Source organism: Eucyclogobius newberryi, unplaced genomic scaffold, assembly GCF_026437365.1.
Source record: "Eucyclogobius newberryi isolate DKJ021-1_F unplaced genomic scaffold, fEucNew1.0.hap1 SCAF_6, whole genome shotgun sequence".
Taxonomy (NCBI): Eukaryota; Metazoa; Chordata; class Actinopteri; order Gobiiformes; family Gobiidae; genus Eucyclogobius; species Eucyclogobius newberryi.
In genome coordinates, this window is record NW_027316278.1 from 683,479 (window position 1) to 822,462 (window position 138,984).

General features: G+C 55.8%; 3 protein-coding genes across 4 annotated transcripts; 2 read left to right on the forward strand and 1 right to left on the reverse strand.

Moving 5' to 3' along the window:
* Window positions 1-10,860: 10,860 nt before the first annotated feature.
* On the forward strand, window positions 10,861-64,833 carry snapc4 (small nuclear RNA activating complex, polypeptide 4). The gene is made up of 21 exons (XM_072432864.1): window positions 10,861-10,977; window positions 17,548-17,656; window positions 18,646-18,843; window positions 20,336-20,385; window positions 20,508-20,624; window positions 26,253-26,378; window positions 29,080-29,164; window positions 29,299-29,380; window positions 31,546-31,647; window positions 31,721-31,793; window positions 31,923-32,087; window positions 34,843-34,993; window positions 41,268-41,374; window positions 42,151-42,245; window positions 42,665-42,759; window positions 43,004-43,338; window positions 43,716-44,740; window positions 48,297-49,491; window positions 49,824-50,045; window positions 63,015-63,918; window positions 64,535-64,833. The coding sequence occupies exons 2-21, from the start codon at window positions 17,548-17,550 to the stop codon at window positions 64,735-64,737; spliced, it is 5,439 nt and encodes a 1,812-aa protein (XP_072288965.1). The 5' UTR covers window positions 10,861-10,977; the 3' UTR covers window positions 64,738-64,833.
* A 10-nt stretch (window positions 64,834-64,843) lies between these two features.
* entr1 (endosome associated trafficking regulator 1) lies at window positions 64,844-81,463 on the reverse strand. 2 transcript variants are annotated; one of them, XM_072432867.1, is made up of 9 exons: window positions 81,368-81,463; window positions 76,159-76,295; window positions 69,557-69,639; window positions 69,091-69,280; window positions 68,935-69,008; window positions 68,566-68,677; window positions 66,535-66,597; window positions 65,644-65,783; window positions 64,844-65,529 (listed from the first exon to the last, which is right to left on the reverse strand). In XM_072432867.1, the coding sequence occupies exons 1-9, from the start codon at window positions 81,411-81,413 to the stop codon at window positions 65,451-65,453; spliced, it is 924 nt and encodes a 307-aa protein (XP_072288968.1). In that variant the 5' UTR covers window positions 81,414-81,463; the 3' UTR covers window positions 64,844-65,450. The 2 variants fall into 2 exon arrangements, with proteins under 2 accessions (XP_072288968.1, XP_072288966.1); XM_072432865.1 differs by having other exon boundaries at window positions 76,153-76,295.
* A 2,413-nt stretch (window positions 81,464-83,876) lies between these two features.
* On the forward strand, window positions 83,877-99,077 carry chek2 (checkpoint kinase 2). The gene is made up of 14 exons (XM_072432932.1): window positions 83,877-84,048; window positions 85,226-85,338; window positions 90,181-90,313; window positions 90,916-91,006; window positions 91,482-91,578; window positions 91,679-91,732; window positions 92,688-92,752; window positions 92,859-92,958; window positions 93,580-93,666; window positions 93,754-93,917; window positions 94,967-95,079; window positions 95,148-95,233; window positions 95,495-95,659; window positions 99,012-99,077. Exons 1-14 carry the CDS (start codon window positions 84,018-84,020, stop codon window positions 99,075-99,077), a joined length of 1,365 nt encoding a protein of 454 aa, XP_072289033.1. The 5' UTR covers window positions 83,877-84,017.
* The last annotated feature ends 39,907 nt before the right edge of the window (window positions 99,078-138,984 follow it).

Consider the following 138,984-nt stretch of genomic DNA (forward strand, 5'->3'; position numbering starts at 1 on the left):
TCTTCACTGGCTCCCCGTCGAGTCTAGAATCAAATTTAAAATTCTACTCTTGACCTACAAAGCCATAAATGACATGGCCCCATCCTACCTCAAAGATGCTATAGAACCATATCATCCAATCAGAGCTCTTCGCTCTCAGAATGCTGGCCTTCTGGTGGTGCCAAGAGTCTCTAAAAGTACTGTAGGAGGTAGAGCGTTTAGCTCCCAAGCTCCTGTGTTATGGAATCAGCTCCCGACCCATGTTAAATATGCTGACACAGTCTCTTCATTTAAGTCCAGGCTTAAAACGTTCCTCTTCGAAATCGCTTACGGTCAGACTAGTTAGGAACAGAAACATAAACCCACAGCTTCAGCTACGCTGCCCTAGGAGTAACTATGCTGGGGGAAGTATGACAGCTTGAGCACTATCCTCTTCTTCTTCTGACTACTTATGCTATCAAACAATATTTATTTTTTGATTCCACTTGCAAACTGTTCACCGCCTTCTTTTCTTTCTCTCACTCCTGAGGACCTGTGGACCCAGATGCCCCTCCCCTGGTGAAGTGGTCCCTGCCCTGTGTGGACGGTCCCTCATCTGCCTGAAGAGTGGCTCCAGTTCGCCTCAGACGGTCCCTCTTCTGCCTGAAGAGTGGCTCCAGCTCCAGTCTCCGTCTGTCCGTCTGTGAGAGTCAGATCTCTCCTTCACTGGAACTCCTCCAGGTTTCTACGCTTTTTTCCCAAAGAGGTTTTTTTGTAGTTTTTCCTGGCCGAGAAGGAGAGTCTAAGGACAGAGGACCCTGGGACATCGTCCCTCGCCACCACAGACATTGTCTGACTTCATCGCCACCACAGACATTGTTGATTCATTTCTCCCTGTGGCCCTCAGAGGCAACTGTTGTTGTGATTTTGGGCCTTACAAAAATAAATTGATTTGATTTGATTTGGTTTTACAGCTCGTTTGGAGAGACCAGTGAGCAGGCCGTTACAGTAGTCTAATCTACTGGAGACAAACGCGTGGATAAGTCTCTCTAAATCTGGTTTTGACAGTATATTTTTGATTTTGGCAATGTTTTTTAGATGGTAAAAAGCTGCTGATGTTATTGATTTGACGTGGCTATTAAAGTTCAAGTCAATACTATCATACCCATGTGCAATACTGACATACCCATGTGCAATACTGACATACCCATGTGCAATACTGACATACCCATGTGCAATACTGTCATACCCATGTGCAATACTGCCATACCCATGTGCAATACTGACATACCCATGTGCAATACTGACATACCCATGTGCAATACTGTCATACCCATGTGCAATACTGTCATACCCATGTGCAATACTGACATACCCATGTGCAATACTGTCATACCCATGTGCAATACTTTCATACCCATGTGCAATACTGACATACCCGTGTGCAATACTGTCATACCCATGTGCAATACTGACATACCCATGTGCAATACTGTCATACCCTTGTGCAATACTGACATACCCGTGTGCCATACTGTCATACCCATGTGCAATACTGACATACCCATGTGCAATACTGTCATACCCATGTGCAATACTGCCATACACATGTGCAATACTGACATACCATGTGCAATACTGTCATACCCATGTGCAATACTGACATACCCATGTGCAATACTGTCATACCCATGTGCAATACTGCCATACACATGTGCAATACTGCCATACACATGTGCAATACTGACACACCCATGTGCAATACTGACATACCCATGTGCAATACTGACATATTCATGTGCAATACTGTCATATTAATGTGCAATACTATCATACCCATGTGCAATACTGACATACCCATGTGCAATACTGACATACCCATGTGCAATACTGTCATACCCATGTGCAATACTGTCATACCCATGTGCAATACTGACATACCCATGTGCAATACTGACATACCCATGTGCAATACTGTCATACCCATGTGCAATACTGACATACCCATGTGCAATACTGTCATACCCATGTGCAATACTGTCATACCCATGTGCAATACTGTCATACCCATGTGCAATACTGACATACCCATGTGCAATACTGTCATACCCATGTGCAATACTGTCATACCCATGTGCAATACTGTCATACCCATGTGCAATACTGTCATACCCATGTGCAATACTGCCATAGCCATGTGCAATACTTTCATACCCATGTGCAATACTGACATACCCGTGTGCAATACTGTCATACCCATGTGCAATACTGACATACCCATGTGCAATACTGTCATACCCATGTGCAATACTGACATACCCGTGTGCCATACTGTCATACCCATGTGCAATACTGACATACCCATGTGCAATACTGTCATACCCATGTGCAATACTGCCATACACATGTGCAATACTGACATACCATGTGCAATACTGTCATACCCATGTGCAATACTGACATACCCATGTGCAATACTGTCATACCCATGTGCAATACTGACATACCCATGTGCAATACTGTCATACCCATGTGCAATACTGACATACCCGTGTGCCATACTGTCATACCCATGTGCAATACTGACATACCCATGTGCAATACTGTCATACCCATGTGCAATACTGCCATACACATGTGCAATACTGACATACCATGTGCAATACTGTCATACCCATGTGCAATACTGACATACCCATGTGCAATACTGTCATACCCATGTGCAATACTGTCATACACATGTGCAATACTGCCATATTAATGTGCAATACTATCATACCCATGTGCAATACTGACATACCCATGTGCAATACTGACATACCCATGTGCAATACTGTCATACCCATGTGCAATACTGTCATACCCATGTGCAATACTGACATACCCATGTGCAATACTGTCATACCCATGTGCAATACTGACATACCCATGTGCAATACTGTCATACCCATGTGCAATACTGTCATACCCATGTGCAATACTGTCATACCCATGTGCAATACTGACATACCCATGTGCAATACTGTCATACCCATGTGCAATACTGTCATACCCATGTGCAATACTGTCATACCCATGTGCAATACTGACATACCCATGTGCAATACTGTCATACCCATGTGCAATACTGTCATACCCATGTGCAATACTGTCATACCCATGTGCAATACTGTCATACCCATGTGCAATACTGTCATACACATGTGCAATACTGTCATACCCATGTGCAATACTGTCATACCCATGTGCAATACTGACATACTGTTGTGGAAACTAAACTGTAACAAATGACAAAGAAAATGAGGCAAAATATAACCAAGTCATCTTGTTCAAAAGTGGTTCTTTATTTTAGCCGTGGACAGCCACATGTCTCTCACAGCCACATGTCTCTCACAGACACATGTCTCTCACAGCCACATGTCTCTCACAGCCACATGTCTCTCACTGACACATGTCTCTCACAGCCACATGTCTCACACAGACACATGTCTCTCACAGCCACATGTCTCTCACAGCCACATGTCTCTCACAGCCACATGTCTCTCACAGCCACATGTCTCTCACAGCCACATGTCTCTCACAGCCACATGTCTCTCACAGCCACATGTCTCTCACAGCCACATGTCTCTCCCTGACACATGTCTCTCACAGACACATGTCTCTCACAGCCACATGTCTCTCACAGCCACATGTCTCTCACAGCCACATGTCTCTCACAGCCACATGTCTCTCCCTGACACATGTCTCTCACAGACACATGTCTCTCACTGACACATGTCTCTCACAGCCACATGTCTCTCACAGACACATGTCTCTCACAGACACATGTCTTTCTGTCCATCCTGATCTGACCAGAGCAAACATTAAGTTCAGCTTATTAAGGCACAACAGGTGCCACATATGCACAAAACCAGTCTAAACATATTGCAGAAAAACACACTCAATGTTCTACCTCATGTGAGACATCCTCTGACCTCTGAACTCTGACCTCTGATCTGCAGCTTCAGTCCGTGTTCAGAGTCTGCAGAGCCATAATAAGTGTGACCCGGATGTTACACATATGTTGACCTGATGTAACCATGTGCAATACCTGTAAATAAGAGTGTTCTATTTTGTTTTTATTCTGTTTACTTACCTGCTAATAGTATTACCTATTACCTAGTCTTGTGCTAGCTATTTTTACTTTATTTTATTCTATTATCATTATTTTATTATTATTATCTTATTTTTTATCTTTATCTTTTTATTTTTCATTTATCTATTTTATTTACCAAGAGTTCTATTAAGAGTGCGTTTTTTTTAAACTTCCTATAATCTGTCCTTTCCTCCTGTTCTACTGCGTTGTAACAACGAAATTTCCCCTTGTGTGCATATTAAAGCCTTCAGGTCAGGGAACAAGGAGGAGCTGAGGACTGTGCAGAAGGAGCTGAGGAGGAAGATCAGGCAGGCTGAGGCCGGCTACAAGAGGAGGATGGAGGAGCAGCTGCAGCAAAAGAACATTCAGGGAGTGTGGAGGAGCCTGAAAACCATCTCGGGCTTCAAAATCCCCCCTGCCCAGACAGAGGGGGATCTACAGTGGGTGAATGATTTAAATGCTCACTTCTTGAGGTTTGATCGGTCACCCGCCCCTCCCCCTGCACAGCTGCATGCTCCCTCTTCCACAGCTGGACAATGCCCTGCATCTGTTCCTCTTCGCTTATCTGCCCCGGACCATCAGCTCCCCACTTCGCCTGGACTCACTCATCCCCCCAGCACACGGTCCCCCTGCCAACCACTGACTGTCACAGCAGCACAGGTGAGGAGTGAGCTGAAGAGGATTAAAGTGAGGAAGGAGCAGGATCTGAGGCATCAGCCCCAGGCTCCTTAAGTCCTGCAGATGAACTGTGTGGAGTTATGGAACATGTCTTCAACATGAGCCTGAAGCTGAGGGTGGTACCACAGGTCTGGAAGACCTCCTGTCTGGTACCACAGGTCTGAAGACCTCCTGTCTGGTACCACAGGTCTGAAGACCTCCTGTCTGGTACCTGTGCCTAAGACACCGCGCCCCAAAGACCTCAACAGCTTCAGGCCAGTGTCTCTCACGTCCCACCTGATGAAGACACTGGAGCGGCTAGTCCTGGACCACCTCCGCTCCACCGTGAGCTCAGCCATGGACCCGCTGCAGTTTGCATATCGGTCTGGCATCGGAGTGGAGGACGCCGTCATCTCCCTGCTGCACCGCTCTCTCTCTCACCTGGAAAAGCCTGGCAGCTCTGTGAGGATTCTGTTCTGGTGTAGCAGTGATCTCACACTCAAGCGACTCATGAGCCCTAAAACTAACAATGCATGTCACTCATTTGAAAGCCTTATGCTGTCAATCACATGTCCAAATATGAAAAACCATAAAGGAGTTTTGTTCATAGTTTTCTCTCGACCTCCTGGTCCCTACTCAGAGTTTTTAACAGAGTTTTCTGACTTTATATCAAACTTAGTGTTAGCCTGGGATAAAATAGTTATAGCTGGAGACTTTAATATCCACGTGAACATGAGTGATGACGCTCTCAGTAATGCCTTCAGCGCCTTGTTAGACAGCATTGGTTTCACTCAGAATGTAAATAAACCGACTCACACTCACAAGAACACTCTGGATCTTGTCCTAACGTATGGAACAGAGATTAGTGACCTCATTGTCCTCCCTCAAAACCCTGTATTGTCAGATCATTTCATAATTACCTTTCAGTTTATTCTTAAAGATCATCCAGTCCCACAAAATAAAGTTATAATGAAAAGAACAATATCTGAAAAATCTATCTCAAAATTCAAAGAAATAATAGAGCCAATATTCAGTGACATGTCATGTGATCATGTCATGTGATCATGTCATGTGATCGTGTCATGTGATCGTGTCATGTGATCATGTCATGTGATCGTGTCATGTGATCATGTCATGTGATCCTGCTGAGAACAGTTTTAGTCCCAGTTTAAGTGATCAATGTGTCGACTTGACCATGAATTCTCTGAAGTCTGCTCTCGATGCTGCAGCTCTGTTAAAACAGAAGGTCATTAGGTCAAAGCGCCTCCTCCTGGTACAACCAAGAACTGCGTTCACATAAACAAAGTTAGAAAGTTAGAGGGATTATTTTGTCGCTCTCTCACAGAAGAATCCCTAAAAGCAGGAAAAGTTGCTCCTGTCCTGTCAGCAGCTCTGTGTGAGGCCAGAACCAGATATTATTCACATCTAATAAAAGTCAACAAAAGTAACACTACATTTCTTTTCAGCGCTGTAGCTAGGCTAACAAACTGTCACAGCAGTAGAGCCCTCACTCCCAGCTTCTCTCAGCTCTGATGATTTCCTCCTATTTTTTAACAATAAAATAAATAAATATATATATAAATATAAATCCAGCTGTAAACTTAGAAAGGTTCACATCTGTTGATCAAGAGAGAGAACTTCAGCCCTTATGTCCTCTAAAAGCTCCACTTGTGTCCTAGACCCCATTCCAAGCTCCTCAAAGACATTCTCCCCCTAATTATAGACCCTATTCTGAATATAATAAATACTTCACTCCAAAGTGGCTATGTTCCACAGTCCTTCAAACATGACGTCATTAAACCTCTTCTGAAAAAGCCTCATCTAGATCCCGACCTATTGGTAAACTACAGACCTATTTATAATCTTCCCTTCGTCTCTAAAATCCTTGAAAAAGTTGTAGTAAAACAGCTTTGTCGCCACCTGCAGCAGGGTCCAGAGCCCACCACAGCAGGGTTCAGAGCCCACCACAGCAGGGTTCAGAGCCCACCACAGCAGGGTTCAGAGCCCACCACAGCAGGGTTCAGAGCCCACCACAGCAGGGTTCAGAGCCCACCACAGCAGGGTTCAGAGCCCACCACAGCAGGGTTCACAGCCCACCACAGCAGGGTTCAGAGCCCACCACAGCAGGGTTCAGAGCCCACCACAGCAGGGTTCACAGCCCACCACAGCAGGGTTCAGAGCCCACCACAGCAGGGTTCAGAGCCCACCACAGCAGGGTTCAGAGCCCACCACAGCAGGGTCCAGAGCCCACCACAGCAGGGTTCAGAGCCCACCACAGCAGGGTCCAGAGCCCACCACAGCAGGGTTCAGAGCCCACCACAGCAGGGTTCAGAGCCCACCACAGCAGGGTCCAGAGCCCACCACAGCAGGGTTCAGAGCCCACCACAGCAGGGTCCAGAGCCCACCACAGCAGGGTTCAGAGCCCACCACAGCAGGTTCCAGAGCCCACCACAGCAGGGTTCAGAGCCCACCACAGCAGGGTTCAGAGCCCACCACAGCACTGAAACTGCACTAGTTAAAGTCACAAATGATTTGTTATTAGCCGCTGACGATGGACTGGTCTCAGTCCTGGTTCTGTTGGACCTCAGCGTTTGACCATCGACCACAACATTCTACTGCAGAGGTTAGAATGTGATGTAGGTGTTGGAGGCCCCGCCCTCAGCTGGTTTAAATCCTATTTATCTGATAGGTTCCAATTTGTTAATGTAAACCAGAGCTCCTCACCTGCTCTAAAGTAATTTACAGTGTGCCACAGGGGTCAGTACTCGGTCCAATTCTGTTTACTCTTTATATGCTGCCATTAGGTCACATGATCAGGTCACATGACATTAACTTCCACTGCTATGCAGACGACACTCAGCTGTATTTATCAATGAAACCTGATCAGAGCGATCAAGTAGACAGACTTAGAGCTTGTGTGAAGGAGATAAAAACCTGGATGACACTAAACTACCTGCTTCTTAACCCTGAAAAAGCCGAGGTCATTGTGCTTGGCCCTAAGCATCTACGAGACTCTCTATCTGAGCAGATAGTCACACTGGACAATGTCAGTGTAGCCTCCAGTTCTACTGTAAGAAACCTCAGAGTCTTATTTGACCAGGAGCTCTCATTTAAAGCTCATATAAATCAAGCTTGTAAAACAGACTATTTCCATTTGCGCAACAAGAGCCAAAATCAGAAGAATCCTGCCTAAAAGTGATGCCGAAAAACTTATCCATGCATTTGTAACGACTAGATTAGACTACTGTAACTCCTGCTCACAGCAGGTCCTAAAAGCTCCATAAAAAGCTTTCAACTGGTTCAAAATGCAGCAGCAAGATTACTAACAGGAACAAAAAGAAGAGAGCACATTACGCCGGTGCTGGAGTCTCTTCACTGGCTCCCCGTCGAGTCTAGAATCAAATTTAAAATTCTACTCTTGACCTACAAAGCCATAAATGACATGGCCCCATCCTACCTCAAAGATGCTATAGAACCATATCATCCAATCAGAGCTCTTCGCTCTCAGAATGCTGGCCTTCTGGTGGTGCCAAGAGTCTCTAAAAGTACTGTAGGAGGTAGAGCGTTTAGCTCCCAAGCTCCTGTGTTATGGAATCAGCTCCCGACCCATGTTAAATATGCTGACACAGTCTCTTCATTTAAGTCCAGGCTTAAAACGTTCCTCTTCGAAATCTCTTATGGTCAGACTAGTTAGGAACAGAAACATAAACCCACAGCTTTAGCTACGCTGCCCTAGGAGTAACTATGCTGGGGGAAGTATGACAGCTTGAGCACTATCCTCTTCTTCTTCTGACTACTTATGCTATCAAACAATATTTATTTTTTGATTCCACTTGCAAACTGTTCACCGCCTTCTTTTCTTTCTCTCACTCCTGAGGACCTGTGGACCCAGATGTCCCTCCCCTGGTGAAGTGGTCCCTGCCCTGTGTGGACGGTCCCTCATCTGCCTGAAGAGTGGGTCCAGTTCGCCTCAGTCGGTCCCTCATCTGCCTGAAGAGTGGGTCCAGTTCGCCTCAGTCGGTCCCTCATCTGCCTGAAGAGTGGGTCCAGCTCCAGTCTCCTCGTGTCCGTCTGTCCGTCTGTGAGAGTGGGATCTCTCCTTCACTGGAACTCCTCCAGGTTTCTACGCTTTTTTCCCAAAGAGGTTTTTTTTGTAGTTTTACCTGGCCGAGAAGGAGAGTCTAAGGACAGAGGACCCTGGGACATCGTCCCTCGCCACCACAGACATTGTTGATTCATTTCTCCCTGTGGCCCTCAGAGGCAACTGTTGTTGTGATTTTGGGCCTTACAAAAATAAATTGATCTGATTTGATTTGTTCTTCGATCTTTCCAGCGCCTTCAACACCATCCAGCCGCTGCTCCTGAGGGACAAGCTGGAGACGGCTGGTGTGGAGTATGACCTGGCAGAGTGGATCCTGGACTACCTCACAGACCGACCCCAGTTTGTGAGAGCCCGGAACTGTGTGTCTGACACTTGGACCTGCAGTGTGGGGGACCCAGGGCACTGTCCTCGCGCCCTTTCTCTTCACCCTTTACACTGCAGACTTCAGACATGACACGGACAGCTGTGTCCTGCAGAAGTTCTCTGATGACTCTGCCATCATCGGACTCATCACGGACGACGATGACGAGGAGTACAGAGGACTGGCGCAGGACTTTGTGGACTGGTGTCAGCGGAACCACCTCCTCATCAACGCGGGGAAGACCAAGGAGATGGTGGTGGATTTCCGCAGACGCCACCCCACTGCCCCCTCACCAGTGAACATCCAGGGACGGGACATTGAGAGAGTGACTCATACAAGTACCTGGTGTTCATCTGAACCACAAACTGGACTGGACTCATAACACAGACGCACTGTACAGGAGGAGCCAGAGTCGGCTCTACCTCCTGAGGAGACTCGGGTCTTTTGGAGTGACAGGGCCACTCCTGACAGGGCCGCTCCTGACAGGGCCACTCCTGAAGACCTTCTACGACTCTGTGGTGCATCAGCTCCTGTAGGTGTGGCCTGCTGGAGCAGCAGCATCACAGAGAGGGAGAGGAAGAGGCTGGACAGAGTCATCAAGAAGTCCAGCTCCGTCCTGGGCTGTGCTCTGGACTCGGTGCAGGAGGTGGGGGACAGGAGGGTCCTGGCTAGATTCACATCCATGCTGGACCATGAGTCTCACCCCCTGCAGGACACTCTGTCCCCTGCAGGACACTCTGTCCCCTGCAGGACACTCTGTCCTCTCTGGAGAGCAGCTTCAGTGAGAGACTGATCCACCCTCGCTGTGGGAGGGAGAGGTTTCGTAGGTCTTTCCTTCCTGCTGCTGTTAGAATTTATAACAAACAGTTAGTACCGAACACTCACAATACTGACCTAACCATGTGCAATTCTGTCATATGTGCAATAGCTGTTGGAATTCATGCGCAATTACTGTGAAATTCATGTGCAATCTATGTGCTGTCGTGACACATATTCATGTGCAATTACTGTCGTGATCACATGCAATGGTATTTATGTATTTATTTATTTGTCTATGGGAGTTTTTATTTATTTATAGTAGATCTTCTACTGAAAGTGTTTTTCAGACTTCCTATAAGTGATCTGTTCTTCTGTATCTACCTCTGTATCTACCTGCGTTGCACCAATGAAATTTCCCCATGTGGGACAATAAAGGAATATCTTATCTTAATACTCTGACATAATGTCAATCATCAATCCATTCATTTACTACCGCTTGTTCCTTTTCGGTTGGTGCAATATTCCCTATCCATACAACTGCTGTAAATAAGAGTGTTACTTACTATGTCCTTATGTTGTTGTGTTTTTAACTTCATGAGAATATCAGGTTTTCTTTTTTCTTTTGTAAGAGCTCCTCTATTAAGAGTGTTTTTTAAAGAAGTTATCTGTTCTTCACTTCTGTATATACTTGTGCGTTGTAACACTGATATTTCCCCACTGTGTGGACTTATAAAGGCTTATCTTATATGTAGCTTTATTTATAGTTTTTATGATTAAATATAATAAACTATGAATATTAAACTTCAATAGCTTTTTATTGTTTGGAGCAGCATTTGGCAGTATACGTTATGTTAATGTGATGTATTTTTTGGTTTATTCTTGTTTTATTGGTCCTTTTAAAGCTGCACATGTTGATTTAGGCGGAACTAAAGTGACAGCCGTTTGTTTGAGTCCGGAACCACAACAGCGGCGCACAGCGGGACCAGCCTTCGGACCTGACTCACGGTGCGGAACTTTCTTATTCTCTTTTACCGTTAAAACTCCGCAGTTTTACCTCTGCGTGATGATAAACCTGCGTGCACGGGCTCGGGGTCACGGTATATCCCCGGTAACGCGCGTGAAGCCCCGGTTTACCGCAAGAACACGCCCAGGACGCGCCGTATGCAAACGAGCCCCGCGCACCGGCGTTTCTCCGGCCCCGTGGGGGCCTCCGGGAGGGCTCCGGGGAGCCTCCGGCCCCGTGGGGCCTCACTCTCCGGGGGGCCTCTGGGATTTAAGGCTTAACAGAGAAACCGTGGACAGCCGCGGGGAAAGGTCCGTGACTTCAGTGACGTCACCGGGACAACGTTTCTGCTGCGTTCACGCGGAGGCGGAGCAATAATAACTAACGTCATATTTCTGGGTCTTCACTTCCGCCCTTCAACGCTCTTTAAAACAGTTGAACTGTGACACCACGTGACGTCATTCAGTGCTAATACAAGTTATGAGTTCATGTTTTGAACTTTGACAATTAATGGAATAATGGAGCGGGAGTGCGCATGCGCAGAAGCACACAACAGCCTCGCTGCTACACGTGCGTTTGTTTATTAGCTCGATAGCATCATCTCCCTCTCTTCTGAGCTCGAACTGTCTCTGTCTTCATTTTGTCCTGTCACTGAGGGAACTATATTATGATAGATCCATGCGCTTAGACACACACCGTCATATCGACCACACATGCGCAGCTAGGGAAACGTGTTGCAATGGGGACGAGCCAACGAGGCTGCAGGTGTGCCGTAGGTGCATCCTATGATTGACATGTGAATGAACTACTGTCCACGCCTCCAGGAAATGAGACACAGATTTGGTGCCAAAAATCCTCCATAATTCCTTTAAACTGAACAACAGAGTGGCCTTTTATTGTGGCCAGCCTTAAAGGTCCCATAACATGCTAAATCGACTTTCAGAGCTTTTAACCTTCTTACATTGCTATTTTGTGCTTCATATATGTCCCAGAGTGTTTTTTTGATTGATTCCCGCAGTTTTTAGCTTTATTACAGACTATCTTCTTTCCTCCAATCTCCAAACTGACGGGGGGTGGGGCAAGACCGCGTCATCATCCCCCCTCCCCCCTCTCCACCCCCCTCACCCTCCGCCCTCCCGATCTCTCTCTCTCTATCTCTATCTCTGAGATAGAGATAGAGAGAGAGATATATATATATATATAATGTCGGTGTAATCCCTCATTGGTCCAGGCGTGTTCCATAGTAGAAAAAGCTTCAGTTGTTTCATCTGGACTCAGTTTGAAAAAATAGATGTTTTGACTTCATCCAAGAGTCATTGTCAATAACAGAATTTAGGTCAAGAACTCCGATATTAATACTGTTCTGTGGTAAGACCCGCCCATTGGGAGGAGCCTTCCTGAAGTAGAAAGAGTTGTTTGTTTCAACAGAAACTCCCCCTTGTATCTACCGAGCCTATTCAGAATTTTAATGGCCTATTAGAATCCTCTTTGTCTTTGTGAGACCCTGGCTCAACCACCCTGAGGACCTGATTAGCATCTAAATGTCCTGGTCCTGGTCCTCTACCTTTCCAGGGGTTCAGTAACCCATTATAAATAACAGGAAGATTGAATCTTAGCCCTCCATTCCTGTTTAAAGAAGGTCTTTCTTTTTTAACAAAAATAGCTTCCTTGACTCCTCTTTCAAACCATCTTTTCTCCTGCTTAAAACCTTCACCTCACCGTCTTCAAACGAGTCACCGGTCAGAGGACACAGAGCAGAGAAGATTTGGAGAAGGAGCCTTATACAGATGCTCAGTGAAAGGATCCAGGAAAACAACGTCAGAATTGATAGATTGAAAGACAGAACAGGAACTTTACAGGAGAAATTAACCAGCATACTCCCTGAAGAAGCGTTCAAAAGAGTGCTGGATTTTACACAGACAGCACAAGAAGCACAGCACAGGAAGAGCAAAGAACGCCAAATCAAGAAGTTCAACATTCTTTTGAACAAAAAGAATGCAGGTGAGGTCGAGCTAGACATTAGGACTGAGACAGACAAATTAGTGACCAGCAAAAACAATTGGATTAAGAACCTATCAGATGGTGTCCTGACACAGGCAGAAAAGGAGGTGCTCTCTAAAGGTCTCAACTTTTCTGTCACCTCTAAACACATCCCTACAGAGGACTACATCACAGCCACTGAAACGGCAATTAGGAACAACAAAATGACTGAATCGGAGGCTGCAGACCTGAGGTTACGTGTCACAGCGACCCTGAAGAGTGCCAAACCGCCTCCTTCAAATATCACATCTGAAGAGGGAAAAGCACTTTCAGCACTGGAAAAAGATCATAGCATCAACATCCTCCAGCAGACAGGGGGCGCTGCACTGTGATTCTCAACGCAGCTGATTACGAAGCCAAAGTCCACACCCTCCTCGAGGACACGCCCACATACGAGCGCTTGAAAAGAGATCCGACCAATGGCTACAAGAAGAAAGTGATAGACTGTTTACAAAGGCTGGAAAAAGAGGAAGTGATGGACCGGCCTCTGTATTACAGACTGTATCCTGGTGAAGCCATGCCTTGCATTTATGGCCTTCCAAAAAGACACAAAAAGGAGGTTCCACTCAGACCCATAGTGTGCAGCACAGATTCCATCACCTACAATGTGGCCAAGCATTTAACAACTATATTGGCTCCGCTTGTGGGGAATTCGGTACATCATGTGGAAAACACGCACAACTTTGTGGATAAAGTGAAACATCTCCAACTGGACCCAGATGACCTCATGGTTTCATATGATGTTGTGTCCCTGTTCACCTGCATCTGACCGCTGACCTCTGATGCAGTAGCAGCAGTGAGGATCAGTCTGCAGGAAGACACCACCTACAGGAAAGGACCAAACTGACACCTGAACACATATGTAAACTGTTGGACATCTGTCTGAACACCACTTACTTTCAATTCCGGGGACAATTTTACAGACAGATTCATGGCTGTGCCATGGGCTCGCCCGTCTCTCCCATAGTGGCCAACCTGTACATGGAGCACTTTGAGAAGAAGGCACTGGCCTCATTCTCAGGCATAGCCCCAAAACTGTGGCTTTGCTATGTCGATGATACTTTTGTAACAATTAAGAAACAAGAGTTGGAAACCTTCTCTGAGCACATGAATGCTGTGGACCCACATATCAGGTTTACAAGAGAAGACGCTAAGGAGAATCGCTTGGCCTTTCTTGATTGTTCCACGATCAGAGGACGGGAAACTCCAAATAGAAGTATATAGGAAACCTACACACATGGACCAGTATCTGCTCTTTGGTTCCAACCACCCACTACAGCACAAGCTGGGTGTGATCAGAACCTTACAACACAGAGCTCAAGGTGTGCCCACCAGCTCAGAGGGCAAGAAGAAAGAGGAAAAACATGTCCGAAATGCCCTCTCAGCCTGTGGTTACCCCGCTTGGGCTCTCAACAGAGTGAAGAGAACCAAGAAGCAGGACAAAAGGGAAACTGAACAGAGAAGGAAGGGTGTTTCTATCCCTTATGTGTCTGGCCTGTCGGAAAAACACGAAGTCCCTGTTTATTTTAAACCAGGAAACACTTTAAGACAAAAACTGGTTCATCCTAAGGACAAGTTGCCGACTCAAAAACAGAGCAATGTAGTTTATTCGATCCAATGCAGTGAAGAAAGCTGTAAAGAACGTTACATAGGTGAGACGAAACAGCCTCTACACAAGAGGCTCTATCAGCACAGAAGAAATACAAGTTCAGGACCTCAGAGCGCCGTGCATCTCCATCTTGAAGCCTCTAATCACTCGTTTGAAGACGGTGAGGTGAAGGTTTTAAGCAGGAGAAAAGATGGTTTGAAAGAGGAGTCAAGGAAGCTATTTTTGTTAAAAAAGAAAGACCTTCTTTAAACAGAAATGGAGGGCTAAGGTTTAATCTTCCTGGTATCTATAATGGTATACTGAACCCCTGGAAAGGTAGAGGACCAGGACCAGGACATTCAGATGCTAATCGGGTCCTCAGGGTGGTTGAGCCAGGGTCTCACAAAGACAAAGAGGATTCTAATAGGCCATTAAAATTCTGAATAGGCTCGGTAGATACAAGGGGGAGTTTCTGTTGAAACAAACAACTCTTTCTACTTCAGGAAGGCTCCGCCCAATGGGCTGGACTTACCACAGAATAGTATAAATATCAGAGTTCTCAACCTAAATTCTTTTATTGACAATGACTCTTGGATGAGAGTCGAAACGTCTATTTTTTCTGAGTCCAGATGACTACAACAGAAGCTTTTTCTACTATATAGATCTATAGATATATATTTGTTCTGCGCACGCTGTAGAATAAACACCAGATTTATTTAGTCTCAAAGTAGGCTCTTTCTCACTCACTCGCGCGGAGCACACAGCTGTGGGGCTACGTCACGGGTTGGGCGGGGCACACACGCCCTCTGAGACTACGTCACGGGTTGGGCGGGGGAGCCAGATGGCTCTTCACAAGGGTGGGGGCGAATAGCAAACCAAGCCGTCTGCATTTCCGGGTTGGTGAGGGGGTCCAAGGTCTGGGTGATATTTCTTAACTATTATGTTAAGGGTGTTGCACAACCCTTATTATTATCAATTATACACTTAGGATAGACTACCAAACGTGAAAAAAGCATGTTATGGCACCTTTAAGCTACGTACAGACCGCTGCGGCCTAATCGCGCCCGACGCAGAATTTGACCGGACGCGCGCTATCGACGCCCCAGCCACAGCGCGCTTGAGCTCTCTGCACACATGCGCAGTAGAGGTGTAGTCGCATGAGCAGTGGAGTTGATGACGGTGTGCCCTTTCATTGTGTAAAATGGCGGATATCGAGAGTGTTGTTTTCACGTATTTGGTTTTCAAAACCCTCACACGGAGGCGCTGGTCTCTGTATTCCACTGTGAATACATGGCACAGCTCCTTTCTCCCACACGGCCACAATCAATCGTTCGTCTGCCGTTGTTGACGAGCAAGGAAAAAGTGGCGCTTCTTGGGGAATTCCACGGGGAATACTGGAAATGCGAGGGGAAATACGTACGTACGTACATCACTGGAGCTTCAGCTCTGATTGGCTGCTGCGGCGGCTGCTACGCTTCAGCTGCAGAGACCTCAACATATCTGAACGCGTAAACCGCATCGGCCGGCTCATACGCGCTCAAAGCGTCAAACGCACCAATCGCGCCGCAAAAACGAAGAAATCGGATAACGAAGGATAACGCACTACGTGCTCGACGCGCGTTTACTATAGACTTTGAATGTAAACTGGACGCTTCGGCGGTGTGGAACGGCCATTAGGCACACCGGTGCAACTAGTGTTGCCAACTACCTCAACCCCAAATGAGGGACACTTTCTTCCAACTGCTGACCAACAATAATGGAAAATGCAAGGTTTCATTAGTCATACCATAAACTTACCTAAACGCGCCGCTCTCATCTGCCTCTCACACGCCGCTCTCATCGGCCTCTCACGCGCCGCTCTCATCGGCCTCTCACGCGCCGCTCTCATCGGCCTCTCACACGCCGCTCTCATCGGCCTCTCACGCGCCGCTCTCACGCGCCGCTCTCATCGGCCTCTCACACGCCGCTCTCATCGGCCTCTCACACGCCGCTCTCATCGGCCTCTCACACGCCGCTCTCATCGGCCTCTCACGCGCCGCTCTCATCGGCCTCTCACACGCCGCTCTCATCGGCCTCTCACGCGCCGCTCTCACGCGCCGCTCTCATCGGCCTCTCACACGCCGCTCTCATCGGCCTCTCACGCGCCGCTCTCATCGGCCTCTCACGCGCCGCTCTCATCGGCCTCTCACGCGCCGCTCTCATCGGCCTCTCACGCGCCGCTCTCATCGGCCTCTCACGCGCCGCTCTCATCGGCCTCTCACGCGCCGCTCTCATCGACCTCTCACGCGCCGCTCTCATCGGCCTCTCACGCGCCGCTCTCATCGGCCTCTCACGCGCCGCTCTCATCGGCCTCTCACGCGCCGCTCTCATCGGCCTCTCACACGCCGCTCTCATCGGCCTCTCACGCGCCGCTCTCACGCGCCGCTCTCATCGGCCTCTCACACGCCGCTCTCATCGGCCTCTCACACGCCGCTCTCATCGGCCTCTCACACGCCGCTCTCATCGGCCTCTCACGCGCCGCTCTCATCGGCCTCTCACACGCCGCTCTCATCGGCCTCTCACGCGCCGCTCTCACGCGCCGCTCTCATCGGCCTCTCACGCGCCGCTCTCACGCGCCGCTCTCATCGGCCTCTCACACGCCGCTCTCATCGGCCTCTCACACGCCGCTCTCATCGGCCTCTCACACGCCGCTCTCATCGGCCTCTCACACGCCGCTCTCATCAGCCTCTCAAACTTCAATTTGGCAATTGGTTTTACGCACGTGTCCATATGAATCCATAACGTTATTGGAGCCGGACGGGACAAATCAAAATCAGGGGGAGGGGTTAGTCAGCGTCTGTGATGCTGTGGATGTTTGACTCTGTGTTCTATATTTGACCTGTGACCTTTGAGCCGTTGTTATTCTATATTTGACCTTTGACCGGTTCTATTTGGTCTCTTTCAGATGAGTGGACACTCTCTGGACGAGCAGAGGCTGCGACTGGAGAGAGAAGTGCAGCTTCTGGAGCAAAGTTTAACCAACGCAGCTCCATCACTGCTCAGCTCAGACTCAGGTAACCACGCCCCTCCAGGCTGTGACCACGCCCCTCCAGGCTGGGCCCACGCCCATTCAGGCTGTAACCACGCAACGAACCACACATAACTACCCACCAGGCCTCAAGGTCCAAAGAGCGACGCCCAAAGAGCGACGCCCAAAGAGCGACGCCCAAAGAGCGACGCCCAAAGAGCGACGCCCAAAGAGCGACGTCCAAAGAGCGACGCCCAAAGAGCGACGCCCAAAGAGCGACGTTCAAAGAGCAAAAGAGTGGCGACGGCCAAAGAGCGGCATCTCCATCTGTACAATTCAGATATGGAAAACACAGACAAAGTGTATCTTTCAACAAACATTTATTAACAGTTCAACTGTATTCAAACAGATAATCACTGAACTCAAGAGACGAAGGACTCTCAACACGTCCTTTTCCTGGGACATCTTAAATTTATAATTGTATTTGTATATAGATATGTATTTCTGAAATTTTGTGTACACTGTAAATTTATGTAAACATGTGAAACTTTAATAAAGTTGTTTAAAAACGCAAAGAGAGACGTCCAAAGAAGAGCGACGACGTCCAAAGAAGAGCGACGACGTCCAAAGAAGAGCGACGACGTCCAAAGAAGAGCGACGACGTCCAAAGAGCGACGACGTCCAAAGAAGAGCGACGACGTCCAAAGAGCGACGACACCCAAAGAGCGGCGACGCCCAAAGAGCGGCGCCCAAAGAGCGACACCCTAAAAGCGAAAGAGCGACACCCAAAAAGCGAAAGAGCGACACCCAAAAAGCGAAAGAGCGACACCCAAAAAGCGAAAGAGCGACGCCCAAAAAGCGAAAGAGCGACGCCCAAAGAGCGAAAGAGCGACGCCCAAAGAGTGAAAGAGCGACGCCCAAAGAGCGACGTCCAAAGTTAGATTTTAGACTTGTGTTTGGCCTAAGTGTCGATAATCGTGTAGAATGGTGATGTTTCTTCTCACAATAATGATATATTCTTCTGTCTCTGTACAGACGAGTCCGACAGCTCCGAGGACTCCACTGAAGCCCAGGATCCTGACCAGAACCTGCCCAGACCTGGACCTGGACCCGGATCTGGATCTGGGTCTGGGTCTGATCTGCTGCTGGAGCAAAGAGAACTCCTCCACCGAGAGATCCAGGAACTAGAGAAGAGTCTGGGAACAAACGCCTCCATCCCTGAAGAACACACAGGTTTAGTCCTGCTTTAGTCCCGCTTTAGACCCGCTTTAGACCCGCTTTAGACCTGCTTTAGACCCGCTTTAGACCCGCTTTAGACCCGCTTTAGACCTGCTTTAGACCCGCTTTAGACCTGCTTTAGACCCGCTTTAGACCTGCTTTAGACCCGCTTTAGACCCGCTTTAGTCCCGCTTTAGTCCCGCTTTAGTCCCGCTTTAGTCCTGCTTTAGACCTGGTTTAGTCCTGCTTTAGTCCTGCTTTAGTCCTGCTTTAGACCCGCTTTAGACCCGCTTTAGACCTGCTTTAGACCCGCTTTAGACCTGCTTTAGACCCGCTTTAGACCTGCTTTAGACCCGCTTTAGACCCGCTTTAGTCCCGCTTTAGTCCCGCTTTAGTCCCGCTTTAGTCCTGCTTTAGACCTGGTTTAGTCCTGCTTTAGTCCTGCTTTAGTCCTGCTTTAGACCTGTTTTAGACCTGCTTTAGACCTGTTTTAGTCCTGCTTTAGACCTGCTTTAGTCCTGCTTTAGACCTGTTTTAGACCTCCTTTAGTCCTGCTTTAGACCTGCTTTAGTCCCGCTTTAGTCCTGCTTTAGTCCCGCTTTAGTCCCGCTTTAGTCCCGCTTTAGTCCTGCTTTAGACCTGCTTTAGTCCCGCTTTAGACCCGCTTTAGACCTGCTTTAGACCTGCTTTAGTCCTGCTTTAGTCCTGCTTTAGTCCTGCTTTAGACCTGTTTTAGTCCTGCTTTAGTCCTGCTTTAGACCTGTTTTAGACCTGCTTTAGTCCTGCTTTAGTCCTGCTTTAGACCTGCTTTAGACCTGCTTTAGTCCCGCTTTAGTCCCGCTTTAGACCCGCTTTAGTCCTGCTTTAGTCCTGCTTTAGTCCTGCTTTAGTCCTGCTTTAGTCCTGCTTTAGACCTGTTTTAGACCTGTTTTAGTCCTGCTTTAGACCTGCTTTAGTCCTGTTTTAGACCTCCTTTAGACCTGCTTTAGTCCCGCTTTAGTCCTGCTTTAGTCCCGCTTTAGTCCCGCTTTAGACCCGCTTTAGTCCCGCTTTAGTCCCGCTTTAGTCCCGCTTTAGACCTGCTTTAGTCCCGCTTTAGACCCGCTTTAGACCTGCTTTAGACCTGCTTTAGTCCTGCTTTAGTCCTGCTTTAGTCCTGCTTTAGACCTGCTTTAGTCCTGCTTTAGACCTGCTTTAGTCCCGCTTTAGTCCTGCTTTAGTCCCGCTTTAGTCCCGCTTTAGACCCGCTTTAGTCCCGCTTTAGTCCCGCTTTAGTCCTGCTTTAGACCTGCTTTAGTCCTGTTTTAGACCTGCTTTAGTCCTGCTTTAGTCCTGCTTTAGTCCTGCTTTAGACCTGCTTTAGTCCTGCTTTAGACCTGCTTTAGTCCCGCTTTAGTCCCGCTTTAGTCCCGCTTTAGTCCCGCTTTAGTCCTGCTTTAGACCTGCTTTAGTCCCGCTTTAGAGCCGCTTTAGTCCTGTTTCAGTTCTTTGTGTTTGTGTGTTTCAGATGAAGAGCAGAGCAGCAGTGATGATGATGATGATGATGATAATGATGAGGTCAGTTCTGGATCTTCAGTTTAAGTTGTGACAAACCATTCTCAAACTGAGGTCCCCGAGCTGCACAGGGCGAGGGACCAAACACGTGTTCCTCTGCTCTAAACGTGAACGTGGTGTTTCAGCTGGAGCTTCCTGCGTCGCTCGAGTCGTGTCTTCAGATGAACCTGGTCTATCAGCAGGTCATCCAGGAGACACTGGACCAACTGGAGACTCTTCTGCACCAGAACACCCAACAACAGGTGAGGAGTACCTAGAGCGCCCAACAGCAGGTGAGGAGCGCCCAACAGCAGGTGAGGAGCGCCCAACAGCAGGTGAGGAGCGCCCAACAGCAGGTGAGGAGCGCCCAACAGCAGGTGAGGAGCGCCCAACAGCAGGTGAGGAGCGCCCAACAGGTGAAGAGTACCCAGAGCGCCCAACAGCAGGTGAGGAGCGCCCAACAGCAGGTGAGGAGCGCCCAACAGCAGGTGAGGAGCGCCCAACAGCAGGTGAGGAGCGCCCAACAGCAGGTGAGGAGCGCCCAACAGCAGGTGAGGAGCGCCCAACAGGTGAAGAGTACCCAGAGCGCCCAACAGCAGGTGAGGAGCGCCCAACAGCAGGTGAGGAGCGCCCAACAGCAGGTGAGGAGCGCCCAACAGGTGAAGAGTACCCAGAGCGCCCAACAGCAGGTGAGGAGCGCCCAACAGCAGGTGAGGAGCGCCCAACAGCAGGTGAGGAGCGCCCAACAGCAGGTGAGGAGCGCCCAACAGCAGGTGAGGAGCGCCCAACAGCAGGTGAGGAGCGCCCAACAGCAGGTGAGGAGCGCCCAACAGCAGGTGAGGAGCGCCCAACAGCAGGTGAGGAGCGCCCAACAGCAGGTGAAGAGCGCCCAACAGGTGAGGAGTACCACCGGCTTCACCACGAGCGGCACGCACCACGAGCGAGCGGCGCCGCTTCTCCTCCGCTGCACCGGCGTTTCCACGCCCGAACACCGGCTCCGCGCTCCCGCACCCGCCGCCCCGGAGGTCTGTACCTGGGCGAAGGTGTGGCCCCAGCCCGCCACAGGAGCAGACACGGAGAGCGGGGCACCGGCTCCACCCGGAGAAAAGCAGCCCCACACAACCAAGGTACAGCCCTGTTTCTCTGCTTTCCCCGCTCCACAGACGGGGGCGATCTGGTCACAAAACTGGACTCAAATGCGTCTTGATTGGGCTAGAGCAACGCCGGCGTCTGGTATGTGGACTGCCGCTTCTGTCCCAACGTCTTTGTTTTGTTAGTCGTTTCCATTGTTTTGTTTTGTTCCCGCGTCTCTGTGTTGTCTTCTGTCTACATCCCTGTTCCTTAACTTCATCGGACATTACTGCACCGTCCATCGCTCATCTCCTCCCTCACTCCTGGACTATCTACTGCCCTAGCCGCCAGCTAACAGCTGGCTTAACACCTGCGGAGGTCCGTCATGGTATCGCGGGGCCTCCCTGCTGTGCAGACAAGGTCTGGGGCAACCAACGCCACTCACTCCACCAGCTTCAACACCCGGTCCACTGCTGCTTTTTCACAACTCTCTGCCCACCAGCTTCTAGTTAACCAGCCTCTAGCCACCGCCAACATTCTAACTGGATTACTCTCATCTGCTGCTACGTTCCATCTCCTCCTCGGACTATCACTCCCGCGCCTCCAGGCCACCGCTCCACCAACTTCTCGCCTACTCACCTACACCGCTGCTGACCTTCACCTCCTCAACCATAACCACCGTCTCCCAGCTGCTGCTGCCTCTGCAGCTAGCTCAGCTGGGATCCTTCGCCGGCCCCGCTACATCCACAGGGGCTCTGGTCTCTCCCATAACCAACACTCCAACGACGGCTCACCTATCCCCTCACTCTGGACTAGTTTTCGCCCCCCCGTCACCCCCACCTGCCGCACTGCCAACCTCAGCAACCTCCGCCCCCCCACCCCTGCGCCCCCATCCATCTCCGCGCCCCCATCCATCTCCCTTGCACTGCTGAACTGCCGCTCCCTCTCCAACAAATCACCTGTTATATCTGAACTGCTACTGGACAATAACATTGACCTGCTTCTCCTCTGTGAAACATGGCAACAGCCCCTGGACTTCTATGCTCTCAACCAAGCCACTCCCTCCAACTACACTTACACTGCCAAACCCCGCCTCTCCGGGCGTGGGGGAGGTCTTGCTGTTATTCATAACAAATCTACATCCATCACTGAACTGAACCTCAACCTTCCATCCATCTCATCATTTGAATACCTCGCCTTCTCCCTCCCCAACTCTATCACCGCTATCCTGATCTATCGTCCCCCAAAGCCCCACCCCTCTTTCCTCACTGAATTGTCTGAACTCCTCACCATCGCATCCTCTCTCTCTGCCCGCCTCCTACTCACTGGTGACTTCAACATCCACATTGACTGCCCCAACGGCCCACTGACATCCGACTTCCTCTCTCTCCTGGACTGCTTCTATCTCACCCAACATATTGACTTCCCCACCCATACCAAAGGCCACACTCTGGACTTAGTCTGTTCCTCTCTCCTACCCATATCTAAGCCCCACCCCCTCCCCTTCCCACTCTCTGATCATCTCTGCATCCTTTTCTCCGCCCCCCTACCCTCGCCCCACAAGCCCAAAAAACACACCATCACCTACCGCAATATCAAGTCAGTCAACCCCCTCACGCTCTCCCAGCTCATATCCTCTGCTTTCCCCCCTGACTCCCCCCCCTCTTCCCCCGACGACTATGCTGTCATGCTCAACACCACCCTCTCCTTACTCCCTTGACTCCCTAGCCCCCTGGAAAACCTCCTCCATCTCATACATCAACCCCGCCCCCTGGTACACCCCTGAACTCCGCACCATGAAGCAGACTGGCCGCCAACTCGAACGACTCCTCAAAAGAACCCGCCTCACCGTCCACGCCGAAGCTTTCAAATTACACATCTCCTCCTACCGTGACGCTCTCCAAGCCGCCAAATCTGCCCACCTCTCCACCCTCATCAACAGCTCCCACCGGAGCCCTCGCACCCTGTTCTCCACCGTCAACAAGCTGCTCCAGCCACCGGACATCCCTCCACCCTCCTCCCCTGACCTCTGCAACTCTTTCCTCCTTGCCTTCAATGACAAAATTTCCAAAATCAACAGCTCCATGACTGCCGTCTCCATTAACTCCATCACCACCCCCACCCCTGCCCCCCCTCCTCTCCCTGACCACCCACCCTTCCCTCCCCTCACCACCTTCTCCTCTGTTAACTCCTCTCATATCATAGACCTCATCACCGCTTCCAAAACCACCACCTGCTCTCTCGACCCCCTCCCAACGACTCTAACCAAGGCCTGCCTCCCTGCTCTCATCCCCCATCTCACCACCCTCTTCAACCAGTCTTTATCCCTCGGCCATGTTCCTTCCATCTACAAACTGGCCTCCATCACCCCCATCCTCAAAAAACCCACCCTAGACTCCGCCAACCTCTCCAACTACCGCCCCATCTCCAACCTGCCGTTCCTCTCAAAAACGCTGGAACGCATCGTCGCCGCCCAACTTCACACCCACCTCCAGTCAAACAACCTCTATGAACCCCTCCAATCTGGCTCCGCCCACTTCACAGCACTGAAACAGCCCTGGTCAAAGTACTCAACGATCTCCTCACCTCTGCAGACTCCGGGGCCCTCAACATCCTGTTACTACTAGACCTCAGCGCAGCCTTTGACACTATAAACCATTCCATCCTCCTACAAAGGCTGCGGTAACTGGGTGTTGAGGGCTCTGCACTTGACTGGCTCACATCCTACCTCACCAACAGGCAAGAGTTCATTTCCCTCTCCGGTCACTCATCCACCCTCTCCCCAGTAACGCAGGGGGTCCCCCAGGGCTCAGTCCTCGGCCCCCTCCTCTTCATCTGCTACATCTTCCCCCTTGGTCACATCCTCCGCCAACTCAACCTGGACTTTCACTGCTACGCTGACGACACCCAGATATACCTCACCACCAAATCCACCCAAAACCCTCCCCTCAGCCACATTGAAACCTGCATCTCTACAATAAAATCATGGCTCACTCTCAACTTCCTCAAACTGAACAGTGACAAAACAGAGCTCCTCCTCATTGGCACCAAATCCACTCTCAATAAAACTGGTCCCTTTTCACTCAGCATCGACACCTCGACCATCACCCCCTCTACCCTGGTACGCAATCTCGGTGTCATCATGGACCCCACCCTCTCCTTCACTCCCCATGTCAGCCACATCGTCAAGACCTCATACTTCCACCTCCGCCGCATCGCCAAAATCCAACACTGCCTCACCCTCCCCGCTGCTGAATCCCTCATCCAGGCCATCATCTCCTCCCGCCTCCACTACTGCACCTCCCTCGTCACTGGCATCTCCTCCCATTCCCTCCACAGACTCCAAATGGTCCAAAACTCCGCTGCCCGCCTCCTCACCCACACCCGCCTCCTCACCCACACCCGCCTCCTCACCCACACCCGCCTCCTCACCCACACCCTCCTCCTCACCCACACCCGCCTCCTCACCCACACCCTCCTCCTCACCCACACCCGGTCCCGTGATCACATCACTCCCGTTCTCCGCTCTCTCCACTCTCTCCCCATCAAGCAGCGCATAAACTTTAAAATACTCCTCCTCACCTTCAAAGCTCTTCACCACCTTACCCCCCCCCTACCTGTCTGACCTCCTCATCCCCCACCGCCCCACCCGAGCTCTCCGATCCTCCTCCTCTCTCACCCTGACTGCACCAACATCCCGACTCAAAAGTTTTGGCGACAGAGCATTCTCCCGAGCAGCACCCCGACTCTGGAACTCCCTCCCCCAACCTGTCCCACTCTCCCTCACTCACAACATTCAAATCCCGCCTAAAAACATACCTCTTCACCCAAGCCTATGACCTCCCCTACCCCTAGCCTCCTCTACCCCATTGCCTACTCTTCTACCCCCTGTTACATCCCCATCTTTTTCTCTCTACTTCTTCTGTCTTGTTCATTTTATCTGTATATTAATGTGTTCTGTACGTGTTGTCCCCCCTGTCTGTAAATACCCCCCCCCCCCATTTTTTATTATGTTCAGCGTCTTTGGGTCACTGAAAAGCGCTATATAAATAAAAGTAATTATTATTATTATTATTATTATTATTATTATTATTATTATTTACCCAGAGCGCCCAACAGTAGGTGAGGAGCGCCCAACAGTAGGTGAGGAGCGCCCAACAGTAGGTGAGGAGCGCCCAACAGTAGGTGAAGAGCGCCCAACAGGTGAGGTGTACCCAGAGCGCCCAACAGCAGGTGAGGAGCGCCCAACAGGTGAGGAGCGCCCAACAGGTGAGGAGCGCCCAACAGGTGAGGAGCGCCCAACAGGTGAGGAGTACCCAGAGCGCCCAACAGCAGGTAAGGAGTACCCAGAGCGCCCAACAGCAGGTGAGGAGCGCCCAACAGCAGGTGAGGAGCGCCCAACAGGTAAAGAGTACCCAGAGCGCCCAACAGCAGGTGAGGATTGCCCAACAGCAGGTGAGGAGTACCCAGAGCGCCCAACAGCAGGTGAGGAGCGCCCAACAGCAGGTGAGGAGCGCCCAACAGCAGGTGAGGAGCGCCCAACAGGTGAGGAGCGCCCAGAGCGCCCAACAGCAGGTGAGGAGCGCCCAGCAGGTGAGGAGTACCCAGAGCGCCCAACAGCAGGTGAGGAGCGCCCAACAGCAGGTGAGGAGCGCCCAACAGCAGGTGAGGAGCGCCCAACAGCAGGTGAGGAGCGCCCAACAGCAGGTGAGGAGCGCCCAACAGCAGGTGAGGAGCGCCCAACAGCAGGTGAGGAGCGCCCAACAGCAGGTGAGGAGCTGCATCTGGTTGTTACAGTAGTGCTGGTGTTTGTGTTGCAGAAGGAGCTCATGGTCCAGTTGTCTGGTTCTGACCAGTCCAAACCTGGAGGTGCTGACCACGCCCCCTCAAACCTGTACCTGGGGAACTTCCTCAAGCCGTACTTCAAGGACAGAGTCACTGGACTGGTAATGATGAGCACAACATGTTCAGACATTTAGAAGGTCAGGTCAGAGTCTGAAACCAAAGCACAAGAGACACATGTGACCAGACTCATGAACTAAATATGAAATATAGTGTTTATCACAGGCTCCTAGAACATCTCATTATGAGCCCTTGTTAGGCCCGAGCGCCACAAGCTGGGCGCGAAGCGCTCGCCCACTTCCAAACACTCACTAACGCACTCCTTCACTCACGCACGCCCCGTGCAGACTAATTAGTAGTAGGAAAATGGAACATTACCGTTGTAAACGGGCAAAGCCCGTGCAAAAGTGTGCATTAAACGAGCACTTCGCGGTCGTCATCTCAATGTAAAGCACTCATTTGCGCTAAGTACCTCACGAATACGTTCCCCATCTCTTGCATGTTCCGTTCATATAAACATGTAATGCAAAAATTTAACATTATTACTGTATAGAGGGCCAAAAACACAAAGTGGGCGGAGCCCACTCAAAATTAACGAAAGTACCCGTCAGTGACCAGGGACCCACACCATGAGGTAGGAAAGCGCGAGCGCTTTCCGAAAATGTATAGTTTATGATATTTGAAAAATGGGAAACATTGTTTTCGCATCGGAATATTATTCTTTCTTCTTCTTTCTTCTTCTCGGGACCAACCCCCCTATTTTTCACCCAGTGAACATTGACAAAAAGTCACAAAAATGTTCACACCTCTAAAAATCGTGCCTCTCTACATTCTGGCTATTTCCCTTTTCTAAAATAAAAAGAATTGGCGCGTCAGCGCCCCCAAATGTACCAAAAATGCATTGAGAGATAGGAAATGACCCAAAAAAAATCTGATCGTAGAATCATGAAATTTGGCGCAGAGATAGATGGTGACAAGAGAAGTAAAAAATATTATTACGGCAACGCCGTCCGCCCAACTAAATGTCGGCCATATTGCTTTAAAAATGGCTAAACATGACTTCGGAGTTTTTCCAAATGTCGTACTTTTATGAACTCCTCTCAGGGCGTTGGCCCTAAAAAGCTGAAATTGTGTGAAAATGCTACTGAGGAGTGGGACATCAAAAGTTATTCAAATGACATTGACCCTGTCACGGTCTCTGTGCGGCGAAGCCACAAACTGTAGCTAGAATTTCAGAAATTTCCCAAATTTTATTTGCTGTCGTTTACACAGATAAAGTCCAAATTGCGTCAAATTAGAATCAGTTGTTAAACTCTTTGCCCTAAACCTACTTGAAGTGAAATAAATTCATTTGGAGCCACAGCGCCCCCTACAGATTTTATATGGAGGTTAAATGTTTAGTTTTGCGAAATTATATGAAATTTGACACACAACTCAATTTTAGCCCCATCAAAAAAGTCAATGAGACTCATGTCATAATTGTTATGGCGTTGCCGTAACGATGACCGAAACCTCCCATGTTATTCCAATGGGGAAATCGCCAGAACATGTTTACACTTTATACTTTCACAAACTCCTCCCAGGGCGTCAGCCCTATTAACCTGAAATTTGGTGAGACTCATCTTCAGGGGTGGACCATCAAAAGTTATCCACATTTTTATTCAAAGAGTCACGGTGTCAGTGCGGCAGAGCCGCACATTTTGCCAAGAATTCAAAATAAAATTGCTTTTTGATGGTAAAACAAAGGGGAGAAGATGTGACAGCGTCACAGATTCAGCAGTAGGCGTAATAAAAGGACCATTGGGGCGCGTTAGCGCCCCCTCCTCTTGCGGCGTGGCGGCGGCTTGGCGAGGGCCGATCATTGCCGCTTGCGGCTTTAATTTTAAATGTTATATAACAGACCCATATAATACTCCTCATACTAATACTCCTCATACTAATACTCCTCATACTAATACTCCTCATACTAATACTCCTCATACTTATACTCCTCATACTAATACTCCTCATACTAATACTCCTCATACTTATACTCCTCATACTAATACTCCTCATACTTATACTCCTCATACTAATACTCCTCATACTAATACTCCTCATACTTATACTCCTCATACTAATACTCCTCATACTTATACTCCTCATACTAATACTCCTCATACTAATACTCCTCATACTAATACTCCTCATACTTATACTCCTCATACTAATACTCCTCATACTTATACTCCTCATACTAATACTCCTCATACTTATACTCCTCATACTAATACTCCTCATACTAATACTCCTTATACTCCTCATACTAATACTCCTCATACTTATACTCCTCATACTAATACTCCTCATACTAATACTCCTCATACTAATACTCCTCATACTAATACTCCTCATACTTATACTCCTCATACTAATACTCCTCATACTTATACTCCTCATACTTATACTCCTCATACTAATACTCCTTATACTCCTCATACTAATACTCCTCATACTTATACTCCTCATACTAATACTCCTCATACTAATACTCCTCATACTAATACTCCTCATACTTATACTCCTCATACTTATACTCCTCATACTAATACTCCTCATACTTATACTCCTCATACTTATACTCCTCATACTAATACTCCTTATACTCCTCATACTAATACTCCTCATACTAATACTCCTTATACTCCTCATACTAATACTCCTCATACTTATACTCCTCATACTAATACTCCTCATACTAATACTCCTCATACTAATACTCCTCATACTTATACTCCTCATACTAATACTCCTCCTCCTCCACAGGGGCCTCCAGCAAACCAGGAGACCAAAGAGAGGAACAGTCGCATGGTGGGAAGTCTGGACGACAAGAGGCTCAAGAGCAAACGCTGTGAGAGGGAGAACACGAGGGGGGAGAGAGGGCGAGGGGAGAACACTTACATTAACATGTCGGAGCATTGTTTATCTTTGGACAGTCTCATTCCCGTGTTATTAGTTGTGTGTGTGTGTGTGTGTGAGTTCCAGGGGAGGGCTGGCAGAAGGTGCTGCTGATTCATGCTGTGTCTAGAGACCGACTGAGGAAACTCAGCCAACCCAAGCTCTCCAGGTATAAACTCACCTGAACATCGCCCGAACATTGCATAAATGTCGCCCAAACGTGGCCCTAAAGCTCCCAAAGCTCAGAGCCACTTGTAGGTTCATGTTTCACTCGTGTGTTGTAGGTTGGACTCTTGTAGGTTCATGTTTCACTCGTGTGTTGTAGGTTGGACTCTTGTAGGTTCATGTCTCACTCGTGTGTTGTAGGTTGGACTCTTGTAGGTTCATGTCTCACTCGTGTGTTGTAGGTTGGACTCTTGTAGGTTCATGTCTCACTCGTGTGTTGTAGGTTGGACTCTTGTAGGTTCATGTCTCACTCGTGTGTTGTAGGTTGGACTCTTGTAGGTTCATGTCTCACTCGTGTGTTGTAGGTTGGACTCTTGTAGGTTAATGTCTCACTCGTGTGTTGTAGGTTGGACTCTTGTAGGTTCATGTCTCACTCGTGTGTTGTAGGTTGGACTCTTGTAGGTTAATGTCTCACTCGTGTGTTGTAGGTTGGACTCTTGTAGGTTCATGTCTCACTCGTGTGTTGTAGGTTGGACTCTTGTAGGTTCATGTCTCACTCGTGTGTTGTAGGTTGGACTCTTGTAGGTTCATGTCTCACTCGTGTGTTGTAGGTTGGACTCTTGTAGGTTCATGTCTCACTCGTGTGTTGTAGGTTGGACTCTTGTAGGTTCATGTCTCACTCGTGTGTTGTAGGTTGGACTCTTGTAGGTTCATGTCTCACTCGTGTGTTGTAGGTTGGACTCTTGTAGGTTCATGTCTCACTCGTGTGTTGTAGGTTGGACTCTTGTAGGTTCATGTCTCACTCGTGTGTTGTAGGTTGGACTCTTGTAGGTTCATGTCTCACTCGTGTGTTGTAGGTTGGACTCTTGTAGGTTCATGTCTCACTCGTGTGTTGTAGGTTGGACTCTTGTAGGTTCATGTCTCACTCGTGTGTTGTAGGTTGGACTCTTGTAGGTTCATGTCTCACTCGTGTGTTGTAGGTTGGACTCTTGTAGGTTCATGTCTCACTCGTGTGTTGTAGGTTGGACTCTTGTAGGTTCATGTCTCACTCGTGTGTTGTAGGTTGGACTCTTGTAGGTTCATGTCTCACTCGTGTGTTGTAGGTTGGACTCTTGTAGGTTCATGTCTCACTCGTGTGTTGTAGGTTGGACTCTTGTAGGTTCATGTCTCACTCGTGTGTTGTAGGTTGGACTCTTGTAGGTTCATGTCTCACTCGTGTGTTGTAGGTTGGACTCTTGTAGGTTCATGTCTCACTCGTGTGTTGTAGGTTGGACTCTTGTAGGTTCATGTCTCACTCGTGTGTTGTAGGTTGGACTCTTGTAGGTTCATGTCTCACTCGTGTGTTGTAGGTTGGACTCTTGTAGGTTCATGTCTCACTCGTGTGTTGTAGGTTGGACTCTTGTAGGTTCATGTCTCACTCGTGTGTTGTAGGTTGGACTCTTGTAGGTTCATGTCTCACTCGTGTGTTGTAGGTTGGACTCTTGTAGGTTCATGTCTCACTCGTGTGTTGTAGGTTGGACTCTTGTAGGTTCATGTCTCACTCGTGTGTTGTAGGTTGGACTCTTGTAGGTTCATGTCTCACTCGTGTGTTGTAGGTTGGACTCTTGTAGGTTCATGTCTCACTCGTGTGTTGTAGGTTGGACTCTTGTAGGTTCATGTCTCACTCGTGTGTTGTAGGTTGGACTCTTGTAGGTTCATGTCTCACTCGTGTGTTGTAGGTTGGACTCTTGTAGGTTCATGTCTCACTCGTGTGTTGTAGGTTGGACTCTTGTAGGTTCATGTCTCACTCGTGTGTTGTAGGTTGGACACTTGTAGGTTCATGTCTCACTTGTGTGTTGTAGGTTGGACTCTTGTAGGTTCATGTCTCACTCGTGTGTTGTAGGTTGGACTCTTGTAGGTTCATGTCTCACTCGTGTGTTGTAGGTTGGACTCTTGTAGGTTCATGTCTCACTCGTGTGTTGTAGGTTGGACTCTTGTAGGTTCATGTCTCACTCGTGTGTTGTAGGTTGGACTCTTGTAGGTTCATGTCTCACTCGTGTGTTGTAGGTTGGACTCTTGTAGGTTCATGTCTCACTCGTGTGTTGTAGGTTGGACTCTTGTAGGTTCATGTCTCACTCGTGTGTTGTAGGTTGGACTCTTGTAGGTTCATGTCTCACTCGTGTGTTGTAGGTTGGACTTCCTGACGCAGAAGCTCTCCTCGGCTTCAGACTCAGACAAAGTCCTGATCTCAGAGCAGATGCAGGTTCTGGAGAAGGACATCGAGATGCTCAGGTGACGATCAGGTGTTTAACCTTCTGCACTGTGATAGGTCAGCTCTTAACATGTCTGCTCTGTGATTGGTCAGAGAGAAAAAGGAGGAGGAGCTGATTGGAGACAGGTTTGAGGATGTGGATTGGGCTCGAATCTCCAACATCGATGTGAGTCCAAGTTCAGATATGAAGCTTGTGTCATTCACCTGTTCTGTCAATACGTTTAGCTCTTTTGAAAACCCTTGTGACCCTGACCTGGTTCTGTCCTGGTTCTGACCCGGTCTCTCTCTGTTTCAGTTCGAGGGAAGCCGAGAGGCGGCAGACCTTCAGTGTTTCTGGCAGAACTTTCTTCACCCGGCGATAAACAAAGAACGATGGAATGATGAAGAGATCTCCAAACTCAAGGAACTGAGTCTGAAGAACCAAGAGCGAGACTGGACCAGGACCAGCCAGGAACTAGGGGTAAGAACCGGGCCTGAACTAGGACTAAACCGGGCCTGAACCGGGACTAAACCGGCAGCAAGGACTGTTCATAACAAAGATGTGTTTAAAAGACCTCTTTAACACTAATGAATCCAACTTGCCTAACAAGTGTGCCCTAAATAGACCACACCCTGTGGCATGAACGGCTTTCTGCCTGTTGCCTTGACAACCTCTGCTCATGAAATGCTCTGAACATCTTCGGCCTCATAAAGAGCGTGTAACACCTGGAGGAACTTCTGCTCCAGTTTAACACCGTCACGTGGAGTTCATCTGTTTTGTTCTCTCATCACCGTCGTTACAGCCTAAAACAGAATCAAAACAAGAAAGGATTTACATACAAGTTAGAATGTGCAACTCTGGGCCTCTCTGTGGGCCTCACTGTGGGCCTCTCTGTGGGCCTCTCTGTGGGCCTCTCTGTGGGCCTCACTGTGGGCCTCTCTGTGGGCCTCTCTGTGGGCCTCACTGTGGGCCTCTCTGTGGGCCCCTCTGTGGGCCCCTCTGTGGGCCCCTCTGTGGGCCCCTCTGTGGTCCTCACTGTGGGCCTCACTGTGGGCCCCTCTGTGGGCCTCTCTGTGGGCCCCTCTGTGTGGAGTTTGCATATTCTCTCAGTGTCAGTGTAGATTTCTCCCACCTCTAAAAACAGAGTGCAACATAGAAACATAGTATGCACAATAGTATGTAGTGGTGGCATCAGCTCCTGTAGGTGTGGCCTGCTGGAGCAGCAGCATCACAGAGAGGGAGAGGAAGAGGCTGGACAGAGTCATCAAGAAGTCCAGCTCCGTCCTGGGCTGTGCTCTGGACTCGGTGCAGGAGGTGAGGGACAGGAGGGTCCTGGCTAGATTCACATCTATGCTGATCCACCCTCACTGTGGGAGGGAGAGGTTTCGCAGGTCTTTCCTTCTGCTGCTGTCAGACTTTATAACAAACACTGTTAGTCCTGAACACTCACAATACTGGTATTTATGTATTTATTTATTTATTTATTTATTTGTCTATGGGAGTTTTTATTTATTTATAGTAGATCTTCTACTGAAAGTGTTTTTCAGACTTCCTATAAGTGATCTGTTCTTCTGGATCTACCTGCGTTGCAACAATGAAATTTCCCCATGTGGGACAATAAAGGAATATCTTATCTTGTCTTATCTTATGTACAATAGTATAGTCAATAGTATGCACAATAGTTAGGGTCTGTCCTGTGTTCATGTGTCTTAGGGTCTGTCATGTGTTCATGTGTCTTAAGGTCTGTCCTGTGTCTCTTTCAGACGGGTCGCACAGCGTTCATGTGTCTTAGGGTCTGTCCTGTGTTCATGTGTCTTAGGGTCTGTCCTGTGTTCATGTGTCTTAGGGTCTGTCCTGTGTTCATGTGTCTTAGGGTCTGTCCTGTGTTCATGTGTCTTAGGGTCTGTCATGTGGTCATGTGTCTTAGGGTCTGTCATGTGTCTCTTTCAGACGGGTCGCACAGCGTTCATGTGTCTTATGGTCTGTCCTGTGTTCATGTGTCTTAGGGTCTGTCATGTGTCTCTTTCAGACGGGTCGCACAGCGTTCATGTGTCTTATGGTCTGTCCTGTGTTCATGTGTCTTAGGGTCTGTCATGTGTTTATGTGTCTTAGGGTCTGTCATGTGTCTCTTTCAGATGGGTCGCACAGCGTTCATGTGTCTTAGGGTCTGTCATGTGTTCATGTGTCTTAGGGTCTGTCATGTGTTCATGTGTCTTAGGGTCTGTCATGTGTCTCTTTCAGACGGGTCGCACAGCGTTCATGTGTCTTAGGGTCTGTCATGTGTCTCTTTCAGATGGGTCGCACAGCGTTCATGTGTCTTAGGGTCTGTCATGTGTTCATATGTCTTAGGGTCTGTCATGTGTCTCTTTCAGACGGGTCGCACAGCGTTCATGTGTCTTAGGGTCTGTCATGTGTCTCATGGTCTGTCCTGTGTTCATGTGTCTTAGGGTCTGTCATGTGTTTATGTGTCTTAGGGTCTGTCATGTGTCTCTTTCAGATGGGTCGCACAGCGTTCATGTGTCTTAGGGTCTGTCATGTGTTCATGTGTATTAGGGTCTGTCATGTGTCTCTTTCAGACGGGTCGCACAGCGTTCATGTGTCTTAGGGTCTGTCATGTGTTCATGTGTCTTAGGGTCTGTCATGTGTTCATGTGTCTTAGGGTCTGTCATGTGTCTCTTTCAGACGGGTCGCACAGCGTTCATGTGTCTTAGGGTCTGTCATGTGTTCATGTGTCTTAGGGTCTGTCATGTGTCTCTTTCAGACGGGTCGCACAGCGTTCATGTGTCTTAGGGTCTGTCATGTGTCTCTTTCAGACGGGTCGCACAGCGTTCATGTGTCTTATGGTCTGTCCTGTGTTCATGTGTCTTAGGGTCTGTCATGTGTTCATGTGTCTTAGGGTCTGTCATGTGTCTCTTTCAGACGGGTCGCACAGCGTTCATGTGTCTTAGGGTCTGTCATGTGTCTCTTTCAGACGGGTCGCACAGCGTTCATGTGTCTTATGGTCTGTCCTGTGTTCATGTGTCTTAGGGTCTGTCATGTGTTCATGTGTCTTAGGGTCTGTCATGTGTCTCTTTCAGACGGGTCGCACAGCGTTCATGTGTCTTAGGGTCTGTCATGTGTTCATGTGTCTTAGGGTCTGTCATGTGTCTCTTTCAGACGGGTCGCACAGCGTTCATGTGTCTTAGGGTCTGTCATGTGTTCATGTGTCTTAGGGTCTGTCATGTGTCTCTTTCAGACGGGTCGCACAGCGTTCATGTGTCTTCAGACGTATCAGCGCTTTGGGACAAACACTCTGAGGAAGAAGGCCTGGACCTCAGAGGAAGACGCTCAGCTGCGCGCCCTGGTGGCAAAGATGAGGATCGGCAACTTCATCCCCTACACTCAGAGTACGAGTCCAAATGTCCCAACGTCTCGTCCCAACGTCTCGTCCCAAGCGATAGATGCAGACAGTTCAATATCGTGAGCTGCTGTATCCATATTATATTTGTATATTTAGTGTAGTTCCTCATTGGTCCAGGAGGGGTCCATTGTTGTTGTTGTTGTTTTATGGCGGTTGGCATCTGAGTGTTGCATTACCGCCAGACTTTATTCCCCAGACTTTGTCGTAGTCCTAAAAGTTGTTCTTCCAGTGCTTTGACAAAGCCCAAGAGGCCATGAGATGCCCTTGTCACCATATCCTATAGAAGTTCTTCCTCCCCTCAGACTTTGTCGTAGACCTTAAAATTCTTATTCCATTGCTTTGGAAGTACAAAGCCCATGAGGTCATGGGACGTCTTTGTCGTTTTATCCTGTAGAGGGTTGTTGTTTCAGAGACCAACCCATGATCTCATGGGCTTTGTACTTCCAAAGCACCGGACGTCAAAGAGGGCGAGGAAGGTGAAGAAGAGTCTCCCTGGAATAAAGCCGGTTGGTCTCTGACACAACAACTATTCTAGTCACAAAAACACATCATGACCTCATGGGCTTTGTAACGCCAAAGCGATGGGAGGAGTACTTTTACGGGCTACGACAGAGTCTGAGGACTACGAAACGTCTGAGGAATAAAGTCTGGCGGTAATGCAACACTCGGATGCCAACCGCCATAAAACAACAACAACAACAACAACCGGCTTTATGTCCTCGCCCAGTCTCGTAGACGCACGGCTACCAAGCGGCGACATCAGTGGACATATTAAAGCCTATAGAATGAAGCCTGAAGAATAAAGCTGTACGGTGGAAGCACCGAACGTCAAAGAAGGAGAGGAAGATGAAGAAGAGTCTCCCTGGAATAAAGCCGGTCGGTCTCTGAAACAACGTAGACTTTTTAACACCAAAGCAATGGAAGGAGTACTTTTACGGACTACGACAAAGTCTAAGGAATAAAGTCTGGCGGTAATGCAACACTCGGATGTCAACCGCCATAAAACAACAACAACAACAACAACAAGTCCTTCTTCCATCACTTTGGTGTTTCTAGGCCCATGAAGTCCAAGCGCGTTAGAACATCCTCTTGCTCCTCATCCTCGGCTCAGTCTCCAACACCCCCCACCTCTATAAACGTTTACCCAGCCCTGTGCTACATAAGTAAGCAACCACAGCCTGACACAAACCCTGTGACTGGATCGCCAGAACGTTCCGCAGATTGAACTCCCGCCCATTATTCCGAAACCACTTTCTCTATCATAAGCCTCACAGCGAATCAGCACATGCTCGACAGTCTCTGGCACCCGACAGTGACCACACAGACCAGTCGGGTGTTTGCCTATCCTACTCAGTGACCAATTGGGTCCAGCATGGCCAATCCTCATGCGGGCGAAGGCCCTTTCCTCCCACGCGTTCCTGCCCATAGACCTGCAAGGACCCACACTACCCTGTATGTGATAGAGATGCCGTTCAGTAACACAGTGGCTCCAAAATTCCTGCCAAAGGCCGACCACATGACTCTTGATAACGGGCTTGATTTCAGATTTGCTTAACTCAACCGCCACATCAATTGATGGCCGCCTAAGGGAACGTTTAGCCAGTGTATCAGCCATTTTGTTACCATCCACCCCCACATGCGCAGGGACCCAAATGAAGGAAACCCTCACATCCTTCCTGGACAGGGAGAGCATCAGACAGAAGATGCCATTCAACACATCCTGTCTGCAATCCGATTTCCCAGATTTAATGCTTTACAATGCAGAAAGGCTGTCAGAGGCCACCACAATGCCGCAACACTGCAAAGCAGATTCCGCCCATTCCAATGCCAACCGTATCGCTATGAGTTCTGACGTGAAAACAGAGAGGCGATCTGTCAACCTCTTCTTGACCGCCAGCCCCAGGTCAGGCACAAAATAAACAGCGCCAGTACGCCCACTCTCAGGATCCCTAGACCCGTCGGTATAAATAAACATCACCTGAGTGCTTATCGATGAGCGCTTGAACGGCAAACTGCGGTGCCCTCCCAGCGACTCCTCTAAGCTTGCCATGCAAGCTAACATCAACAGGAGCCGGGACAAACTTCCACGGAGCTATAGCAGACAAAGCCACCGACGGGCTCACACGCAGATCACCAACCCCCGCAAGCCGCGCCTTCGCATTTCCTACCTGGCTAAAAACCATACCGCCAGCCTCATTCTGCCCCCCATCAACCCTGAGAAAGTCCCTCACCGGGTGAGAGCTCGTATGACCTTGCACATTCACCCAGTAAGCCAACAGAAGTTCAAGCCTCCGGAGTCGTAACGGCAATTCCCCCAACTCAACCTGCAGCGCCGAGACAGGGGAGGTCCTAAAAGCCCTACAGCAGATGCGCAAGGCCTGGGCTTGCTCCACATCAAGCTTCTTTAAGTTAGTCTCAGCCGCAGACATGTAGGCTATACAGCCATAATCAATAGCCGCCCTCATGACGGCCCGATAAATACCCAGGAGCGACCTTCTGCTGGCCCCCCAGTCCTGGCCGGATAGACAACGAAGCAAGTTATTCACCCTTTTGCATTTACCACTGACCTCATCAATGTGCCGACGCCAACTAAGCCTCTCGTCAAAGGTGACCCCCAAGAACCTCACCTCCCTGACCTGTTCGAGCACCTGCCCATGCAGTCGAAGGGAGACGTCCCTATGCCCATTGAAGAAACAGATCACTTGAGACTTCCGTACGGACAGTTTAAACCCCCACTTCAGGGTCCACTGCTCCACCTGCTGTATTGCCCTTTGCAGTTTCGCCTCGTAAAACCGGAGATTCCTCCCTCTCACCCATAGAGCGCCATCATCAGCATAAAGGCTCCTCCCAACAGACCCATCCACGTCGTCAAAGATGTCCTTAATCATAACATTGAACAAGATAGGGCTACACACACTCCCCTGCGGGATCCCATTCTCTACCTCATAGACCCCAGAGTAAGCAGCGCCCACTCTGGTTTGGATACGCCGGCCAGACAGAAAGCTCCGGACCCAGTTAAACAGTTTACCCTTCACACCACACTTCCGCAGCTTAATGAGGAGCCCATCCTTCCAAACCATATCGTACGCCTTCTCCACATCAAAGAGCACCGCAATAACCTTTTCTTTCTGAGCCCTGGCCAGCTGGATATCAGATTACAAACACAACACGGAATCCATGGTGTTCCTGCCCCTACGGAAACCACTCTGGTGCGCGGGAAGCAAACCCTGACTCTCCAAGAAGCAATCCAACCGCTCGGTAACCATGCGCTCCATCGTTTTCCCGAGCTGCGACGTCAAGGCAATCGGCCTATAACTTGAAGGGTCAGACGCTGGCCTACCCGGCTTCAGAACCGGCACCACCGTAGACTGTTTCCACGCAGATGGAACACAACCTGAATCCCAAACACGGTTGAAAAGACCCAGGACTAGCCCAAGCGTGTCATCAGTCAAATGAGAGAGCATGTCATAGCACACCTCATCTTTACCCAGGGCTGTCTGTTTCGCCTTAGAAAGTGCTCTCCTTAGCTCAAACAAACTAAACGGAAGGTCAAGGTCATCTTGAGTCGAAGGCTGGTGCTCAATCAGCTCAGAATTCTGGGCCAGAGTACTCTCCCTGTAGTGCCTTTCCGCAGGTGAGAGATTGTCAGAGCTGTGCACCGACACAAAGGTGCTGGCCAACAGTTCAGCTTTGTCAACGTCGCTGACTGCTTCAACACCATTCAGTATTAGGACCGGGGTCCCATGACGGCGCTCAACCCCATGCATCCGCTTAATCATCCCCCAAACATCCCCGAGACGCGTTTCTCTCCCAATTTTGGAACAATACCGCCTCCAATAGGCACTCTTGGCCGTTCTTACAGTTTTCCGCACAACAGCGCGGGCCCTCTTGTAAGATCTATTGCACTTTCCGTACCGGTCCCCATATCATAGCGGGTCCCATCATTCAGACAAACTAACTCCCTTTGATTGATAAAACCCTCTACCACCTGCCCATTCCTATCGGTACCACTACCGCCCCATAAAGCGCTATGCGCATTAAAATCCCCACACCACACGGCCTTTCCCCGAACATCCTTACCGATACTATGTAAGGACTCTAACGTTAACTCACCACACGGATTATAAAGGTTAACCACAGTAACAGCTTCACCACCCAGCCAGACCCTCACCGCCAGAGCCTCCGGCGCTTTACTCACACTGACAACAACGTAATTTAGGTCATCTCGGACAAACACAGCCACACCTCCGCCTCTACCCTGCTCCCTATCATTCCTAACACACAGAGAGAGAGTCAATCCTTTCATGGGGCGGAGCCTCCTGATGAAAAGGTGTTGTTGGTTTCACCAGAAACTAAACCTCTTTGTTTACTTTGAAACCTACACATATGGATCAGTATCAGTAACTACCCACAGCACCACCTGGAGGTCAGGGAGAGAGCCACATAGTGAGACTAAAGAGAGCCACATAGTGAGACTAAAGAGAGCCACATAGTGAGACTAAAGAGAGCCACATAGTGAGACTAAAGAGCCACATAGTGAGACTAAAGAGAGCCACATAGTGAGACTAAAGAGCCACATAGTGAGACTAAAGAGCCACATAGTGAGACTAAAGAGCCACATAGTGAGACTAAAGAGCCACATAGTGAGACTAAAGAGCCACGTAGTGAGACTAAAGAGCCACATAGTGAGACTAAAGAGCCACGTAGTGAGACTAAAGAGCCACGTAGTGAGACTAAAGAGCCACGTAGTGAGACTAAAGAGCCACGTAGTGAGACTAAAGAGCCACGTAGTGAGACTAAAGAGCCACGTAGTGAGACTAAAGAGCCACGTAGTGAGACTAAAGAGCCACATAGTGAGACTAAAGAGCCACATAGTGAGACTAAAGAGAGCCACATAGTGAGACTAAAGAGAGCCACATAGTGAGACTAAAGAGAGCCACATAGTGAGACTAAAGAGAGCCACATAGTGAGACTAAAGAGAGCCACATAGTGAGACTAAAGAGCCACGTAGTGAGACTAAAGAGAGCCACGTAGTGAGACTAAAGAGAGCCACATAGTGAGACTAAAGAGAGCCACATAGTGAGACTAAAGAGCCACTGCACCAGAGGCTCTCACACGTCAGACACTAGAGTTCAGGACCACAGAGCGTCGTGCATCTTCATCTTAAAGACACAAAGCACTCGATCAAAGACCGTGAGGGTCAAACTTATCGTTTGATGAAACGATGAATCTTTTTCTACACTTTTTATATTTATTATATTTAAGCAGAACCACTGAGAGTGAGACTTTTCCAGGCGAGTCCGGGTCTCAGAGGGTTTATCGCCATGAGTCATTTAGTGATACTGCTAAAATGCAGGCTTTTAGATGGGGCCGTCTTCCCGTATTTGGGACGGGGTATTTTCAAATGTGGACGGGCATTTTCGAGTGCATGGACGGGGTCATTTTATTAATAAATCTTAGAAAAAAGGGAATATTATCATTAAATCGGGCCGGGAAGCGTTTGACAATAGTCCGCCATTACGGTTTACTGTTTGCAAGTGAAAATGTGCATGCTGCGCGCTGATTGGTCGACGAAATGCGTGTGCTTGGCTCTGATTGGCTGCCGAGCCCTGGTCTGGAGAATACCTAAGCTACTCGTACTCGAGTAGATATGGGAAGCCAACATGTTCACACATGTTCACACATGTTCACACATGTTCACACATGATCACACATGATCACACATGATCACACATGTTCACACACGATCACACACGATCACACACGATCACACACGATCACACACGATCACACACGATCACACACGATCACACACGATCACACACGATCACACACGATCACACACGATCACACATGATCACACATGTTCACACATGTTCACACATGATCACACGTGATCACACATGATCACACACGTTCACACGTGTTCACACATGTTCACACATGATCTCATGTGTGAACATGTGTGATCGAGGGGACGACTAGGCATTCTCATGTGTCCGGAGAATGCCTAGTCGTCCCCTGTAACTCCGGACCCCTGTGGTGATTTCAAATCCTATCTAAAAGCAGCTAAAATGTTTTTAGACAAAGGGAACTTTTGACATATTTTAAGGTTTTGATGAATAAAATGGGTCAAATGGATAAAATGGGTGTATTTGGTTATGTTTGCTGTACTTGGTTCTTTGTTTAGATTGTCTGGTGATGTGTGTGGTGTAGGCATCGTGAGGGTGAACCTCTCTGACCTCTGACCCTGTGTGCAGTTTGTTACTTCATGGAGGGCAGACTGCCTGGACAGCTCATCTACAGGTGGAAGCAGGTCCTGGACCCAAGGCTCAAGAAAGGCCCCTGGAGTCCAGAGGAGGACCAGGTGACCCTCTGAACCTCTGACCCTCTGAACTTCTGACCCTCTGACCCTATCTCGCATCACGCCAGCTTTTTATATGCAGAGGATCTTAAACTGTTCAGAGCGTTACATTTGAATCGTCTTAAACTGTTCAGAGCGTTACATTTGAATCGTCTTAAACTGTTCAGAGCGTTACATTTGAATCGTCTTAAACTGTTCAGAGCGTTACATTTGAATCGTCTTAAACTGTTCAGAGCGTTACATTTGAATCGTCTTAAACTGTTCAGAGCGTTACATTTGAATCGTCTTAAACTGTTCAGAGCGTTACATTTGAATCGTCTTAAAGCCACATACACTCTTTGAAGTCCTGGAGGTGAAGGAGGAGAAGAGGTAACAATAGCATTGATATGGTCCATTACAGGCCATTAGGGGAACAAAGAAGATCAGTGTCAAGCAAAACTGCAAACAACTGTTATCAGGAGGCTCCGCCTGGTGGGTGGAGCTTACTCAGAGTAGGACAAAGATCTGATTTCCCAGACTCGATCCACAGATTGAGAATGACTCTTGGACGAGAGTCAACACGTGCAGAAAATGCAACTGAAGCCTTTTTCTACCTTTTTTGAAAATGTATTTGCTAATTTCTGTCGCCCTTCAAGCAACGGTGGCTGTGAAACATTATACAGCAATATTCAGTCATATTCAAGTCAATATTTTCATTTCTCAATAGCTTTTCTATTGAGACTTGTGTTGTTTCTGTTTCGGAGAATATGAACTAAGAATTGTTGGTTTGGTTGTTTCAGCTGCTTCTCGAGGCCATTGAGAGAAATGGAGCCAAAAACTGGTGGAAAATCCGCCTCGAGGTCCCAGGAAGAACGGACTACGCCTGTAGAGACCGGTACAGCACATAAACGCACAAACACACACCAGGAAGAATGGACTACGCCTGTAGAGACCGGTACAGCACCGACACTGCACATAAACACACGCGGAAGAACGGACTACGCCTGTAGAGACCGGTACAGCACATAAACGCACAAACACACACCAGGAAGAACGGACTACGCCTGTAGAGACCGGTACAGCACATAAACGCACAAACACACACCAGGAAGAATGGACTACGCCTGTAGAGACCGGTACAGCACCGACACTGCACATAAACACACACGCGGAAGAACGGACTACGCCTGTAGAGACCGGTACAGCACATAAACGCACAAACACACACCAGGAAGAACGGACTACGCCTGTAGAGACCGGTACAGCACCGACACTGCACATAAACACACTGTTCTGGTCACACTCTGCGTTCAGGTATCACGACTGTCTGAAGCCCAACACCAAGAGAGGACCATTCGACCAACATGAGAAGCTCTTGCTCAGGAACCTGGTCTTCAAACATGGACATGGTGAGGATCAGGACTAAACCAGGACTAAACCAGGACTAAACCAGGACTAAACCAGGACTAAACCAGGACTAAACCAGGACTAAACCAGGACTAAACCAGGACTATAGACCGCTTAGCGCACATACAAAACTGGTGCGGTTAGGACTTTGCACCTTCCTGCGTTTGACAGGACCAGGTCCAGGACCAGGACCAGGTCTAGGATGACCAGGACTAGGACAGGACTAAGGTTCTGTTCCTCTTGCAGGACGCTGGGCCAGAATCGCGGCTGAGATCCCGAACAGGACGGACGCTCAGTGCATGAGAGAGTGTCGGAAACTGCTGAACATCACACCAGTTTACAGGCGCAAGGAGACGAGGGAAGGAGGCAAGCAGACGAGGGAAGGAGGCGAGCAGACGCGGGAAGGAGGCAAGCAGACGAGGGAAGGAGGCAAGCAGACGAGGGAAGGAGGCAAGCAGACGAGGGAAGGAGGCAAGCAGACGAGGGAAGGAGGCAAGCAGACGAGGGAAGGAGGCAAGCAGACGTTGAAGGAGGAAGTGGAGGAGATGATGAGGAGCGCACAGACTGATCTGATTCCTCAGGTAACTTGAGCTGTATGTTTCTGTCGGGTTCTTTCCTCTCAAGTGTCAGACTTTAGCTGATCTTTCCTTCTGTCACCTTTTCACAGCTTTTACTCTTGTGTTTGTCACTTTTATCTGTGCCTTTTATACTTTTTGGAGCTTTAGTCTTGTTTTTGTTACTTTTAGTCACATTTTTGTTGATTTGAGTCATTTTTGGCCACGTCTCACAGCCACATAAACTGAGAAAAGTAGAGTTTAGGAGGATTTTAGATTTCTGAAGATGTTTGGGTTCGCTCAGTCCAAACGTGGCTCTTAAAAACTTGGTAAAGACGGTCTTTAGTATTTCTCTTCAGTCTAGTTCATGTCCGGCTGAATCACATTTTTCTGTTTTCTAACAGAAACCTAAATGTCCCCAAAGGAAGAGGAGGAAACCTGTGCGCTTCAAAGACGAGATCCTTTCAGACGATGAGGAGGAAGAGCTGGAGGAGGAGGTGATCTACATGGACTCTGAGGACGAAGAGGACAAGCACAAAACTAAGCAGGCGCTCAACAGTGACAACAGCGATTACGAGGAGCCGCCCAGAACAGCGCTGCAGGAGCAGAGAGGAGCAGAACCAGAGGAGAGAGGAGGAGAACCAGAGGAGAGAGGAGGAGAACCAGAGGAGAGAGGAGGAGAACCAGAGGAGAGAGGAGGAGAACCAGAGGAGAGAGGAGGAGAACCAGAGGAGAGAGGAGGAGAACCAGAGGAGAGAGGAGGAGAACCAGAGGAGAGAGGAGGAGAACCAGAGGAGCAGAGAGGAGCAGAACCAGAGGAGCAGAGAGGAGCAGAACCAGAGGAGAGAGGAGGAGAACCAGAGGAGAGAGGAGGAGAACCAGAGGAGCAGAGAGGAGCAGAACCAGAGGAGAGAGGAGAACCAGAGGGGCAGAGAGGAGCAGAACCAGAGGAGAGAGGAGAACCAGAGGGGCAGAGAGGAGCAGAACCAGAGGAGAGAGGAGAACCAGAGGGGCAGAGAGGAGCAGAACCAGAGGAGCAGAGAGGAGCAGAACCAGAGGAGAGAGGAGAACCAGAGGAGAAGAGAGGAGCAGAACCAGAGGAGAGAGGAGCTGAAGCGGAGGAGCAGAGTGGAGAAGTGTCGTGGGTCAGACTGGACCTGAGGCAGTGGACACGTGCAGGAAACAGCAGCAGCGCTCGCTTCTTCAGACCCGTGTCTCTCTCGGCCTGTGTAGACGGCAGGGCGGAGCGCTGCTGTAACAGGGCGGAGCGCTGTACCATGGTGGAGGCGTCTGGATGTTCTGTGGTGAACATCCCTCGTCCTGCTGAGATCTCCTGGGACCAGCAGAACCTGACCAACGCTGCGCTGATGATCAGAGCTGAAGATCTGTGCAGTCTCCTGGCCCAGAAGGCTCGGGGGTACTCCCACAGGTGAGAGCACCTCACTTAAGGCTCGGGGGTACTCCCACAGATCATATAGACTTTCAGAATCGTTAGTTTGGTGTGTCGGAGCAAGTTTATGTTTGGAGAAAACATTTTTACATGTCAAAAACCCTTTAGTGTAAACGCCAATAACCCGGTGACCCACGGTCATGTAAACACCAATAACCCGGTGACCCACGGTCATGTAAACACCAATAACCCGGTGACCCACGGTCATGTAAACACCAATAACCCGGTGACCCACGGTCATGTAAACACCAATAACCCGGTGACCCACGGACATGTAAACACCAATAACCCGGTGACCCACGGTCATGTAAACACCAATAACCCGGTGACCCACGGTCATGTAAACACCAATAACCCGGTGACCCACGGTCATGTAAACACCAATAACCCGGTGACCCACGGTCATGTAAACACCAATAACCCGGTGACCCACGGACATGTAAACACCAATAACCCGGTGACCCACGGTCATGTAAACACCAATAACCCGATGACCCACGGACATGTAAACACCAATAACCCGGTGACCCACGGACATGTAAACACCAATAACCCGGTGACCCACGGTCATGTAAACACCAATAACCCGGTGACCCACGGACATGTAAACACCAATAACCCGGTGACCCACGGACATGTAAACACCAATAACCCGGTGACCCACGGTCATGTAAACACCAATAACCCGATGACCCACGGTCATGTAAACACCAATAACCCGGTGACCCACGGTCATGTAAACACCAATAACCCGGTGACCCACGGTCATGTAAACACCAATAACCCGGTGACCCACGGACATGTAAACACCAATAACCCGGTGACCCACGGACATGTAAACACCAATAACCCGGTGACCCACGGACATGTAAACACCAATAACCCGGTGACCCACGGTCACGTAAACACCAATAACCCGGTGACCCACGGACACGTAAACACCAATAACCCGGTGACCCACGGTCACGTAAACACCAATAACCCGGTGACGTACGGTCATGTAAACACCAATAACCCGGTGACCCACGGTCATGTAAACACCAATAACCCGGTGACGCACGGTCATGTAAACACCAATAACCCGGTGACCCACGGTCATGTAAACACCAATAACCCGGTGACGCACGGTCATGTAAACACCAATAACCCGGTGACGCACGGCCACGTAAACACCAATAACCCGGTGACCCACGGTCATGTAAACACCAATAACCCGGTGACGCACGGTCATGTAAACACCAATAACCCGGTGACGCACGGCCACGTAAACACCAATAACCCAGTGACGCACGGTCATGTAAACACCAATAACCCGGTGACGCACGGCCACGTAAACACCAATAACCCGGTGACCCACGGTCATGTAAACACCAATAACCCGGTGACCCACGGTCATGTAAACACCAATAACCCGGTGACGCACGGTCATGTAAACACCAATAACCCGGTGACGCACGGCCACGTAAACACCAATAACCCGGTGACCCACGGTCATGTAAACACCAATAACCCGGTGACGCACGGTCATGTAAACACCAATAACCCGGTGACGCACGGCCACGTAAACACCAATAACCCGGTGACCCACGGTCATGTAAACACCAATAACCCGGTGACGCACGGTCATGTAAACACCAATAACCCGGTGACCCACGGTCATGTAAACACCAATAACCCGGTGACGCACGGTCATGTAAACACCAATAACCCGGTGACGCACGGTCATGTAAACACCAATAACCCGGTGACGCACGGCCACGTAAACACCAATAACCCGGTGACCCACGGTCATGTAAACACCAATAACCCGGTGACCCACGGTCATGTAAACACCAATAACCCGGTGACGCACGGTCATGTAAACACCAATAACCCGGTGACGCACGGCCACGTAAACACCAATAACCCGGTGACGCACGGTCATGTAAACACCAATAACCCGGTGACGCACGGTCATGTAAACACCAATAACCCGGTGACGCACGGCCACGTAAACACCAATAACCCGGTGACCCACGGTCATGTAAACACCAATAACCCGGTGACCCACGGTCATGTAAACACCAATAACCCGGTGACGCACGGTCATGTAAACACCAATAACCCGGTGACGCACGGCCACGTAAACACCAATAACCCGGTGACGCACGGTCATGTAAACACCAATAACCCGGTGACGCACGGTCATGTAAACACCAATAACCCGGTGACGCACGGCCATGTAAACAAAAATGTGTGTCAATTGTAAAACCAAAGCGCCTAAAAGTACTGATCACTCGTCAATCGATCGTCAATAACGGCGTGACACATGTAGGACGCTGTGTTGACATGACGAGTCCCGCTGCTGTCTCAGATCACGAGTCTGAAAGTGGGAGGAGCCACAGGTAAAGTTAGCGTCACAGATTCAGACTTCCGAGGTCAATAGCTCCTAAACGCAAAAGTCTTTGCAGATCATTCACTGCCAAAATATTCATATTTACACTGCAGTGACACAACCTCGTTTTTAACAATCAGATGAGTATTTTGGGCGCAGCCAATTACACTGATCCGAATGTGCAGCCGGAGCCGAGACGAGTGCTTAGGGACCGTCATTAAATATGCAGCTGGAGGGGTGACGAGACGTGTACTTAGGAACCATCATCAAGTAGCAAAACGAAAACTGGAATGGAATGTCAAATAGAGCGGTACAATTTGAATAACACATAAAATACACCATGATGGACATTTTTTGTGAGCGTAATGACAATTAATATGTAAATGAGACTTCTGCAAATGATCATCTGATGATGATGATGATGATGTGGAAGAAAGTTGTAAATAAGGCCATCTGACTTTGTGTTAATTAATTTCTTCAACAACTAAGTTTTCTGTTTTATAAAAAAAAAAAAAAGTTTAAAGTTAATTTTTTAAGAGTTTTTTTTTTTTTAAATAGAATGTTTACAAATACATTTTAAATAAATAATCGCGTTATATCAATGGAAAATATTGATTGTTAGTCACTTTTGTGTTTTGCTATGCAGTTATAAAATTGCTATACAAATTTGAAAAAATTAACGGACTGTTTAGCAGCACCGCTATACAAGTGAAAATCCTTAATCTGAGCCCTGCAATGCCATGTAAACGCCAAGAACCCAGTGACCCACTGCCATGTTAATGCTAATAACCCGGTGACCCACGGTCATGTAAACGCCAAGAACCCAGTGACCCACTGCCATGTTAATGCTAATAACCCGGTGACCCACGGTCATGTAAACGCCAAGAACCCGGTGACCCACTGCCATGTAAACGCCAAGAACCCGGTGACCCACTGCCATGTAAACGCCAAGAACCCGGTGACCCACTGCCATGTAAACGCCAAGAACCCGGTGACCCACTGCCATGTTAATGCTAATAACCCGGTGACCCACTGCCATGTTAATGCTAGTAACCCAGGCCTTCATGAAGATCGTGAGGCAGAATAATGGCATGTTCTGGTGGTGGGTTAGTACCAGCACCAAAGCACTAACTGACGCTCTGCTGTTGCTTGTGTCCTCAGGTCTCCAGGGACGAGTCCCACAGAGACGTTGCTGAGCTACAAACTCCAGGCGGCGATGGTTCCATGGGTCGGACATGTGATCCTGAGAGAGCCGAGCCTCCTGAACCAACCAGAACTGCACGCACAACCGTCCGGCACCCAACCGTCCGGCACCCAACTCTTTAGTTTCTTGCTGCACGTGTTCAGAGTGGACGTGGAGGGCTGTAAACGCGTCATCCTGGAACGCAAAGTCTGCCACAAGCTGAGGCTGGAGCACAAGAGCAAGACCGTGGCAGAGGTTCTGAAGAGGAAACGGAGCAAGCAACAGGAGGTCCTTCCATGTTCTGCTTCTTCTCCTCCTCAGCACAGACTGGTTGCTCCTCCTCAGCACAGACTGGTTGCTCCTCCTCAGCACTTCACCCTTCCCCAGAGCCTACATATCCGCCTGCCTCCTCCTTCCACAGAGAACGGCGCTCCTCAGAATGTTCAGATGTCTGTGCCTTTACCTCCAAACTCTTCATCTCCTCAGACTCTCTTCACTGCAGCTCCTCTAGTTTGGACTCAACAACCACGTGCTCCTCCTTCTCCTCAACTAAACGTCTCTGCGTCTTCGTCCTCTGAAATTGTACGTGTTCCTGCTCCAGGTCCTTCACAAAGTGTGGAAGGTGTTTCTGTGGCTCCGTTATCATCTGAAAAACACATTCCCCCCAGTCTCCTCGTCACAGCTGCTCCTCAGAACGTTCAGATGTTTTTCTCTTCGTCTCCTCAGACTCAATTCTCTGCGGTTCCTCCTGTTTGGACTCAGGCTTCTTCTGCCCCTGAAACGTCCCATGTTTCTGCTCCAGTTCTTTCACAAACTGTTGGACCTGCGATACTGCCGTTGCCTCCGAGCCAAACGTCTTCTCCTTCTCCGGCCGTGTTCTCCGTGGTGGCCTCGTCCTCATCGCTGCAGAGCCTCACGGCCACTTCTGCCCCTGGAGCTGTGGTTTCTAAATGCACGACCTCGACACCAAACGTCCGATCTCTCCGTGCGCTCTCTCCGTCCGGTCGTCTTCCTCTTCCTCCCTCCACAAAACCAAACGTGTGTCTGGTTCTGGTCTCATCCGAGGAGCAGAAGGTCCACGTGGTCAAAGTTTACCCTGCGTCTTCAGGGCCCAAAGCACAGCAGGTCCTCCAGAAGAGGACGGAGAGCTCCAGTTCAGCCGCAGACACAAAGGTAAGGTTCTGTTTGCATGAGAAGGTCACAGCATCACAGAAGAAGACTTGACTTTATCACAGAGACAAAAGAAAACTCCTTCAACTCCATAATAAAAGTCCTAAAGGACAATCTGACTTTTCTGAGTCCATATGATGAGGTCAGTCCAGTCGGTTTAGTGTGAGAGCCTTTTCCTGCTGCTAAGAGCTTGCGCCAAAGATACCCGCCGATTGTGTCCATGGCAACTAATCATGAGGAAAATAAAAATGTATGAAACGAAATGCGCTCGTGTCAGAAGCTTGTCTGGTCCTGAGCGTCACTAGAACCTTCCTCACGCTCCTTTTGTTCCTCAGGTTCTGTCTCTCTCAGACTCTGATCAGCTCGTCGTTCTCTCTGACCACGACTACGCTCCGCCGGCTTCATCCAATCAGAACGCTCCACCTGCACCCTCCACCAATCGGATGAAAGCAGAGAAGCGTAGCAGGTCAGAGGAGGAGGAAGAGGAGGAGGTGTCTGCAGACGGAAAGAGGAGGAGGAAACCTACCATGAAGGCTCTGGCTATGCGCCGCGACAAGGTGAACGATGAAGAAGTTTAACTCTTTAAAGGGCGTCACAACAGGGACGGGAAGTGGCATCACAACAGGGACAGGAAGTGGCATCACAACAGGGACGGGAAGTGGCGTCACAACAGGGATGGTAAGTGGCATCACAACTGGGACAGGAAGTGGCATCACAACAGGGACAAGAAGTGGCATCACAACAGGGACAGGAAGTGGCATCACAACAGGGACAGGAAGTGGCATCACAACAGGGACGGGAAGTGGCGTCACAACAGGGATGGTAAGTGGCATCACAACTGGGACAGGAAGTGGCGTCACAACAGGGACGGTAAGTGGCATCACAACTGGGACAGGAAGTGGCATCACAACAGGGACAGGAAGTGGCATCACAACAGGGACAGGAAGTGGCATCACAACAGGGACAGGAAGTGGCATCACAACTGGGACAGGAAGTGGCATCACAACAGGGACGGGAAGTGGCATCACAACAGGGACGGGAAGTGGCGTCACAACAGGGACGGGAAGTGGCGTCACAACCGGGACGGGAAGTGGCATCACAACAGGGACAGGAAGTGGCATCACAACAGGGACGGAAAGTGGCATCACAGGCGTCACAACAGGGACGGGAAGTGGCGTCACAACAGGGACGGGAAGTGGCGTCACAACAGGGACGGGAAGTGGCGTCACAACAGGGACGGGAAGTGGCATCACAACAGGGACGGGAAGTGGCATCACAGGCGTCACAACAGGGACGGGAAGTGGCGTCACAACAGGGACGGGAAGTGGCGTCACAACAGGGACGGGAAGTGGCATCACAACAGGGACGGGAAGTGGCGTCACAACAGGGACAGGAAGTGGCATCACAACTGGGACAGGAAGTGGCATCACAACAGGGACAGGAAGTGGCATCACAACAGGGACGGGAAGTGGCATCACAGGCGTCACAACAGGGACGGGAAGTGGCATCACAACAGGGACAGGAAGTGGCATCACAACAGGGACAGGAAGTGGCATCACAACAGGGACAGGAAGTGGCGTCACAACAGGGACGGGAAGTGGCGTCACAACAGGGACGGGAAGTGGCATCACAACAGGGACAGGAAGTGGCATCACAACAGGGACGGGAAGTGGCATCACAACAGGGACGGGAAGTGGCATCACAACAGGGACGGGAAGTGGCGTCACAACAGGGACGGGAAGTGGCGTCACAACAGGGACGGGAAGTGGCATCACAACAGGGACAGGAAGTGGCATCACAACAGGGACGGAAAGTGGCATCACAGGCGTCACAACAGGGACGGGAAGTGGCGTCACAACAGGGACGGGAAGTGGCGTCACAACAGGGACGGGAAGTGGCATCACAGGCGTCACAACAGGGACGGGAAGTGGCATCACAACAGGGACGGGAAGTGGCATCACAACTGGGACAGGAAGTGGCATCACAACAGGGACAGGAAGTGGCATCACAACAGGGACGGGAAGTGGCATCACAGGCGTCACAACAGGGACAGGAAGTGGCATCACAACAGGGACAGGAAGTGGCATCACAACAGGGACGGGAAGTGGCGTCACAACAGGGACGGTAAGTGGCATCACAACTGGGACAGGAAGCGGCATCACAACAGGGACGGGAAGTGGCATCACAACTGGGACGGGAAGTGGCGTCACAACAGGGACGGGAAGTGGCGTCACAACAGGGACGGGAAGTGGCGTCACAACAGGGACGGGAAGTGGCGTCACAACAGGGACAGGAAGTGGCAACACAACTGGGACAGGAAGTGGCATCACAACAGGGACGGTAAGTGGCATCACAGGCGTCACAACAGGGACGGGAAGTGGCGTCACAACAGGGACGGGAAGTGGCGTCACAACAGGGACGGGAAGTGGCATCACAACTGGGACGGGAAGTGGCATCACAACAGGGACGGGAAGTGGCATCACAGGCGTCACAACAGGGACGGGAAGTGGCGTCACAACAGGGACGGGAAGTGGCATCACAACTGGGACAGGAAGTGGCATCACAACAGGGACGGGAAGTGGCATCACAGGCGTCACAACAGGGACGGGAAGTGGCATCACAGGCGTCACAACAGGGACGGGAAGTGGCATCACAACAGGGACGGGAAGTGGCGTCACAACAGGGACGGGAAGTGGCATCACAACTGGGACAGGAAGTGGCATCACAACAGGGACAGGAAGTGGCATCACAACAAGGACGGGAAGTGGCATCACAGGCGTCACAACAGGGACAGGAAGTGGCATCACAACAGGGACGGGAAGTGGCATCACAACAGGGACGGGAAGTGGCATCACAACAGGGACGGGAAGTCGCGTCACAACAGGGACAGGAAGTGGCATCACAACAGGGACAGGAAGTGGCGTCACAACAGGGACGGGAAGTGGCGTCACAACAGGGACGGGAAGTGGCATCACAACAGGGACAGGAAGTGGCATCACAACAGGGACGGAAAGTGGCATCACAGGCGTCACAACAGGGACGGGAAGTGGCGTCACAACAGGGACGGGAAGTGGCATCACAACAGGGACGGGAAGTGGCATCACAGGCGTCACAACAGGGACGGGAAGTGGCGTCACAACAGGGACGGGAAGTGGCGTCACAACAGGGACGGGAAGTGGCGTCACAACAGGGACGGGAAGTGGCATCACAATAGGGACGGGAAGTGGCATCACAACAGGGACGGGAAGTGGCATCACAACTGGGACGGGAAGTGGCATCACAACAGGGACGGGAAGTGGCATCACAGGCGTCACAACAGGGACGGGAAGTGGCGTCACAACAGGGACGGGAAGTGGCGTCACAACAGGGACGGGAAGTGGCGTCACAACAGGGACGGGAAGTGGCGTCACAACAGGGACGGGAAGTGGCGTCACAACAGGGACGGGAAGTGGCATCACAACAGGGACGGGAAGTGGCATCACAACAGGGACGGGAAGTGGCATCACAGGCGTCACAACAGGGACGGGAAGTGGTGTCACAACAGGGACGGGAAGTGGCGTCACAACAGGGACGGGAAGTGGCATCACAGGCGTCACAACAGGGACGGGAAGTGGCATCACAACAGGGACAGGAAGTGGCATCACAACTGGGACAGGAAGTGGCATCACAACAGGGACAGGAAATGGCATCACAACAGGGACGGGAAGTGGCATCACAGGCGTCACAACAGGGACAGGAAGTGGCATCACAACAGGGACGGGAAGTGGCGTCACAACAGGGACGGTAAGTGGCATCACAACAGGGACAGGAAGTGGCATCACAACTGGGACAGGAAGTGGCATCACAACAGGGACGGGAAGTGGCGTCACAACAGGGACGGGAAGTGGCATCACAACAGGGACAGGAAGTGGCAACACAACTGGGACAGGAAGTGGCATCACAACAGGGACGGGAAGTGGCATCACAGGCGTCACAACAGGGACGGGAAGTGGCGTCACAACAGGGACGGGAAGTGGCATCACAACAGGGACGGGAAGTGGCATCACAACAGGGACGGGAAGTGGCATCACAACAGGGACGGGAAGTGGCATCACAACTGGGACGGGAAGTGGCATCACAACAGGGACGGGAAGTGGCATCACAGGCGTCACAACAGGGACGGGAAGTGGTGTCACAACAGGGACGGGAAGTGGCATCACAACTGGGACAGGAAGTGGCATCACAACAGGGACGGGAAGTGGCATCACAGGCGTCACAACAGGGACGGGAAGTGGCGTCACAACAGGGACGGGAAGTGGCATCACAGGCGTCACAACAGGGACGGGAAGTGGCATCACAACAGGGACGGGAAGTGGCGTCACAACAGGGACGGGAAGTGGCATCACAACTGGGACAGGAAGTGGCATCACAACAGGGACAGGAAGTGGCATCACAACAAGGACGGGAAGTGGCATCACAGGCGTCACAACAGGGACAGGAAGTGGCATCACAACAGGGACGGGAAGTGGCATCACAACTGGGACAGGAAGTGGCATCACAACAGGGACAGGAAGTGGCATCACAACAGGGACGGGAAGTGGCATCACAACAGGGACGGGAAGTGGCGTCACAACAGGGACAGGAAGTGGCGTCACAACAGGGACGGGAAGTGGCGTCACAACAGGGACGGGAAGTGGCAGGAAGTGGCATCACAACAGGGACGGGAAGTGCCATCACAGGCGGGAAGTGGCGTCACAACAGGGATGGGAAGTGGCGTCACAACAGGGACGGGAAGTGGCGTCACAACAGGGACGGGAAGTGGCATCACAACAGGGACGGGAAGTGGCATCACAACAGGGACGGGAAGTGGCATCACAACTGGGACGGGAAGTGGCATCACAACAGGGACGGGAAGTGGCATCACAGGCGTCACAACAGGGACGGGAAGTGGCGTCACAACAGGGACGGGAAGTGGCATCACAACTGGGACAGGAAGTGGCATCACAACAACAGGGACGGGAAGTGGCATCACAGGCGTCACAACAGGGACGGGAAGTGGCGTCACAACAGGGACGGGAAGTGGCATCACAGGCGTCACAACAGGGACGGGAAGTGGCATCACAACAGGGACGGGAAGTGGCGTCACAACAGGGACGGGAAGTGGCATCACAACTGGGACAGGAAGTGGCATCACAACAGGGACAGGAAGTGGCATCACAACAGGGACGGGAAGTGGTATCACAGGCGTCACAACAGGGACAGGAAGTGGCATCACAACAGGGACGGGAAGTGGCATCACAACAGGGACAGGAAGTGGCATCACAACAGGGACAGGAAGTGGCATCACAACAGGGACGGGAAGTGGCATCACAACAGGGACGGGAAGTGGCGTCACAACAGGGACAGGAAGTGGCATCACAACAGGGACGGGAAGTGGCGTCACAACAGGGACGGGAAGTGGCATCACAACAGGGACGGGAAGTGGCGTCACAACAGGGACGGGAAGTGGCAGGAAGTGGCATCACAACAGGGACGGGAAGTGCCATCACAGGCGGGAAGTGGCGTCACAACAGGGATGGGAAGTGGCGTCACAACAGGGACGGGAAGTGGCGTCACAACAGGGACGGGAAGTGGCATCACAACAGGGACGGGAAGTGGCATCACAGGCGTCACAACAGGGACGGGAAGTGGGGTCACAACAGGGACGGGAAGTGGCGTCACAACGGACGGGAAGTGGCGTCACAACAGGGACGGGAAGTGGCGTCACAACAGGGACGGGAAGTGGCGTCACAACAGGGACGGGAAGTGGCATCACAACAGGGACAGGAAGTGGCATCACAACAGGGACGGGAAGTGGCATCACAGGCGTCACAACAGGGACGGGAAGTGGCGTCACAACAGGGACGGGAAGTGGCGTCACAACAGGGACGGGAAGTGGCATCACAGGCGTCACAACAGGAACGGGAAGTGGCATCACAACAGGGACGGGAAGTGGCGTCACAACAGGGACGGGAAGTGGCATCACAACTGGGACAGGAAGTGGCATCACAACAGGGACAGGAAGTGGCATCACAACAGGGACGGGAAGTGGCATCACAGGCGTCACAACAGGGACAGGAAGTGGCATCACAACAGGGACAGGAAGTGGCATCACAACAGGGACAGGAAGTGGCATCACAACAGGGACGGGAAGTGGCGTCACAACAGGGACGGTAAGTGGCATCACAACTGGGACAGGAAGTGGCATCACAACAGGGACGGGAAGTGGCATCACAACAGGGACAGGAAGTGGCATCACAACTGGGACGGGAAGTGGCATCACAACAGGGACGGGAAGTGGCGTCACAACAGGGACGGGAAGTGGCGTCACAACAGGGACGGGAAGTGGCATCACAACAGGGACGGGAAGTGGCATCACAGGCGTCACAACAGGGACGGGAAGTGGCGTCACAACATGGACGGGAAGTGGCGTCACAACAGGGACGGGAAGTGGCGTCACAACAGGGACGGGAAGTGGCATCACAACAGGGACGGGAAGTGGCATCACAACTGGGACGGGAAGTGGCATCACAGGCGTCACAACAGGGACGGGAAGTGGCGTCACAACAGGGACGGGAAGTGGCATCACAACTGGGACAGGAAGTGGCATCACAACAGGGACGGGAAGTGGCATCACAGGCGTCACAACAGGGACGGGAAGTGGCATCACAGGCGTCACAACAGGGACGGGAAGTGGCATCACAACAGGGACGGGAAGTGGCGTCACAACAGGGACGGGAAGTGGCATCACAACTGGGACAGGAAGTGGCATCACAACAGGGACAGGAAGTGGCATCACAACAAGGACGGGAAGTGGCATCACAGGCGTCACAACAGGGACAGGAAGTGGCATCACAACAGGGACGGGAAGTGGCATCACAACTGGGACAGGAAGTGGCATCACAACAGGGACAGGAAGTGGCATCACAACAGGGACGGGAAGTGGCATCACAACAGGGACGGGAAGTGGCATCACAACAGGGACGGGAAGTGGCGTCACAACAGGGACGGGAAGTGGCGTCACAACAGGGACGGGAAGTGGCGTCACAACAGGGACGGGAAGTGGCATCACAACAGGGACGGGAAGTGGCATCACAGGCGTCACAACAGGGACGGGAAGTGGCGTCACAACAGGGACGGGAAGTGGCGTCACAACAGGGACGGGAAGTGGCATCACAGGCGTCACAACAGGGACGGGAAGTGGCATCACAACAGGGACGGGAAGTGGCGTCACAACAGGGACAGGAAGTGGCATCACAACTGGGACAGGAAGTGGCATCACAACAGGGACAGGAAGTGGCATCACAACAGGGACGGGAAGTGGCATCACAGGCGTCACAACAGGGACGGGAAGTGGCATCACAACAGGGACAGGAAGTGGCATCACAACAGGGACAGGAAGTGGCATCACAACAGGGACAGGAAGTGGCGTCACAACAGGGACGGGAAGTGGCGTCACAACAGGGACGGGAAGTGGCATCACAACAGGGACAGGAAGTGGCATCACAACAGGGACGGGAAGTGGCATCACAACAGGGACGGGAAGTGGCGTCACAACAGGGACGGGAAGTGGCGTCACAACAGGGACGGGAAGTGGCGTCACAACAGGGACGGGAAGTGGCATCACAACAGGGACAGGAAGTGGCATCACAACAGGGACGGAAAGTGGCATCACAGGCGTCACAACAGGGACGGGAAGTGGCGTCACAACAGGGACGGGAAGTGGCGTCACAACAGGGACGGGAAGTGGCATCACAGGCGTCACAACAGGGACGGGAAGTGGCATCACAACAGGGACGGGAAGTGGCGTCACAACAGGGACGGGAAGTGGCATCACAACTGGGACAGGAAGTGGCATCACAACAGGGACAGGAAGTGGCATCACAACAGGGACGGGAAGTGGCATCACAGGCGTCACAACAGGGACAGGAAGTGGCATCACAACAGGGACAGGAAGTGGCATCACAACAGGGACGGGAAGTGGCATCACAACAGGGACGGGAAGTGGCGTCACAACAGGGACGGTAAGTGGCATCACAACTGGGACAGGAAGCGGCATCACAACAGGGACGGGAAGTGGCATCACAACTGGGACGGGAAGTGGCGTCACAACAGGGACGGGAAGTGGCGTCACAACAGGGACGGGAAGTGGCGTCACAACAGGGACGGGAAGTGGCGTCACAACAGGGACAGGAAGTGGCAACACAACTGGGACAGGAAGTGGCATCACAACAGGGACGGTAAGTGGCATCACAGGCGTCACAACAGGGACGGGAAGTGGCGTCACAACAGGGACGGGAAGTGGCGTCACAACAGGGACGGGAAGTGGCATCACAACTGGGAAGGGAAGTGGCATCACAACAGGGACGGGAAGTGGCATCACAGGCGTCACAACAGGGACGGGAAGTGGCGTCACAACAGGGACGGGAAGTGGCATCACAACTGGGACAGGAAGTGGCATCACAACAGGGACGGGAAGTGGCATCACAGGCGTCACAACAGGGACGGGAAGTGGCATCACAGGCGTCACAACAGGGACGGGAAGTGGCATCACAACAGGGACGGGAAGTGGCGTCACAACAGGGACGGGAAGTGGCATCACAACTGGGACAGGAAGTGGCATCACAACAGGGACAGGAAGTGGCATCACAACAAGGACGGGAAGTGGCATCACAGGCGTCACAACAGGGACAGGAAGTGGCATCACAACAGGGACGGGAAGTGGCATCACAACAGGGACGGGAAGTGGCATCACAACAGGGACGGGAAGTCGCGTCACAACAGGGACAGGAAGTGGCATCACAACAGGGACAGGAAGTGGCGTCACAACAGGGACGGGAAGTGGCGTCACAACAGGGACGGGAAGTGGCATCACAACAGGGACAGGAAGTGGCATCACAACAGGGACGGAAAGTGGCATCACAGGCGTCACAACAGGGACGGGAAGTGGCGTCACAACAGGGACGGGAAGTGGCATCACAACAGGGACGGGAAGTGGCATCACAGGCGTCACAACAGGGACGGGAAGTGGCGTCACAACAGGGACGGGAAGTGGCGTCACAACAGGGACGGGAAGTGGCGTCACAACAGGGACGGGAAGTGGCATCACAATAGGGACGGGAAGTGGCATCACAACAGGGACGGGAAGTGGCATCACAACTGGGACGGGAAGTGGCATCACAACAGGGACGGGAAGTGGCATCACAGGCGTCACAACAGGGACGGGAAGTGGCGTCACAACAGGGACGGGAAGTGGCGTCACAACAGGGACGGGAAGTGGCGTCACAACAGGGACGGGAAGTGGCGTCACAACAGGGACGGGAAGTGGCGTCACAACAGGGACGGGAAGTGGCGTCACAACAGGGACGGGAAGTGGCATCACAACAGGGACGGGAAGTGGCATCACAACAGGGACGGGAAGTGGCATCACAGGCGTCACAACAGGGACGGGAAGTGGTGTCACAACAGGGACGGGAAGTGGCGTCACAACAGGGACGGGAAGTGGCATCACAGGCGTCACAACAGGGACGGGAAGTGGCATCACAACAGGGACAGGAAGTGGCATCACAACTGGGACAGGAAGTGGCATCACAACAGGGACAGGAAATGGCATCACAACAGGGACGGGAAGTGGCATCACAGGCGTCACAACAGGGACAGGAAGTGGCATCACAACAGGGACGGGAAGTGGCGTCACAACAGGGACGGTAAGTGGCATCACAACAGGGACAGGAAGTGGCATCACAACTGGGACAGGAAGTGGCATCACAACAGGGACGGGAAGTGGCGTCACAACAGGGACGGGAAGTGGCATCACAACAGGGACAGGAAGTGGCAACACAACTGGGACAGGAAGTGGCATCACAACAGGGACGGGAAGTGGCATCACAGGCGTCACAACAGGGACGGGAAGTGGCGTCACAACAGGGACGGGAAGTGGCATCACAACAGGGACGGGAAGTGGCATCACAACAGGGACGGGAAGTGGCATCACAACAGGGACGGGAAGTGGCATCACAACTGGGACGGGAAGTGGCATCACAACAGGGACGGGAAGTGGCATCACAGGCGTCACAACAGGGACGGGAAGTGGTGTCACAACAGGGACGGGAAGTGGCATCACAACTGGGACAGGAAGTGGCATCACAACAGGGACGGGAAGTGGCATCACAGGCGTCACAACAGGGACGGGAAGTGGCGTCACAACAGGGACGGGAAGTGGCATCACAGGCGTCACAACAGGGACGGGAAGTGGCATCACAACAGGGACGGGAAGTGGCGTCACAACAGGGACGGGAAGTGGCATCACAACTGGGACAGGAAGTGGCATCACAACAGGGACAGGAAGTGGCATCACAACAAGGACGGGAAGTGGCATCACAACAGGGACAGGAAGTGGCATCACAACAGGGACGGGAAGTGGCATCACAACTGGGACAGGAAGTGGCATCACAACAGGGACAGGAAGTGGCATCACAACAGGGACGGGAAGTGGCATCACAACAGGGACGGGAAGTGGCGTCACAACAGGGACAGGAAGTGGCGTCACAACAGGGACGGGAAGTGGCGTCACAACAGGGACGGGAAGTGGCAGGAAGTGGCATCACAACAGGGACGGGAAGTGCCATCACAGGCGGGAAGTGGCGTCACAACAGGGATGGGAAGTGGCGTCACAACAGGGACGGGAAGTGGCGTCACAACAGGGACGGGAAGTGGCATCACAACAGGGACGGGAAGTGGCATCACAACAGGGACGGGAAGTGGCATCACAACTGGGACGGGAAGTGGCATCACAACAGGGACGGGAAGTGGCATCACAGGCGTCACAACAGGGACGGGAAGTGGCGTCACAACAGGGACGGGAAGTGGCATCACAACTGGGACAGGAAGTGGCATCACAACAACAGGGACGGGAAGTGGCATCACAGGCGTCACAACAGGGACGGGAAGTGGCGTCACAACAGGGACGGGAAGTGGCATCACAGGCGTCACAACAGGGACGGGAAGTGGCATCACAACAGGGACGGGAAGTGGCGTCACAACAGGGACGGGAAGTGGCATCACAACTGGGACAGGAAGTGGCATCACAACAGGGACAGGAAGTGGCATCACAACAGGGACGGGAAGTGGTATCACAGGCGTCACAACAGGGACAGGAAGTGGCATCACAACAGGGACGGGAAGTGGCATCACAACAGGGACAGGAAGTGGCATCACAACAGGGACAGGAAGTGGCATCACAACAGGGACGGGAAGTGGCATCACAACAGGGACGGGAAGTGGCGTCACAACAGGGACAGGAAGTGGCATCACAACAGGGACGGGAAGTGGCGTCACAACAGGGACGGGAAGTGGCATCACAACAGGGACGGGAAGTGGCGTCACAACAGGGACGGGAAGTGGCAGGAAGTGGCATCACAACAGGGACGGGAAGTGCCATCACAGGCGGGAAGTGGCGTCACAACAGGGATGGGAAGTGGCGTCACAACAGGGACGGGAAGTGGCGTCACAACAGGGACGGGAAGTGGCATCACAACAGGGACGGGAAGTGGCATCACAGGCGTCACAACAGGGACGGGAAGTGGGGTCACAACAGGGACGGGAAGTGGCGTCACAACGGACGGGAAGTGGCGTCACAACAGGGACGGGAAGTGGCGTCACAACAGGGACGGGAAGTGGCGTCACAACAGGGACGGGAAGTGGCATCACAACAGGGACAGGAAGTGGCATCACAACAGGGACGGGAAGTGGCATCACAGGCGTCACAACAGGGACGGGAAGTGGCGTCACAACAGGGACGGGAAGTGGCGTCACAACAGGGACGGGAAGTGGCATCACAGGCGTCACAACAGGAACGGGAAGTGGCATCACAACAGGGACGGGAAGTGGCGTCACAACAGGGACGGGAAGTGGCATCACAACTGGGACAGGAAGTGGCATCACAACAGGGACAGGAAGTGGCATCACAACAGGGACGGGAAGTGGCATCACAGGCGTCACAACAGGGACAGGAAGTGGCATCACAACAGGGACAGGAAGTGGCATCACAACAGGGACAGGAAGTGGCATCACAACAGGGACGGGAAGTGGCGTCACAACAGGGACGGTAAGTGGCATCACAACTGGGACAGGAAGTGGCATCACAACAGGGACGGGAAGTGGCATCACAACAGGGACAGGAAGTGGCATCACAACTGGGACGGGAAGTGGCATCACAACAGGGACGGGAAGTGGCGTCACAACAGGGACGGGAAGTGGCGTCACAACAGGGACGGGAAGTGGCATCACAACAGGGACGGGAAGTGGCATCACAGGCGTCACAACAGGGACGGGAAGTGGCGTCACAACATGGACGGGAAGTGGCGTCACAACAGGGACGGGAAGTGGCGTCACAACAGGGACGGGAAGTGGCATCACAACAGGGACGGGAAGTGGCATCACAACTGGGACGGGAAGTGGCATCACAGGCGTCACAACAGGGACGGGAAGTGGCGTCACAACAGGGACGGGAAGTGGCATCACAACTGGGACAGGAAGTGGCATCACAACAGGGACGGGAAGTGGCATCACAGGCGTCACAACAGGGACGGGAAGTGGCATCACAGGCGTCACAACAGGGACGGGAAGTGGCATCACAACAGGGACGGGAAGTGGCGTCACAACAGGGACGGGAAGTGGCATCACAACTGGGACAGGAAGTGGCATCACAACAGGGACAGGAAGTGGCATCACAACAAGGACGGGAAGTGGCATCACAGGCGTCACAACAGGGACAGGAAGTGGCATCACAACAGGGACGGGAAGTGGCATCACAACTGGGACAGGAAGTGGCATCACAACAGGGACAGGAAGTGGCATCACAACAGGGACGGGAAGTGGCATCACAACAGGGACGGGAAGTGGCGTCACAACAGGGACAGGAAGTGGCGTCACAACAGGGACGGGAAGTGGCATCACAACAGGGACGGGAAGTGGCGTCACAACAGGGACGGGAAGTGGCAGGAAGTGGCATCACAACAGGGACGGGAAGTGCCATCACAGGCGGGAAGTGGCGTCACAACAGGGATGGGAAGTGGCGTCACAACAGGGACGGGAAGTGGCGTCACAACAGGGACGGGAAGTGGCGTCACAACAGGGACGGGAAGTGGCGTCACAACAGGGACGGGAAGTGGCGTCACAACAGGGACGGGAAGTGGCGTCACAACAGGGACGGGAAGTGGCGTCACAACAGGGACGGGAAGTGGCGTCACAACAGGGACGGGAAGTGGCATCACAACAGGGACAGGAAGTGGCGTCACAGGCGTCACAACAGGGACGGGAAGTGACATCACACCGGGGATAGGAAGTGACATTACACCGAGGATAGGAAGTGACATTACACCGAGGATAGGAAGTGACATCACACTGGGGATAGGAGGAACAGGAAATGACATCACAATGTTCAGAAGAAATAAGAGTTAATTTCAGCTCTGAACTGGACTCTTAGAAATGTCTCTTCCGTTTTTCAGGTCGAAAAACTCAAACGTCTTTCCTCCGAGAAAAAACCCAGCCCCAAGCGTTGGAAAACCTCTACTTCCTTACCTCCTTCAGATGCCTCCTTACCTCCTTCTGATGCTTCCTTGCCGCCTTCTCTTGTCTTTTTGCCTCCTTTCCTTGCTTCCTTCTCTTCTCCTCTTTCAAACACATCTTTAAACCCCTCTAATGCCTCCTTCCCTCGACCCCTCACTCCCTTCCCTACTTCCCTCGCTCCCTTACTTCCTTCCCTTGCTCCCTCGTCTCCTTCCCTCACTCCCTTACCTTTTAACTTGCCACTACTTGTTTCCACTTCACCTCACGCTCCTTCTTTCACTTCTAATGCTTCCTTACCTCCTTCAGATCCATCCTTGCCTTGTTTCCTTGCTCCCTCGGTTCCTTCTCTCTTCTCTGTTGCTCAAACCAAACAAACTCCGCCCGTTTCTCAGAACTTTCCAGGCGTGGCATTGGCAGAGCTCTGTGATTGGCTGGGGGCCTCTCAGCTCGAGCAGAAGCAGGTTTCCCGTTGGCTGAGCGGCGAGGGGGGCGTAGCCGTGGAAGGGGGCGGAGCTCTGAAGCTGCCGTACCTACCACCGTTCGTGTGCAACCTCAAAGCGCTGAACGTGCTTCTGCAGAAGAGGGCGGAGCTGAGCCGGAATGCAGAAAAGCTTCTGTTCAAGATGGCGCCGACGAGAAGAAACGTCACGGTGAAGAATTGGCGGAGCGTGAGCCAATCGCCAGCTCCGAACGCTTCAGCAGCGCAGGAACAAGCCAATCAGAGCCCAGGAACCAGCAAAGAACCGACCACTCAGAGGCAAGAAGGAATAAAACCGGCCAATGAAACCTTGAGAACAAGAGAACCTGGCAACCTGACCAATCGGACAACAGGACACAAGTCAGGTGGGTCTGGAACTCCGGTTGATCCTTTAACTCCCGTTTAGTCCCTTAAATCAGTTCAGACCAAAATAACACATTTGATACAAACTATAAACAAAATAAATCCTCTTGTATTTTGTGAGTTCACAAACTTTAAGAATCCATCTTGTTTGGCTCCCGGTGGTAAACGGGCCAATCACAGAGCAGCATTGTATAAACAAACATGGCGGCGCCGACGGACTCGATTAGAAACTGCAGCAGAGCCGAGATGTTCTGACCCACTTTTACTGCCAGGAATAAAACTGACTTAAGCCTGAGTCTCCTGGGACTGGCTCCAGGGCGGGGCCCCCGCAACGCCCTGGTGTTGTGGGGGTTAAACTTGTTTCTGTTTTCATTGTAGAAAAAAGTTCAGTTTCATCTGGTTCATTGTCAATCTGAGAATTTAGACCTGGAACTCAGATATTTATACTATTCTGTGGTAAGCCCCGCCCACCGGTGTAAGTTTCTGTTGACAGATGAAACAACTGAACCATTTTCCACAATGGCCCCCTCCTGGACGAGGAACTACACCCACATGTTCTGTTTTCATTCTTTTCATTGGTTCTTATCTTATTTTAAAGTTGTAACTCTTTCTCTTCAGGCCCGTTGTCCAATCAGCAGCCAGCTCAGACGGAGGTGGAGCTAACAGAGGCAGTTCGTGAAATCGTGAGACAGCGTTTAGGCTCAAATCCCGCCCACCAGCTGCTCAAGGCGCGTTTCCAGTCAATCTTCACTCTGCCCGCCCTCCTGGCCTCGCTGCAGCCAATCACAGAGCAGCAGGAGGCAGAGGGGAGGGGACTTTAGACCTGGTTTATATTAAATACATGTCACATTGTGTAAATTATGTTTAAAAATGTTAATTGAACAAATAAAGATTTTTAATTTCATACAAATATCTTGTACAGATTCTTAAAAAATAAATCTGTAAAATGAATAAAACGTTCCAGTTTTTCAATAACTTTTTCTAAGAGAATTACAGAGCACCAGCCGCTCCGGAGGGGGACCAGCCGCTCCGGAGGGGGACCAGCCGCTCCGGAGGGGGACCAGCCGCTCCGGAGGGGGACCAGCCGCTCCGGAGGGGGACCAGCCGCTCCGGAGGGGGACCAGCCTACTTAGTCTTTAGTTGTTTAGTTGGTGATGCACAGGGGCAGCGGCACGAGCCACAGTTCCAAGTGCTTTAAAGTCAAGATGGTGAAAAAGAACTCTCTCTGGCCACTAGAGGCGCTGTGTGTTTGAACAGTTCAAAAATAATTTTGGAATAAAAAGGTGAATTCAAAGAGAATCTGACGTGTTTTCTTGTTCTACATGATTTCCTATACAGAGTATAATAACTTTAGTACTAATACAATGATTGCAGTTTGTGGTGTTTCTGTTTTAAACCAGATTCAAGTTCAGAGGACTCGAACCCACAACCTGTGAAGAAGAAATATATCAAACTGAAGGCAAACATGACCCAAGGCTTTGGCCATGATCTGGTCCCGGTCCTGGTCTTCAGGTCCCTTGTCCCAGACTCGGTCTCACACAGACGACATTCGGTCGATGGATTGTAACAGCTCCGACACAAACCTGAGCGACTCGGCCTCCGATAGAAGACGCCTGAAACATAAAGTGAAGAACCTCTCAGGATGAATGTAACACAGCTCTGGGTGTGTGTGTCTCATGGGGGTGTGTCTCATGGGGGTGTGTCTCATGGGGGTGTGTCTCTCATACCTGACACAGATCTGGGCGTGGCTCGTCGTCTCCTGAAGTTTCTCTGAAGCCGTCAAAGCGTTTTGTCTCATCGTTAAAACCAGCTCCGACTCTGAAGCTTTGAGGAGCGAGTTTTCAACCTGGACCTGCTCCAGACGGACCTGAAACAGAACCAGGACCAGGACCGGGTTTAGACCAGGACAAGGACCAGGACCGGGTTTAGACCCGGACCAGGACTAGGACCAGGACCGGGTTTAGACCAGGACCAGGACCAGGACCGGGTTTAGACCAGGACCAGGACCGGGACCGGGTTTAGACCAGGACCGGGTTTAGACCAGGACAAGGACCAGGACCGGGTTTAGACCCGGACCAGGACCAGGACCGGGTTTAGACCAGGACCAGGACCGGGACCGGGTTTAGACCAGGACCAGGACCGGGACCGGGTTTAGACCAGGACCAGGACCGGGTTTAGACCAGGACCGGGTTTAGACCAGGACAAGGACCAGGACCGGGTTTAGACCAGGACCGGGTTTAGACCAGGACAAGGACCAGGACCGGGTTTAGACCCGGACCAGGACTAGGACCAGGACCGGGTTTAGACCAGGACCAGGACCAGGACCGGGTTTAGACCAGGACCAGGACCGGGACCGGGTTTAGACCAGGACCGGGTTTAGACCAGGACAAGGACCAGGACCAGGTTTAGACCCGGACCAGGACTAGGACCAGGACCGGGTTTAGACCAGGACAAGGACCAGGACCAGGTTTAGACCCGGACCAGGACTAGGACCAGGACCGGGTTTAGACCCGGACCAGGACCAGGACCAGAACCGGGTTTAGACCAGGACCAGGACCGGGTTTAGACCCGGACCAGGACCAGGACCGGGAGCGGGTTTAGGTTTAGAGCAGATATACCTGGAGACCTTTGACCTCAGTCTTGAGCTTGGCCGCAGACGCCTCGGCCTTCAGCGCTCGCTTCTGTCAGAGTCAAACACAGAGTGAATCTTAAATCTTTGGTCTAGGTCACAGTTGACCCCTGAACTCACCGTCACAGTTGACCCCTGAACTCACCGTCACAGTTGACCCCTGAACTCACCGTCACAGTTGACCCCTGAACTCACCGTCACAGTTGACCCCTGAACTCACCGTCACAGTTGACCCCTGAACTCACCGTCACAGTTGACCCCTGAACTCACCGTCACAGTTGACCCCTGAACTCACCGTCACAGTTGACCCCTGAACTCACCGTCACAGTTGACCCCTGAACTCACCGTCACAGTTGACCCCTGAACTCACCGTCACAGTTGACCCCTGAACTCACCGTCACAGTTGACCCCTGAACTCACCGTCACAGTTGACCCCTGAACTCACCGTCACAGTTGACCCCTGAACTCACCGTCACAGTTGACCCCTGAACTCACCGTCACAGTTGACCCCTGAACTCACCGTCACAGTTGACCCCTGAACTCACCGTCACAGTTGACCCCTGAACTCACCGTCACAGTTGACCCCTGAACTCACCGTCACAGTTGACCCCTGAACTCACCGTCACAGTTGACCCCTGAACTCACCGTCACAGTTGACCCCTGAACTCACCGTCACAGTTGACCCCTGAACTCACCGTCACAGTTGACCCCTGAACTCACCGTCACAGTTGACCCCTGAACTCACCGTCACAGTTGACCCCTGAACTCACCGTCACAGTTGACCCCTGAACTCACCGTCACAGTTGACCCCTGAACTCACCGTCACAGTTGACCCCTGAACTCACCGTCACAGTTGACCCCTGAACTCACCGTCACAGTTGACCCCTGAACTCACCGTCACAGTTGACCCCTGAACTCACCGTCACAGTTGACCCCTGAACTCACCGTCACAGTTGACCCCTGAACTCACCGTCACAGTTGACCCCTGAACTCACCGTCACAGTTGACCCCTGAACTCACCGTCACAGTTGACCCCTGAACTCACCGTCACAGTTGACCCCTGAACTCACCGTCACAGTTGACCCCTGAACTCACCGTCACAGTTGACCCCTGAACTCACCGTCACAGTTGACCCCTGAACTCACCGTCACAGTTGACCCCTGAACTCACCGTCACAGTTGACCCCTGAACTCACCGTCACAGTTGACCCCTGAACTCACCGTCACAGTTGACCCCTGAACTCACCGTCACAGTTGACCCCTGAACTCACCGTCACAGTTGACCCCTGAACTCACCGTCACAGTTGACCCCTGAACTCACCGTCACAGTTGACCCCTGAACTCACCGTCACAGTTGACCCCTGAACTCACCGTCACAGTTGACCCCTGAACTCACCGTCACAGTTGACCCCTGAACTCACCGTCACAGTTGACCCCTGAACTCACCGTCACAGTTGACCCCTGAACTCACCGTCACAGTTGACCCCTGAACTCACCGTCACAGTTGACCCCTGAACTCACCGTCACAGTTGACCCCTGAACTCACCGTCACAGTTGACCCCTGAACTCACCGTCACAGTTGACCCCTGAACTCACCGTCACAGTTGACCCCTGAACTCACCGTCACAGTTGACCCCTGAACTCACCGTCACAGTTGACCCCTGAACTCACCGTCACAGTTGACCCCTGAACTCACCGTCACAGTTGACCCCTGAACTCACCGTCACAGTTGACCCCTGAACTCACCGTCACAGTTGACCCCTGAACTCACCGTCACAGTTGACCCCTGAACTCACCGTCACAGTTGACCCCTGAACTCACCGTCACAGTTGACCCCTGAACTCACCGTCACAGTTGACCCCTGAACTCACCGTCACAGTTGACCCCTGAACTCACCGTCACAGTTGACCCCTGAACTCACCGTCACAGTTGACCCCTGAACTCACCGTCACAGTTGACCCCTGAACTCACCGTCACAGTTGACCCCTGAACTCACCGTCACAGTTGACCTCTGAACTCACCGTCATCAGCTTCAGGTTCTGCTCCACAGACTGAACCATAGTCTCCAAGTCCAGCGCCTCCTGCTGGTCACGTCTGCGCCACTGCAGAAGCTCCGCCCTCAACTGCTCCGCCCTGAGGCACACAAAGGGTTAAAGGTCAGCACTAGATCATGTGGAATCGGGACGGAAGTTACAGAATCCAATATGGCGGGTCGGGGACAAGAGGGTCAGGGGTTGGGGGTTATAGGTTAGGGTTCCTGCCCCATACCCGCTCCAGACCCGCCCCACAGACCCGCCCCCGCACCGCCCCACAGACCCTCCCCTGCCCCGCCCCACACACCCGCCCCACGGACCCTCCCCTGCCCCGCCCCACACACCCGCCCCACAGACCTGTCCTGCTCCCTCAGTGAGCGCTCTCTCAGTTCTCTGATGCTTTTCTTCAGTTCTTCATTTTCTTGTTTCACCTGAAAAACAGATTCATTTAAGTTCAAACTTTTGTCGTTTGAGATTTGGTCAAAAGAATTTGGTGAAGTTTGAGTCTGAGACCTTCTGTAGACCGGGACCGGGACCGGGACCGGGTCTGGGACCGGGACCGGGACCGGGACCGGGACCGGGTCTGGGACCGGGACCGGGACCGGGACCGGGACCGGGTCTGGACTCTGGCTCTAAAACAGACGTCTCATCGTCGCCTTCATAGCTCCGCCTTGAGTCCTCATCGTCAGGGCGTGAGTCGAACCTGCCAATCACAGCACAGACTTACAGCAGCCAATCACAGCACAGACTTACAGCAGCCAATCACAGCACAGACTTACAGCAGCCAATCACAGCACAGACTTACGTTACACTTGTACCTAAGAAACTGGATTATTTTATATTTTGAACTTCCTGAAGCGTTTGCTCTGTCTCCATGGCGACGCTGCTCTGTCTCCATGGCGACGCTGCTCTGTCTCCATGGCGACGCTGCTCTGTCTCCATGGCGACGCTGACCTGAGCAGTAAAAGAGTCCACAAACCTCGTGACCTCTTCTTCCTCTTCTGCACAGAGTGACCCCGCCCTAACTCCGCCTCCTGATGCCCAGCCACGCCCATACGCCCCCTAAAGGACACAGGACATTACAGAGACATTGAATCAGAACATTGTCCCTCTCTGTGGTGGTCTCTGTCCCTCTCTGTGGTGGTCTCTGTCCCTTCTCCCTCTCTGTGGTGGTCTCTGTCCCTCTCTGTGGTGGTCTCTGTCCCTCTCTGTGGTGGTCTCTGTCCCTCTCTGTGGTGGTCTCTGTCCCCCTCTGTGGTGGTCTCTGTCCCCCTCTGTGGTGGTCTCTGTCCCCCTCTGTGGTGGTCTCTGTCCCTCTCTGTGGTGGTCTCTGTCCCTCTCTGTGGTGGTCTCTGTCCCCCTCTGTCGTGGTCTCTGTCCCTCTCTGTGGTGGTCTCTGTCCCTCTCCCTCTCTGTGGTGGTCTCTGTCCCTCTCTGTGGTGGTCTCTGTCCCTCTCTGTGGTGGTCTCTGTCCCTCTCTGTGGTGGTCTCTGTCCCTCTCTGTGGTGGTCTCTGTCCCTCTCTGAGGTGGTCTCTGTCCCTCTCTGTGGTGGTCTCTGTCCCTTCTCCCTCTCTGTGGTGGTCTCTGTCCCTCTCTGTGGTGGTCTCTGTCCCCCTCTGTGGTGGTCTCTGTCCCCCTCTGTGGTGGTCTCTGTCCCTCTCTGTGGTGGTCTCTGTCCCCCTCTGTGGTGGTCTCTGTCCCCCTCTGTCGTGGTCTCTGTCCCTCTCTGTGGTGGTCTCTGTCCCTATCTGTGGTGGTCTCTGTCCCTCTCTGTGGTGGTCTCTGTCCCTCTCTGTGGTGGTCTCTGTCCCTCTCTGTGGTGGTCTCTGTCCCCCTCTGTCGTGGTCTCTGTCCCTCTCTGTGGTGGTCTCTGTCCCCCTCTGTCGTGGTCTCTGTCCCTCTCTGTGGTGGTCTCTGTCCCTCTCTGTGGTGGTCTCTGTCCCTTCTCCCTCTCTGTGGTGGTCTCTGTCCCTCTCTGTGGTGGTCTCTGTCCCTCTCTGTGGTGGTCTCTGTCCCCCTCTGTCGTGGTCTCTGTCCCTCTCTGTCCCTCTCTGTGGTGGTCTCTGTCCCTCTCTGTGGTGGTCTCTGTCCCTTCTCCCTCTCTGTGGTGGTCTCTGTCCCTCTCTGTGGTGGTTTCTGTCCCTCTCTGTGGTGGTCTCTGTCCCTCTCTGTCCCTCTCTGTCGTGGTCTCTGTCCCTCTCTGTGGTGGTCTCTGTCCCTTCTCCCTCTCTGTGGTGGTCTCTGTCCCTCTCTGTGGTGGTCTCTGTCCCTCTCTGTGGTGGTCTCTGTCCCTCTCTGTGGTGGTCTCTGTCCCCCTCTGTGGTGGTCTCTGTCCCCCTCTGTGGTGGTCTCTGTCCCTCTCTGTGGTGGTCTCTGTCCCTCTCTGTGGTGGTCTCTGTCCCCCTCTGTCGTGGTCTCTGTCCCTCTCTGTGGTGGTCTCTGTCCCTCTCCCTCTCTGTGGTGGTCTCTGTCCCTCTCTGTGGTGGTCTCTGTCCCTCTCTGTGGTGGTCTCTGTCCCTTATCCCTCTCTGTGGTTGTCTCTGTCCCTCTCTGTGGTGGTCTCTGTCCCTCTCTGTGGTGGTCTCTGTCCCTCTCTGAGGTGGTCTCTGTCCCTCTCTGTGGTGGTCTCTGTCCCTTCTCCCTCTCTGTGGTGGTCTCTGTCCCTCTCTGTGGTGGTCTCTGTCCCCCTCTGTGGTGGTCTCTGTCCCTCTCTGTGGTGGTCTCTGTCCCCCTCTGTGGTGGTCTCTGTCCCCCTCTGTCGTGGTCTCTGTCCCTCTCTGTGGTGGTCTCTGTCCCTATCTGTGGTGGTCTCTGTCCCTATCTGTGGTGGTCTCTGTCCCTCTCTGTGGTGGTCTCTGTCCCTCTCTGTGGTGGTCTCTGTCCCCCTCTGTCGTGGTCTCTGTCCCTCTCTGTGGTGGTCTCTGTCCCCCTCTGTCGTGGTCTCTGTCCCTCTCTGTGGTGGTCTCTGTCCCTCTCTGTGGTGGTCTCTGTCCCTTCTCCCTCTCTGTGGTGGTCTCTGTCCCTCTCTGTGGTGGTCTCTGTCCCTCTCTGTGGTGGTCTCTGTCCCCCTCTGTCGTGGTCTCTGTCCCTCTCTGTCCCTCTCTGTGGTGGTCTCTGTCCCTCTCTGTGGTGGTCTCTGTCCCTTCTCCCTCTCTGTGGTGGTCTCTGTCCCTCTCTGTGGTGGTTTCTGTCCCTCTCTGTGGTGGTCTCTGTCCCTCTCTGTCCCTCTCTGTCGTGGTCTCTGTCCCTCTCTGTGGTGGTCTCTGTCCCTTATCCCTCTTTGTGGTGGTCTCTGTCCCTTATCCCTCTCTGTCGTGGTCTCTGTCCCTCTCTGTGGTGGTCTCTGTCCCTCTCTGTGGTGGTCTCTGTCCCTCTCTGTGGTGGTCTCTGTCCCTCTCTGTAGTGGTCTCTGTCCCTCTCTGTGGTGGTCTCTGTCCCTCTCTGTGGTGGTCTCTGTCCCTTATCCCTCTCTGTGGTGGTCTCTGTCCCTTATCCCTCTCTGTGGTGGTCTCTGTCCCCCTCTGTGGTGGTCTCTGTCCCCCTCTGTGGTGGTCTCTGTCCCTCTCTGTAGTGGTCTCTGTCCCTCTCTGTGGTGGTCTCTGTCCCTCTCTGTGGTGGTCTCTGTCCCTTATCCCTCTCTGTGGTGGTCTCTGTCCCCCTCTGTCGTGGTCTCTGTCCCTCTCTGTGGTGGTCTCTGTCCCTTATCCCTCTCTGTGGTGGTCTCTGTCCCCCTCTGTCGTGGTCTCTGTCCCTCTCTGTGGTGGTCTCTGTCCCTTATCCCTCTCTGTGGTGGTCTCTGTCCCTCTCTGTGGTGGTCTCTGTCCCTTATCCCTCTCTGTGGTGGTCTCTGTCCCTCTCTGTGGTGGTCTCTGTCCCTCTCTGTGGTGGTCTCTGTCCCTCTCTGTGGTGGTCTCTGTCCCTTATCCCTCTCTGTGGTGGTCTCTGTCCCTCTCTGTGGTGGTCTCTGTCCCTCTCTGTGGTGGTCTCTGTCCCTCTCTGTGGTGGTCTCTGTCCCTTATCCCTCTCTGTGGTGGTCTCTGTCCCCCTCTGTGGTGGTCTCTGTCCCTCTCTGTGGTGGTCTCTGTCCCTCTCTGTGGTGGTCTCTGTCCCTCTCTGTGGTGGTCTCTGTCCCTCTCTGTGGTGGTCTCTGTCCCTTATCCCTCTCTGTGGTGGTCTCTGTCCCCCTCTGTGGTGGTCTCTGTCCCTCTCTGTGGTGGTCTCTGTCCCTCTCTGTCCCTCTCTGTGGTGGTCTCTGTCCCTCTCTGTGGTGGTCTCTGTCCCTCTCTGTGGTGGTCTCTGTCCCCCTCTGTCGTGTTCTCTGTCCCTCTCTGTGGTGGTCTCTGTCCCTCTCTGTGGTGGTCTCTGTCCCTCTCTGTGGTGGTCTCTGCCCCTCTCTGCGGTGGTCTATGTCCCTCTCTGTCCCTCTCTGTGGTGGTCTCTGTCCCTCTCTGTGGTGGTCTCTGCCCCTCTCTGCGGTGGTCTATGTCCCTCTCTGTCCCTCTCTGCGGTGGTCTCTGTCCCTTCTCCCTCTCTGTGGTGGTCTCCGTCCCTCTCTGTCCCTCTCTGTGGTGGTCTCTGTCCCTCTCTGTGGTGGTTTCTGTCCCTCTCACTGGTGGTCTCTGTCCCTCTCTGTCGTGGTCTCTGTCCCTCTCTGTGGTGGTCTCTGTCTCTTATCCCTCTCTGTGGTGGTCTCTGTCCCCCTCTGTCGTGGTCTCTGTCCCTCTCTGTGGTGGTCTCTGTCCCTCTCTGTGGTGGTCTCTGTCCCTCTCTGTGGTGGTCTCTGTCCCTTATCCCTCTCTGTGGTGGTCTCTGTCCCCCTCTGTGGTGGTCTCTGTCCCCCTCTGTGGTGGTCTCTGTCCCCCTCTGTGGTGGTCTCTGTCCCCCTCTGTGGTGGTCTCTGTCCCCCTCTGTGGTGGTCTCTGTCCCTCTCTGTGGTGGTCTCTGTCCCTCTCTGTGGTGGTCTCTGTCCCTCTCTGTGGTGGTCTCTGTCCCTTATCCCTCTCTGTGGTGGTCTCTGTCCCTCTCTGTGGTGGTCTCTGTCCCTCTCTGTGGTGGTCTCTGTCCCTCTCTGTGGTGGTCTCTGTCCCTTATCCCTCTCTGTGGTGGTCTCTGTCCCTCTCTGTGGTGGTCTCTGTCCCTTATCCCTCTCTGTGGTGGTCTCTGTCCCTCTCTGTGGTGGTCTCTGTCCCTTATCCCTCTCTGTGGTGGTCTCTGTCCCTCTCTGTGGTGGTCTCTGTCCCTTATCCCTCTCTGTGGTGGTCTCTGTCCCTCTCTGTGGTGGTCTCTGTCCCTCTCTGTGGTGGTCTCTGTCCCTTATACCTCTCTGTGGTGGTCTCTGTCCCTCTCTGTGGTGGTCTCTGTCCCTCTCTGTGGTGGTCTCTGTCCCTCTCTGTGGTGGTCTCTGTCCCTTATCCCTCTCTGTGGTGGTCTCTGTCCCCCTCTGTGGTGGTCTCTGTCCCTCTCTGTGGTGGTCTCTGTCCCTCTCTGTGGTGGTCGCTGTCCCTCTCTGTGGTGGTCTCTGTCCCTCTCTGTGGTGGTCTCTGTCCCTTATCCCTCTCTGTGGTGGTCTCTGTCCCCCTCTGTCGTGGTCTCTGTCCCTCTCTGTGGTGGTCTCTGTCCCTTATCCCTCTCTGTGGTGGTCTCTGTCCCTTATCCCTCTCTGTGGTGGTCTCTGTCCCCCTCTGTCGTGGTCTCTGTCCCTCTCTGTCGTGGTCTCTGTCCCTCTCTGTGGTGGTCTCTGTCCCTCTCTGTGGTGGTCTCTGCCCCTCTCTGCGGTGGTCTATGTCCCTCTCTGTCCCTCTCTGTGGTGGTCTCTGTCCCTCTCTGTGGTGGTCTCTGTCCCTTCTCCCTCTCTGTGGTGGTCTCCGTCCCTCTCTGTCCCTCTCTGTGGTGGTCTCTGTCCCTCTCTGTGGTGGTTTCTGTCCCTCTCTGTGGTGGTCTCTGTCCCTCTCTGTCCCTCTCTGTGGTGGTCTCTGTCCCTCTCTGTCGTGGTCTCTGTCCCTCTCTGTGGTGGTCTCTGTCCCTTATCCCTCTTTGTGGTGGTCTCTGTCCCTTATCCCTCTCTGTCGTGGTCTCTGTCCCTATCTGTGGTGGTCTCTGTCCCTCTCTGTGGTGGTCTCTGTCCCTCTCTGTGGTGGTCTCTGTCCCTTCTCCCTCTCTGTGGTGGTCTCTGTCCCTCTCTGTGGTGGTCTCTGTCCCTCTCTGTGGTGGTCTCTGTCCCCCTCTGTCGTGGTCTCTGTCCCTCTCTGTGGTGGTCTCTGTCCCTCTCTGTCCCTCTCTGTGGTGGTCTCTGTCCCTCTCTGTGGTGGTCTCTGCCCCTCTCTGCGGTGGTCTATGTCCCTCTCTGTCCCTCTCTGTGGTGGTCTCTGTCCCTCTCTGTGGTGGTCTCTGTCCCTTCTCCCTCTCTGTGGTGGTCTCCGTCCCTCTCTGTCCCTCTCTGTGGTGGTCTCTGTCCATCTCTGTGGTGGTTTCTGTCCCTCTCTGTGGTGGTCTCTGTCCCTCTCTGTCCCTCTCTGTGGTGGTCTCTGTCCCTCTCTGTCGTGGTCTCTGTCCCTCTCTGTGGTGGTCTCTGTCCCTTATCCCTCTCTGTGGTGGTCTCTGTCCCTCTCTGTGGTGGTCTCTGTCCCTTATCCCTCTCTGTGGTGGTCTCTGTCCCTCTCTGTGGTGGTTTCTGTCCCTCTCTGTGGTGGTCTCTGTCCCTCTCTGTCCCTCTCTGTGGTGGTCTCTGTCCCTCTCTGTCGTGGTCTCTGTCCCTCTCTGTGGTGGTCTCTGTCCCTTATCCCTCTTTGTGGTGGTCTCTGTCCCTTATCCCTCTCTGTCGTGGTCTCTGTCCCTATCTGTGGTGGTCTCTGTCCCTCTCTGTGGTGGTCTCTGTCCCTCTCTGTGGTGGTCTCTGTCCCTTCTCCCTCTCTGTGGTGGTCTCTGTCCCTCTCTGTGGTGGTCTCTGTCCCTCTCTGTGGTGGTCTCTGTCCCCCTCTGTCGTGGTCTCTGTCCCTCTCTGTGGTGGTCTCTGTCCCTCTCTGTCCCTCTCTGTGGTGGTCTCTGTCCCTCTCTGTGGTGGTCTCTGCCCCTCTCTGCGGTGGTCTATGTCCCTCTCTGTCCCTCTCTGTGGTGGTCTCTGTCCCTCTCTGTGGTGGTCTCTGTCCCTTCTCCCTCTCTGTGGTGGTCTCCGTCCCTCTCTGTCCCTCTCTGTGGTGGTCTCTGTCCATCTCTGTGGTGGTTTCTGTCCCTCTCTGTGGTGGTCTCTGTCCCTCTCTGTCCCTCTCTGTGGTGGTCTCTGTCCCTCTCTGTCGTGGTCTCTGTCCCTCTCTGTGGTGGTCTCTGTCCCTTATCCCTCTCTGTGGTGGTCTCTGTCCCTCTCTGTGGTGGTCTCTGTCCCTTATCCCTCTCTGTGGTGGTCTCTGTCCCTCTCTGTGGTGGTCTCTGTCCCTCTCTGTGGTGGTCTCTGTCCCTCTCTGTGGTGGTCTCTGTCCCTCTCTGTGGTGGTCTCTCTCTGGTCCAGAGAAAAGTCACAGTCCGACGTCTGAAACAGAAAACACCTCATCAAACTGAACTCATCACCACAGAAACTGCACCTGCACCTGCTCCTGGTCCTGCTCCTGGTCCTGGTCCTGGTCCTGGTCCTGGTCCTGGTCCTGGTCCGGGTCCTTGGATCGGAGGAACTGTTTGAAGGAGAACGGATTCTGATCTTCCTCCTTCAGAACCTCCTCCTCTTCATCTGGAACACAAAAGATCCGGTTTATTCCCGGTTTAGACCCGTTTTAGTCCTGCTTTAGTCCTGCTTTAGTCCTGGTTTAGTCCTGGTTTAGTCCTTTTTTAGTCCTGCTTTAGTCCTGCTTTAGTCCTGGTTTAGTCCTGGTTTAGTCCTTTTTTAGTCCTTTTTTAGTCCTGGTTTAGTCCTGGTTTAGTCCTTTTTTAGTCCTTTTTTAGTCCTTTTTTAGTTCTGGTTTGGTCCTGCTTTAGTCCTGGTTTAGTCCTGGTTTAGTCCTGGTTTAGTCCTTTTTTAGTCCTTTTTTTAGACCTGGTTTAGTTCTGGTTTGGACCTGGTTTAGTCCTGGTTTAGTCCTGGTTTAGTCCTGGTTTAGTCCTTTTTTAGTCCTTTTTTAGTCCTGGTTTAGTCCTGGTTTAGTCCTTTTTTAGTCCTGGTTTGGTCCTGCTTTAGTCCTGGTTTAGTCCTGGTTTAGTCCTGGTTTAGTCCTGGTTTAGTCCTTTTTTAGTCCTGCTTTAGTCCTGGTTTAGTCCTTTTTTAGTCCTTTTTTAGTCCTTTTTTAGTCCTGGTTTAGTCCTTTTTTAGTCCTTTTTTAGTCCTGGTTTAGTCCTTTTTTAGTCCTTTTTTAGTCCTTTTTTAGTCCTGGTTTGGTCCTGGTTTAGTCCTTTTTTAGTCCTGGTTTAGTCCTTTTTTAGTCCTGCTTTAGTCCTGGTTTAGTCCTGGTTTAGTCCTGGTTTAGTCCTTTTTTAGTCCTGCTTTAGTCCTGGTTTGGTCCTGGTTTAGTCCTGGTTTAGTCCTTTTTTAGTCCTGCTTTAGTCCTGCTTTAGTCCTGGTTTAGTCCTGGTTTAGTCCTGGTTTAGTCCTGCTTTAGTCCTGGTTTGGTCCTGGTTTAGTCCTTTTTTAGTCCTGCTTTAGTCCTGGTTTAGTCCTGGTTTAGTCCTGGTTTAGTCCTTTTTTAGTCCTGCTTTAGTCCTGGTTTGGTCCTGGTTTAGTCCTGGTTTAGTCCTGGTTTAGTCCTGCTTTAGTCCTGGTTTGGTCCTGGTTTGGTCCTGGTTTAGTCCTGGTTTAGTCCTGCTTTAGTCCTGGTTTAGTCCTGGTTTAGTCCTGGTTTAGTCCTTTTTTAGTCCTTTTTTAGTCCTGGTTTGGTCCTGGTTTAGTCCTGGTTTAGACCTGGTTTAGACCTGGTTTAGACCTGCTTTAGTCCTGGTTTAGTCCTGGTTTAGTCCTGGTTTAGTCCTTTTTTAGTCCTGCTTTAGTCCTGGTTTAGTCCTGGTTTAGTCCTTTTTTAGTCCTTTTTTAGTCCTTTTTTAGTCCTGGTTTAGTCCTTTTTTAGTCCTTTTTTAGTCCTGGTTTGGTCCTGCTTTAGTCCTGGTTTAGTCCTGGTTTAGTCCTGGTTTAGTCCTTTTTTAGTCCTTTTTTAGACCTGGTTTAGTTCTGGTTTGGACCTGGTTTAGTCCTGGTTTAGTCCTGATTTAGTCCTGGTTTAGACCTGGTTTAGACCTGGTTTAGACCTGCTTTAGTCCTGGTTTAGTCCTGGTTTAGTCCTTTTTTAGTCCTTTTTTAGTCCTGCTTTAGTCCTGGTTTAGTCCTGGTTTAGTCCTTTTTTAGTCCTTTTGTAGTCCTGGTTTAGTCCTGGTTTAGTCCTTTTTTAGTCCTTTTTTAGTCCTGGTTTGGTCCTGCTTTAGTCCTGGTTTAGTCCTGGTTTAGTCCTGGTTTAGTCCTTTTTTAGTCCTTTTTTAGTCCTGGTTTAGTCCTTTTTTAGTCCTTTTTTAGTCCTTTTTTAGTCCTTTTTTAGTCCTTTTTTAGTCCTGGTTTGGTCCTGGTTTAGTCCTTTTTTAGTCCTTTTTTAGTCCTGGTTTGGTCCTGCTTTAGTCCTGGTTTAGTCCTGGTTTAGTCCTGGTTTAGACCTGGTTTAGACCTGGTTTAGACCTGCTTTAGTCCTGGTTTAGTCCTGGTTTAGTCCTGGTTTAGTCCTTTTTTAGTCCTGCTTTAGTCCTGGTTTAGTCCTGGTTTAGTCCTTTTTTAGTCCTTTTGTAGTCCTGGTTTAGTCCTGGTTTAGTCCTTTTTTAGTCCTTTTTTAGTCCTGGTTTGGTCCTGCTTTAGTCCTGGTTTAGTCCTGGTTTAGTCCTTTTTTAGTCCTGGTTTAGTCCTTTTTTAGTCCTTTTTTAGTCCTTTTTTAGTCCTGGTTTGGTCCTGGTTTAGTCCTTTTTTAGTCCTTTTTTAGTCCTGGTTTGGTCCTGCTTTAGTCCTGGTTTAGTCCTGGTTTAGTCCTGGTTTAGTCCTGGTTTAGTCCTTTTTTAGTCCTGCTTTAGTCCTGGTTTAGTCCTGGTTTAGTCCTGGTTTAGTCCTGCTTTAGTCCTGGTTTGGTCCTGGTTTAGTCCTTTTTTAGTCCTTTTTTAGTCCTGGTTTGGACCTGCTTTAGTCCTGGTTTAGTCCTGGTTTAATCCTTTTTTAGTCCTGCTTTAGTCCTGCTTTAGTCCTGGTTTAGTCCTGGTTTAGTCCTGGTTTAGTCCTGGTTTAGTCCTGGTTTAGTCCTTTTTTAGTCCTGGTTTGGTCCTGGTTTAGTCCTGGTTTAGTCCTGGTTTAGTCCTGGTTTAGTCCTTTTTTAGTCCTGCTTTAGTCCTGGTTTGGTCCTGGTTTAGTCCTGGTTTAGTCCTGGTTTAGTCCTGCTTTAGTCCTGGTTTGGTCCTGGTTTAGTCCTTTTTTAGTCCTGCTTTAGTCCTGGTTTAGTCCTGGTTTAGTCCTGCTTTAGTCCTGGTTTAGTCCTGCTTTAGTCCTTTTTTAGTCCTGGTTTAGTCCTGGTTTAGTCCTTTTTTAGTCCTGCTTTAGTCCTGGTTTAGTCCTTTTTTAGTCCTGCTTTAGTCCTGGTTTAGTCCTGGTTTAGTCCTGCTTTAGTCCTGGTTTAGTCCTTTTTTAGTCCTGCTTTAGTCCTGGTTTAGTCCTGGTTTAGTCCTGGTTTGGTCCTGGTTTAGTCCTGGTTTAGTCCTGGTTTAGTCCTTTTTTAGTCCTGCTTTAGTCCTGCTTTAGTCCTGGTTTAGTCCTGGTTTGGTCCTGGTTTAGTCCTGGTTTAGTCCTTTTTTAGTCCTGCTTTAGTCCTGCTTTAGTCCTGGTTTAGTCCTGGTTTAGTCCTGGTTTAGTCCTGCTTTAGTCCTGCTTTAGTCCTGGTTTAGTCCTGGTTTAGTCCTGCTTTAGTCCTGGTTTGGTCCTGCTTTAGTCCTGGTTTGGTCCTGGTTTAGTCCTGGTTTAGTCCTTTTTTAGTCCTGCTTTAGTCCTGGTTTAGTCCTGGTTTGGTCAAGGTTTAGTCCTGGTTTAGTCCTGGTTTAGTCCTGCTTTAGTCCTGGTTTGGTCCTGGTTTGGTCCTGGTTTAGTCCTGGTTTAGTCCTTTTTTAGTCCTGCTTTAGTCCTGGTTTAGTCCTGGTTTAGTCCTGGTTTAGTCCTGGTTTAGTCCTGGTTTAGTCCTGGTTTAGTCCTGCTTTAGTCCTGGTTTGGTCCTGGTTTAGTCCTGGTTTAGTCCTTTTTTAGTCCTGCTTTAGTCCTGGTTTAGTCCTGCTTTAGTCCTGGTTTGGTCCTGGTTTAGTCCTGGTTTAGTCCTTTTTTAGTCCTGCTTTAGTCCTGGTTTGGTCCTGGTTTAGTCCTGGTTTAGTCCTGGTTTAGTCCTGCTTTAGTCCTGGTTTAGTCCTGGTTTAGTCCTTTTTTAGTCCTGCTTTAGTCCTGCTTTAGTCCTGGTTTGGTCCTGGTTTAGTCCTGGTTTAGTCCTGGTTTAGTCCTGGTTTAGTCCTGGTTTAGTCCTTTTTTAGTCCTGCTTTAGTCCTGGTTTGGTCCTGGTTTAGTCCTGGTTTAGTCCTGGTTTAGTCCTGCTTTAGTCCTGGTTTGGTCCTGGTTTAGTCCTTTTTTAGTCCTGCTTTAGTCCTGCTTTAGTCCTGGTTTAGTCCTGGTTTAGTCCTGCTTTAGTCCTGGTTTGGTCCTGGTTTAGTCCTGGTTTAGTCCTGGTTTAGTCCTGCTTTAGTCCTGGTTTGGTCCTGGTTTAGTCCTGGTTTAGTCCTTTTTTAGTCCTGCTTTAGTCCTGGTTTAGTCCTGGTTTAGTCCTGGTTTAGTCCTGGTTTAGTCCTTTTTTAGTCCTGCTTTAGTCCTGGTTTAGTCCTGGTTTGGTCCTGGTTTAGTCCTGGTTTAGTCCTGCTTTAGTCCTGGTTTGGTCCTGGTTTAGTCCTGGTTTAGTCCTTTTTTAGTCCTGCTTTAGTCCTGGTTTGGTCCTGGTTTAGTCCTGGTTTAGTCCTGGTTTAGTCCTGCTTTAGTCCTGGTTTAGTCCTGGTTTAGTCCTTTTTTAGTCCTGCTTTAGTCCTGCTTTAGTCCTGCTTTAGTCCTGGTTTGGTCCTGGTTTAGTCCTGGTTTAGTCCTGGTTTAGTCCTGGTTTAGTCCTGGTTTAGTCCTTTTTTAGTCCTGCTTTAGTCCTGGTTTGGTCCTGGTTTAGTCCTGGTTTAGTCCTGGTTTAGTCCTGCTTTAGTCCTGGTTTGGTCCTGGTTTAGTCCTTTTTTAGTCCTGCTTTAGTCCTGCTTTAGTCCTGGTTTAGTCCTTTTTTAGTCCTGCTTTAGTCCTGGTTTAGTCCTGGTTTAGTCCTGGTTTAGTCCTGCTTTAGTCCTGGTTTAGTCCTGGTTTAGTCCTGGTTTAGTCCTTTTTTAGTCCTGCTTTAGTCCTGGTTTAGTCCTGGTTTAGTCCTGGTTTAGTCCTTTTTTAGTCCTGCTTTAGTCCTGGTTTAGTCCTGGTTTAGTCCTGGTTTAGTCCTTTTTTAGTCCTGCTTTAGTCCTGGTTTAGTCCTGGTTTAGTCCTGGTTTAGTCCTTTTTTAGTCCTGCTTTAGTCCTGGTTTAGTCCTGGTTTAGTCCTTTTTTAGTCCTGGTTTAGTCCTGGTTTGGTCCTGGTTTAGTCCTGGTTTAGTCCTGGTTTAGTCCTTTTTTAGTCCTGCTTTAGTCCTGGTTTAGTCCTGGTTTAGTCCTTTTTTAGTCCTGGTTTAGTCCTGGTTTAGTCCTGGTTTAGTCCTGCTTTAGTCCTGCTTTAGTCCTGGTTTAGTCCTGGTCTTTAAACTGACCGTCAGTGATGATCAGAGTCTTGTGTTTGCTCCTGGCTCTGGACATGGTTCTGGTTCTGGTTCTGGTTCTGGTTCTGGTTCTGCCTGATCCGCGTCAGTCCGCCTTGTTGCTCCCGGAAGTGGCTCTGCACCACGTGACGCACGTCCTCTCTTCTCATTGGTTGTGGTCAAAGCAGAACGCTTCCGCACGCGCGCCCGGTCAAAGCGCTGCAGCCGAACTCACGGAACCAGAACCGAACCTGGACCAATCGCTGGACTCGGTGAGACAGTTCGGCACGTTACCGGACTCCTCTTGAGAAACCGGGTGTTTAGTGCCGGTGTTTGCGTGAGCCACAAAGAGCGTAAACAGAAGCGCGCGGTGGATTCTAACGCCGCGGCTGCAAAACTCGCGGAAACTCATGAAAACTGTTTGTGCCGAATTGTAGAGGGAGAAAGTGCGGTCCATTTTGCGTGATCCCGTCGGCGTCTGAGTCTGGGACATGTGGGACATCCTGTCACAACTGTTTAAGTTTAAAGTTTTAACACGGGGCCTGGTTTGTGTCAGTTTGAATGAAATTTTTTGACACTTTTGGAGGAAACTGAAAATCTGTGTCAGCATTCATTTAAAATCAGCAGATAATGACAAAATAATAATTTGATGTGTTTATATTTTTGTGTCAGTGCAAAAATGTCTGAGGAGGCTTCGCCCGAGGAGGGGCCCCCAACCCAGGACCAGGACCAGGACCAGGACCAGGACCAGGACCAGGACCAGGACCAGGACCAGAGCCAGTCCACTCTGCCTCTCTCTCAGGTGAGACCCTCAGGCCCTAACCTTTCGTTTTCATATTTTTTTTTTAAGGTAAGATATTTTTCAACTTTATAAACATTGAATAGAAACTTAGTAGAAAAAGCTTCAGTTGTTTCATCTGGACTCAGTTTGAAAAAATAGACGTTTCGACTCTCATCCAAGAGTCATTGTCAATAAAAGAATTTAGGTCGAGAACTCAGATATTAATACTGTTCTGTGGTAAGACCCGCCCATTGGGCGGAGCCTTCCTGAAGTAGAAAGAGTTGTTTGTTTCAACAGAAACTCCCCCTTGTATCTACCGAGCCTATTCAGAATCTTAATGGGCTATTAGAATCCTCTTTGTCTTTGTGAGACCCTGGCTCAACCACCCTGAGTACCTGATTAGCATCTAAATGTCCTTGTCCTGGTCCTCTACCTTTCCAGGGGTTCAGTATACCATTATAGATACCAGGAAGATTAAACCTTAGCCCTCCATTTCTGTTTAAAGAAGGTCTTTCTTTTTTAACAAAAATAGCTTCCTTGACTCCTCTTTCAAACCATCTTTTCTCCTGCTTAAAACCTTCACCTCACCGTCTTCAAACGAGTGATTAGAGGCTTCAAGATGGAGATGCAACAGGGACACGAAGTCCCTGTTTATTTTAAACCAGGAAACACTTTAAGACAAAAACTGGTTCATCCTAAGGACAAGTTGCCGACTCAAAAACAGAGCAATGTAGTTTATTCGATCCAATGCAGTGAAGAAAGCTGTAAAGAACGTTACATAGGTGAGACGAAACAGCCTCTACACAAGAGGCTCTATCAGCACAGAAGAAATACAAGTTCAGGACCTCAGAGCGCCGTGCATCTCCATCTTGAAGCCTCTAATCACTCGTTTGAAGACGGTGAGGTGAAGGTTTTAAGCAGGAGAAAAGATGGTTTGAAAGAGGAGTCAAGGAAGCTATTTTTGTTAAAAAAGAAAGACCTTCTTTAAACAGAAATGGAGGGCTAAGGTTTAATCTTCCTGGTATCTATAATGGGTTACTGAACCCCTGGAAAGGTAGAGGACCAGGACCAGGACATTCAGATGCTAATCAGGTCCTCAGGGTGGTTGAGCCAGGGTCTCACAAAGACAAAGAGGATTCTAATAGGCCATTAAAATTCTGAATAGGCTCGGTAGATACAAGGGGGAGTTTCTGTTGAAACAAACAACTCTTTCTACTTCAGGAGGCTCCGCCCAATGGGCGGGTCTTACCACAGAACAGTATTAATATCGGAGTTCTTGACCTAAATTCTTTTATTGACAATGACTCTTGGATGAAGTCGAAACGTCTATTTTTTCAAACTGAGTCCAGATGAAACAACTGAAGCTTTTTCTACTATGGAACACGCCTGGACCAATGAGGGATTACACCGACATTGAATAGAAACATGAAAAAATAAAGAAAACCAGAGAAAGTGACGAACTTAAATCAAAATCCTTCAAATCATCATGTGTGTGTGTGTGCGTGTATGTGTGTATGTGTATGTGTGTGTGTGTATGTGTGTATGTGTGTGTATGTGTGTGTGTGTATGTGTATGTGTGCGCGTGTGTGTGTGTGTGTGTGTGTGTGTGCGCGTGTGTGTATGTGTGTGTGTATGTGTGTATGTGTGTATGTGTGTGTGTGTATGTATCCATCCCATCTCCCCCATCTTTTATCCTTTCAAGGCTGTTCTTTAGAACATCTGAATATGAACCCTCAGGTCCAGTCTCAGTCCCAGTCTCAGTCCAAGTCCAGTTCCAGTGGCTCCAGTGGGACGGCGAGTTCTCTGGACACTCTGCCCCTGACTCTGCCCTCGGTCCCAGAAGAACCAGAGTCAGAACTGCCGCCGCCCTGGGGCCGACTCATGCCCATGGTGCCCGGCTTCAAAGTGCTTGGTAAGTCCTGTTTTAGTCCTGCTTTAGACCTGGTTTAGTCCTGCTTTAGTCCTGCTTTAGTCCTGCTTTAGTCCTGCTTTAGTCCTGCTTTAGACCTGTTTTAGTCCTGCTTTAGACCTGCTTTAGTCCTGCTTTAGACCTGGGTTAGTCCTGTTTTAGTCCTGCTTTAGACCTGTTTTAGTCCTGTTTTAGTCCTGCTTTAGTCCTGCTTTAGTCCTGTTTTAGTCCTGCTTTAGTCCTGCTTTAGACCTGCTTTAGTCCTGCTTTAGACCTGGGTTAGTCCTGTTTTAGACCTGTTTTAGTCCTGTTTTAGTCCTGCTTTAGACCTGTTTTAGTCCTGTTTTAGTCCTGCTTTAGTCCTGCTTTAGACCTGGTTTAGACCTGGTTTAGTCCTGCTTTAGACCTGCTTTAGTCCTGCTTTAGACCTGCTTTAGTCCTGCTTTAGTCCCTCTTTAAACCCTCTTTAGACCCTCTTTAGTCTCTCTTTAGTCCCTCTTTAGTCTCTCTTTAGTCTCTCTTTAGTCCCTCTTTAGACCCTCTTTAGTCTCTCTTTAGACCCTCTTTAGTCCCTCTTTAGTCTCTCTTTAGTCTCTCTTTAGTCCCTCTTTAGACCCTCTTTAGTCTCTCTTTAGTCCCTCTTTAGACCCTCTTTAGTCTCTCTTTAGTCTCTCTTTAGTCTCTCTTTAGTCCCTCTTTAGACCCTCTTTAGTCCCTCTTTAGACCCTCTTTAGTCTCTCTTTAGTCCCTCTTTAGTCCCTCTTTAGTCTCTCTTTAGTCTCTCTTTAGTCCCTCTTTAGACCCTCTTTAGTCTCTCTTTAGTCTCTCTTTAGTCTCTCTTTAGACCCTCTTTAAACCCTCTTTAGACCCTCTTTAGTCTCTCTTTAGTCTCTCTTTAGTCTCTCTTTAGTCCCTCTTTAGACCCTCTTTAGTCTCTCTTTAGTCTCTCTTTAGTCCCTCTTTAGACCCTCTTTAGTCTCTCTTTAGTCCCTCTTTAGTCTCTCTTTAGTCTCTCTTTAGTCTCTCTTTAGTCCCTCTTTAGTCTCTTTAGTCTCTCTTTAGTCTCTCTTTAGTCCCTCTTTAGTCTCTTTAGTCTCTCTTTAGTCCCTCTTTAGACCCTCTTTAGTCCCTCTTTACTCCCTCTTTAGCCCTCTTTAGTCCTGGTTTGGTTCTTTTGCAGACTGTGTTCAGGACTCTTATGTGGTGGGTCGGGACCACAACTCGGATCATGTTCTTGGAGACGGTTCTGACAAGTTCAGAGTTTACAGCAAACGCCACTTCAGGATCTACAAGGTCTGAGTCCTCCTCCTCCTCCTGCTCCTCCTCCTCCTGCTCCTCCTCCTGCTCCTCCTCCTGCTCCTCCTCCTCTCCTCCTCCTCCTCCTCTCCTCTTCCTCCTCTCCTCTTCCTCCTCCTCTTCCTCCTCTTCCTCCTCTCCTCCTCCTCTTCCTCCTCTCCTTGTCTCCTTCTGTCAAATCAAATCAATTTATTTTTGTAAGGCCCAAAATCACAACAACAGTTGCCTCTGAGGGCCACAGGGAGAAATGAATCAACAATGTCTGTGGTGGCGATGGACGATGTCCCAGGGTCCTCTGTCCTTAGACTCTCCTTCTCGGCCAGGAAAAACTACAAAAAAACCTCTTTGGGAAAAAAGCGTAGAAACCTGGAGGAGTTCCAGTGAAGGAGAGATCTGACTCTCACAGACGGACACGAGGGAGACTGGAGCTGGAGCCACTCTTCAGGCAGAAGAGGGACCGTCCACACAGGGCAGGGACCACTTCACCAGGACAGGGACATCTGGGTCCACAGGTCCTCAGGAGTGAGAGAAAGAAAAGAAGGCGGTGAACAGTTTGCAAGTGGAATTAAAAAATAAATATTGTTTGATAGCATAAGTAGTCAGAAGAAGAAGAGGATAGTGCTCAAGCTGTCATACTTCCCCCAGCACAGTTACTCCTAGGGCAGCGTAGCTGAAGCTGTGGGTTTATGTTTCTGTTCCTAACTAGTCTGACCGTAAGCGATTTCGAAGAGGAACGTTTTAAGCCTGGACTTAAATGAAGAGACTGTGTCAGCATATTTAACATGGGTCGGGAGCTGATTCCATAACACAGGAGCTTGGGAGCTAAACGCTCTACCTCCTACAGTACTTTTAGAGACTCTTGGCACCACCAGAAGGCCGGCATTCTGAGAGCGAAGAGCTCTGTTTGGATGATATGGTTCTATAGCATCTTTGAGGTAGGATGGGGCCATGTCATTTATGGCTTTGTAGGTCAAGAGTAGAATTTTAAATTTGATTCTAGACTCGACGGGGAGCCAGTGAAGAGACTTCAGCACTGGCGTAATGTGCTCTCTTCTTTTTGTTCCTGTTAGTAATCTTGCTGCTGCATTTTGAACCAGTTGAAAGCTTTTTATGGAGCTTTTAGGACCTGCTGTGAGCAGGAGTTACAGTAGTCTAATCTAGTCGTTACAAATGCATGGATAAGTTTTTCAGCATCACTTTTAGGCAGGATTCTTCTGATTTTGGCTCTTGTTGCGCAAATGGAAATAGTCTGTTTTACAAGCTTGATTTATATGAGCTTTAAATGAGAGCTCCTGGTCAAATAAGACTCCAAGGTTTCTTACAGTAGAACTGGAGGCTACACTGACATTGTCCAGTGTGACTATCTGCTCAGATAGAGCGTCTCGTAGATGCTTAGGGCCAAGCACAATGACCTCGGTTTTTTCAGGGTTAAGAAGCAGGTAGTTTAGTGTCATCCAGGTTTTTATCTCCTTCACACAAGTACTAAGTCTGTCTACTTGATCGCTCTGATCAGGTTTCATTGATAAATACAGCTGAGTGTCGTCTGCAGAGCAGTGGAAGTTAATGTCATGTGACCTGATCATGTGACCTAATGGCAGCATATAAAGAGTAAACAGAATTGGACCGAGTACTGATCCCTGTGGCACACTGTAAATTACTTTAGAGCAGGTGAGGAGCTCTGGTTTACATTAACAAATTGGAACCTATCAGATAAATAGGATTTAAACCAGCTGAGGGCGGGGCCTCTGAGGGCGGGGCCTCTGAGGGCGGGGCCTCCAACACCTACATCACATTCTAACCTCTGCAGTAGAATGTTGTGGTCGATGGTCAAACGCTGAGGTCCAACAGAACCAGGACTGAGACCAGTCCATCATCAGCGGCTAATAACAAATCATTTGTGACTTTAACTAGTGCAGTTTCAGTGCTGTGGTGGGCTCTGAACCCTGCTGTGGTGGGCTCTGAACCCTGCTGTGGTGGGCTCTGAACCCTGCTGTGGTGGGCTCTGGACCCTGCTGTGGTGGGCTCTGAACCCTGCTGTGGTGGGCTCTGGACCCTGCTGTGGTGGGCTCTGAACCCTGCTGTGGTGGGCTCTGAACCCTGCTGTGGTGGGCTCTGGACCCTGCTGTGGTGGGCTCTGAACCCTGCTGTGGTGGGCTCTGGACCCTGCTGTGGTGGGCTCTGAACCCTGCTGTGGTGGGCTCTGAACCCTGCTGTGGTGGGCTCTGAACCCTGCTGTGGTGGGCTCTGAACCCTGCTGTGGTGGGCTGTGAACCCTGCTGTGGTGGGCTCTGAACCCTGCTGTGGTGGGCTGTGAACCCTGCTGTGGTGGGCTCTGAACCCTGCTGTGGTGGGCTCTGAACCCTGCTGTGGTGGGCTCTGAACCCTGCTGTGGTGGGCTCTGAACCCTGCTGTGGTGGGCTGTGAACCCTGCTGTGGTGGGCTCTGAACCCTGCTGTGGTGGGCTCTGAACCCTGCTGTGGTGGGCTCTGAACCCTGCTGTGGTGGGCTGTGAACCCTGCTGTGGTGGGCTCTGAACCCTGCTGTGGTGGGCTCTGAACCCTGCTGTGGTGGGCTCTGAACCCTGCTGTGGTGGGTTATAAATAGGTCTGTAGTTTATCAATAGGTCGGGATCTAGATGAGGCTTTTTCAGAAGAGGTTTAATGACGTCATGTTTGAAGGACGTGGAACATAAGCACAGCCTCCTGTCCTGGTCCTCACCTGGTCTCCTCCTCTCCTCGTCTCATCCTCACCTCGTCTCCTCCTCACCTCGTCTCCTCCTCTCCTCGTCTCCTTCTGTCCTGGTCCTCTCCTCGTCTCTTCCTCTCCTTGTCTCCTCCTCACCTCGTCTCCTTCTGTCCTGGTCCTCTCCTCGTCTTCTCCTCTCCTCGTCTTCTCCTCTCCTCGTCTCCTCCTCACCTTGTCTCATCCTCTCCTCGTCTCCTCCTCACCTTGTCTCATCCTCTCCTCGTCTTCTCCTCACCTCGTCTCATCCTCTCCTCCTCACCTCGTCTCCTCCTCACCTCGTCTCCTCCTCTCCTCGTCTCCTTCTTTCCTGGTCCTCTCCTCGTCTCCTCCTCGTCCCCTCCTCTCCTCGTCCCCTCCTCTCCTCGTCCCCTCCTCTCCTCGTCCCCTCCTCACCTCGTCTCCTCCTCTCCTCGTCCCCTCCTCACCTCGTCTCCTCCTCACCTCGTCTCCTTCTGTCCTGGTCCTCTCCTCGTCTCCTCCTCACCTCGTCTCCTCCTCACCTCGTCTCCTTCTGTCCTGGTCCTCTCCTCGTCTCCTCCTTACCTCGTCTCCTCCTCTCCTCCTCACCTCGTGTCCTTCTTTCCTGGTCCTCTCCTCGTCTCCTCGTCTCCTCCTCACCTCGTCTCCTTCTCTCCTGGTCCTCTCCTCGTCTCCTCCTCTCCTCGTCTCCTCCTCACCTCGTCTCCTCACCTCGTCTCCTCCTCTCCTCGTCTCCTCCTTACCTCGTCTCCTCCTCTCCTCCTCACCTCGTGTCCTTCTTTCCTGGTCCTCTCCTCGTCTCCTCGTCTCCTCCTCACCTCGTCTCCTTCTCTCCTGGTCCTCACCTCGTCTCATCCTCTCCTCCTCACCTCGTCTCCTCCTCACCTCGTCTCCTCCTCTCCTCGTCTCCTTCTTTCCTGGTCCTCTCCTCGTCTCCTCCTTACCTCGTCTCCTCCTCTCCTCCTCACCTCGTGTCCTTCTTTCCTGGTCCTCTCCTCGTCTCCTCGTCTCCTCCTCACCTCGTCTCCTTCTCTCCTGGTCCTCTCCTCGTCTCCTCCTCACCTCGTCTCCTCCTCGTCCCCTCCTCTCCTCGTCCCCTCCTCACCTCGTCTCCTTCTGTCCTGGTCCTCTCCTCGTCTTCTCCTCTCCTCGTCTTCTCCTCTCCTCGTCTCTTCCTCTCCTCGTCTCCTCCTCACCTCGTCTCATCCTCTCCTCCTCACCTCGTCTCCTCCTCACCTCGTCTCCTCCTCTCCTCGTCTCCTTCTTTCCTGGTCCTCTCCTCGTCTCCTCCTCTCCTTGTCTCCTCCTCACCTCGTCTCCTTCTGTCCTGGTCCTCTCCTCGTCTCCTCCTCACCTCGTCTCCTCCTCACCTCGTCTCCTTCTGTCCTGGTCCTCTCCTCGTCTCCTCCTTACCTCGTCTCCTCCTCTCCTCCTCACCTCGTGTCCTTCTTTCCTGGTCCTCTCCTCGTCTCCTCGTCTCCTCCTCACCTCGTCTCCTTCTCTCCTGGTCCTCTCCTCGTCTCCTCCTCACCTCGTCTCCTCCTCACCTCGTCTCCTCCTCGTCCCCTCCTCTCCTCGTCCCCTCTCCTCGTCCCCTCCTCACCTCGTCTCCTCCTCTCCTCGTCCCCTCCTCTCCTCGTCCCCTCCTCTCCTCGTCCCCTCCTCTCCTCGTCTCCTCCTCACCTCGTCTCCTCCTCTCCTCGTCTCCTCCTCTCCTCGTCTCCTTCTTTCCTGGTCCTCTCCTCGTCTCCTCCTCTCCTTGTCTCCTCCTCACCTCGTCTCCTTCTGTCCTGGTCCTCTCCTCGTCTCCTCCTCACCTCGTCTCCTCCTCACCTCGTCTCCTTCTGTCCTGGTCCTCTCCTCGTCTCCTCCTTACCTCGTCTCCTCCTCTCCTCCTCACCTCGTGTCCTTCTTTCCTGGTCCTCTCCTCGTCTCCTCGTCTCCTCCTCACCTCGTCTCCTTCTCTCCTGGTCCTCTCCTCGTCTCCTCCTCACCTCGTCTCCTCCTCACCTCGTCTCCTCCTCGTCCCCTCCTCTCCTCGTCCCCTCCTCTCCTCGTCCCCTCCTCTCCTCGTCTCCTCCTCACCTCGTCTCCTCCTCTCCTCGTCTCCTTCAGGACGGTGTGGAGGCGTTCGTGGAGGACCTCAGTAACAATGGAACTTTTGTGGACGGACTTTTGATTGGAATCAAGAGGAAAACTCCTCTGACCAACAGCGCCGTGATCTCCCTGTCCCACGAGAAGAAGAGAGGTGAGACCTGGACTGGGACTGTGACCGGGACCTGGACTGTGACCGGGACTGTGACCGGGACTGTGACCGGGACTGGGACTGTGACCGGGACTGTGACCGGGACTGTGACCGGGACCTGGACTGTGACCGGGACTGGGACTGTGACCGGGACTGTGACCGGGACTGGGACTGTGACCGGGACTGTGACCGGGACCTGGACTGTGACCGGGACCTGGACTGTGACCGGGACCTGGACTGTGGCCGGGACTGGGACTGTGACCGGGACCTGGACTGTGACCGGGACCTGGACTGTGACCGGGACCTGGACTGTGGCCGGGACTGGGACTGTGACCGGGACTGGGACTGGGACCTGGTCCAGACTCGGGTCAGTCTGAGATTGTTCTTGTTGCTTCATAAACCATCAGTGAACCAGATGGAGAGGCTTTGGGTCTGGTCCTGGTTGAACCCGGTCTGGTCCTGGTTGAACCCGGTCTGGTCCTGGTTGAACCCGGTCTGGGTCTGGTCCTTGTTGAACCCGGTCTGGTCCTGGTTGAACCCGGTCTGGTCCTGGTTGAACCCGGTCTGGGTCTGGTCCTTGTTGAACCCGGTCTGGTCCGGTGCAGTCTTTATGTACATAGACCTGATGTCCAGTGAGCAGGTGGCGGCCCCTAAAGCGCTGGAGGAGAAGTACGTCCTGACACGGCAGATCGGAACGTGAGTCGCACTTTTGTCCCTTCCTCACAAACGCCTGTGCTAGCTCTGTGCTAGCTCTGTGCTAGCTCTGTGCTAGCTCTGTTCTAGCTCTGTGCTAGCTCTGTTCTAGCTCTGTGCTAGCTCTGTTCTAGCTCTGTTCTAGCTCTGTTCTAGCTCTGTGCTAGCTCTGTTCTAGCTCTGTTCTAGCTCTGTTCTAGCTCTGTGCTAGCTCTGTTCTAGCTCTGTGCTAGCTCTGTTCTAGTTCTGTGCTAGCTCTGTTCTAGCTCTGTGCTAGCTCTGTGCTAGCACTGTTTTAGGTCAGGGTTGTGACCTTTAGGCTCTTAAAGGTGTGCTTGCTCCTCAGAGGAGTTTAAGGGTTAAAGGTCAGGGTTGTGACCTTTAGGCTCTTAAAGGTGCGCTTGCTCCTCAGAGGAGTTTAAGGGTTAAAGGTCAGGGTTGTGACCTTTAGGCTCTTAAAGGTGTGCTTGTTCCTCAGAGGAGTCTGTGGAGAAGTGAAGCTGGCGTATGAACGAGCACATCTGCAGAAATACGCCGTGAAGATCATCAACAAAGGAAACTTCAAATCTGAAGGAGTGAGTCTGGACAAGCTCCGCCCCTTTATGACTGTGTCATGTGACTGTGTCATGTGACTGTGTCAAGTGACTGTCATGTGACTGTTGTGTCCTATCACAGACGGCCACGAGAAACGCTGAGACTGAGATCGAGATCCTTCAACGAATCGACCACGTGAGAAACACACACACATATACACAATACACACACATACACACAATACACACACATACACACAATACACACACATATACACAATACACACACATACACACAATACACACACATACACACAATACACACACATATACACAATACACACACATACACACAATACACACACATACACACAATACACACACATATACACAATACACACACATACACACAATACACACACATACACACAATACACACACATATACACAATACACACACATACACACAATACACACACATACACACAATACACACACATATACACAATACACACACATACACACAATACACACACATATACACAATACACACACATACACACAATACACACACATATACACAATACACACACATATACACAATACACACACATATACACAATACACACACATACACACAATACACACACATATACACAATACACACACATACACACAATACACACACATACACACAATACACACACATATACACAATACACACACATACACACAATACACACACATATACACAATACACACACATACACACAATACACACACATACACACACATATACACAATACACACACATACACACAATACACACACATATACACAATACACACACATACACACAATACACACACATATACACAATACACACACATACACACAATACACACACATATACACAATACACACACATACACACAATACACACACATATACACAATACACACGCATACACACAATACACACACATATACACAATACACACACATACACACATATATACACAATACACACATATATACACAATACACACATATATACACAATACACACACATATACACAATACACACACATCTACACAATACTCACACAGACACACACACACACACTGTGAACAGTGTTTCTCTGGTTTCAGCCATGTTTGATGAAGACTGTGGACTTTTACCAAACTGAAGAGCGTTACTACATCGTCCTGGAGCTGTGAGTGTGTGTGTGTCTGTGTCTGTCTCTCTGTCTCTGTCTCTGAGAGTGTGTGTCTTTATGTATTTGTGTGTAGTTTGTAACATCATTGTGTGTTGTTTGTGAGGATGGAGGGTGGAGAGCTCTTCTTCAGGATCAAGTCCAAAAAACAGATCCCTGAACCTGTCGCCAAGTTCTACTTCTACCAGATGCTGCTGGCAGTGCAGGTACTAAACCGGGACTAAACCGGGACTAAACCGGGACTAAACCGGGACTAAACCGGGACTAGACTGGGACTAGACCGGGTCTAAACCGGGTCTAGATCTGGACTAAACCGGGACTAAACCGGGACTAGACTGGGACTAGACTGGGACTAGACCGGGTCTAAACCGGGTCTAGATCTGGACTAAACCGGGACTAAACCGGGACTAAACCGGGACTAAACCGGGACTAAACCGGGACTAGACTGGGACTAGACTGGGACTAGACCGGGTCTAAACCGGGTCTAGATCTGGACTAAACCGGGACTAAACCGGGACTAAACCGGGACTAAACCGGGACTAAACCGGGACTAGACTGGGACTAGACTGGGACTAGACTGGGACTAGACTGGGACTAGACTGGGACTAGACTGGGACTAGACCGGGTCTAAACCGGGTCTAGATCTGGACTAAACCGGGACTAAACCGGGACTAAACCGGAACTGAACCGGGACTAAACCGGGACTAGACTGGGACTAGACTGGGACTAGACCGGGACTAGACTGGGACTAGACCGGGTCTAAACCGGGTCTAGATCTGGACTAAACCGGGACTAAACCAGAACTTACATGGTCCGTTTCCCTCCAGTATTTGCACAGAAACGGGATCATCCACAGAGACCTGAAGCCAGAGAACGTTCTTCTGTCATCGAGCGAAGACTTCTGCCTCATCAAGGTACAACCTGATCCGGGCCCTTGTCCGGGCCCTTGTCCGGGCCCTTGTCCGGGCCCCAGGTCTGACCCCTCTCTGGTCTCATTGCAGGTCACAGACTTTAACCAGTCCCGGATCCTGGAGGAAGCGGCCCTCATGAGGACTCTCTGTGGGACTCCGTCGTACTTGGCCCCTGAAGTCTTCACGTCGGCCTCGAGTCCTGGATATGGACTCTCTGTGGACGCCTGGAGCCTCGGGGTCCTGCTGTTCGTCTGGTGAGGCTAAAGCGGGTTAATAACACGTCACTCTGAACCTCCTCAGACTAAAGTGTTTCCATGACGACAGCTCCAGAGCCTTTGAGAGACTCTGTATGAAGCATCAGCAGCACTGAAGAGGGGCCCTAGGGCCAAGACCCTCGAGATGCCAGACGTCCTGAAAATGTACCAAAGGTTCATGTTTTAGTCTGAATAGAACATGTGGTGTAGTTCCTCAGTTGTCCAGGAGGGTCCACAGTAGAAAAAGGTTCAGTTGTTTCATCTGGACGTTTTGACTCATCCAAGAGTCATTGTCAATCTGAGAATTTAGACCTTGAACTCAGACATTTAATCCACAAAAGAGACGTTCCTCTCAGACCATGTGACCAAGCATCTAACGACCGTCTCAGCTCCATCAGTGAGGAACTCACAACCCTCCAACCCTCTGAGGGTACCCCCTAACCCTCTACCCCCTAACCCTCTACCCCCTAACCCTCTACCCCCTAACTCTCTACCCCCTAACCCTCTACCCCCTAACCCTCTACCCCCTAACCCTCTACCCCCTAACCCCCTAACCCCCTAACCCTCTACCCCCTAACCCTCTACACCCCTAACCCCCCTACCCTCTACACCCCTAACCCCCCTAACCCCCTACTCCTCTAACCCCCTACCCTCCACCCTCTAACCCCCTACCCCCCAACCCTCTAACCCCCTACTCCTCTAACCCCCTACCCCTCTAACCCCCTACCCCTCTAACCCCCTACTCCTCTAACCCCCTACTCCTCTAACCCCCTACCCTCTAACCCCCTACCCTCTAACCCCCTACTCCTCTAACCCTCTACATTTCAGAACAGTATAAATCAGGCTCCGCCCCTTTTAAATGAACATTTAATTAAGTCTTTTGCACTTTTCCAAGTCACAGAATTTACTATACTAAACTAAACTAAACTAAACTATAATGACACTATCAACATTCAACCATGAAGCAACAAGCAACACCTGTGTCCTCTGTGTCCTCTGTGTCCTCTGTGTCCTCTGTGTCCTCTGTGTCCTCCTGCTCCTGGCTCCAGTCTCGGGGGTTATCCTCCATTTCATGAGCAGTTTGGTCCTTCAGTTCGAGACCAGATCCTCAGTGGGTCTTACACCATGATCCCGAGTCAGTGGGGCCACATCTCCGACCAGGGTAAGTCCTGATCCGGTCCTGATCCGGTCCTGATCCGGTCTTGATCCTGGTATGATCCTGTTTTCCAGCAAAGGATCTGGTCCAGAAGCTGTTGGTGGTGGATCCCAGACTCAGACTGAGCATCGACGAGGCTCTGGAGCACCCATGGGTGCAGGTGAGACACTTCCAGCGTTCCCCCAGAGCGTTCCCCCAGAGCGTTCCCCCAGAGCGTTCCCCCTTCTGACCTGCCAGGGGCTTTAAGCCCCCGACATCACGGCTCCTGGGATCATTGGGGCCCTTGAACCCCTTCATCACGTGAAGGTGTCGGTCGGTTCAAGGAGGGTTTATTTTTTTTATTGTTATTTTCTGGTTCAAAGTTTTGATCAGATAAGTGTTGAATCTGTGACGTCAAGATAAAACATTCCTCGTTTTTCAGGACGAGACGATGAAGCGGCGAGTTCAACGAGTCATGTATCCAGAACCTTCTACCCCCTCTGAGACCCCCACGGGCCCCACCTCTAAGACCCCCACGGGCCCCCCCTCTGAGACCCCCACGGGCAGAACCACCAGACGCTCTGGTCTTCGCTCTTCTGCTCCTGAGGTTGGGGCCTTTGAGTTATTTTAAAGTCTAACACCAGGTGTCACTGTCACATGTGTTTGTGTTAACGCTAACGTTAGCTGGGGTTCAAATGTGTAGTAGCCTCGCATGCTAACGTTAGCTGGGGTTCAAATGTGTAGTAGCCTCGCATGCTAACGTTAGCTGGGGTTCAGATGTGTAGTAGCCTCGCATGCTAACGTTAGCTGGGGTTCAAATGTGTAGTAGCCTCGCATGCTAACGTTAGCTGGGGTTCAAATGTGTAGTAGCCTCGCATGCTAACGTTAGCTGGGGTTCAAATGTGTAGTAGCCTCGCATGCTAACGTTAGCTGGGGTTCAAATGTGTAGTAGCCTCGCATGCTAACGTTAGCTGGGGTTCAGATGTGTAGTAGCCTCGCATGCTAACGTTAGCTGGGGTTCAGATGTGTAGTAGCCTCACATGCTAACGTTAGCTGGGGTTCAGATGTGTAGTAGCCTCGCATGCTAACGTTAGCTGGGGTTCAAATGTGTAGTAGCCTCGCATGCTAACGTTAGCTGGGGTTCAAATGTGTAGTAGCCTCGCATGCTAACGTTAGCTGGGGTTCAAATGTGTAGTAGCCTCGCATGCTAACGTTAGCTGGGGTTCAAATGTGTAGTTGCCTCGCATGCTAACGTTAGCTGGGGTTCAAATGTGTAGTAGCCTCGCATGCTAACGTTAGCTGGGGTTCAAATTTGTAGTAGCCTCGCATGCTAACGTTAGCTGGGGTTCAAATGTGTAGTAGCCTCGCATGCTAACGTTAGCTGGGGTTCGCTGGGGTTCAAATGTGTAGTAGCCTCGCATGCTAACGTTAGCTGGGGTTCAAATGTGTAGTAGCCTCGCATGCTAACGTTAGCTGGGGTTCAGATGTGTAGTAGCCTCGCATGCTAACGTTAGCTGGGGTTCAAATGTGTAGTAGCCTCGCATGCTAACGTTAGCTGGGGTTCAAATGTGTAGTAGCCTCGCATGCTAACGTTAGCTGGGGTTCAAATGTGTAGTAGCCTCGCATGCTAACGTTAGCTGGGGTTCAAATGTGTAGTAGCCTCGCATGCTAACGTTAGCTGGGGTTCAGATGTGTAGTAGCCTCGCATGCTAACGTTAGCTGGGGTTCAGATGTGTAGTAGCCTCGCATGCTAACGTTAGCTGGGGTTCAGATGTGTAGTAGCCTCGCATGCTAACGTTAGCTGGGGTTCAAATGTGTAGTAGCCTCGCATGCTAACGTTAGCTGGGGTTCAAATGTGTAGTAGCCTCGCATGCTAACGTTAGCTGGGGTTCAAATGTGTAGTAGCCTCGCATGCTAACGTTAGCTGGGGTTCAAATGTGTAGTTGCCTCGCATGCTAACGTTAGCTGGGGTTCAAATGTGTAGTAGCCTCGCATGCTAACGTTAGCTGGGGTTCAAATTTGTAGTAGCCTCGCATGCTAACGTTAGCTGGGGTTCAAATGTGTAGTAGCCTCGCATGCTAACGTTAGCTGGGGTTCGCTGGGGTTCAAATGTGTAGTAGCCTCGCATGCTAACGTTAGCTGGGGTTCAAATGTGTAGTAGCCTCGCATGCTAACGTTAGCTGGGGTTCAGATGTGTAGTAGCCTCGCATGCTAACGTTAGCTGGGGTTCAAATGTGTAGTAGCCTCGCATGCTAACGTTAGCTGGGGTTCAAATGTGTTGTAGCCTCGCATGCTAACGTTAGCTGGGGTTCAAATGTGTAGTAGCCTCGCATGCTAACGTTAGCTGGGGTTCAAATGTGTAGTAGCCTCGCATGCTAACGTTAGCTGGGGTTCAAATGTGTAGTTGCCTCGCATGCTAACGTTAGCTGGGGTTCAAATGTGTAGTAGCCTCGCATGCTAACGTTAGCTGGGGTTCAAATTTGTAGTAGCCTCGCATGCTAACGTTAGCTGGGGTTCAAATGTGTAGTAGCCTCGCATGCTAACGTTAGCTGGGGTTCAAATGTGTAGTAGCCTCGCATGCTAACGTTAGCTGGGGTTCAAATGTGTAGTAGCCTCGCATGCTAACGTTAGCTGGGGTTCAGATGTGTAGTAGCCTCGCATGCTAACGTTAGCTGGGGTTCAAATGTGTAGTAGCCTCGCATGCTAACGTTAGCTGGGGTTCAAATGTGTAGTAGCCTCGCATGCTAACGTTAGCTGGGGTTCAAATGTGTAGTAGCCTCGCATGCTAACGTTAGCTGGGGTTCAGATGTGTAGTAGCCTCGCATGCTAACGTTAGCTGGGGTTCAAATGTGTAGTAGCCTCGCATGCTAACGTTAGCTGGGGTTCAGATGTGTAGTAGCCTCGCATGCTAACGTTAGCTGGGGTTCAGATGTGTAGTAGCCTCGCATGCTAACGTTAGCTGGGGTTCAAATGTGTAGTAGCCTCGCATGCTAACGTTAGCTGGGGTTCAAATGTGTAGTAGCCTCGCATGCTAACGTTAGCTGGGGTTCAGATGTGTAGTAGCCTCGCATGCTAACGTTAGCTGGGGTTCAGATGTGTAGTAGCCTCGCATGCTAACGTTAGCTGGGGTTCAGATGTGTAGTAGCCTCGCATGCTAACGTTAGCTGGGGTTCAGATGTGTAGTAGCCTCGCATGCTAACGTTAGCTGGGGTTCAAATGTGTAGTAGCCTCGCATGCTAACGTTAGCTGGGGTTCAGATGTGTAGTAGCCTCGCATGCTAACGTTAGCTGGGGTTCAAATGTGTAGTAGCCTCGCATGCTAACGTTAGCTGGGGTTCAGATGTGTAGTAGCCTCGCATGCTAACGTTAGCTGGGGTTCAGATGTGTAGTAGCCTCGCATGCTAACGTTAGCTGGGGTTCAAATGTGTAGTAGCCTCGCATGCTAACGTTAGCTGGGGTTCAGATGTGTAGTAGCCTCGCATGCTAACGTTAGCTGGGGTTCAAATGTGTAGTAGCCTCGCATGCTAACGTTAGCTGGGGTTCAGATGTGTAGTAGCCTCGCATGCTAACGTTAGCTGGGGTTCAAATGTGTAGTAGCCTCGCATGCTAACGTTAGCTGGGGTTCAAATGTGTAGTAGCCTCGCATGCTAACGTTAGCTGGGGTTCAGATGTGTAGTAGCCTCGCATGCTAACGTTAGCTGGGGTTCAAATGTGTAGTAGCCTCGCATGCTAACGTTAGCTGGGGTTCAAATGTGTAGTAGCCTCGCATGCTAACGTTAGCTGGGGTTCAAATGTGTAGTAGCCTCGCATGCTAACGTTAGCTGGGGTTCAAATGTGTAGTAGCCTCGCATGCTAACGTTAGCTGGGGTTCAAATGTGTAGTAGCCTCGCATGCTAACGTTAGCTGGGGTTCAAATGTGTAGTAGCCTCGCATGCTAACGTTCTTTTCTTCTTTTCGAAGGTGGAACTGACGCGGAAACGAAATCGAGAAGAAGACGACGAGGAACGAGCCAGAAAACGCAAATAAACGTGCCTTTTTACCTGTAAATACTGTAACATTTTCTAATAAATATTTTTATTTTTACTTTGTCCTGTGTGTTTTTTACGTCATGTGATCAAGGAGCTCAAAGGTGATTGGACAAAGGTTTGATTCATTTACTGATGTTTTACACATTAGGCCACACTTGGTTTACGGATCCGCCGCACCCGGGCCCCGGGAGAGCGTAAGCCAAGATGGCCGCCATTTAAACCTATGGAGCGGCTCATTGCATGGCCTGACCCCTGGTGGTCAGTAGGGACATGTCCGGTCTCTGTCTCGTGTGTTGGTCTGATGGTTAAAGACATGACTTATGGTGCAGGAGGTCACGGGTTCGAATCCTGCAAAGATTTAATTTAATTTAATGTTAAGCTTTTTATATTTACAAATTAGTTTTACAGGTGAGAAAAGACATGGTCCATAACCATCATTCTAAAGCAGGTGTGTAGGACTGTGTGTAGGACTGTGTGTAGGACTGTGTGTGTAGAACTGTGTGTGTAGGACTGTGTGTGTAGGACTGTGTGTGTAGGACTGTGTGTAGGACTGTGTGTGTAGGGCTGTGTGTGTAGAACTGTGTGTGTAGAACTGTGTGTAGAACTGTGTGTAGGACTGTGTGTAGGACTGTGTGTGTAGGACTGTGTGTAGGACTGTGTGTGTAGGACTGTGTGTGTAGGACTGTGTGTGTAGGACTGTGTGTGTAGAACTGTGTGTGTTGAACTGTGTGTGTTGAACTGTGTGTGTAGAACTGTGTGTGTAGAACTGTGTGTGTAGGACTGTGTGTAGGACTGTGTGTGTAGGACTGTGTGTGTAGGACTGTGTGTAGGACTGTGTGTGTAGAACTGTGTGTGTAGAACTGTGTGTGTAGAACTGTGTGTGTAGGACTGTGTGTGTAGGACTGTGTGTGTAGGACTGTGTGTAGGACTGTGTGTGTAGAACTGTGTGTGTAGGACTGTGTGTGTAGGACTGTGTGTAGGACTGTGTGTAGAACTGTGTGTAGGACTGTGTGTAGAACTGTGTGTAGGGCTGTGTGTAGGACTGTGTGTGTAGAACTGTGTGTGTAGGACTGTGTGTGTAGGACTGTGTGTAGGACTCTGTGTGTAGGACTGTGTGTAGGACTGTGTGTGTAGAACTGTGTGTGTAGAACTGTGTGTGTAGGACTGTGTGTGTAGGACTGTGTGTGTAGGACTGTGTGTGTAGAACTGTGTGTGTAGAACTGTGTGTGTAGGACTGTGTGTGTAGGACTGTGTGTGTAGAACTGTGTGTGTAGAACTGTGTGTAGAACTGTGTGTGTAGAACTGTGTGTGTAGAACTGTGTGTGTAGAACTGTGTGTGTAGGACTGTGTGTGTAGGACTGTGTGTGTAGAACTGTGTGTGTAGAACTGTGTGTGTAGGACTGTGTGTGTAGGACTGTGTGTGTAGGACTGTGTGTGTAGAACTGTGTGTGTAGAACTGTGTGTGTAGGACTGTGTGTGTAGGACTGTGTGTGTAGGACTGTGTGTAGGGCTGTGTGTAGGACTGTGTGTGTAGGACTGTGTGTGTAGGACTGTGTGTAGGACTGTGTGTGTAGAACTGTGTGTGTAGAACTGTGTGTGTAGGACTGTGTGTGTAGAACTGTGTGTAGGACTGTGTGTAGAACTGTGTGTAGAACTGTGTGTAGGGCTGTGTGTAGGGCTGTGTGTAGGACTGTGTGTAGGACTGTGTGTGTAGGACTGTGTGTAGAACTGTGTGTAGGGCTGTGTGTAGAACTGTGTGTGTAGGACTGTGTGTAGGACTGTGTGTGTAGGACTGTGTGTGTAGAACTGTGTGTGTAGGACTGTGTGTGTAGGGCGTGTGTAGGGCTGTGTGTGTAGGGCGTGTGTAGGGCTGTGTGTGTAGGGCGTGTGTAGGGCTGTGTTTGTCAGTTGTATTTAGAATGTCAGTCGTTTAGTGTAAATTGTGTCGCGGTTTCTATGGCGTCGTTTCCATTGTCTCTGAACCAGAACCAGAAAAGGTTTATTTCCTTTTTTCAACAAACAGAATTCACAAACAGTGGAACATAAAACGATGAACAACAATAAAACACATTATATAAGTCAAAAAGAGAAACAATTTAAATCTGTGGCTCAAAAGAGGCTGTAACTTTCCACAAGTGTTTACCGTATTTTCCACACTATAAGTTGCACTTTTTTTCATAGTTTGGGCGACAGCGACTTATATGTGATATTATTTGTTCTTTTCACAGGTTATATTTTGGTCTTAGATTTTATCAAATACATTTCCTCCAAAAAAGTGACTTATATTATATATTATATATATATATATGTTATATATATAATATATATTATATATATATAAGTGTCTCTCACGTCCTGATGAAGACACTGGAGCTGGTCCTGGACCACCTCCACTCCACCGTGAGCTCAGCCATGGACCCGCTGCAGTTTGCATACTGGCCTGTGGAGGACGCCGTCATCTCCTGCTGCACCGCTCTCTCTCTCACCTGGAAAAGCCTGGCAGCTCTGTGAGGATTCTGTTCTTCGATCTTTCCAGCGCCTTCAACACCATCAGCTCCTGAGGGACAAGCTGGAGACGGCTGGTGTGGAGTATGACCTGGCAGAGTGGATCCTGGACTACCTCACAGACCGACCCCAGTTTGTGAGAGCCCGGGACTGTGTGTCTGACACTCGGACCTGCAGTGTGGGAGACCCAGGGCACTGTCCTCGCGCCCTTTCTCTTCACCCTTTACACTGCAGACTTCAGACATGACACGGACAGCTGTGTCCTGCAGAAGTTCTCTGATGACTCTGCCATCATCGGACTCATCACGGACGACGATGACGAGGAGTACAGAGGACTGGCGCAGGACTTTGTGGACTGGTGTCAGCGGAACCACCTCCTCATCAACGCGGGGAAGACCAAGGAGATGGTGGTGGATTTCCGCAGACGCCACCCCACTGCCCCCTCACCAGTGAACATCCAGGGACGGGACATTGAGAGAGTGACTCATACAAGGACCTGGTGTTCATCTGAACCACAAACTGGACTGGACTCATAACACAGACGCACTGTACAGGAAGAGCCAGAGTCGGCTCTACCTCCTGAGGAGACTCGGGTCTTTTGGAGTGACAGGGCCACTCCTGACAGGGCCGCTCCTGACAGGGCCACTCCTGAAGACCTTCTACGACTCTGTGGTGCATCAGCTCCTGTAGGTGTGGTCATCACAGAGAGGGAGAGGAAGAGGCTGGACAGAGTCATCAAGAAGTCCAGCTCTGTCCTGGGCTGTCCTCTGGACTCGGTGCAGGAGGTGGGGGACAGGAGGGTCCTGGCTAGATTCACATCCATGCTGGACCATGAGTCTCACCCCCTGCAGGACACTCTGTCCCCTGCAGGACACTCTGTCCCCTGCAGGACACTCTGTCCTCTCTGGAGAGCAGCTTCAGTGAGAGACTGATCCACCCTCGCTGTGGGAGGGAGAGGTTTCGTAGGTCTTTCCTTCCTGCTGCTGTTAGAATTTATAACAAACAGTTAGTACCGAACACTCACAATACTGACCTAACCATGTGCAATTCTGTCATATGTGCAATTACTGTGAAATTCATGTGCAGTCTATGTGCTGTCATGACACATATTCATGTGCAATTACTGTCGTGATCACATGCAATGGTATTTATGTATTTATTTATTTGTCTATGGGAGTTTTTATTTATTTATAGTAGATCTTCTACTGAAAGTGTTTTTCAGACTTCCTATAAGTGATCTGTTCTTCTGGATCTACCTGCGTTGCAACAATGAAATTTCCCCATGTGGGACAATAAAGGAATATCTTATCTTATATAATATATATTATATATTATATAAGAATGTAGAGACAGTTCATGTCTTTGGTCAAAGGTTTAAGCAGCGAAATCAAAAACGGATGAAATATTGTAGTTTCTGTCCATGGACTCTTCTGGTTCCAGAACCTTCTCCAGGATCTTTCAGGTGTGGATTTTGTTCTGACTTCACTAGTTCCAGAGCACCGGGTGTGAAAACTCGATGATGCGTTTCATTTCTGAACGGAGCTCGTAGATGAAGCCTCCAGAGTGCAGAGCGAAGACCCTGCACTGGGCGTTTAAGGCGGGGCCGCCGGAGGAGCCGTGGGACATGAAGGTGTGGTAGGTGGTCACAGAGACCAGGGGTTGGACGTCCTCAATCTATCGACAGACATGTGGCTGATCCTGTCGTCCTTAAACTGCTCTAGATGCTTTTCCACCGCCTCATGCCTCTTCTCCAGCTCCATCACACACGTTTGGTCGATCCTCAGCACGTTGTCGCCCGGAATGCCAATGACGCAGGTGAACAGATGTAGTGCTGAAACAGCACAAAAGCAGTTCCCACTGAAACGTCACCGAGCACAGCTTTGCAGATGGACTTGCCAAATGGAAAGAGCTTTTCCAGTCGTGGTAAATCACTAAACGACGAAGCCTTTTCCTAAAGTCCACTTCCTTCAGCTTCTCCTGAAAAGATGTCCCACGATGTGGCTCCTCTATTTCCTCTAAATAAGGAAACTGCTTTTTCAGACCTTCATTCATCAGTTTGAGATTTTCTTCATCACTTTTCCAAACTTCACTGAGCGAAACCAGCCTGGACAGGACCTGTCCTCTGTCCTGTCCTCTGTCCTCTGTCCTGTCCTCTGTCCTGTCCTCTGTCCTGTCCTCTGTCCTCTGTCCTGTCCTCTGTCCTCTGTCCTGTCCTCTGTCCTCTGTCCTGTCCTCTGACCTGTCCTCTGTCCTGTCCTCTGTCCTCTGTCCTGTCCTCTGTCCTCTGTCCTGTCCTCTGTCCTCTGTCCTGTCCTCTGACCTGTCCTCTGTCCTGTCCTCTGACCTGTCCTCTGTCCTGTCCTCTGTCCTCTGTCCTGTCCTCTGTCCTCTGTCCTGTCCTCTGACCTGTCCTCTGTCCTGTCCTCTGTCCTGTCCTCTGTCCTGTCCTCTGTCCTCTGTCCTCTGTCCTCTGTCCTCTGTCCTGTCCTCTTTCGTGTCCTCTGTCCTCTGTCCTGTCCTCTGTCCTCTGTCCTCTGTCCTGTCCTCTGTCCTGTCCTCTGTCCTGTCCTCTGTCCTCTGTCCTCTGTCCTGTCCTCTGTCCTCTGTCCTGTCCTCTGTCCTCTGTCCTGTCCTCTGTCCTGTCCTCTGTCCTCTGTCCTGTCCTCTGACCTGTCCTCTGTCCTGTCCTCTGACCTGTCCTCTGTCCTGTCCTCTGTCCTCTGTCCTGTCCTCTGTCCTCTGTCCTGTCCTCTGACCTGTCCTCTGTCCTGTCCTCTGTCCTGTCCTCTGTCCTCTGTCCTCTGTCCTGTCCTCTGTCCTCTGTCCTCTGTCCTCTGTCCTGTCCTCTTTCGTGTCCTCTGTCCTCTGTCCTGTCCTCTGTCCTCTGTCCTGTCCTCTGTCCTCTGTCCTGTCCTCTGTCCTGTCCTCTGTCCTCTGTCCTCTGTCCTGTCCTCTGTCCTGTCCTCTGTCCTCTGCCCTGTCCTCTTTCCTGTCCTCTGTCCTCTGTCCTGTCCTCTGTCCTGTCCTCTGTCCTCTGTCCTGTCCTCTGTCCTCTGTCCTCTGTCCTCTGTCCATTCCTGTCCTCTGTCCTCTGTCCTCTGTCCTCTGTCCTCTGTCCTCTGCCCTGTCCTCTCTCCTGTCCTCTGTCCTCTGTCCTGTCCTCCGTCCTGTCCTCTTTCCTGTCCTCTGTCCTGTCCTCTGTCCTCTGCCCTGTCCTCTGTCCTCTGTCCTCTGTCCTGTCCTCTGTCCTCTGCCCTGTCCTCTGTCCTCTGTCCCCTGTCCTCTGTCCTCTGTCCTCTGTCCTCTGTCCTCTGCCCTGTCCTCTCTCCTGTCCTCTGTCCTCTGTCCTCTGTCCTGTCCTCTGTCCTCTGTCCTCCGTCCTGTCCTCTTTCCTGTCCTCTGTCCTCTGTCCTGTCCTCTGTCCTCTGTCCTGTCCTCTGTCCTCTGTCCTCTGTCCTCTGTCCTGTCCTCTGTCCTCTGTCCTCTGTCCTGTCCTCTGTCCTCTGTCCTCTGTCCTGTCCTCTGTCCTGTCCTCTGTCCTCTGCCCTGTCCTCTTTCCTGTCCTCTGTCCTCTGTCCTGTCCTCTGTCCTGTCCTCTGTCCTCTGTCCTGTCCTCTGTCCTCTGTCCTCTGTCCATTCCTGTCCTCTGTCCTCTGTCCTCTGTCCTCTGTCCTCTGTCCTCTGCCCTGTCCTCTCTCCTGTCCTCTGTCCTCTGTCCTCTGTCCTGTCCTCCGTCCTGTCCTCTTTCCTGTCCTCTGTCCTCTGTCCTGTCCTCTGTCCTGTCCTCTGTCCTCTGTCCTGTCCTCTGTCCTCTGTCCTGTCCTCTGTCCTGTCCTCTGTCCTCTGTCCTGTCCTCTGTCCTGTCCTCTGTCCTCTGTTCTCTGTCCTCTGTCCTGTCCTACTGCTTTTGTGTTCTCTGTTCTTTTTGGCGCTTTTTCAAAACAGATCTTGAATGTTTTCTCTTTATTTATGGATATTTTATCCTCAATAAACACATAATATTTGTCTGTTGAAACATCTTCGAGTATAAAATGGTCCAGCTTTAGAAAGCGTCCGTCTCGTGCTGCGGCGTCTCTGATGCTCATGTCTTTGGTTCCATAGACACGCACCTGATCAAAGTTCTTCATGGAGGAACTCTTGAGTCCTCCTTTGGTCTTGATGAACACAAGGTCAGACTCTTCCACATCTTCTGTGCTGGTCGCTATAGTGGCCAGCTGGTCTCGGTCCAGGCGGTTGCAGGGGACGTGTGTGGCGAGGCCTCCAGCACCGTGTGGACCAATCACAGAGCAGCAAACCAAAGAGGGCGGCGCTGATGGACGTGCTGTAGCGTGAGTTTGGGGATGTCAGGACGATCGGGTCAGTTCATGATGATCATAAGAAGAAAGAATATACAGGGCCAAAAATAGACTTCAATGTAAATATGTTTATTTTATCCGGCTGTTTTTGTCACATTTAACGTGAGTTTGTCTTTCAGAAAGTTCAGTTTGGTGAAGTCACAGTCACATGACCACGAGACAGAAGAGGTGAGAGGGCGTGAGGCGAGAGGGCGTGAGGCGAGAGGGCGTGAGGTGAGACGGCGTGAGGCGAGAGGGCGTGAGGCGAGAGGGCGTGAGGCGAGAGGGCGTGAGGCGAGAGGGCGTGAGGTGAGAGGGCGTGAGGCGAGAGGGCGTGAGGTGAGAGGGCGAGAGGTGAGAGGGCGTGAGGGGGCGTGAGGTGAGAGGGCGAGAGGCGAGAGGGCGTGAGGTGAGAGGGCGTGAGGCGAGAGGGCGTGAGGTGAGAGGGCGAGAGGTGAGAGGGCGTGAGGGGGCGTGAGGTGAGAGGGCGAGAGGTGAGAGGGCGTGAGGCGAGAGGGCGTGAGGTGAGAGGGCGTAAGGCGAGAGGGCGTGAGGTGAGAGGGCGAGAGGTGAGGTGGCGTGAGGCGAGAGGGCGTGAGGCGAGAGGGCGTGAGGCGAGAGGGCGTGAGGCGAGAGGGCGTGAGGGGGCGTGAGGCGAGGGGGCGTGAGGCGAGAGGGCGTGAGGCGAGGGGGCGTGAGGCGAGAGGGCGTGAGGGGGAGTGAGGTGAGGGGGCGTGAGGTGAGAGGGCGTGAGATGAGAGGGCGTGAGGCGAGAGGGCGTGAGGTGAGAGGGCGTGAGCCGAGAGGGCGTGAGGCGAGAGGGCGTGAGGCGAGGGGGCGTGAGGCGAGAGGGCGTGAGGGGGCGTGAGGTGAGGGGGCGTGAGGTGAGAGGGCGTGAGGCGAGAGGGCGTGAGGCGAGAGGGCGTGAGGTGAGAGGGCGTGAGCCGAGAGGGCGTGAGGCGAGAGGGCGTGAGGCGAGGGGGCGTGAGGCGAGAGGGCGTGAGGGGGCGTGAGGTGAGGGGGCGTGAGGTGAGAAGGCGTGAGGCGAGAGGGCATGAGGCGAGAGGGCGTGAGGCGAGGGGGCGTGAGGCGAGAGGGCGTGAGGGGGCGTGAGGTGAGGGGGCGTGAGGTGAGAGGGCGTGAGGCGAGAGGGTGTGAGGTGAGAGGGCGTGAGGGGGCGTGAGGCGAGAGGGCGTGAGGCGAGAGGGCGTGAGGCGAGAGGGCGTGAGGCGAGAGGGCGTGAGGCGAGAGGGCGTGAGGTGAGAGGGCGTGAGGCGAGAGGGCGTGAGGTGAGAGGGCGAGAGGTGAGAGGGCGTGAGGGGGCGTGAGGTGAGAGGGCGAGAGGTGAGAGGGCGTGAGGCGAGAGGGCGTGAGGTGAGAGGGCGTAAGGCGAGAGGGCGTGAGGTGAGAGGGCGAGAGGTGAGGTGGCGTGAGGCGAGAGGGCGTGAGGCGAGAGGGCGTGAGGCGAGAGGGCGTGAGGCGAGAGGGCGTGAGGGGGCGTGAGGCGAGGGGGCGTGAGGCGAGAGGGCGTGAGGCGAGGGGGCGTGAGGCGAGAGGGCGTGAGGGGGAGTGAGGTGAGGGGGCGTGAGGTGAGAGGGCGTGAGATGAGAGGGCGTGAGGCGAGAGGGCGTGAGGTGAGAGGGCGTGAGCCGAGAGGGCGTGAGGCGAGAGGGCGTGAGGCGAGGGGGCGTGAGGCGAGAGGGCGTGAGGGGGCGTGAGGTGAGGGGGCGTGAGGTGAGAGGGCGTGAGGCGAGAGGGCGTGAGGCGAGAGGGCGTGAGGTGAGAGGGCGTGAGCCGAGAGGGCGTGAGGCGAGAGGGCGTGAGGCGAGGGGGCGTGAGGCGAGAGGGCGTGAGGGGGCGTGAGGTGAGGGGGCGTGAGGTGAGAGGGCGTGAGGCGAGAGGGTGTGAGGTGAGAGGGCGTGAGGGGGCGTGAGGCGAGAGGGCGTGAGGCGAGAGGGCGTGAGGCGAGAGGGCGTGAGGCGAGAGGGCGTGAGGCGAGAGGGCGTGAGGTGAGAGGGCGTGAGGCGAGAGGGCGTGAGGTGAGAGGGCGAGAGGTGAGAGGGCGTGAGGGGGCGTGAGGTGAGAGGGCGAGAGGTGAGAGGGCGTGAGGCGAGAGGGCGTGAGGTGAGAGGGCGTAAGGCGAGAGGGCGTGAGGTGAGAGGGCGAGAGGTGAGGTGGCGTGAGGCGAGAGGGCGTGAGGCGAGAGGGCGTGAGGCGAGAGGGCGTGAGGCGAGAGGGCGTGAGGCGAGAGGGCGTGAGGGGGCGTGAGGCGAGGGGGCGTGAGGCGAGAGGGCGTGAGGCGAGAGGGCGTGAGGTGAGAGGGCGTGAGGTGAGAGGGCGTGAGGTGAGAGGGCGTGAGGCGAGAGGGCATGAGGGGGCGTGAGGGGGCGTGAGGTGAGAGGGCGTGAGGCGAGAGGGCGTGAGGGGGCGTGAGGTGAGAGGGCGTGAGGCGAGAGGGCGTGAGGCGAGAGGGCGTGAGGCGAGAGGGCGTGAGGCGAGGGGGCGTGAGGCGAGAGGGCGTGAGGCGAGGGGGCGTGAGGTGAGAGGGCGTGAGGGGGCGTGAGGTGAGGGGGCGTGAGGTGAGAGGGCGTGAGGTGAGAGGGCGTGAGGCGAGAGGGCGTGAGGCGAGAGGGCGTGAGGCGAGGGGGCGTGAGGCGAGAGGGCGTGAGGGGGCGTGAGGTGAGGGGGCGTGAGGTGAGAGGGCGTGAGGCGAGAGGGCATGAGGCGAGAGGGCGTGAGGCGAGGGGGCGTGAGGCGAGAGGGCGTGAGGGGGCGTGAGGTGAGGGGGCGTGAGGTGAGAGGGCGTGAGGGGGCGTGAGGCGAGAGGGCGTGAGGTGAGAGGGCGTGAGGCGAGAGGGCGTGAGGCGAGAGGGCGTGAGGCGAGAGGGCCTGAGGCGAGAGGGCGTGAGGCGAGAGGGCGTGAGGGGGCGTGAGGTGAGAGGGCGAGAGGTGAGAGGTCGTGAGGCGAGAGGGCGTGAGGTGAGAGGGCGTAAGGCGAGAGGGCGTGAGGTGAGAGGGCGAGAGGTGAGGGGGCGTGAGGTGAGAGGGCGTGAGGCGAGAGGGCGTGAGGTGGCGTGAGGCGAGAGGGCGTGAGGCGAGAGGGCGTGAGGTGAGAGGGCGTGAGGGGGCGTGAGGCGAGTGGGCGTGAGGCGAGAGGGCGTGAGGCGAGAGGGCGTGAGGTGAGAGGGCGTGAGGCGAGAGGGCGTGAGGGGGCGTGAGGCGAGGGGGCGTGAGGCGAGAGGGCGTGAGGCGAGAGGGCGTGAGGTGAGAGGGCGTGAGGTGAGAGGGCGTGAGGCGAGAGGGCGTGAGGTGAGAGGGCATGAGGGGGCGTGAGGGGGCGTGAGGTGAGGGGGCGTGAGGTGAGAGGGCGTGAGGCGAGAGGGCGTGAGGGGGCGTGAGGTGAGAGGGCGTGAGGCGAGAGGGCGTGAGGCGAGAGGGCGTGAGGCGAGAGGGCGTGAGGCGAGAGGGCGTGAGGTGAGAGGGCGTGAGGCGAGAGGGCGTGAGGTGAGAGGGCGAGAGGTGAGAGGGCGTGAGGGGGCGTGAGGTGAGAGGGCGAGAGGTGAGAGGGCGTGAGGCGAGAGGGCGTGGGGGGCGTGAGGCGAGGGGGCGTGAGGCGAGAGGGCGTGAGGCGAGAGGGCGTGAGGTGAGAGGGCGTGAGGTGAGAGGGCGTGAGGCGAGAGGGCATGAGGGGGCGTGAGGGGGCGTGAGGTGAGAGGGCGTGAGGCGAGAGGGCGTGAGGGGGCGTGAGGTGAGAGGGCGTGAGGCGAGAGGGCGTGAGGCGAGAGGGCGTGAGGCGAGAGGGCGTGAGGCGAGGGGGCGTGAGGCGAGAGGGCGTGAGGCGAGGGGGCGTGAGGTGAGAGGGCGTGAGGGGGCGTGAGGTGAGGGGGCGTGAGGTGAGAGGGCGTGAGGTGAGAGGGCGTGAGGCGAGAGGGCGTGAGGCGAGAGGGCGTGAGGCGAGGGGGCGTGAGGCGAGAGGGCGTGAGGGGGCGTGAGGTGAGGGGGCGTGAGGTGAGAGGGCGTGAGGCGAGAGGGCATGAGGCGAGAGGGCGTGAGGCGAGGGGGCGTGAGGCGAGGGGGCGTGAGGCGAGAGGGCGTGAGGCGAGGGGGCGTGAGGTGAGAGGGCGTGAGGGGGCGTGAGGTGAGGGGGCGTGAGGTGAGAGGGCGTGAGGTGAGAGGGCGTGAGGCGAGAGGGCGTGAGGCGAGAGGGCGTGAGGCGAGGGGGCGTGAGGCGAGAGGGCGTGAGGGGGCGTGAGGTGAGGGGGCGTGAGGTGAGAGGGCGTGAGGCGAGAGGGCATGAGGCGAGAGGGCGTGAGGCGAGGGGGCGTGAGGCGAGAGGGCGTGAGGGGGCGTGAGGTGAGGGGGCGTGAGGTGAGAGGGCGTGAGGGGGCGTGAGGCGAGAGGGCGTGAGGTGAGAGGGCGTGAGGCGAGAGGGCGTGAGGCGAGAGGGCGTGAGGCGAGAGGGCCTGAGGCGAGAGGGCGTGAGGCGAGAGGGCGTGAGGGGGCGTGAGGTGAGAGGGCGAGAGGTGAGAGGGCGTGAGGCGAGAGGGCGTGAGGTGAGAGGGCGTAAGGCGAGAGGGCGTGAGGTGAGAGGGCGAGAGGTGAGGGGGCGTGAGGTGAGAGGGCGTGAGGCGAGAGGGCGTGAGGTGGCGTGAGGCGAGAGGGCGTGAGGCGAGAGGGCGTGAGGTGAGAGGGCGTGAGGGGGCGTGAGGCGAGTGGGCGTGAGGCGAGAGGGCGTGAGGCGAGAGGGCGTGAGGTGAGAGGGCGTGAGGCGAGAGGGCGTGAGGGGGCGTGAGGCGAGGGGGCGTGAGGCGAGAGGGCGTGAGGCGAGAGGGCGTGAGGTGAGAGGGCGTGAGGTGAGAGGGCGTGAGGCGAGAGGGCGTGAGGTGAGAGGGCATGAGGGGGCGTGAGGGGGCGTGAGGTGAGGGGGCGTGAGGTGAGAGGGCGTGAGGCGAGAGGGCGTGAGGGGGCGTGAGGTGAGAGGGCGTGAGGCGAGAGGGCGTGAGGCGAGAGGGCGTGAGGCGAGGGGGCGTGAGGCGGGAGGGCGTGAGGGGGCGTGAGGTGAGGGGGCGTGAGGTGAGAGGGCGTGAGACGAGAGGGCGTGAGGCGAGAGGGCGTGAGGCGAGAGGGCGTGAGGCGAGAGGGCGTGAGGCGAGGGGGCGTGAGGCGAGAGGGCGTGAGGGGGCGTGAGGTGAGGGGGCGTGAGGTGAGAGGGCGTGAGGCGAGAGGGCGTGAGGTGAGAGGGCGTGAGGTGAGAGGGCGTGAGGCGAGAGGGCGTGAGGGGGCGTGAGGCGAGAGGGCGTGAGGGGGCGTGAGGCGAGGGGGCGTGAGGCGAGAGGGCATGAGGCGAGAGGGCGTGAGGCGAGGGGGCGTGAGGCGAGAGGGCGTGAGGCGAGGGGGCGTGAGGCGATGGGGCGTGAGGCGAGAGGGCGTGAGGAGGCGTGAGGTGAGAGGGCGTGAGGCGAGAGGGCGTGAGGGGGCATGAGGCGAGGGGGCGTGAGGCGAGAGGGCGTGAGGCGAGGGGGCGTGAGGCGAGGGGGCGTGAGGCGAGAGGGCGTGAGGGGGCGTGAGGTGAGGGGGCGTGAGGTGAGAGGGCGTGAGGTGAGAGGGCGTGAGGCGAGAGGGCGTGAGGTGAGGGGGCGTGAGGCGAGAGGGCGTGATGCGAGAGGGCGTGAGGTGAGAGGGCGAGAGGTGAGGAGGCGTGAGGCGAGAGGGCGTGAGGCGAGAGGGCGTGAGGCGAGAGGGCGTGAGACGAGAGGGCGTGAGGCGAGGGGGCGTGAGGCGAGAGGGCGTGAGGGGGCGTGAGGTGAGGGGGCGTGAGGTGAGAGGGCGTGAGGTGAGAGGGCGTGAGGCGAGAGGGCGTGAGGCGAGAGGGCGTGAGGCGAGAGGGCGTGATGCGAGAGGGCGTGAGGCGAGAGGGCGTGAGGTGGCGTGAGGCGAGAGGGCGTGAGGTGAGAGGGCGTGAGGCGAGAGGGCGTGAGGCGAGAGGGCGTGAGGTGGCGTGAGGCGAGAGGGCGTGAGGCGAGAGGGCGTGAGGTGAGAGGGCGTGAGGTGAGGGGGCGTGAGGTGAGAGGGCGTGAGGCGAGAGGGCATGAGGCGAGAGGGCGTGAGGCGAGGTGGCGTGAGGCGAGAGGGCGTGAGGCGAGAGGGCGTGAGGTGAGAGGGCGTGAGGCGAGAGGGCGTGAGGCGAGAGGGCGTGAGGTGAGAGGGCGTGAGGTGAGAGGGCGTGAGGTGAGAGGGCGTGAGGCGAGAGGGCGTGAGGTGAGAGGGCGTGAGGGGGCGTGAGGTGAGAGGGCGTGAGGCGAGAGGGCGTGAGGCGAGAGGGCGTGAGGCGAGAGGGCGTGAGGTGAGAGGGCGTGAGGCGAGAGGGCGTGAGGTGAGAGGGCGTGAGGTGAGAGGGCGTGAGGCGAGAGGGCGTGAGGCGAGAGGGCGTGAGGTGGCGTGAGGCGAGAGGGCGTGAGGTGAGAGGGCGTGAGGCGAGAGGGCGTGAGGCGAGAGGGCGTGAGGTGGCGTGAGGCGAGAGGGCGTGAGGCGAGAGGGCGTGAGGTGAGAGGGCGTGAGGTGAGGGGGCGTGAGGTGAGAGGGCGTGAGGCGAGAGGGCATGAGGCGAGAGGGCGTGAGGCGAGGTGGCGTGAGGCGAGAGGGCGTGAGGCGAGAGGGCGTGAGGTGAGAGGGCATGAGGCGAGAGGGCGTGAGGCGAGAGGGCGTGAGGTGAGAGGGCGTGAGGTGAGAGGGCGTGAGGTGAGAGGGCGTGAGGCGAGAGGGCGTGAGGTGAGAGGGCGTGAGGGGGCGTGAGGTGAGAGGGCGTGAGGCGAGAGGGCGTGAGGCGAGAGGGCGTGAGGCGAGAGGGCGTGAGGCGAGAGGGCGTGAGGCGAGAGGGCGTGAGGTGAGAGGGCGTGAGGCGAGAGGGCGTGAGGCGAGAGGGCGTGAGGTGGCGTGAGGCGAGAGGGCGTGAGGCGAGAGGGCGTGAGGTGAGACGGCGTGAGGCGAGAGGGCGTGAGGCGAGAGGGCGTGAGGCGAGAGGGCGTGAGGCGAGAGGGCGTGAGGTGAGAGGGCGTGAGGCGAGAGGGCGTGAGGTGAGAGGGCGAGAGGTGAGAGGGCGTGAGGGGGCGTGAGGTGAGAGGGCGAGAGGTGAGAGGGCGTGAGGCGAGAGGGCGTGAGGTGAGAGGGCGTAAGGCGAGAGGGCGTGAGGTGAGAGGGCGAGAGGTGAGGTGGCGTGAGGCGAGAGGGCGTGAGGCGAGAGGGCGTGAGGCGAGAGGGCGTGAGGCGAGAGGGCGTGAGGCGAGGGGGCGTGAGGCGAGAGGGCGTGAGGGGGCGTGAGGCGAGGGGGCGTGAGGCGAGAGGGCGTGAGGCGAGGGGGCGTGAGGCGAGAGGGCGTGAGGGGGAGTGAGGTGAGGGGGCGTGAGGTGAGAGGGCGTGAGATGAGAGGGCGTGAGGCGAGAGGGCGTGAGGTGAGAGGGCGTGAGCCGAGAGGGCGTGAGGCGAGAGGGCGTGAGGCGAGGGGGCGTGAGGCGAGAGGGCGTGAGGGGGCGTGAGGTGAGGGGGCGTGAGGTGAGAGGGCGTGAGGCGAGAGGGCATGAGGCGAGAGGGCGTGAGGTGAGAGGGCGTGAGCCGAGAGGGCGTGAGGCGAGAGGGCGTGAGGCGAGGGGGCGTGAGGCGAGAGGGCGTGAGGGGGCGTGAGGTGAGGGGGCGTGAGGTGAGAAGGCGTGAGGCGAGAGGGCATGAGGCGAGAGGGCGTGAGGCGAGGGGGCGTGAGGCGAGAGGGCGTGAGGGGGCGTGAGGTGAGGGGGCGTGAGGTGAGAGGGCGTGAGGCGAGAGGGTGTGAGGTGAGAGGGCGTGAGGGGGCGTGAGGCGAGAGGGCGTGAGGCGAGAGGGCGTGAGGCGAGAGGGCATGAGGCGAGAGGGCGTGAGGCGAGGGGGCGTGAGGCGAGAGGGCGTGAGGGGGCGTGAGGTGAGGGGGCGTGAGGTGAGAGGGCGTGAGGCGAGAGGGTGTGAGGTGAGAGGGCGTGAGGGGGCGTGAGGCGAGAGGGCGTGAGGCGAGAGGGCGTGAGGCGAGAGGGCGTGAGGCGAGAGGGCGTGAGGCGAGAGGGCGTGAGGTGAGAGGGCGTGAGGCGAGAGGGCGTGAGGTGAGAGGGCGAGAGGTGAGAGGGCGTGAGGGGGCGTGAGGTGAGAGGGCGAGAGGTGAGAGGGCGTGAGGCGAGAGGGCGTGAGGTGAGAGGGCGTAAGGCGAGAGGGCGTGAGGTGAGAGGGCGAGAGGTGAGGTGGCGTGAGGCGAGAGGGCGTGAGGCGAGAGGGCGTGAGGCGAGAGGGCGTGAGGCGAGAGGGCGTGAGGCGAGAGGGCGTGAGGTGAGAGGGCGTGAGGTGAGAGGGCGTGAGGTGAGAGGGCGTGAGGCGAGAGGGCATGAGGGGGCGTGAGGGGGCGTGAGGTGAGAGGGCGTGAGGCGAGAGGGCGTGAGGGGGCGTGAGGCGAGAGGGCGTGAGGCGAGAGGGCGTGAGGCGAGAGGGCGTGAGGCGAGAGGGCGTGAGGCGAGGGGGCGTGAGGCGAGAGGGCGTGAGGCGAGGGGGCGTGAGGTGAGAGGGCGTGAGGGGGCGTGAGGTGAGGGGGCGTGAGGTGAGAGGGCGTGAGGTGAGAGGGCGTGAGGCGAGAGGGCGTGAGGCGAGAGGGCGTGAGGCGAGGGGGCGTGAGGCGAGAGGGCGTGAGGGGGCGTGAGGTGAGGGGGCGTGAGGTGAGAGGGCGTGAGGCGAGAGGGCATGAGGCGAGAGGGCGTGAGGCGAGGGGGCGTGAGGCGAGAGGGCGTGAGGGGGCGTGAGGTGAGGGGGCGTGAGGTGAGAGGGCGTGAGGGGGCGTGAGGCGAGAGGGCGTGAGGTGAGAGGGCGTGAGGCGAGAGGGCGTGAGGCGAGAGGGCGTGAGGCGAGAGGGCCTGAGGCGAGAGGGCGTGAGGCGAGAGGGCGTGAGGGGGCGTGAGGTGAGAGGGCGAGAGGTGAGAGGGCGTGAGGCGAGAGGGCGTGAGGTGAGAGGGCGTAAGGCGAGAGGGCGTGAGGTGAGAGGGCGAGAGGTGAGGGGGCGTGAGGTGAGAGGGCGTGAGGCGAGAGGGCGTGAGGTGGCGTGAGGCGAGAGGGCGTGAGGCGAGAGGGCGTGAGGTGAGAGGGCGTGAGGGGGCGTGAGGCGAGTGGGCGTGAGGCGAGAGGGCGTGAGGCGAGAGGGCGTGAGGTGAGAGGGCGTGAGACGAGAGGGCGTGAGGGGGCGTGAGGCGAGGGGGCGTGAGGCGAGAGGGCCTGAGGCGAGAGGGCGTGAGGTGAGAGGGCGTGAGGTGAGAGGGCGTGAGGCGAGAGGGCGTGAGGTGAGAGGGCATGAGGGGGCGTGAGGGGCCGTGAGGTGAGGGGGCGTGAGGTGAGAGGGCGTGAGGCGAGAGGGCGTGAGGGGGCGTGAGGTGAGAGGGCGTGAGGCGAGAGGGCGTGAGGCGAGAGGGCGTGAGGCGAGAGGGCGTGAGGCGAGAGGGCGTGAGGTGAGAGGGCGTGAGGCGAGAGGGCGTGAGGTGAGAGGGCGAGAGGTGAGAGGGCGTGAGGGGGCGTGAGGTGAGAGGGCGAGAGGTGAGAGGGCGTGAGGCGAGAGGGCGTGGGGGGCGTGAGGCGAGGGGGCGTGAGGCGAGAGGGCGTGAGGCGAGAGGGCGTGAGGTGAGAGGGCGTGAGGTGAGAGGGCGTGAGGCGAGAGGGCATGAGGGGGCGTGAGGGGGCGTGAGGTGAGAGGGCGTGAGGCGACAGGGCGTGAGGGGGCGTGAGGTGAGAGGGCGTGAGGCGAGAGGGCGTGAGGCGAGAGGGCGTGAGGCGAGAGGGCGTGAGGCGAGGGGGCGTGAGGCGAGAGGGCGTGAGGCGAGGGGGCGTGAGGTGAGAGGGCGTGAGGGGGCGTGAGGTGAGGGGGCGTGAGGTGAGAGGGCGTGAGGTGAGAGGGCGTGAGGCGAGAGGGCGTGAGGCGAGAGGGCGTGAGGCGAGGGGGCGTGAGGCGAGAGGGCGTGAGGGGGCGTGAGGTGAGGGGGCGTGAGGTGAGAGGGCGTGAGGCGAGAGGGCATGAGGCGAGAGGGCGTGAGGCGAGGGGGCGTGAGGCGAGGGGGCGTGAGGCGAGAGGGCGTGAGGCGAGAGGGCGTGAGACGAGAGGGCGTGAGGCGAGGGGGCGTGAGGCGAGAGGGCGTGAGGGGGCGTGAGGTGAGGGGGCGTGAGGTGAGAGGGCGTGAGGTGAGAGGGCGTGAGGCGAGAGGGCGTGAGGCGAGAGGGCGTGAGGCGAGAGGGCGTGATGCGAGAGGGCGTGAGGGGGCGTGAGGTGAGGGGGCGTGAGGTGAGAGGGCGTGAGGTGAGAGGGCGTGAGGCGAGAGGGCGTGAGGCGAGGGGGCGTGAGGCGAGAGGGCGTGAGGGGGCGTGAGGTGAGGGGGCGTGAGGTGAGAGGGCGTGAGGTGAGAGGGCGTGAGGCGAGAGGGCGTGAGGCGAGAGGGCGTGAGGCGAGAGGGCGTGAGGGGGCGTGAGGTGAGGGGGCGTGAGGTGAGAGGGCGTGAGGCGAGAGGGCGTGAGGGGGCGTGAGGTGAGGGGGCGTGAGGTGAGAGGGCGTGAGGGGGCGTGAGGCGAGAGGGCGTGAGGTGAGAGGGCGTGAGGCGAGAGGGCGTGAGGCGAGAGGGCGTGAGGCGAGAGGGCGTGAGGTGAGAGGGCGTGAGGGGGCGTGAGGCGAGTGGGCGTGAGGCGAGAGGGCGTGAGGCGAGAGGGCGTGAGGTGAGAGGGCGTGAGGCGAGAGGGCGTGAGGGGGCGTGAGGCGAGGGGGCGTGAGGCGAGAGGGCGTGAGGGGGCGTGAGGTGAGAGGGCGTGAGGCGAGAGGGCGTGAGGCGAGAGGGCGTGAGGCGAGAGGGCGTGAGGCGAGGGGGCGTGAGGCGAGAGGGCGTGAGGCGAGGGGGCGTGAGGTGAGAGGGCGTGAGGGGGCGTGAGGTGAGGGGGCGTGAGGTGAGAGGGCGTGAGGTGAGAGGGCGTGAGGCGAGAGGGCGTGAGGCGAGAGGGCGTGAGGCGAGGGGGCGTGAGGTGAGAGGGCGTGAGGGGGCGTGAGGTGAGGGGGCGTGAGGTGAGAGGGCGTGAGGTGAGAGGGCGTGAGGCGAGAGGGCATGAGGCGAGAGGGCGTGAGGCGAGGGGGCGTGAGGCGAGAGGGCGTGAGGGGGCGTGAGGTGAGGGGGCGTGAGGTGAGAGGGCGTGAGGGGGCGTGAGGCGAGAGGGCGTGAGGTGAGAGGGCGTGAGGCGAGAGGGCGTGAGGCGAGAGGGCGTGAGGCGAGAGGGCCTGAGGCGAGAGGGCGTGAGGCGAGAGGGCGTGAGGGGGCGTGAGGTGAGAGGGCGAGAGGTGAGAGGGCGTGAGGCGAGAGGGCGTGAGGTGAGAGGGCGTAAGGCGAGAGGGCGTGAGGTGAGAGGGCGAGAGGTGAGGGGGCGTGAGGTGAGAGGGCGTGAGGCGAGAGGGCGTGAGGTGGCGTGAGGCGAGAGGGCGTGAGGCGAGAGGGCGTGAGGTGAGAGGGCGTGAGGGGGCGTGAGGCGAGTGGGCGTGAGGCGAGAGGGCGTGAGGCGAGAGGGCGTGAGGTGAGAGGGCGTGAGGCGAGAGGGCGTGAGGGGGCGTGAGGCGAGGGGGCGTGAGGCGAGAGGGCGTGAGGGGGCGTGAGGTGAGAGGGCGTGAGGCGAGAGGGCGTGAGGCGAGAGGGCGTGAGGCGAGAGGGCGTGAGGCGAGGGGGCGTGAGGCGAGAGGGCGTGAGGCGAGGGGGCGTGAGGTGAGAGGGCGTGAGGGGGCGTGAGGTGAGGGGGCGTGAGGTGAGAGGGCGTGAGGTGAGAGGGCGTGAGGCGAGAGGGTGTGAGGCGAGAGGGCGTGAGGCGAGGGGGCGTGAGGCGAGAGGGCGTGAGGGGGCGTGAGGTGAGGGGGCGTGAGGTGAGAGGGCGTGAGGCGAGAGGGCATGAGGCGAGAGGGCGTGAGGCGAGGGGGCGTGAGGCGAGAGGGCGTGAGGGGGCGTGAGGTGAGGGGGCGTGAGGTGAGAGGGCGTGAGGGGGCGTGAGGCGAGAGGGCGTGAGGTGAGAGGGCGTGAGGCGAGAGGGTGTGAGGCGAGAGGGCGTGAGGCGAGAGGGCCTGAGGCGAGAGGGCGTGAGGCGAGAGGGCGTGAGGGGGCGTGAGGTGAGAGGGCGAGAGGTGAGAGGGCGTGAGGCGAGAGGGCGTGAGGTGAGAGGGCGTAAGGCGAGAGGGCGTGAGGTGAGAGGGCGAGAGGTGAGGGGGCGTGAGGTGAGAGGGCGTGAGGCGAGAGGGCGTGAGGTGGCGTGAGGCGAGAGGGCGTGAGGTGAGAGGGCGTGAGGGGGCGTGAGGCGAGTGGGCGTGAGGCGAGAGGGCGTGAGGCGAGAGGGCGTGAGGTGAGAGGGCGTGAGGCGAGAGGGCGTGAGGGGGCGTGAGGCGAGGGGGCGTGAGGCGAGAGGGCGTGAGGCGAGAGGGCGTGAGGTGAGAGGGCGTGAGGTGAGAGGGCGTGAGGCGAGAGGGCGTGAGGTGAGAGGGCATGAGGGGGCGTGAGGGGGCGTGAGGTGAGGGGGCGTGAGGTGAGAGGGCGTGAGGCGAGAGGGCGTGAGGGGGCGTGAGGTGAGAGGGCGTGAGGCGAGAGGGCGTGAGGCGAGAGGGCGTGAGGCGAGGGGGCGTGAGGCGGGAGGGCGTGAGGGGGCGTGAGGTGAGGGGGCGTGAGGTGAGAGGGCGTGAGACGAGAGGGCGTGAGGCGAGAGGGCGTGAGGGGGCGTGAGGTGAGGGGGCGTGAGGTGAGAGGGCGTGAGGTGAGAGGGCGTGAGGCGAGAGGGCGTGAGGCGAGAGGGCGTGAGGCGAGAGGGCGTGATGCGAGAGGGCGTGAGGGGGCGTGAGGTGAGGGGGCGTGAGGTGAGAGGGCGTGAGGTGAGAGGGCGTGAGGCGAGAGGGCGTGAGGCGAGGGGGCGTGAGGCGAGAGGGCGTGAGGGGGCGTGAGGTGAGGGGGCGTGAGGTGAGAGGGCGTGAGGTGAGAGGGCGTGAGGCGAGAGGGCGTGAGGCGAGAGGGCGTGAGGCGAGAGGGCGTGAGGGGGCGTGAGGTGAGGGGGCGTGAGGTGAGAGGGCGTGAGGCGAGAGGGCGTGAGGCGAGAGGGCGTGAGGCGAGAGGGCGTGAGGCGAGGGGGCGTGAGGCGAGAGGGCCTGAGGCGAGAGGGCGTGAGGCGAGAGGGCGTGAGGGGGCGTGAGGTGAGAGGGCGAGAGGTGAGAGGGCGTGAGGCGAGAGGGCGTGAGGTGAGAGGGCGTAAGGCGAGAGGGCGTGAGGTGAGAGGGCGAGAGGTGAGGGGGCGTGAGGTGAGAGGGCGTGAGGCGAGAGGGCGTGAGGTGGCGTGAGGCGAGAGGGCGTGAGGCGAGAGGGCGTGAGGTGAGAGGGCGTGAGGGGGCGTGAGGCGAGTGGGCGTGAGGCGAGAGGGCGTGAGGCGAGAGGGCGTGAGGTGAGAGGGCGTGAGGCGAGAGGGCGTGAGGGGGCGTGAGGCGAGGGGGCGTGAGGCGAGAGGGCGTGAGGGGGCGTGAGGTGAGAGGGCGTGAGGCGAGAGGGCGTGAGGCGAGAGGGCGTGAGGCGAGAGGGCGTGAGGCGAGGGGGCGTGAGGCGAGAGGGCGTGAGGCGAGGGGGCGTGAGGTGAGAGGGCGTGAGGGGGCGTGAGGTGAGGGGGCGTGAGGTGAGAGGGCGTGAGGTGAGAGGGCGTGAGGCGAGAGGGTGTGAGGCGAGAGGGCGTGAGGCGAGGGGGCGTGAGGCGAGAGGGCGTGAGGGGGCGTGAGGTGAGGGGGCGTGAGGTGAGAGGGCGTGAGGCGAGAGGGCATGAGGCGAGAGGGCGTGAGGCGAGGGGGCGTGAGGCGAGAGGGCGTGAGGGGGCGTGAGGTGAGGGGGCGTGAGGTGAGAGGGCGTGAGGGGGCGTGAGGCGAGAGGGCGTGAGGTGAGAGGGCGTGAGGCGAGAGGGTGTGAGGCGAGAGGGCGTGAGGCGAGAGGGCCTGAGGCGAGAGGGCGTGAGGCGAGAGGGCGTGAGGGGGCATGAGGTGAGAGGGCGAGAGGTGAGAGGGCGTGAGGCGAGAGGGCGTGAGGTGAGAGGGCGTAAGGCGAGAGGGCGTGAGGTGAGAGGGCGAGAGGTGAGGGGGCGTGAGGTGAGAGGGCGTGAGGCGAGAGGGCGTGAGGTGGCGTGAGGCGAGAGGGCGTGAGGCGAGAGGGCGTGAGGTGAGAGGGCGTGAGGGGGCGTGAGGCGAGTGGGCGTGAGGCGAGAGGGCGTGAGGCGAGAGGGCGTGAGGTGAGAGGGCGTGAGGCGAGAGGGCGTGAGGGGGCGTGAGGCGAGGGGGCGTGAGGCGAGAGGGCGTGAGGCGAGAGGGCGTGAGGTGAGAGGGCGTGAGGTGAGAGGGCGTGAGGCGAGAGGGCGTGAGGTGAGAGGGCATGAGGGGGCGTGAGGGGGCGTGAGGTGAGGGGGCGTGAGGTGAGAGGGCGTGAGGCGAGAGGGCGTGAGGGGGCGTGAGGTGAGAGGGCGTGAGGCGAGAGGGCGTGAGGCGAGAGGGCGTGAGGCGAGGGGGCGTGAGGCGGGAGGGCGTGAGGGGGCGTGAGGTGAGGGGGCGTGAGGGGGCGTGAGGCGAGGGGGCGTGAGGTGAGAGGGCGTGAGGCGAGAGGGCGTGAGGCGAGAGGGCGTGAGGGGGCGTGAGGCGAGAGGGCGTGAGGCGAGAGGGCGTGAGGCGAGGGGGCGTGAGGCGAGAGGGCGTGAGGCGAGGGGGCGTGAGGCGATGGGGCGTGAGGCGAGAGGGCGTGAGGGGGCGTGAGGCGAGGGGGCGTGAGGTGAGAGGGCGTGAGACGAGAGGGCGTGAGGCGAGAGGGCGTGAGGCGACAGGGCGTGAGGCGAGAGGGCGTGAGGCGAGGGGGCGTGAGGCGAGAGGGCGTGAGGGGGCGTGAGGTGAGGGGGCGTGAGGTGAGAGGGCGTGAGGCGAGAGGGCGTGAGGCGAGAGGGCGTGAGGGGGCGTGAGGCGAGAGGGCGTGAGGGGGCGTGAGGCGAGGGGGCGTGAGGCGAGAGGGCATGAGGCGAGAGGGCGTGAGGCGAGGGGGCGTGAGGCGAGAGGGCGTGAGGCGAGGGGGCGTGAGGCGATGGGGCGTGAGGCGAGAGGGCGTGAGGAGGCGTGAGGTGAGAGGGCGTGAGGCGAGAGGGCGTGAGGGGGCGTGAGGCGAGGGGGCGTGAGGCGAGAGGGCGTGAGGCGAGGGGGCGTGAGGCGAGGGGGCGTGAGGCGAGAGGGCGTGAGGGGGCGTGAGGTGAGGGGGCGTGAGGTGAGAGGGCGTGAGGTGAGAGGGCGTGAGGCGAGAGGGCGTGAGGTGAGGGGGCGTGAGGCGAGAGGGCATGAGGCGAGAGGGCGTGAGGTGAGAGGGCGAGAGGTGAGGAGGCGTGAGGCGAGAGGGCGTGAGGCGAGAGGGCGTGAGGCGAGAGGGCGTGAGACGAGAGGGCGTGAGGCGAGGGGGCGTGAGGCGAGAGGGCGTGAGGGGGCGTGAGGTGAGGGGGCGTGAGGTGAGAGGGCGTGAGGCGAGAGGGCGTGAGGCGAGAGGGCGTGAGGCGAGAGGGCGTGATGCGAGAGGGCGTGAGGGGGCGTGAGGTGAGGGGGCGTGAGGTGAGAGGGCGTGAGGTGAGAGGGCGTGAGGCGAGAGGGCGTGAGGCGAGGGGGCGTGAGGCGAGAGGGCGTGAGGGGGCGTGAGGTGAGGGGGCGTGAGGTGAGAGGGCGTGAGGTGAGAGGGCGTGAGGCGAGAGGGCGTGAGGCGAGAGGGCGTGAGGCGAGAGGGCGTGAGGGGGCGTGAGGTGAGGGGGCGTGAGGTGAGAGGGCGTGAGGCGAGAGGGCGTGAGGTGAGAGGGCGTGAGGGGGCGTGAGGTGAGGGGGCGTGAGGTGAGAGGGCGTGAGGGGGCGTGAGGTGAGGGGGCGTGAGGTGAGAGGGCGTGAGGGGGCGTGAGGTGAGGGGGCGTGAGGTGAGAGGGCGTGAGGGGGCGTGAGGTGAGGGGGCGTGAGGCGAGAGGGCGTGAGGGGGCGTGAGGTGAGGGGGCGTGAGGTGAGAGGGCGTGAGGCTAGAGGGCGTGAGGTGAGAGGGCGTGAGGCGAGGGGGCGTGAGGCGAGAGGGCGTGAGGGGGCGTGAGGTGAGGGGGCGTGAGGTGAGACGGCGTGAGGTGAGAGGGCGTGAGGTGAGAGGGCGTGAGGCGAGAGGGCGTGAGGGGGCGTGAGGCGAGGGGGCGTGAGGCGAGAGGGCATGAGGCGAGAGGGCTTGAGGCGAGGGGGCGTGAGGCGAGAGGGCGTGAGGCGAGGGGGCGTGAGGCGATGGGGCGTGAGGCGAGAGGGCGTGAGGAGGCGTGAGGCGAGAGGGCGTGAGGGGGCGTGAGGCGAGGGGGCGTGAGGTGAGGGGGCGTGAGGCGAGAGGGCGTGAGGCGAGAGGGCGTGAGGCGAGAGGGCGAGAGGTGAGGAGGCGTGAGGCGAGAGGGCGTGAGGCGAGAGGGCGTGAGGCGAGAGGGCGTGAGACGAGAGGGCGTGAGGCGAGGGGGCGTGAGGCGAGAGGGCGTGAGGGGGCGTGAGGTGAGGGGGCGTGAGGTGAGAGGGCGTGAGGTGAGAGGGCGTGAGGCGAGAGGGCGTGAGGCGAGGGGGCGTGAGGCGAGAGGGCGTGAGGCGAGGGGGCGTGAGGCGATGGGGCGTGAGGCGAGAGGGCGTGAGGAGGCGTGAGGTGAGAGGGCGTGAGGCGAGAGGGCGTGAGGGGGCGTGAGGCGAGGGGGCGTGAGGCGAGAGGGCGTGAGGCGAGGGGGCGTGAGGCGAGGGGGCGTGAGGCGAGAGGGCGTGAGGGGGCGTGAGGTGAGGGGGCGTGAGGTGAGAGGGCGTGAGGTGAGAGGGCGTGAGGCGAGAGGGCGTGAGGTGAGGGGGCGTGAGGCGAGAGGGCATGAGGCGAGAGGGCGTGAGGTGAGAGGGCGAGAGGTGAGGAGGCGTGAGGCGAGAGGGCGTGAGGCGAGAGGGCGTGAGGCGAGAGGGCGTGAGACGAGAGGGCGTGAGGCGAGGGGGCGTGAGGCGAGAGGGCGTGAGGGGGCGTGAGGTGAGGGGGCGTGAGGTGAGAGGGCGTGAGGTGAGAGGGCGTGAGGCGAGAGGGCGTGAGGCGAGAGGGCGTGAGGCGAGAGGGCGTGATGCGAGAGGGCGTGAGGGGGCGTGAGGTGAGGGGGCGTGAGGTGAGAGGGCGTGAGGCGAGAGGGCGTGAGGTGAGAGGGCGTGAGGGGGCGTGAGGTGAGGGGGCGTGAGGTGAGAGGGCGTGAGGGGGCGTGAGGTGAGGGGGCGTGAGGTGAGAGGGCGTGAGGGGGCGTGAGGTGAGGGGGCGTGAGGTGAGAGGGCGTGAGGGGGCGTGAGGTGAGGGGGCGTGAGGCGAGAGGGCGTGAGGGGGCGTGAGGTGAGGGGGCGTGAGGTGAGAGGGCGTGAGGCTAGAGGGCGTGAGGTGAGAGGGCGTGAGGCGAGGGGGCGTGAGGCGAGAGGGCGTGAGGGGGCGTGAGGTGAGGGGGCGTGAGGTGAGACGGCGTGAGGTGAGAGGGCGTGAGGTGAGAGGGCGTGAGGCGAGAGGGCGTGAGGGGGCGTGAGGCGAGGGGGCGTGAGGCGAGAGGGCATGAGGCGAGAGGGCGTGAGGCGAGGGGGCGTGAGGCGAGAGGGCGTGAGGCGAGGGGGCGTGAGGCGATGGGGCGTGAGGCGAGAGGGCGTGAGGAGGCGTGAGGCGAGAGGGCGTGAGGGGGCGTGAGGCGAGGGGGCGTGAGGTGAGGGGGCGTGAGGCGAGAGGGCGTGAGGCGAGAGGGCGTGAGGCGAGAGGGCGAGAGGTGAGGAGGCGTGAGGCGAGAGGGCGTGAGGCGAGAGGGCGTGAGGCGAGAGGGCGTGAGACGAGAGGGCGTGAGGCGAGGGGGCGTGAGGCGAGAGGGCGTGAGGGGGCGTGAGGTGAGGGGGCGTGAGGTGAGAGGGCGTGAGGTGAGAGGGCGTGAGGCGAGAGGGCGTGAGGCGAGAGGGCGTGAGGCGAGAGGGCGTGATGCGAGAGGGCGTGAGGGGGCGTGAGGTGAGGGGGCGTGAGGTGAGAGGGCGTGAGGTGAGAGGGCGTGAGGCGAGAGGGCGTGAGGCGAGGGGGCGTGAGGCGAGAGGGCGTGAGGGGGCGTGAGGTGAGGGGGCGTGAGGTGAGAGGGCGTGAGGTGAGAGGGCGTGAGGCGAGAGGGCGTGAGGCGAGAGGGCGTGAGGCGAGAGGGCGTGAGGGGGCGTGAGGTGAGGGGGCGTGAGGTGAGAGGGCGTGAGGCGAGAGGGCGTGAGGTGAGAGGGCGTGAGGGGGCGTGAGGTGAGGGGGCGTGAGGTGAGAGGGCGTGAGGGGGCGTGAGGTGAGGGGGCGTGAGGTGAGAGGGCGTGAGGGGGCGTGAGGTGAGGGGGCGTGAGGTGAGAGGGCGTGAGGGGGCGTGAGGTGAGGGGGCGTGAGGCGAGAGGGCGTGAGGGGGCGTGAGGTGAGGGGGCGTGAGGTGAGAGGGCGTGAGGCGAGAGGGCGTGAGGTTAGAGGGCGTGAGGCTAGAGGGCGTGAGGTGAGAGGGCGTGAGGCGAGGGGGCGTGAGGCGAGAGGGCGTGAGGGGGCGTGAGGTGAGGGGGCGTGAGGTGAGACGGCGTGAGGTGAGAGGGCGTGAGGCGAGAGGGCGTGAGGCGAGGGGGCGTGAGGGGGCGTGAGGTGAGGGGGCGTGAGGTGAGAGGGCGTGAGGTGAGAGGGCGTGAGGCGAGATGGCGTGAGGCGAGAGGGCGTGAGGCGAGAGGGCGTGAGGTGAGAGGGCGTGAGGCGAGAGGGCGTGAGGCGAGAGGGCGTGAGGTGAGAGGGCGTGAGGCGAGAGGGCGTGAGGCGAGAGGGCGTGAGGTGGCGTGAGGCGAGAGGGCGTGAGGCGAGAGGGCGTGAGGTGAGAGGGCGTGAGGCGAGAGGGCGTGAGGGGGCGTGAGGCGAGGGGGCGTGAGGCGAGAGGGCGTGAGGCGAGAGGGCGTGAGGTGAGAGGGCGTGAGGTGAGGGGGCCTGAGGTGAGAGGGCGTGAGGCGAGAGGGCATGAGGCGAGAGGGCGTGAGGCGAGGTGGCGTGAGGCGAGAGGGCGTGAGGCGAGAGGGCGTGAGGTGAGAGGGCGTGAGGCGAGAGGGCGTGAGATGAGAGGGCGTGAGGTGAGAGGGCGTGAGGTGAGAGGGCGTGAGGTGAGAGGGCGTGAGGCGAGAGGGCGTGAGGTGAGAGGGCGTGAGGGGGCGTGAGGTGAGAGGGCGTGAGGCGAGAGGGCGTGAGGCGAGAGGGCGTGAGGTGAGAGGGCGTGAGGTGAGAGGGCGTGAGGCGAGAGGGCGTGAGGTGAGAGGGCGTGAGGCGAGAGGGCGTGAGGCGAGAGGGCGTGAGGTGGCGTGAGGCGGCGTGAGGCGAGAGGGCGTGAGGCGAGAGGGCGTGAGGTGAGAGGGCGTGAGGCGAGAGGGCGTGAGGGGCGTGAGGTGAGAGGGCGTGAGGTGAGGGGGCGTGAGGTGAGAGGGCGTGAGGCGAGAGGGCATGAGGCGAGAGGGCGTGAGGCGAGGTGGCGTGAGGCGAGAGGGCGTGAGGTGGCGTGAGGCGGCGTGAGGCGAGAGGGCGTGAGGCGAGAGGGCGTGAGGTGAGAGGGCGTGAGGCGAGAGGGCGTGAGGGGCGTGAGGTGAGAGGGCGTGAGGTGAGGGGGCGTGAGGTGAGAGGGCGTGAGGCGAGAGGGCATGAGGCGAGAGGGCGTGAGGCGAGGTGGCGTGAGGCGAGAGGGCGTGAGGCGAGAGGGCGTGAGGTGAGAGGGCGTGAGGCGAGAGGGCGTGAGGCGAGAGGGCGTGAGGTGAGAGGGCGTGAGGTGAGAGGGCGTGAGGTGAGAGGGCGTGAGGTGAGAGGGCGTGAGGCGAGAGGGCGTGAGGTGAGAGGGCGTGAGGGGGCGAGAGGGCGTGAGGCGAGAGGGCGTGAGGCGAGGGGGCGTGAGGCGAGAGGGCGTGAGGGGGCGTGAGGTGAGGGGGCGTGAGGTGAGAGGGCGTGAGGCGAGAGGGCGTGAGGTGAGAGGGCGTGAGGTGAGAGGGCGTGAGGCGAGAGGGCGTGAGGGGGCGTGAGGCGAGGGGGCGTGAGGCGAGAGGGCATGAGGCGAGAGGGCGTGAGGCGAGGGGGCGTGAGGCGAGAGGGCGTGAGGCGAGGGGGCGTGAGGCGATGGGGCGTGAGGCGAGAGGGCGGGAGGAGGCGTGAGGTGAGAGGGCGTGAGGCGAGAGGGCGTGAGGGGGCGTGAGGCGAGGGGGCGTGAGGCGAGAGGGCGTGAGGCGAGGGGGCGTGAGGCGAGGGGGCGTGAGGCGAGAGGGCGTGAGGGGGCGTGAGGTGAGGGGGCGTGAGGTGAGAGGGCGTGAGGTGAGAGGGCGTGAGGCGAGAGGGCGTGAGGTGAGGGGGCGTGAGGCGAGAGGGCGTGAGGCGAGAGGGCGTGAGGTGAGAGGGCGAGAGGTGAGGAGGCGTGAGGCGAGAGGGCGTGAGGCGAGAGGGCGTGAGGCGAGAGGGCGTGAGACGAGAGGGCGTGAGGCGAGGGGGCGTGAGGCGAGAGGGCGTGAGGGGGCGTGAGGTGAGGGGGCGTGAGGTGAGAGGGCGTGAGGTGAGAGGGCGTGAGGCGAGAGGGCGTGAGGCGAGAGGGCGTGAGGCGAGAGGGCGTGAGGGGGCGTGAGGTGAGGGGGCGTGAGGGGGCGTGAGGTGAGGGGGCGTGAGGTGAGAGGGCGTGAGGTGAGAGGGCGTGAGGCGAGAGGGCGTGAGGTGAGAGGGCGTGAGGGGGCGTGAGGTGAGGGGGCGTGAGGCGAGAGGGCGTGAGGGGGCGTGAGGTGAGGGGGCGTGAGGTGAGAGGGCGTGAGGCGAGAGGGCGTGAGGGGGCGTGAGGTGAGGGGGCGTGAGGTGAGAGGGCGTGAGGTGAGAGGGCGTGAGGCGAGAGGGCGTGAGGCGAGGGGGCGTGAGGCGAGAGGGCGTGAGGGGGCGTGAGGTGAGGGGGCGTGAGGTGAGAGGGCGTGAGGTGAGAGGGCGTGAGGCGAGAGGGCGTGAGGTGAGAGGGCGTGAGGGGGCGTGAGGTGAGGGGGCGTGAGGCGAGAGGGCGTGAGGGGGCGTGAGGTGAGGGGGCGTGAGGTGAGAGGGCGTGAGGGGGCGTGAGGCGAGGGGGCGTGAGGCGAGAGGGCGTGAGGCGAGAGGGCGTGAGGTGAGAGGGCGTGAGGTGAGGGGGCGTGAGGTGAGAGGGCGTGAGGCGAGAGGGCATGAGGCGAGAGGGCGTGAGGCGAGGTGGCGTGAGGCGAGAGGGCGTGAGGCGAGAGGGCGTGAGGTGAGAGGGCGTGAGGCGAGAGGGCGTGAGGTGAGAGGGCGTGAGGTGAGAGGGCGTGAGGTGAGAGGGCGTGAGGTGAGAGGGCGTGAGGCGAGAGGGCGTGAGGTGAGAGGGCGTGAGGGGGCGTGAGGTGAGAGGGCGTGAGGCGAGAGGGCGTGAGGCGAGAGGGCGTGAGGTGAGAGGGCGTGAGGTGAGAGGGCGTGAGGCGAGAGGGCGTGAGGCGAGAGGGCGTGAGGTGAGGGGGCGTGAGGTGAGAGGGCGTGAGGTGAGAGGGCGTGAGGCGAGAGGGCGAGAGGTGAGGGGGCGTGAGGTGAGAGGGCGAGAGGTGAGAGGGCGTGAGGCGAGAGGGCGTAAGGCGAGAGGGCGTGAGGTGAGAGGGCGTTAGGCGAGAGGGCGTGAGGTGAGGGGGCGTGAGGCGAGAGGGCGTGAGGCGAGAGGGCGTGAGGTGAGAGGGCGTAAGGCGAGAGGGCGTGAGGTGAGAGGGCGAGAGGTGAGAGGGCGTGAGGCGAGAGGGCATGAGGCGAGAGGGCGTGAGGCGAGGGGGCGTGAGGCGAGAGGGCGTGAGGGGGCGTGAGGTGAGGGGGCGTGAGGTGAGAGGGCGTGAGGCGAGGGGGCGTGAGGCGATGGGGCGTGAGGCGAGAGGGCGGGAGGAGGCGTGAGGTGAGAGGGCGTGAGGCGAGAGGGCGTGAGGGGGCGTGAGGCGAGGGGGCGTGAGGCGAGAGGGCGTGAGGCGAGGGGGCGTGAGGCGAGGGGGCGTGAGGCGAGGGGGCGTGAGGCGAGAGGGCGTGAGGCGAGGGGGCGTGAGGCGATGGGGCGTGAGGCGAGAGGGCGGGAGGAGGCGTGAGGTGAGAGGGCGTGAGGCGAGAGGGCGTGAGGGGGCGTGAGGCGAGGGGGCGTGAGGCGAGAGGGCGTGAGGCGAGGGGGCGTGAGGCGAGGGGGCGTGAGGCGAGAGGGCGTGAGGGGGCGTGAGGTGAGGGGGCGTGAGGTGAGAGGGCGTGAGGTGAGAGGGCGTGAGGCGAGAGGGCGTGAGGTGAGGGGGCGTGAGGCGAGAGGGCGTGAGGCGAGAGGGCGTGAGGTGAGAGGGCGAGAGGTGAGGAGGCGTGAGGCGAGAGGGCGTGAGGCGAGAGGGCGTGAGGCGAGAGGGCGTGAGACGAGAGGGCGTGAGGCGAGGGGGCGTGAGGCGAGAGGGCGTGAGGGGGCGTGAGGTGAGGGGGCGTGAGGTGAGAGGGCGTGAGGTGAGAGGGCGTGAGGCGAGAGGGCGTGAGGCGAGAGGGCGTGAGGCGAGAGGGCGTGAGGGGGCGTGAGGTGAGGGGGCGTGAGGGGGCGTGAGGTGAGGGGGCGTGAGGTGAGAGGGCGTGAGGTGAGAGGGCGTGAGGCGAGAGGGCGTGAGGTGAGAGGGCGTGAGGGGGCGTGAGGTGAGGGGGCGTGAGGCGAGAGGGCGTGAGGGGGCGTGAGGTGAGGGGGCGTGAGGTGAGAGGGCGTGAGGCGAGAGGGCGTGAGGGGGCGTGAGGTGAGGGGGCGTGAGGTGAGAGGGCGTGAGGTGAGAGGGCGTGAGGCGAGAGGGCGTGAGGCGAGGGGGCGTGAGGCGAGAGGGCGTGAGGGGGCGTGAGGTGAGGGGGCGTGAGGTGAGAGGGCGTGAGGTGAGAGGGCGTGAGGCGAGAGGGCGTGAGGTGAGAGGGCGTGAGGGGGCGTGAGGTGAGGGGGCGTGAGGCGAGAGGGCGTGAGGGGGCGTGAGGTGAGGGGGCGTGAGGTGAGAGGGCGTGAGGGGGCGTGAGGCGAGGGGGCGTGAGGCGAGAGGGCGTGAGGCGAGAGGGCGTGAGGTGAGAGGGCGTGAGGTGAGGGGGCGTGAGGTGAGAGGGCGTGAGGCGAGAGGGCATGAGGCGAGAGGGCGTGAGGCGAGGTGGCGTGAGGCGAGAGGGCGTGAGGCGAGAGGGCGTGAGGTGAGAGGGCGTGAGGCGAGAGGGCGTGAGGTGAGAGGGCGTGAGGTGAGAGGGCGTGAGGTGAGAGGGCGTGAGGTGAGAGGGCGTGAGGCGAGAGGGCGTGAGGTGAGAGGGCGTGAGGGGGCGTGAGGTGAGAGGGCGTGAGGCGAGAGGGCGTGAGGCGAGAGGGCGTGAGGTGAGAGGGCGTGAGGTGAGAGGGCGTGAGGCGAGAGGGCGTGAGGCGAGAGGGCGTGAGGTGAGGGGGCGTGAGGTGAGAGGGCGTGAGGTGAGAGGGCGTGAGGCGAGAGGGCGAGAGGTGAGGGGGCGTGAGGTGAGAGGGCGAGAGGTGAGAGGGCGTGAGGCGAGAGGGCGTAAGGCGAGAGGGCGTGAGGTGAGAGGGCGTTAGGCGAGAGGGCGTGAGGTGAGGGGGCGTGAGGCGAGAGGGCGTGAGGCGAGAGGGCGTGAGGTGAGAGGGCGTAAGGCGAGAGGGCGTGAGGTGAGAGGGCGAGAGGTGAGAGGGCGTGAGGCGAGAGGGCATGAGGCGAGAGGGCGTGAGGCGAGGGGGCGTGAGGCGAGAGGGCGTGAGGGGGCGTGAGGTGAGGGGGCGTGAGGTGAGAGGGCGTGAGGCGAGAGGGCGTGAGGTGAGAGGGCGTGAGGGGGCGTGAGGCGAGAGGGCGTGAGGCGAGAGGGCGTGAGGTGAGAGGGCGTGAGGCGAGAGGGCGTGAGGGGGCGTGAGGTGAGAGGGCGTGAGGTGAGAGGGCGTGAGGCGAGAGGGCGTGAGGGGGCGTGAGGCGAGAGGGCGTGAGGTGAGAGGGCGTGAGGCGAGAGGGCGTGAGGCGAGAGGGCGTGAGGCGAGGGGGCGTGAGGCGAGAGGGCGTGAGGGGGCGTGAGGTGAGGGGGCGTGAGGTGAGAGGGCGTGAGGTGAGAGGGCGTGAGGCGAGAGGGCGTGAGGCGAGAGGGCGTGAGGCGAGAGGGCGTGAGGGGGCGTGAGGCGAGGGGGCGTGAGGCGAGAGGGCGTGAGGCGAGGGGGCGTGAGGCGAGGGGGCGTGAGGCGAGAGGGCGTGAGGGGGCGTGAGGTGAGGGGGCGTGAGGTGAGAGGGCGTGAGGTGAGAGGGCGTGAGGCGAGAGGGCGTGAGGTGAGGGGGCGTGAGGCGAGAGGGCGTGAGGCGAGAAGGCGTGAGGTGAGAGGGCGAGAGGTGAGGAGGCGTGAGGCGAGAGGGCGTGAGGCGAGAGGGCGTGAGGTGAGAGGGCGAGAGGTGAGGAGGCGAGAGGGCGTGAGGCGAGAGGGCGTGAGGGGGCGTGAGGCGAGGGGGCGTGAGGCGAGAGGGCGTGAGGCGAGGGGGCGTGAGGCGAGAGGGCGTGAGGGGGCGTGAGGTGAGGGGGCGTGAGGTGAGAGGGCGTGAGGTGAGAGGGCGTGAGGCGAGAGGGCGTGAGGTGAGGGGGCGTGAGGCGAGAGGGCGTGAGGCGAGAGGGCGTGAGGTGAGAGGGCGAGAGGTGAGGAGGCATGAGGCGAGAGGGCGTGAGGCGAGAGGGCGTGAGGCGAGAGGGCGTGAGACGAGAGGGCGTGAGGTGAGAGGGCGAGAGGTGAGGAGGCGAGAGGGCGTGAGGCGAGAGGGCGTGAGGCGAGAGGGCGTGAGGCGAGGGGGCGTGAGGCGAGAGGGCGTGAGGGGGCGTGAGGTGAGGGGGCGTGAGGTGAGAGGGCGTGAGGTGAGAGGGCGTGAGGCGAGAGGGCGTGAGGCGAGAGGGCGTGAGGCGAGAGGGCGTGAGGGGGCGTGAGGTGAGGGGGCGTGAGGTGAGAGGGCGTGAGGCGAGAGGGCGTGAGGTGAGAGGGCGTGAGGGGGCGTGAGGTGAGGGGGCGTGAGGTGAGAGGGCGTGAGGGGGCGTGAGGTGAGGGGGCGTGAGGTGAGAGGGCGTGAGGGGGCGTGAGGTGAGGGGGCGTGAGGTGAGAGGGCGTGAGGGGGCGTGAGGTGAGGGGGCGTGAGGCGAGAGGGCATGAGGGGGCGTGAGGTGAGGGGGCGTGAGGTGAGAGGGCGTGAGGCTAGAGGGCGTGAGGTGAGAGGGCGTGAGGCGAGGGGGCGTGAGGCGAGAGGGCGTGAGGGGGCGTGAGGTGAGGGGGCGTGAGGTGAGACGGCGTGAGGTGAGAGGGCGTGAGGTGAGAGGGCGTGAGGCGAGAGGGCGTGAGGCGAGGGGGCGTGAGGCGAGAGGGCGTGAGGCGAGGGGGCGTGAGGCGATGGGGCGTGAGGCGAGAGGGCGTGAGGAGGCGTGAGGCGAGAGGGCGTGAGGGGGCGTGAGGCGAGGGGGCGTGAGGTGAGGGGGCGTGAGGCGAGAGGGCGTGAGGCGAGAGGGCGTGAGGCGAGAGGGCGAGAGGTGAGGAGGCGTGAGGCGAGAGGGCGTGAGGCGAGAGGGCGTGAGGCGAGAGGGCGTGAGACGAGAGGGCGTGAGGCGAGGGGGCGTGAGGCGAGAGGGCGTGAGGGGGCGTGAGGTGAGGGGGCGTGAGGTGAGAGGGCGTGAGGTGAGAGGGCGTGAGGCGAGAGGGCGTGAGGCGAGAGGGCGTGAGGCGAGAGGGCGTGAGGTGAGAGGGCGTGAGGCGAGAGGGCGTGAGGGGGCGTGAGGTGAGAGGGCGTGAGGTGAGAGGGCGTGAGGCGAGAGGGCGTGAGGGGGCGTGAGGCGAGAGGGCGTGAGGTGAGAGGGCGTGAGACGAGAGGGCGTGAGGCGAGAGGGCGTGAGGCGAGGGGGCGTGAGGCGAGAGGGCGTGAGGGGGCGTGAGGTGAGGGGGCGTGAGGTGAGAGGGCGTGAGGTGAGAGGGCGTGAGGCGAGAGGGCGTGAGGCGAGAGGGCGTGAGGCGAGAGGGCGTGAGGGGGCGTGAGGCGAGGGGGCGTGAGGCGAGAGGGCGTGAGGCGAGGGGGCGTGAGGCGAGGGGGCGTGAGGCGAGAGGGCGTGAGGGGGCGTGAGGTGAGGGGGCGTGAGGTGAGAGGGCGTGAGGTGAGAGGGCGTGAGGCGAGAGGGCGTGAGGTGAGGGGGCGTGAGGCGAGAGGGCGTGAGGCGAGAAGGCGTGAGGTGAGAGGGCGAGAGGTGAGGAGGCGTGAGGCGAGAGGGCGTGAGGCGAGAGGGCGTGAGGTGAGAGGGCGAGAGGTGAGGAGGCGAGAGGGCGTGAGGCGAGAGGGCGTGAGGGGGCGTGAGGCGAGGGGGCGTGAGGCGAGAGGGCGTGAGGCGAGGGGGCGTGAGGCGAGAGGGCGTGAGGGGGCGTGAGGTGAGGGGGCGTGAGGTGAGAGGGCGTGAGGTGAGAGGGCGTGAGGCGAGAGGGCGTGAGGTGAGGGGGCGTGAGGCGAGAGGGCGTGAGGCGAGAGGGCGTGAGGTGAGAGGGCGAGAGGTGAGGAGGCATGAGGCGAGAGGGCGTGAGGCGAGAGGGCGTGAGGCGAGAGGGCGTGAGACGAGAGGGCGTGAGGTGAGAGGGCGAGAGGTGAGGAGGCGAGAGGGCGTGAGGCGAGAGGGCGTGAGGCGAGAGGGCGTGAGGCGAGGGGGCGTGAGGCGAGAGGGCGTGAGGGGGCGTGAGGTGAGGGGGCGTGAGGTGAGAGGGCGTGAGGTGAGAGGGCGTGAGGCGAGAGGGCGTGAGGCGAGAGGGCGTGAGGCGAGAGGGCGTGAGGGGGCGTGAGGTGAGGGGGCGTGAGGTGAGAGGGCGTGAGGCGAGAGGGCGTGAGGTGAGAGGGCGTGAGGGGGCGTGAGGTGAGGGGGCGTGAGGTGAGAGGGCGTGAGGGGGCGTGAGGTGAGGGGGCGTGAGGTGAGAGGGCGTGAGGGGGCGTGAGGTGAGGGGGCGTGAGGTGAGAGGGCGTGAGGGGGCGTGAGGTGAGGGGGCGTGAGGCGAGAGGGCGTGAGGGGGCGTGAGGTGAGGGGGCGTGAGGTGAGAGGGCGTGAGGCTAGAGGGCGTGAGGTGAGAGGGCGTGAGGCGAGGGGGCGTGAGGCGAGAGGGCGTGAGGGGGCGTGAGGTGAGGGGGCGTGAGGTGAGACGGCGTGAGGTGAGAGGGCGTGAGGTGAGAGGGCGTGAGGCGAGAGGGCGTGAGGGGGCGTGAGGCGAGGGGGCGTGAGGCGAGAGGGCATGAGGCGAGAGGGCGTGAGGCGAGGGGGCGTGAGGCGAGAGGGCGTGAGGCGAGGGGGCGTGAGGCGATGGGGCGTGAGGCGAGAGGGCGTGAGGAGGCGTGAGGCGAGAGGGCGTGAGGGGGCGTGAGGCGAGGGGGCGTGAGGTGAGGGGGCGTGAGGCGAGAGGGCGTGAGGCGAGAGGGCGTGAGGCGAGAGGGCGAGAGGTGAGGAGGCGTGAGGCGAGAGGGCGTGAGGCGAGAGGGCGTGAGGCGAGAGGGCGTGAGACGAGAGGGCGTGAGGCGAGGGGGCGTGAGGCGAGAGGGCGTGAGGGGGCGTGAGGTGAGGGGGCGTGAGGTGAGAGGGCGTGAGGTGAGAGGGCGTGAGGCGAGAGGGCGTGAGGCGAGAGGGCGTGAGGCGAGAGGGCGTGATGCGAGAGGGCGTGAGGGGGCGTGAGGTGAGGGGGCGTGAGGTGAGAGGGCGTGAGGTGAGAGGGCGTGAGGCGAGAGGGCGTGAGGCGAGGGGGCGTGAGGCGAGAGGGCGTGAGGGGGCGTGAGGTGAGGGGGCGTGAGGTGAGAGGGCGTGAGGTGAGAGGGCGTGAGGCGAGAGGGCGTGAGGCGAGAGGGCGTGAGGCGAGAGGGCGTGAGGGGGCGTGAGGTGAGGGGGCGTGAGGTGAGAGGGCGTAAGGCGAGAGGGCGTGAGGTGAGAGGGCGTGAGGGGGCGTGAGGTGAGGGGGCGTGAGGTGAGAGGGCGTGAGGGGGCGTGAGGTGAGGGGGCGTGAGGTGAGAGGGCGTGAGGGGGCGTGAGGTGAGGGGGCGTGAGGTGAGAGGGCGTGAGGGGGCGTGAGGTGAGGGGGCGTGAGGCGAGAGGGCGTGAGGGGGCGTGAGGTGAGGGGGCGTGAGGTGAGAGGGCGTGAGGCGAGAGGGCGTGAGGTTAGAGGGCGTGAGGCTAGAGGGCGTGAGGTGAGAGGGCGTGAGGCGAGGGGGCGTGAGGCGAGAGGGCGTGAGGGGGCGTGAGGTGAGGGGGCGTGAGGTGAGACGGCGTGAGGTGAGAGGGCGTGAGGCGAGAGGGCGTGAGGCGAGGGGGCGTGAGGGGGCGTGAGGTGAGGGGGCGTGAGGTGAGAGGGCGTGAGGTGAGAGGGCGTGAGGCGAGATGGCGTGAGGCGAGAGGGCGTGAGGCGAGAGGGCGTGAGGTGAGAGGGCGTGAGGCGAGAGGGCGTGAGGCGAGAGGGCGTGAGGTGAGAGGGCGTGAGGCGAGAGGGCGTGAGGCGAGAGGGCGTGAGGTGGCGTGAGGCGAGAGGGCGTGAGGCGAGAGGGCGTGAGGTGAGAGGGCGTGAGGCGAGAGGGCGTGAGGGGGCGTGAGGCGAGGGGGCGTGAGGCGAGAGGGCGTGAGGCGAGAGGGCGTGAGGTGAGAGGGCGTGAGGTGAGGGGGCCTGAGGTGAGAGGGCGTGAGGCGAGAGGGCATGAGGCGAGAGGGCGTGAGGCGAGGTGGCGTGAGGCGAGAGGGCGTGAGGCGAGAGGGCGTGAGGTGAGAGGGCGTGAGGCGAGAGGGCGTGAGATGAGAGGGCGTGAGGTGAGAGGGCGTGAGGTGAGAGGGCGTGAGGTGAGAGGGCGTGAGGCGAGAGGGCGTGAGGTGAGAGGGCGTGAGGGGGCGTGAGGTGAGAGGGCGTGAGGCGAGAGGGCGTGAGGCGAGAGGGCGTGAGGTGAGAGGGCGTGAGGTGAGAGGGCGTGAGGCGAGAGGGCGTGAGGTGAGAGGGCGTGAGGCGAGAGGGCGTGAGGCGAGAGGGCGTGAGGTGGCGTGAGGCGGCGTGAGGCGAGAGGGCGTGAGGCGAGAGGGCGTGAGGTGAGAGGGCGTGAGGCGAGAGGGCGTGAGGGGCGTGAGGTGAGAGGGCGTGAGGTGAGGGGGCGTGAGGTGAGAGGGCGTGAGGCGAGAGGGCATGAGGCGAGAGGGCGTGAGGCGAGGTGGCGTGAGGCGAGAGGGCGTGAGGCGAGAGGGCGTGAGGTGAGAGGGCGTGAGGCGAGAGGGCGTGAGGCGAGAGGGCGTGAGGTGAGAGGGCGTGAGGTGAGAGGGCGTGAGGTGAGAGGGCGTGAGGTGAGAGGGCGTGAGGCGAGAGGGCGTGAGGTGAGAGGGCGTGAGGGGGCGAGAGGGCGTGAGGCGAGAGGGCGTGAGGCGAGGGGGCGTGAGGCGAGAGGGCGTGAGGGGGCGTGAGGTGAGGGGGCGTGAGGTGAGAGGGCGTGAGGCGAGAGGGCGTGAGGTGAGAGGGCGTGAGGTGAGAGGGCGTGAGGCGAGAGGGCGTGAGGGGGCGTGAGGCGAGGGGGCGTGAGGCGAGAGGGCATGAGGCGAGAGGGCGTGAGGCGAGGGGGCGTGAGGCGAGAGGGCGTGAGGCGAGGGGGCGTGAGGCGATGGGGCGTGAGGCGAGAGGGCGGGAGGAGGCGTGAGGTGAGAGGGCGTGAGGCGAGAGGGCGTGAGGGGGCGTGAGGCGAGGGGGCGTGAGGCGAGAGGGCGTGAGGCGAGGGGGCGTGAGGCGAGGGGGCGTGAGGCGAGAGGGCGTGAGGGGGCGTGAGGTGAGGGGGCGTGAGGTGAGAGGGCGTGAGGTGAGAGGGCGTGAGGCGAGAGGGCGTGAGGTGAGGGGGCGTGAGGCGAGAGGGCGTGAGGCGAGAGGGCGTGAGGTGAGAGGGCGAGAGGTGAGGAGGCGTGAGGCGAGAGGGCGTGAGGCGAGAGGGCGTGAGGCGAGAGGGCGTGAGACGAGAGGGCGTGAGGCGAGGGGGCGTGAGGCGAGAGGGCGTGAGGGGGCGTGAGGTGAGGGGGCGTGAGGTGAGAGGGCGTGAGGTGAGAGGGCGTGAGGCGAGAGGGCGTGAGGCGAGAGGGCGTGAGGCGAGAGGGCGTGAGGGGGCGTGAGGTGAGGGGGCGTGAGGGGGCGTGAGGTGAGGGGGCGTGAGGTGAGAGGGCGTGAGGTGAGAGGGCGTGAGGCGAGAGGGCGTGAGGTGAGAGGGCGTGAGGGGGCGTGAGGTGAGGGGGCGTGAGGCGAGAGGGCGTGAGGGGGCGTGAGGTGAGGGGGCGTGAGGTGAGAGGGCGTGAGGCGAGAGGGCGTGAGGGGGCGTGAGGTGAGGGGGCGTGAGGTGAGAGGGCGTGAGGTGAGAGGGCGTGAGGCGAGAGGGCGTGAGGCGAGGGGGCGTGAGGCGAGAGGGCGTGAGGGGGCGTGAGGTGAGGGGGCGTGAGGTGAGAGGGCGTGAGGTGAGAGGGCGTGAGGCGAGAGGGCGTGAGGTGAGAGGGCGTGAGGGGGCGTGAGGTGAGGGGGCGTGAGGCGAGAGGGCGTGAGGGGGCGTGAGGTGAGGGGGCGTGAGGTGAGAGGGCGTGAGGGGGCGTGAGGCGAGGGGGCGTGAGGCGAGAGGGCGTGAGGCGAGAGGGCGTGAGGTGAGAGGGCGTGAGGTGAGGGGGCGTGAGGTGAGAGGGCGTGAGGCGAGAGGGCATGAGGCGAGAGGGCGTGAGGCGAGGTGGCGTGAGGCGAGAGGGCGTGAGGCGAGAGGGCGTGAGGTGAGAGGGCGTGAGGCGAGAGGGCGTGAGGTGAGAGGGCGTGAGGTGAGAGGGCGTGAGGTGAGAGGGCGTGAGGTGAGAGGGCGTGAGGGGGCGTGAGGTGAGAGGGCGTGAGGGGGCGTGAGGTGAGAGGGCGTGAGGCGAGAGGGCGTGAGGCGAGAGGGCGTGAGGTGAGAGGGCGTGAGGTGAGAGGGCGTGAGGCGAGAGGGCGTGAGGCGAGAGGGCGTGAGGTGAGGGGGCGTGAGGTGAGAGGGCGTGAGGTGAGAGGGCGTGAGGCGAGAGGGCGAGAGGTGAGGGGGCGTGAGGTGAGAGGGCGAGAGGTGAGAGGGCGTGAGGCGAGAGGGCGTAAGGCGAGAGGGCGTGAGGTGAGAGGGCGTTAGGCGAGAGGGCGTGAGGTGAGGGGGCGTGAGGCGAGAGGGCGTGAGGCGAGAGGGCGTGAGGTGAGGGGGCGTGAGGCGAGAGGGCGTGAGGCGAGAGGGCGTGAGGTGAGAGGGCGAGAGGTGAGGAGGCGTGAGGCGAGAGGGCGTGAGGTGAGAGGGCGAGAGGTGAGGAGGCGTGAGGCGAGAGGGCGTGAGGCGAGAGGGCGTGAGGCGAGAGGGCGTGAGGCGAGAGGGCGTGAGGCGAGGGGGCGTGAGGGGGCGTGAGGTGAGGGGGCGTGAGGAGAGAGGGCGTGAGGTGAGAGGGCGTGAGGCGAGAGGGCGTGAGGCGAGAGGGCGTGAGGCGAGAGGGCGTGAGGTGAGAGGGCGTGAGGCGATCGGGCGTGAGACAGAGCGCTGCCGCGTGTTGGAGCCTGACGTGGAGAGGAGCGTGTTCTGGAGCTGGACCCGGTGTCAGTGTGATCCGGTGGAGACGCTGTGGCGCGGGAGGAGCCGCGTGAAGGACACGTCCCCACGCTCGATGTGGAGGAGGCGCCGCGGCGTGCGCGGAGCGGCTGATGATTTCCTGGTTCCTGTCGCTGGGGCGCGCGGCTGGAGGATGGAAGCGTTTCGAGCGAAAGTGAGGCGTCCTGTGATGAGAGGACGCGGCGAGCCGCTCAGCTCTTCCACCGGGTCAGGTGGATAAGCTCTTCCGAAGCCGGAGGACCGCGGGAGGAGCCGGGGCCCCGTGAGAGGAACACGGAGGGTCATCTGATATGAACTCTGACATAATATCAGTCACAGTTCGGTTTGAGCAGCCGAGCCATCTGAGGCTTAAATGTGACCGCCTGCTGCTGATGGGAGCGGGAGGAGTGACTGAGAGCGATGATTGAGGATGAGGAGCAGGTGCGAGGGCCATGGTACAGACGCCCCCTGACCTTTCACCCTCCTTCTGTCCTTCCACCCTCCTTCTGTCTTTCCATCCTCCTTCTGTCCTTCCACCCTCCTTCTGTCCTTACACCCTCCTTCTGTCCTTACACCCTCCTTCTGTCCTGACACCCTCCTTCTGTCCTTACACCCTCCTTCTGTCCTTCCACCCTCCTTCTGTCCTTACACCCTCCTGCTGTCCTTCCACCCTCCTTCTGTCCTTACACCCTCCTTCTGTCCTTACACCCTCCTTCTGTCCTTCTGTCCTTACACCCTCCTTCTGTCCTTACACCCTCCTTCTGTCCTTACACCCTCCTTCTGTCCTTCTGTCCTTACACCCTCCTTCTGTCCTTCCACCCTCCTTCTGTCCTTACAGTATTGCACATGGGTATGACAGTATTGCACATGGGTATGACAGTATTGCACATGGGTATGTCAGTATTGCACATGGGTATGACAGTATTGCACATGGGTATGACAGTATTGCACATGGGTATGTCAGTATTGCACATGGGTATGACAGTATTGCACATGGGTATGACAGTATTGCACATGGGTATGATAGTATTGCACATGGGTATGACAGTATTGCACATGGGTATGACAGTATTGCACATGGGTATGTCAGTATTGCACATGGGTATGACAGTATTGCACATGGGTATGTCAGTATGTTTTTGACTTTTTTCGGCTGGATTTGAGCGTTTTTCGTTGCGTTCGTTGTGTTGTTGTGACGTGAGCTAGCTCCGAGCGAGCCCACCAGCCCCCCCGCGCCCTCCGGCTGCGCTAAAGTACGGCGTGTCGTCGGTACACGTTTATATACACGTTTATATGAAAGAGGAACTACCCGCCGTAGTCATGGGTAACGTGAGGTCCCTTCAAAATAAAATGACGGA

Coding starts and splice junctions, on each gene's coding strand:
- snapc4 (XM_072432864.1), top strand. CDS start 17,548: ATGAGTGGACACTCTCTGGACGAGCAGAGGCTGCGACTGGAGAGAGAA. Junction 32,088..34,842: donor GGACCAGCCAGGAACTAGGG/GTAAGAACCGGG, acceptor TGTCTCTTTCAG/ACGGGTCGCACAGCGTTCAT. Junction 50,046..63,014: donor TGGCTATGCGCCGCGACAAG/GTGAACGATGAA, acceptor TCCGTTTTTCAG/GTCGAAAAACTCAAACGTCT.
- entr1 (XM_072432865.1), bottom strand. CDS start 81,413: ATGTCCAGAGCCAGGAGCAAACACAAGACTCTGATCATCACTGACG. Junction 66,598..68,565: donor AGAACCTGAAGCTGATGACG/GTGAGTTCAGAG, acceptor TGACTCTGACAG/AAGCGAGCGCTGAAGGCCGA. Junction 65,784..66,534: donor CTGAGGTCAAAGGTCTCCAG/GTATATCTGCTC, acceptor GTTCTGTTTCAG/GTCCGTCTGGAGCAGGTCCA.
- chek2 (XM_072432932.1), top strand. CDS start 84,018: ATGCCCATGGTGCCCGGCTTCAAAGTGCTTG. Junction 84,049..85,225: donor GCCCGGCTTCAAAGTGCTTG/GTAAGTCCTGTT, acceptor GTTCTTTTGCAG/ACTGTGTTCAGGACTCTTAT. Junction 91,579..91,678: donor GAAACTTCAAATCTGAAGGA/GTGAGTCTGGAC, acceptor GTCCTATCACAG/ACGGCCACGAGAAACGCTGA.